The 134948-nt window shown below is 45.3% G+C and overlaps 2 protein-coding genes, 1 non-coding gene and 1 pseudogene across 9 annotated transcripts; 3 read left to right on the top strand and 1 right to left on the bottom strand.

Moving 5' to 3' along the window:
* Nucleotides 1-14393: 14393 nt before the first annotated feature.
* Nucleotides 14394-104722, top strand: CFAP221 (cilia and flagella associated protein 221). 6 transcript variants are annotated; one of them, XR_004913231.2, is made up of 24 exons: nucleotides 14394-14495; nucleotides 16014-16199; nucleotides 18409-18509; nucleotides 25787-25873; nucleotides 25996-26094; nucleotides 27764-27864; nucleotides 48412-48515; nucleotides 63278-63437; nucleotides 66597-66717; nucleotides 66802-66913; nucleotides 67342-67450; nucleotides 70320-70407; nucleotides 74546-74635; nucleotides 75597-75695; nucleotides 78990-79095; nucleotides 81201-81334; nucleotides 82865-82945; nucleotides 83523-83630; nucleotides 83720-83851; nucleotides 91448-91606; nucleotides 92916-93007; nucleotides 98609-98761; nucleotides 99914-100009; nucleotides 104509-104523. XR_004913231.2 is itself a non-coding variant. In XM_036079648.2 (24 exons), the coding sequence occupies exons 2-24, from the start codon at nucleotides 16061-16063 to the stop codon at nucleotides 104615-104617; spliced, it is 2520 nt and encodes an 839-aa protein (XP_035935541.2). In that variant the 5' UTR covers nucleotides 14394-14495; nucleotides 16014-16060; the 3' UTR covers nucleotides 104618-104722. The 6 variants fall into 6 exon arrangements, 5 of the variants coding, with proteins under 5 accessions (XP_035935541.2, XP_035935536.2, XP_035935542.2 ...); XM_036079648.2 differs by lacking the exon at nucleotides 98609-98761 and adding an exon at nucleotides 98463-98555 and having other exon boundaries at nucleotides 104509-104722; XM_036079643.2 differs by lacking the exon at nucleotides 98609-98761 and adding an exon at nucleotides 98463-98555 and having other exon boundaries at nucleotides 92916-93040; nucleotides 104509-104722.
* Nucleotides 87398-87503, top strand: LOC118527717 (U6 spliceosomal RNA). The gene has a single exon (XR_004913236.1). It is a non-coding gene; the product is annotated as a U6 spliceosomal RNA (small nuclear RNA).
* Nucleotides 104723-122738: 18016 nt separating the features above from the next.
* Nucleotides 122739-125702, top strand: TMEM177 (transmembrane protein 177). Of its 2 annotated transcripts, none has more exons than XM_036079639.2 (2): nucleotides 122739-122848; nucleotides 124434-125702. In XM_036079639.2, the coding sequence occupies exon 2, from the start codon at nucleotides 124456-124458 to the stop codon at nucleotides 125389-125391; it is 936 nt and encodes a 311-aa protein (XP_035935532.1). In that variant the 5' UTR covers nucleotides 122739-122848; nucleotides 124434-124455; the 3' UTR covers nucleotides 125392-125702. The 2 variants fall into 2 exon arrangements, with proteins under 2 accessions (XP_035935532.1, XP_035935531.1); XM_036079638.2 differs by having other exon boundaries at nucleotides 122779-122848; nucleotides 124358-125702.
* Nucleotides 125703-130796: 5094 nt separating this feature from the next.
* On the bottom strand, nucleotides 130797-131711 carry LOC118527697 (ras-related C3 botulinum toxin substrate 1 pseudogene; annotated as a pseudogene).
* Between the last annotated feature and the right edge of the window lie 3237 nt (nucleotides 131712-134948).

Here is a 134948-nt window from a genome sequence, read left to right as displayed (position 1 = left end):
GTTCTGCACCCCGCCTTCCTTTGACAGCTCCCCCACCTGCAGAGAGCCTGTAAGTGGATCGCTGGTGCCAGGCTGTCATTGCTGGTCAAGGCTCTGTGTTGATCCAGTATCACCAGTGACAGGGGGGTCTAAGTAGTTCTGCAGTTCAATGTTAGAAAACCCGCTTGCCCACAGGTATAAACGCATTCTCCAAGATCAACTTTATCGTTCGTGAAAGTGATATTTGACCTCATCTGTCTTAATCTTATTTCTTAAATGGTTCAAGATTCGGGCTGGAAATAATGTTACACCTTAAATGTACATCAGAAAGTGCACACCGTAAGGACTTGCCATTTTTACTATATAGACTTCCGTGTTGCTCAAATATTTTCTTTTTTTTTATAGATTTGATTTTCTTATTTGACAGAGGGAGAGAGAGAGTGAGAGTGAGAGCACAAGCAGGGGGAGGGGCAGAGGGAGAGAGAGAAGCAGGCTCCCCACTGAGCAGGGAGCCGGATGCAGGGCTTGATCCCAGGACCCTGGGATCATGACCTGAGCCGAAGGCAGACGCTTAACCTACTGAGCCACCCAGGTGCCCCTCGAATATTTTCTGTTACCACTGTGTGTATTGCTTTTTTGATGGGAAGAAATTTCAAGAAAACAATACACAAATGGAATCTGTGCTCTATACAAGAGCCTCATGATCGCAAGTAAAATAGCAGAACCACATCTGTTCTGGACAATTTAATAAATTTCTGGCCTGTGGCAAGCCATCTCCCTTAAATGGGAGGCTCTGTCTCTCTGAGCGTTGAGAAAAGGGTCTGAAGGGCTCCACAAGAAGCCCATTTATAAGCCATGCATGCAGTTAGTGGCTTTATAAAAGCTGCCTGAGAAAACAAGTTCATAATAGGGGTGGAAGGGAAAAGGTAGGGAATTAACAAGGTATTTAATACCTGCCATGCGCTAGAGAGCCCTTAGGCATTTGGAGTGTGTTACTGTAGTCAGTCCTCCAGCACTATATGAGAGACGTTTGCTTTCCTTGATCAATGAGATGGGAACTTGAGGCTTAGGGAAGGTAAGCACTCACCTCCAATAACACAGCTAATGAGGGGCAGAGGCAGGATTTGAACCCCGGACTGAGCGCAAAGCCTTTGCCTTTACCTTTTGCACTGTACTAGGGTTCCTTCCAGTCATGAAGATGACTTTATTACCCTCGGGCTTCCAGACTGTTTTGTAGGCGTCATCTCATTTGATCCTTGAAATAGCCCTGTGGGGGTGACAGGACCAGCAGCCGTGGCTGGGCAAGACAGGGAGAACCCTTTGCACAGGTGGTTTCACTGAAGAGTGTTTAATGAAAGGACCATTGAGGTGCGGGGGTGTGGGCAAGGTTAAGGGAACTAACAAGGCACAGCGAGGTGCCAGGGACTAGCAAAGGTGGGCCTAAAAAGGATGGCAAAGACTCTCTCCTTGATGAAACTTGAGCTCAACTCCTCAGAGCCCTCTTCTTGTCTAGGCCTGGACCTAGACCCCTCTGTCTCTGGCCTGCCCAGCCCAGTCTCAGCAAGAGTCCCACTGTCCTCAGCTTAGTGAGAATCCCTCCAACTCTTTTTTTTACCCCCTCCAACTCAAAAAAAATTTTTTTTATTAACATATAATGTATTATTTGTTTCCTCCCCCCAACTCTTGATAGCTGACCAACCTTGATATCTGATCAAGTTCCTCATCCCCCACCTCTGATGTCTCAATCCTGGCCTGCCTTCAGCAAGAATCCTGCTAAGTCCTGCTAGCAAGAATCCCCCACCCTTGATGGCTCCTCTTAGTGATCTTCTGTCCACTGTGCCCCTCACCCTCCTCCTTGGCCATAAATCCCCACTTGTCCTTATTGTGTTCCAAGATGAGCTGGGTCTCTCTTCCCTATTGCAATACTCCTCTAGTAACAGTCTTGAATAAAGTCTTCCTTACCATTTTAACAAGTGTCAGAATAATGTTTTCTTTAACAAGGGGCCAGGAGAGAAAGCAGTGTCCCAGAAGTTGGTAAGAGCTGTCCTGGAGTCACCCTCGGAACTTAACCATAGAGGGAGGCAGCCACTGTCAAAGTTATGGCCCTGGCAAGGGGTCAAGTGGTCAGATAAACACCCTGACTTCCCTTCTCCTGTCCACTGATCTCCTGGTGATGTCTTCCATTGGCTGAACACAACCCAATGCCAGAGATAAGGCAGACAGACAAGAGAGGGAAACTATCCATACAGTTTACTTGCAGGATGGAGAAGGGAGGAAAATGGGTTTGGGAGGGAGGAGGCAAAAGGAGAATAACCCCACTTGGAATATTATACCCATTGAACAGATGAAGAAATTGAGATGTGATGAGGCTGTAGCTCAAAATCCCACATTTGGGAGGTAGGCTTGCTGGTACAGAACTCCGGACTTTGGGTCCCCAGCCCTGAATTGTTTCCATCCCACACCCATCTCCCCCAGCTGTAGTGATGGAAAACCACAGCAATTATTTATTTATTTATTTATTTTTTTAAAATATTTTATTTATTTATTTGACAGAGAGAGACACAGCGAGAGAGGGAACACAAGCAGGGGGAGTGGGAGAGGGAGAAGCAGGCTTCCCGCTGAGCAGGGAGCCCGATGTGGGGCTCGATCCCAGGACCCTGGGATCATGACCTGAGCCGAAGGCAGACGCTTAATGACTGAGCCACCCAGGCGCCCCCACAGCAATTATTTATTATCATTTCACAGGTCTGGGGGTTGACTCTTTTCAGCCAGGCAGTTCTCATTCAAAGTCTCTCCCAGGGGCACCTGGGGGGCTCAGTTGGTAAAGCAGCAAGCAGCCGAGTCTTGATTTCAGCTCAGGTCATGATCTCAGGGTCATGGGATTGAGCCCCAGGGTCATGGGAATGAGCTCCAGTGGGGCTCCGTGCTCAGCGGGGAGTCTTCTTAGGACTCTCTCTCCCTCTCCGCCTTCTTCCACCCCCTCTCAAATAAATAAATAAATCTAAAAAAAAAGTCTCTCCCAGGGTTGCAGTCAGACTGTGGCTAGGACCAGAGTCACCCTAAGATGCGCTCGGTCAAATGGCTGGGGCCAGAGCAGCTGGGGCTCCTCAGGTGTCCCCCGCTGTCTCTGTATGCTTTCTCCACATGGTTGCAGTGGCTCATGATCCCAAAGGTGTGCATCCCAAGAAAGAGCAGGTGGAAACTCTATTGTGATTGATGACCCAGCCTGAAAACCACACATTACTGCTTCTGTTGCTTCGTATTGTCCGTATTACCAGTCGATCTATCACAGTCACTAACTCAGAAAAGGAACTGGTGGGCCCTGGCACACTCAGCAGCCAAGTGGTTGGCTGGGGGGTGGAGGGGGGTGGGGGGGGAATCCCAAGACAGGCGTACAAATTGAAAGGAGAGCTCCTGGCTGGGTTTGCACACACTGTTGCTCAACAAACTCAGATCAACTCGTGGCAAGCGAAGCCAGTAACTCACGAGATGAGGGTTTGGAAAAGAGAAAGGGAGAAATTTCTTTTGGGTGCCTGCAGCGGTGGGGAGGTGGCAGGCTCAAGCCTTAACAATCGATCTTCCCGGCCCGCAAAATGTGATTGTGATTTGATGTTTGAGTCCAGGAGCAAAACGGTCAAGAAAGAATTCTTGAGACGTTTTTAGTGCAAAAAAAGGTGGTTTTATTAAAGCTCAGGGACAGGGCCCATGGGCAGAAAGAGCTGCTCTGGGATTGTGAGGAGCAGCTGATTATATACTTTTAAGTTGGGAGACAAAGGAAGTTTCCAAAAGGACTTTCATATGTTAAAGAAGACTTTACAGGATCCTGGAGGCCTGGCTATTGTCAAGCTAAGGTTGATTTCCTCCAGCAAGGCATTAACATTAAAGACAGTTGGGAGTTCCTGGAGGAACGTCTTTCTCTGCCTGTCTCAAGTATTTGTCAATGGGTGGCCGGTTATAAGGACATTTAATTTTATCTACAATTCTTTTGCCTTTGTTCTCCACATCAAGATGGACATCTAGAGTCTTATAGAGAGAGGTTGGGGGGGGGGTTGTGCGCAAGAGAGCTGTCGGAGAGCAGGTGGTCATGGGTGGGGGTCGATATGTGTTCAGCACAAGATCATGGTGGGGAAGGGGATGTGCGGGGTGCGATCTTCTAGGCATTCCATTGCTATGAAGGCTTTTCTGGTCTGGTGGTTGGAATGTTCCGGTCATTGCAAAATGTCTTGTCAATGCCTCAAGAAAGTGCGATAAGAAATAAGCACAATGGTTTTAAGTTAGAGCTGAGTTAAGGGGTCTTGACTATTTCTGGTTAAAACTGTTGGGGTCTATAGTTGAGCAAGAGGGCTCACTGATATCCAGACAATCACAGAAGCCTGCCCAGGTTCAAGGGAAGCAGCATAGACTCAACCTCTTGATGAGAGAATGAGAAGATTCTGGAAGAGTGTGTGAAACCATAAATACCATTATGGCCATTGTGGGGAAATACCAAACTATACACCCTCTAAACTTCATTATAACCCCCATGAGTGATGGAGAGGGGCCATCTCTCTCTCTCTCTCTCTCTTTTTTTAAGATTTATTTACCAATTTGAGAGAGAGAGAGTGGAAGGGTGGGGTAGAGGGAGAGGGAGAGAGAGAATCTCAAGCAGACTTCCTGCTGATTGTGGAGCCCAGTGCATTCCATTTGTTAAAAAAAAGTCTGTACCAGGAAGAGAGCTATGCCCCAAGACAACTCCTATCACCTGAGAGACACTTATCCACATAACAAGACAAACCTTATTTATCATACATTTTCTCCCCTCCCTTTCCCATAACTTGCCTCCCCAGCCCAGAAGCCCCCACACCCCTTTTTCCTTTGTTTAGCCAAAAATGGTATATACACTTCAATCATCTGACCACCTCCCTGAATCTCATTTCCTTGTGAAACTCCCACGCATCTGCAGGTCATTACTACTGCTTTTGCTCTTGTTAATCTGTCTTCTATCAGATTGATTTGCAAGCTTCAGCCATTGAACCCTGGAGGGTAGGGGTAAAAGACTTTTTCCTCCCCTTCAGTGCAATCCCCCAAAAGCTAAATTTTAAAAATCCCTGGTGCCCAAAGGGAAAGAGATCTTTTCTCCTCTTCCTTCTCTTTTAGCATTTCCTTTAGAAAACTTGTAATTAGAAATCTCCTCCGTCTCTTTGAGATGTATGTAAATCTTTTTAAAAAGGAAATAAGCCTATTGCCAGTTTTTCTTGAAGGCGGTGGATCCATCTCCATGAAATGTGGATATCAAGGCGCCCCAGCTCTCTGTCACTGTGGGAGGTTAGTGCAGACATTTGGCTCCAAGTTGTAATTTCCTGCTTGTCAAAAAGATACAAGAAGTTTTATTTTCCCTTTGGATAAAGACAATTAACTGCCTGGCTCTATAAAAGGGTAAGATTTCTATTTGTCTTTGCCATCTCTTTCGTGGCTTGTCAATGATGTGCATTTCAGGTTGGTTTAATGCTTAATAATAAAACTGATTCATTCTTTTCTTCATTTGGTGGAGAGGGTTCACCTGGTTGACCAGAGATTTTATTTTAAATTACTTCTCCAACATGAAATTAGTTTTTTGCATTTTTCCAGGAACAATAAACACTTGTTAGAGAACTAATTAAGCCCATTCATTCAATGAATATTCATTGAGTACCTACTCTGTTCCAGGTGGCTATGAGAGAATGATAGAGGCCTGGGGAAATTGCCCTGTGGAGATCTCAGCCCTGTGTACAAAGCCTGGGGTACTTTAATTGCACCCCCTCCCAGGAGGCCCAGCAAGATGATGGAGGCTGGTGGTCAAGACTTCAGAGGTTTAACGCAACCACATAGTTAACAAACCAATTGGTGGGCTGAAGTGAACAACTACAGAATGTATGGTGGATACTGTAAACCACAATACATTCTATGGGAGCCTGTACCAGGGGACCAGACCAAACCTTGTGGGTTAATGTATGAGGTCACCATTCTCATAGGTAAAATATATTTGAATATCGATAATTTTATAAGGTTCAATCTAATAGACATCTGTTGGTGTGTCTGGCTGGCCTCCATTCCCCCCCTTCTGGTACAAGGATCTCCCTTCCCCTCCTCACTCTCAGACCTTGTGGCTTGCGGGGGGGGCTTTCACCAACAGCAGCCCAGGGGTGAGCACATGACCCAGACCTAGGCGAGGAGAGGCAGCACCACCAACTAAGCACAGTAATTGGTTCAGGGATGGGCACGTAACGGATGCTGGGCCAATAAGAGTGGCACCACCAAAACCCACGCATTAACATTATACTCAAGCTAGTACCAAGATGGCAGCCCTCCCACGTCATGAAGAGTCCTGCTTGAGAATGAAGCCCACACAGGGTGGAGAACCAAGAGACCAAGAAAGACAAGATCCTAACACTATCCTCTGGTACCTAGATGCAGCTGTGACTGAAGCCTCTCTTGATAGAAGATAGGTAGAGAGATAAATTTTTAACTTTTTTTACTTCTGAATTCATTCTGTCACTTGTAATCTCTTTCTGTCACTTAAATCCACTTCTGTCACCTGTAAAAATTTCCACTGGCATACATGTAAGGAAGGCTTCCCGGGAAAGTGACATTTGAGCAGAAGGGACTGGTTTGGGGGTAGGGGCTGAGGAGAGCATTGGGAAGGAGTGAGGAGTTTGCTGTCCCTGGGTGTCTGGGTTTAAGGCCTTCACCAAATGACCACACCAATGAAATGAACTTGCTCTGCCCCTTCAGCTGCTCAATAAACCAAACAAAGAGGTCTGTCCTCTCTTGAATGTGAGCTTTTCTGGAGCCCAGGTAATGTATTATTGATGAGCCATAAATAATGGGGCAAGCATGATTTCCTATTCAGTGCTGAAGTACAAAGGTATAACACTGACATTTTAATGAGGTTTTTATGGTCCAGGCTCACTGTTTACACTCTGGAAATGTGGGCTGGCTTTCTCAGGAAAGCAGTTTTTCCTTTACTTTTCTTATTTTCCTCCTCCATTTGTCAGCATCCTTTTAAATATTTATATGAAATATTATCATTAAAACAGATCAAATAAAAGAGAGCAAATAAAACCATATCTGAAAGACAATGTTGCCAGTGTTCCCAAGACCTTACTTTCACTAGAGGGAACAAAGAAAGATCAGGTGCACCCCGACCTCCCAGAGGCTCCCTACATTTCTGCCTGATTAGGCAATTTGGCTTGGTGTACAGAAAAGAATGCTGACAACAAACAAACCTGGATTCAAATCCTGACTTAGGCATCAATTCACCATGTGACCTCAGGCAGTTACTTTATTTATTTATTATTTTTTTAAAGATTTTATTTATTTATTTGACAGAGAGAGACACAGCGAGAGAGGGAACACAAGCAGGGGGAGTGGCAGAGGGAGAAGCAGGCTTCCCACAGAGCAGGGAGCCCGATGCGGGGCTCGATCCCAGGCCCCTGGGATCATGACCTGAGCTGAAGGCAGACACTTAACAACTGAGCCACCCAGGCGTCGGGCAGTTACTTTAGCCCTTCAGGGCTAATATCCTCATCTGTGTAATGGGGCAAATAATACCGATCTTTCAGCATTATCATGAGGTTGAAAAAAAAATCAGTGGGATTAAATGGCCTGCATATACAACTTGAGATGCATTTGGCTCCAGATAACAGACAAATCAACTTAAGTTGGCTGAGGTAGTGATAGGGATGAGTACTGGCTCACGTGACTGAGAGTCCAGAGACAGAGCATACTTCAGGGTGGACTCACGCATGGTTCAGGTTGTGTTTGTGCATGGTTCTCTTTGCTCGGCCCAACCCTGAGTTGCATAAGCTCAGGCTGGTAGCAAGATGGCTACAGCAGTTCTGTACCCTCCCATCCACAGTCAGTGCCAGAGAAAAGAGAATGTGGTACTCTCTTAAGATGCTGACGCTTCTCCATTGAGAGGTGGAGTCTGTTGGGGAAGAAGAATTTACTCTGCCTGTCGAGGTCCTTCTAGCTGGACTAAAAAATCTAGTGAACATGAGACAGATGAACGGGAGAAAGTCAAATCTAATATCATATATTTGGGGAATCCACACAGACAAGAAATTCCTAAGACAGGTGAAATAAGTTATATATGTCATTCTGAACTAAGGAGGAGGAGCTAGGGGTCTGGGACTTCAAAGGGAAGAAAAGCAATTCACAGGAAGATGAAAAAGAGTAAATGCTTGGTAAACAAATGTATGCTGGACCCCTCAAAAACAAGGGCACATAGGGGACTTTGATCAAACAGGCCTTACTGGGTCCCTCCCTGCATGCCATACCTAGTCCATAGTATAATGTAGTTGTCTATGGTAATACCTCCCTTCTTGGACCAATTCCTCTATCTACATTCTTTTCAGGGAGTAGGGTGGAGGGGAACTAAAGAGCTTTTCCTAGATCTGCTGGGTATTGATTGATTGCTTTTTAAATAAAAATAATCTTCATGCCAAAGTGGCCCATCTTGGAGTGGTCTGCCCCTATAAGTCTATGTAGGGGCCAAGAGCAGCCACTCCAACCTTAAGATCAAGACCTGAGCTGAGATCAAGAGTTGGATGCTTAACCAACTGAGCCACCCAGGCGCCCCTACCTGAGTGGACCTGTGAATGGCCTCAACCAATAGAATGAGGTTGGAAGTTGTCCTGCACAACTTTCAAGGCTAGGTCATAAGGCTAGCTTGTGCCTGGCTCTCTTCTGGAATCCTTGTCTTCAGAATCTAGTGACCGTTTTGGGAGGAAGTCCAGGCCACATGTGGGTATTCTGGCCTAGAGCCTCATCTAGGTTTCCAGCTGGCAGCTTTAGCATCAACCACCAAATGATGCCTTCAGACAAGTCCACCTCCCTGCTTTTGAAGCTACAAGCCATCTCTGCTGTGCCCTGTCTGAGTTCCCTTCCCATAAAAACCATGAAAGAGTTAAGGATTATAGTTTTAAGCCACTAAGTTTTAGGTAATTTGTTATGGAGCAATACATAATGAATACAACATAAAATTTCTTAAAAATCCTACAAGACAAAAACCATTAACAGCAAAGTCAAATGACAAGCTAGGGAAACTTTTTGCAACAAAAGACTGTAATATAGAAAGACTGTAATATAGAAAGGCTGTAATATAGAAAGAGTTCCAGTGATTTAATAAGAAAAAAATCAAGAACCAAATGGAAAAGAGTAAGGGACATGAACTTACAGAAAAGACAACATAAATGTCTTGTAAACATATGAAAGCATACTCACTTTTACTCATCATTAGAGAAATACAAAATAAAACCATACTGAAATACTACTTTTCACCCACTGGATTGGCAAAAACATAAAGGTTTTATAATATATTCTGTTAGGGAGGTCATAAGGAAACCAGCACTTTGATACATTATGAGTAGGAGTAAGAATTAAGACAAAGGCCATTGAGGGCAACCTGACAATAGTTATCAATATTACAAATGCACAGACCCTCTGACCTAGCACTTCTACTTTGGGGACTTTTCCTATAGATATACTCACATGTATATGAATGAATGTATGTACAAGTTTGTAGAAATGACATGTGCGGGGCACCTGGGTGGCTCAGTCGGTTAAGCGGCTGCCTTCGGCTCAGGTCATGATCCCGGGGTCCTGGGATCGAGCCCCACATTGGGCTCCCTGCTCCGCGGGAAGCCTGCTTCTCCCTCTCCCACTCCCCCTGCTTGTGTTCCCTCTCTCGCTGTGTCTCTCTTTGTCAAATAAATAAATAAAATCTTTAAAAAAAAAAAAAAGAAATGACATGTGCACTTATATAAATCATCACAACATTGTTTATATGGCAGAAGATCAGGAACAACCTAAATATTCAATAATAGCAAACTGATTACAGAAGTTATGGAATTTCTGCAGCCAGAAAAAAACAATGAGGAGGGGGGTGCCTGGCAGGCTCAGATGTCCTATTTGGGCTTTTAAACAGGCGGTAAACTTCTTATAAATGCAAGCATACATATAATTGCTTGTGTATGAATAATGTATTCCTAAAAGATAAATAAAAATCTGGTGGGTGCCTGAGGGGCTCAGTTGGTTAAGAGTCCAACTTTTGGTTTTGGCTCAGGTCATGATCTCAGGGTCGTGAGATGGAGCCCCATGTTGGGCTCCATGCTCAGTGGGGAGTCTGCTTGAGATTCTCTCTCTCCTTCTGCCCCTCCCCCTGCTCACATGTGTGTGCACACTCTCTCTCTAAAAATAAATAAATAAATCTTTAAAAAAGAATCAGGTAACATGGGTTACCTCTGGGAAAGGAAACTGGTGATTAAGGACAGGGGTAGGAGGGAGATTTTTTACTTCTCAGATTTTGAACCATATGAATACATTGTCCATATTCCAATTCTATACACACACACACACACACATAAGTATATGTATATATAAATTTAGATCTCACTTGGTATAACTCATTAATGACTTTATCTACAAATATCTTGGAAGTCCTACCATGTGCCACGCAGTGTACAAGGTGATGAGTATACAGTGGTGAACAAGTCAGCCTTACTGAACTGATACTCCAGGAAGACAGACATCGAGAGGTAAGCCTATTAGTCTAGAACCACATTCTCCAGTAAGTTCATTGAAGGGAGAGCAGCCAGTGCTGGGAGAGAAGGTGGTGGGGTAGGACCTGATTTAGAAAGGGAAGCGAGGGAAAGCCCCTCTAAAGAAGAGATCCTTAGACTGAGTAGGAATTAGCTAAGTTTTATTTGAAAGGCTGCAGGCTCGAAACAACAACCATTTTATTATTTCTCATGAATGTTAGGGTCAGAAATTCAGGCAGGACTGGACTGGGCAGTTAAAGCAGTCACAGACCCACCCACATTCAAGGGGAGGGCACAGGGACCCCATGAGAGGAGCCTCAGAGTTTCCAGCCAGCTTTAACCCACCACACCAGGCCAAGGGGCTGTGGTGGGGTGGAGCACAGGGAGGGTGCAGTAAGGAGAAGGTGGAGAGAGAAGGCCGTAAGTAAGTAATGTCCTGTAGAGCCTCGCAAGTTTTGTTAAGGATTTTACATTTTCTTCTCTGTACAATGTGAAGACATTGAGGAGTTTTAGGCAAGGAACTTAACTGTTCCCCTCGTGCTTCTGAAGCTGATGCTTATAGTTTATAGCTTCTGTTCCTGTTTTCACACCCATTTCATTCACTTAGTTTGGCAGAGGTTGGGATACCTTTGTATTCTTCTCACTGCAAACTCTCAGCAAAATAAATGAGAAATACATAAATGAATTGGTTAAATAATTGATCATCGAAAACAGCTATAATTGTAGGGCATCAGTTTAGTGATTCTCAAATTTTAATGTGTCTGTGAATTCCTGGGGGATCTTATTAATATGCAGGTTCTGATTCAGTAGGTCTGGGGTGACCTGAAATTCTGTATTTCTTTTTTTTTTCTTTTTAAGATTTTATTTATTTATTTGACAGAGAGAGAGACAGCGAGAGCAGGAACACAAGTAGGGGGAGTGGGAGAGGGAGAAGCAGGCTTCCTGACTAGCAGGGAGCCCGATGCAGGGCTCGATCCCAGGACCCTGGGATCATGACCTGAGCTGAAGGCAGACACTTAATGACTGAGCCACCCAGGCGCCCTGAAATTCTGCATTTCTAACAAGCTCCTGTGCTACATTTCATACTTTGAGTAGTGAGTGTTTAGAAATCATCGTATCTCAGGGGCAGCTGGGTGGCTCAGTTGAGCGTCTGCCTTCTGCTCAGGTCATGATCCCGGGGTCCTGGGATCGAGCCCCGCATTGGGCTCCCTGCTCAGCGGGAAGCCTGCTTCTCCCTCTGCCCTCCCCCTCCCTCCCCTCCCCTCTTCCTCCCCTCTCTGCCCCTCCCCCTCCCCCTGCTCACTCTCCCACTCTCTCTCAAATAAATAAATAAAATCTTAAATAAAAAAAAAGAAATCATTGTATGTTTTCAGTTGAAAAAAAGAGATAAATGGGATGCAGGTACCAGGCAAGCAGAGGTGAGATGATGTCATCCAGGTCCAGAATCTTCTTCCTGTCTCCTTGTTCTGCTAATCCTGCTCACCAGCTTCACCTTCAGGCTCAGGCTTGCCCTGGCCTCTGATGGCTGCTGCACTTCCAAGGACTCACTTTAGGAGACTACAATGTCCAGAAAGAGAAAGGTACTATATTTATGTGTGTCTCTGTCTTAGGACAGAGGAAGCCTTTTCCAGAGGTTCCCCAGAAGGCTTTCCCTAATGTCTCTGTCGCCAGAATTGGTTACATACTCAACGGTAAATCAGTCGTTGGCAAGAGGATGGGGAGTTCTGTGACTGACATAGACTAATCAGCATCTATTGCTGGAAGTGGGGATCTGGGGAACTGGGACTGGGGAGGATCCCAAGCTAGAAGGTGGGAGTGGACAACCAGCAGTGTCCACTCCACTATAATATGCAATTTGGTGAATTGTACAGAGACCTACATATTATATCTATATCCATATCTATATATCTATTTGTATGTCTATCTTTACATATAAAATAGGGAATTCGGCACTTTTTCTAAGAAAAAAATTTTAAGACAAATTAAAATGGGTTACCCAATACCCATTAACAAGTGTACGGAAACAAGCATTTGATGATTTAAGCTGGAGTGGAAAGGTCTGGGACTGTGGGAAACAAAGCATTTGTTCTAAAATCTACAACCTTGTTGGGGCAACAAAACAGAAAGAACTGAAACAAACTACTATATAAGCAAATGGATTTTTTTCACGCACTTGTCCAACAGTTACTGGGTAATCACTATAAACAAAGATCTGTGTCAAGGGCTGTGGGAGATCCAAAGATAAGGCACAGTCCCCTCCTGATAAGAATTTCGCAGTTTAAGACACACAAGTAATAATGGGTGCAACATATAAAAAGATAAGGGCCAAAAAAGATGCTAGAACAAAGTGTATGGAACTCAGAGTAAGGAAACAGTCCTTTTGACTCAGAGGGCTGTGGGGAGGGTAGAAGATATCTCCAGACTAGCCTTGAAAGGGAGATTTTTAATCAGCGCTGTTGGCAGCGGGGACAGATTGGAGAATAGGAAGATGGGAAAATGAATATTCCCAGTGTGCGTGGGGGGGATCCACATACAGCACAAGTGACGTGGGTGTGGGGAAGGCAGATATTCTTATTGGATTCCTACTATAATTTCTTATCAACACGAAGCCATAAATAATATCAAGCAAGTGTCAAGGCATACAATGAAAAAATGAAACATATATAACAAACAAAGCATACAATGAAAACTCCTAGGAAGAGAAAAGCTTGAATCATCTGTGTAAGGAATAATGTCCATGGGTGAGCAGGGTGGAGTAGACAGGACAGGAATTCTGGGGAGCAAGTTATGGTTTAAAACTCCTAAATATCAGTATCAGAACAGAAACAGTTTCTTCAGTGAATAAATTGCAACAACAACAAAAAGATATGGAGGGAGAATCTGTCGATTAAAAGACACCTAAAGGACATATCAGTCTATTGTAATGTGTGGGTTTTATTTGAATTCTGATTCATTCAACTCTAAACATGACATTTATTTTATTTATTTTATTTTTTATTTTTTAAAGATTTTATTTATTTATTTGAGAGAGAATGAGATAGAGAGAGAGCATGAGAGGGGGGAGGGTCAGAGGGAGAAGCAGAATCCCTGCTGAGCGGGGAGCCCAATGCAGGACTTGATCCCGGGACACCAGGATCATGACCTGAGCCGAAGGCAGTCGTTTAACCAACTGAGCCTCCCAGGCTCCCCTAAACATGACATTTATGACATTTGTGGGACAGTTGAGTATTGGGTATTTGAAAATGTTAAATTACTTTAATTTTTTAAGGCACTGGCATTGTGGTTATGTTTTTAAAGAGTTTTTATCTTTTGGAGATATATTCTGAAATATTTATGGATGAAATGATGCCTGGGATTTTCTTCAAAATAGTACAGGGAGTAGGGGAAAGGTATAGACGAAACAAGATTGACCGTGATTTGATCATTGTTACAGATAGGTGTTGAAGGTTCATCATACTATTCTGCCTACCTTCGTATATGTTTGAAATTTACCATAACAGAAAACGTAAAACAAACTATACTTAAGGATTAAGTGAATCCGTGAACGAAAGTGTGTCGGGAAGCTCCGCCCACGGAGCTGGGGAGGCCCCGCCCCTTTGGGCCAGTTCCTCTCCCGCCGTCTGCTCTCGCAGGGTTCCAGTTTATAGTATCTCCCGACTTTCTCGCTTCCCCTCGGGAATCCATTGCCTTCGCACCTCATAAGTCGCTCTCGATTCTTCCCCAGGCCCCACAGACTGCTCCGAGTCCCCAGAAGTCACCTTTGGCCCCCGGACCTCGAGTCGCCGCCGCCCGGCTCCCCCCGCCCCACGTCCCTGGGGAGTTTGGTCGCGTCCGGCCGCAGACACCCCCCCCCCCACCCCGCCCGGCGCCCGGAGCGCGTCCGCGTCGTCATGGCGACGCTCGGAGCAGAAGCTGGCGGCGGCGCGGGCCGAATCCCGCCCCGGAACCATCTCCTGTGTGAGCGGCCTGGGACCTGGGGCCAGACGTGGCCCCCTGGGCCGCCGCTGAGCAGGCTTGAGGCAGCCCGAACCCCGGGCGGGTGTCCCGCCGCCAGTCAGACTGGGCTGGGGTCAGAGGAGAGGTCGGGCCTAAAGGGTTAAGTGAGGATGGGGGTGCTGCGTGGGTCTGGCGTCGACCCCCTACTCCTAGCCGGAGATGGAGTAAAGGGGCGCTGAGGGGAGCAGGCGTTTGGCTAGGGGGAGAAGGCCTGCCGGGTAGAGGATGGGGCGAGGGGACCGAGGATGGGGGTGTGTGAAAAGAGACAGGGTTCACCCCGGAGGGAGTGAGCTGGAATAGGAGCTCTCGTGAAAATGGTTTAGCCATTGTTCCTGCCCGAAGTACAGGCAGAGAACTTGAGGGAGCCAAGAAGAGGGAGCCTGAAAGTGAACTTGGGGCAGGTGTTGAAGGGGATGGAGGGGAACGAAGCGGGCGGCGTGGTGTAGGCTGTGCTGAGGAGTGGGGAATCTTCAGAGATGCTAGGAAGGGGCCGGGGGGGGGGGGGGGTGGTAAGGGGAAAGGAGAAACTTTCAGAAAATGATTATTAAACATTTTCTTCTGTGTAGTCAGTGTATTTTGCTTGATGCTGTGGACTGTGGAGAATCTAAAGCTATGAGCCTTCTCCAGAAAAAAAAAAAGTACACAAAGATCCACATATGATTTTACATTGAATCTCAGGCGTTGCAGAGCAGCCCCCAAAGCATGTACAAGGATCCCAAATTTAGAGACTTAGCTGTAGAAGATCTCAAGATGTATAGGCTTTGTAAAGTGCCCTGTACAAGGCAATAAATCATGAATACCCAATGAGTAGTAGAGGCGGTAATTGCTAAAGAATGGTGAAGGGTGTTGGGGACAGTGTGGACTTTATGAAGAGGGTGGAACTTAACGTGAATGTTAAGGAAAAGCAAGTTGGACATGAACCAGGACCCTAGATCCTACGACAGAGCTCCTAGGAATGCCTTTGTGGCGCTGGAGAAGGTCCCTTGGCTACTCTCCCTCCTCATCACCCCAGAGACGGGCCCAGGAAGGTGGCCCAAGAATGCCAGTGTCACCAAATGTTAAAGGGTTTCATGGTCACATGCAGCTAAGAGCCGATTTGGAGAAATCTCAGAAGAGGCCTGTTTAACTATTTACTTCAACCTTTTCCAATTTTATTTGATCGCGAGCACCTTTATTTTTCCCTTCAGGTGCCTCTTCTAATAGCTCAAGAGTATCTCAGGACTACATTTTGGGAAAAGCTCTTGAGGAGAGAGAATTAAGGACCATGGAAGTGTTTTGAGCAATGGCACGATATTGGGTTGTGATGTGTGACACAAGATTAATGGGACATCCCTGTGTGGGAATGGAATGGCCAGGAGAGGCAGGGAGGCAGGGAGGGCCTGGTCCACACCGTCACAGAGGTACATTTGTCAAAGATTGAGAAAAAAAAAAAAAAAAGTGTGTGGTTTCTCATACTGCTGCTGTTTTTTTTTTTCCCAGGAAATGACCTTTGGCTCTAAAAAGAAGACTCGATTTTTCATGATAAAATGGCAGTGGTGAAAACCCCCAGCAGAGAGCTAAGCAATGCCGAAGAACCATTTACTAACGTATCCCCCCTCCTTTTGAAGAGCCTAGTGGAGGAGCCTAAGAAAAGAAGAGAAGTACCTAATCACCTTCTAGAATCAAGTAAGTGAGTAGAACAGAGATTTGCTTTACAATTTACATCTTCCCAGAGGATCCAAAGTCCAGAAAGCATAATGGGATTTTTGGTGCTGATTTCTCTATATTGTTTTATGGGCTCACAATAGCTTTTATTATTAAGAACAATGGTTCTATTTAGGTCCATGCACTCATGTGATAGATTCTTGTGGTGTAAGTGAGTCACCAAGTTCTGCTGCTTCTACTTCCTCAAACATCTTACCTATCTGTCCATACTGCCTTATTCCTCATCCTCAGCAAGGTCACTAGGATATCCTCGTGCTCTCCTCGGGGCCACCCTTCATACTCCCATCAGTTTCCTTTGTGCAATCATGGCTGGCCCTGTCCCTATTCTGCTAAGATACTCTCAGTGGTTCCCTTGCATTTGGAAGAGAGTTGCAATTCCTTCACTTGACATTTGGCCCCCTCTGCTGTGGATGCAAGCCTGTCCACCCAGCTCCATCCCCACACTGTGCACTGCTCATCCCCAGCTCCAATCACACCGTTACTCCTGCTCCTTCAAGACCACATGCACTTTATACCTTCTTGCCTTTTTCCATGCACATCCCTTCCCTGCCATGCACGTGGAAAGCCTAGTAAAATCCTGTAGTGATTCTGTAAGAGGCTAATCATTTTGCCTACATTATTCTCACTTAATCCACACAACATCAACGTTCTATTTTTATCTTACTGGTGGGGAAGTTGAGATTCAGAGAGGTCAAAGGAATTCCCCAAGGTGGCACAGCTGGGTGGAGAGGTGGTGTTCAGTCATGGTCGCCCAATCTCCAGATCTCTACCATCACATTAGGCTGCTCCTGACTCATCTTTCAAGGCCTATCGCAGATGCTGGAAATGTAGTATTTGGGTGTGGCTCTTTCATCACCGTAGAACTTACTGAGTGCAAATTAGTATACTCAACTCTTTCGGGGCATTAACAGAAAAATACCTGTTTTAAGGTCTATTTTGCGGCCCTAAAAACAAAAGCAAAATGTCCAGCATTTAAAAACTTTACCAAATAATGTTCATTTCAATACTTAAAAAATGATCTAATAACCTACAGAGATTGCCCATCCCCCAGAAACAACCATCCGGACCCTATTCCAGCCCTCTTCGGTTTGGCCCAAAGCTGATGACAATGTCAGCATGTCAGGTCACTTGGTGAGGAGCAAGAGCTCCAATTGTTTCAGATGTTTACAAGAATCACAGTGGGCTAAGCAATGAGGGAGGGTGTCTGTGGCTCATGGGGTTTGGTGATAGCCAAAGGTGAAAGGTCATCGTTTTTAGGAAACTGAACAGTGCATTCGTATTGAGGGAGGCAGTTCAGTGGTTGGAATCGGACAGACCTGAGTTTGATTTTTAACTACCGGCTGTGGGCAGGTTATTTAATCTTGTTGAGTCTCAGCTCCTTCACCTGCACAGTGGAAATAATACCACTGCGTAGGCCTGGAGTGAGGATTACTAGCAAATGCCTGGCGTAAGCACCAAAGGCACAGAGAAAATTGTGTCGTGGGTTCTCGGTACCTCCTCTACACATCTCAGCTCCTGCCTCGTAAAGAGCTGGGAAAAGTTTTGTAGACCTGGACACTTTTGTGAGATCGGCTGTTTTAACCTTCTTCTCAGAACTGGAAGAAAAAAAAAAAAAAGACATCCACATTACACTAATAGCAGTTGGAGACTTTACTCTCCAGAGCGATAATTATTCAGAGCTCTACGATTATTCTATCACATTGTAATTCTATTTGGAGGAAATCCAATGATAACAGGTAAATACCCGGTAATGAAATGAAACACTTGGTGTTTGGATTCTTTGAACTGCATATTCATTACATCACAAGTCATCTCGGTGTTATACAGGGCAGCAAAGTTAGGGTGCGTGCTCTTGCAAGCTCGTGTTTTAGGATGAAGACTTGTACAAAATGTGAAGAGCAGAGTATTTTAGTGGGTAATGAACAATACATGTGAATTTGTACTGTGATGATAATATCTCCCAAACGATGTGTAAAAATAGAGGGAGAAGCAGGACAGTTCATTTGGCATCGATCAGTAATCTTATTGACAGCTGTACCCTCTGTCGGAAGCTTTCAGAGGCTTAAAATATCCTAAATTAAAGAGAGCCCACATTAATAGGATCTTCATTTATTTACTATTTTCTTTTATGTCTCATCTCATGGTGTACTTATCTACATTGTTTTTATAGAGGTTTATGCAAAAGTTCTGAACAATAAGGTCATACAGGCAAAACCTGGCATACTGCATTTTGGAGGCTACAAAGTAGAAAAACAACACCAACAGATTCTGGTAGGTATTTTTTAAGTGGGTTAATTAATCATAGTAATGAAATGACATGAGTGTTCTGCATTTATATTACTCATTCATTTAAAGCACAGCAGCATCCGCAGAAGCGCAGATGTAAGTTGGGCCAGAAAGGTGGTTCTAGGATGAGAAATTTTAAAGCCGCACCAGTGTCCTTGGACAAGCTACTTGCCCCCTGCCAAAGGCTCCTCATGGCATTCTTTCCAAACAGGTGTCATTGCTGACTGACTCTTAGGGGCTAGCAACTGTGCTTGCTGTCTCACAGTGATCGTGTGTCACATGATTCGGTTTCATCCTTACCCTAGCTCTGTGGAGGTTGTACTATTATTCTCATTATATAGATAGGAAACCAGGATTCCAGAAGGTTCAATAGCTAGTCAGTGATAGAGACTGACTTTCACTCTTAAGTTGCCTTCTTCCAAACCAGGGCCTGCTTGCTCCAAGCCTACACCACCAGGAAAAGGGGTATCCCTTTCCTAGGAGGCTTCCGTGGGTGTTCTGTTTCACCTGCTTGGGTCCGATGCCCATGCGTAAATCAACCATTCTGGCCAGAGAGATTCTAGCCAGGTCTGGGTGGCAAGGGTCAGTTCCGCTGGACAGGCTCCAGAAGGGGCAGTTGAAAGGATGGACTGCAGTCCACACGGAGCTTCCTGGGTCCCCTTCATTGACCTGCAGGTGGCCTCAGGTGGCTACAGCATTCCTAATGCTATGTTTATAAGGACCTGAACAGTTTTGTTTTTTTTTTTTAAGAGAAGAAGTGGGGAGGGACAGAGGGAGAGGGAGAGAGAGAATCTTAAGCAGGCTCCACGCCTAGCCCATAGCTTGACACGGGCCTCGACCTCACAGCCCTGAGATCATGACCTGAGATGAAATCAAGAGTCAGACGCTTAACCGACTGAGCCACCCAGGCACCCCAGGACCTTAACATTTAAATCAGCTCTACAAGCTCGGTGACCTCACATCGATCCCCTGAAGTCACACTGAGCAGGACACCTCAGGACTACTCCCACTGGGCTCTGGATCTGAGCAAAACGGAGTGGAGTAGAGGCAGGCTCCCTTCCCATGAGCCCTCTGAGACTCTGGCTTTGTACACGACGTTCCCCCTCTGGCTCTGTCACCGGCCACCACAAGACTCTACTTTTGGAGAGGGGAAAGAAGCTGAGAAATGCTAATGCTGTCAGGAAGTGAAGTTACGTTTCTATCAGGCACTCCCCAACAAATTAAGGATGCCGTTTCCGTGCATCTTAGTGCATCGAAGTGGGTAGAGAGAATAAACCCAGAGAGAAACCTGTTAGGTGCCAGGTCTTTCCCCTCAGGAAAAGGGTTAGGATTTAAAATGGTGATTAGGAAATCCACCCATCAACCTGCAAGATGCATTTCTTAGAACACAGCATGAAAGACCAAGGTTAATAAGTGATTTTGGAGCTTACTTTTCCTGGTATTAGGTTTGCTGTCTCAATGGTGATTGGGTAGATCTAAAATAATTATCTTTCATAATTGCTCATTGTTTATAATAAATAATGAATATAATGAATAAATAGTTCACTCCCCACCCCCCAGTTCCCTTGCTATCCTTATTCCCCCACCCAGTCTACTCTTACCCTAGGCAACAACTCATTGGCTTTTTGTTGGTATAGATTTAACTCTTCTGGACAGTTCGTGTAAATGGAATCTTATAACATGTAGTCTTTTGTGACTGGCTTCTTTCATTTAGCATAATGTTTCCCAGGCACCTTGTATTGTCTATCAGTACTTCATTCCTTTTCGGGACTGAATACTATTCCATTGTATGGCTCTACCACGTTTTGTTTATCCATTCATTAGTTGATGGACATTTGGGTGTCAACTTTGATGCTCTTATGAATAACACTATTATCAACATTCATGTATGTATTTTTGTGTGGACATATTTTCAGTTCTCTTGGATATATACCAAGGAGTAGAATTGTTGGGTTGTATGGTGTGTTAGTTTTCTATGGCTGCTATAACAAATAACTACAAGTTGAGGATCTTTAAAAAAGAACAGAAATTTATTCTGGAGGCTAGAGTCCAAAATCAAGGTGTCGGCAGAGCTGTGTTCCCTCCAGAGTCTCTTGGGGAGAATCTTGTTTTGCCTCTGGCAGCTTCTGGCCGGTGTTTCTTGGCTTATGGCCACATAACTCCGCTCTTTACCTTTACCTTCACATGGCCTTCTCTGACTCTCTGTCTTCTCCTCTTCTCTTAAAAGGATACATCATTGGACTAAGGCTACCTGGCTAATTCAGGATGATCTCATCTCAAGGTCCTTAACTTAATAACATCTGCAATGATCCTTTTCCCAAATAAGGTCACATTCACAGGTTCCAGGTATTAGGATGTGAACATAACTTCTTGAGGCCACCATTCAACTCACTGGTTTTTTTAAAAAGATTTTATTTATTTATTTGACACAGAGAGAGAGACAGCGAGAGAGGGAACATAAGCAGGGGGAGTGGGAGAGGGAGAAGCAGGCTTCCCGCTGAGCAGGGAGCCCGATGCGGGGCTTGATCCCAGGACCCTGGGATCATGACCTGAGCTGAAGGCAGTGCTTAACGAGGCACCCCTCACTATTTTTTTTTTTAAAGGAGAGGGAAGCTTATTGAATACACCACAAGGGAGTGGCAGGCAGGACACCAGAGGAGAAGCTGTCTGCTCAGCTCACTATTTTATTTGTATTTTTTTATTTGCATGTTTTATTTGCATTTCCCTAATAAATAAGGATGTTGAACCTCTTTAGACCAGGAGCTTACTGGTCATGATGTAAAAAAAGCTTATGGGGGCTTCTGGCTGGCTCAGTCAGTAGAGCATGTGACTCTTGATCTCTGGGTTGTAGGTTCAAGCCCCACATTGGGTGGAGAGATTACTTAAAAATAAAATCTTAAAAAAAAAAAAAAGAAGTTTGTGGAGGAGAAGCCACTTGAGATAGCCCAGAAGGAAAGAGAAGTGGGAAGAAGATACTCAGGGCATAAAGGAAGTCTTGAGAGAGGTCCAAGGTGCATGCTACATATTTGGACACTAGTGTACAATCTGGTTTACCTGGATCGTAGGGTTTGGGGAGGGAGATAAAAGCTTCATTCTGTTGAAGAACAGAGACCATCTCTTTGATACGGCATGATGCCTAACACATAGCAGGCACTCAGTAAACACTTGTGAATGACACTGAGTTCACTTTATTGGAAGACAGTGACTTGATGAAGACTCACTCACTCCAAGTAAATACAGTGTAAAGTCTAAATAATCATACTGCTTCTATCAGGCATTATAACAAGCAGGCATAGATAAAAGTACAAAATGATTTCATCTTAATAACATTCTGGGAGATCTTGGGAGGGCCAGCCTCCTGTTTCCACCAGCAAATTTAAGTGGAAGCCTAAGGCAATTACCTTGAGATTCTTGCCAAACAAAGGGGAAAATCCAGCTCTGCTTTTATCTTGGTTTTGCTACAGGAAACTATGCAAATTGCCCAAGAATGGAATGATTAAATGTGGGTTTAAAACCACAATAAATTGTTCATTAACATTTGAGATTGATCCAGATCTGGTTAAAGGATTTAAAGCATTTTACTTGGATTCATAGTGAGATCAGTGCTTTGACTTACTTTAAAATTTGAAAGAGTGGTTCCCAGGTTTCTCAAAACAAAGACCTCTTAAATTCTTTTTTCCCTCTGCAGAAAGATTTTGTTTGTCTGGAAAACTATATTAAGTAAATAATTAGTCAGGTTTCTCATGAGACAACCAGTGTTGATGTTGCCAGCCCAAAACAAAGTTGTTAGCCCACATAAATTAACAGTTTCCTTAAGCTTTCTGAAATAATGGTATTAGTTTTCTATTCCCTATTGCAGCCTTTAACACCCCCCCCCAAATGTAGCCAAATAATGTCATCTTTTATTATCATGAATGGGATCTATGTTGTTTAATTCTTTTTTAAAATTTTTTCTAATGATATATCTATCCGTTTTAGAGAGAGCACAAGCCGGCTGGGGGGAGGGGCAGAAGGCGAGGAGAGAGAGAACCCCCAAGCGACACTCCGCTAAGTGTGGAGCCGGATGTGGGGCTTGATTCCAGGACCCCAAGATCATGACCTGAACCAAAATCAAGAGTCGGAGGCTCAACCAACTGAGCCCCCAAGGCGCCCCTTTAATTTTTTTATTTTTATTTTATTTTATTTTATTTTATTTTTGAGAGAGAGAGCAGTGGGGGGGGTAGTGGGGAGGAGCAGAGGGAGAGGGAGAGTGAGAATCTTAAGCAGGCTCCATGCCCAGTGTGGAGCCCAATACCAGGCTCTCGATCTCACAACCCCGAGATCCTGACCTGAGCTGAAATCAAGAGTTGGATGCTTAACTGACTGAGCCACCTGGGCACCCCTATGTTGTTTAATTCTTTAAGAAATGAATTCAGTATTTTCTTATTGGTAATTTTTTATTCATTTGACAATGTAGATATTATCTACTGAATTCCAGTGCTCGTCCTTCACATACAAATGAGTAGTGGGCATGTTTGAATTTGCTCTGCCACACTCAGGTTGGAGGAAGAATCAGGTTTCTTTTTTTTTTTTTTTTTTTAAATCAGGATGTGGCCCAGCCATCACCCACAGGTGCTGGCTGCGTCTCCAGTCTGGAGAGCCAGCTCCTGTCTCCTCCCTTGGGACCACTCAGGAATACTGGAACAGCTGAGCCAGCTCAGCGGCTTTGCTGAGCACAGACCTCTTGTCTTCAGCCCGTGACACTGCTTGTTGCAAATTGACCTAAAGCCACGAACTTATTTCTCACTGTCAGGTAGATATTGAGAATCTGACCCTGATGGGTGGTGGGAGCTAAAGGTCCCCACCCAGCAGCCTTGCTACCAGGTACATCTACGGTGATGAAAACAGGTCCGAGAAGAAATTCTGCCGTGCATATGACACTTGCTAGCACGCAGGCAAAAAAGAATGAGCATACTTGCCATCTCCAGGAAGGCGCAGCCATGGCTGCTTGCAAGGGAGCTTTGCTGGCAGCAGATGTAGTAGCATCCATTGGTAGGATTGGCCAACCTTCCATCCGGCTGACAGAATTTTTTTGTGCTGTGCAAAAAGCAAGACCTAAGGGAGCCCTGCGTCTTTGAAGGTCACTCTATAGTAGATACTGGGTTCTGTGCTCACCAGATTCTCAGATCCCTTTTGTTTAAGAGCGGGAATGCCTGTTTGAAAGTTCTAGTTAGTACATCTATCCCGAACATCCCGTACGCTAATATTGTAGACCTTCTAGTACCAGTTCAATGAGGAGGATTGAAATGCTCTGAATAGCCACCTCTAGAGTATGGACTCTGGATTAGGATCTTGCAGTGTCTACTGAGCGCTCCGGGAGTGCAGATTATTGATTTCTTCTAAGGTTAAGCACCCTTGGGATACATATTAAAAGCAGTCCCGACACCCTTGTTTGTTGCCCTGTCCTTACTGGATTTTTTTTTAAGTGACAGCCAGTATAATCGCCTCTCTTCCCAGTTCTTCCTGGACTCTGACTTGAGGCCTCCAACTTGAGGGTCCCTCTTGATGACAAGCATGGGGACAGAGTTCTGTGTCAAGGCTTCCAGGCCCTGGCTTCGTGGCTACCTCCCCATCCCTAGCAGGTCCCACCACCTCAGGATTCTGGGTGTGATGGGCACAGGCCCCAGGCATCCTGGGTCCCAGCATACCTCTCCCCCCCAATCTTTCTTGGAAGGACCATCTTGTGGGTAGAGCCCCAAGAGTGCACACCTTCACCAATACTGCCCCTTTGGCGGTCCAGAGCGGCCTGGAGAACTTTTTTTTTTTTAAGGATTTTAGCTTATATAAAAAAAGAAAAGATATGCCAAAAGAGGGTCACTTTAGGAATGTTCGCAGGTGACAAATAAGAACTTTTAACAAATGCAAACACCACTGTAACCTCATCAGGAAATAACATCTGAATTTTAATTTCGGGCTTCAATGACCATGAGGTCTTGGGCAATGGGCCCCGTGACAGGTCCCACCTCTGGCCTGGACTTTGGAAACCAAAGGACTCTTACCTGTCCCCTGGCCCAGATGAAGCCCAAATCCCCAGATCCCGAGGTTCTTGGTCCCATCGCAAGCAGAGGAGGAAAACACCTCTATTGAGAGACACAGTTAATTTATGCAGCAGGTTGTCCTGCCTCACAGGGGTGGCCTTCTGTCACCATTGGAGAACTCCTGACTTCTCAGTTCTTTTCCATTTGCCCCAGGGATGGATTGCAGGCTGCCCTAGCCACACTCTTTTTCCTGATTTTTTGACCACCTTAGTGTCACCGGGCCCCCAGGATAGGTGGCTTATAATTTGAGAAATTGTGGGAGTTGGTGGGTGGCTGACTTTTTAGTTGAATCACAGGATGAAATGGAGTTGTGAAAATTCATTAATGAAAGGAAACCTGGTTCATACTGGAATCGGGAGGCTGTCACACCCCACCACTCCTCTGTGATTACAGACCAATAAGAAGAGATGTACCTTGCAAGTCCATACTTTAGGTACTGCTTTATTACCCCAGCAGGAAGAAGGAAGGTTGTCCTTCTCCCCTAGCAACAGCCCAGCCAATGAGAGACTGTCGCAGCTCAGCCAGTGAGAAGTCCCTATACTTCAAACTCCCAATTTACTCCAATGGACTTTTTGTTTATAAAGTTCCCACCCCCTCCCCCCATGTGTCTCCCTTGGTCTGGGACTTGTCTATGGTTTTGCAGCAGCCCGCTTGTCCTAGTTTGCAATTCTCTGCTGTTGCTGAATAAAACCACTTTTTGCTGGCAGAATAACTGGCAGTTTTGTTTTGTTTTGTTTTGTTTTTTCAAAAAGGCACACGTGGTAACTGGTCAGGATTGGGGATGAGGGGTGTGTAGATGAGATACAGTCTGGGGGCTGCAGGCTCTGGTAAAGTCCCTAATCTGGGCAGAAGGCACTTGGGTATGCGTTATTATCCTTTAAAGGGTGTTGTTTTCAGGGTACCTGGCTGGCTCAGTTGGTAGACCATGTGACTCTTGATCTCAGGGTTGTGAGTTCAAAGCCCCACATTGGGCATGGAACCTACTTAAAAAAATGTTTAAGTGGTGCTGTGTTTATTTTATTATTCTTTAAATGGTATATGATGCATTTCAGATCTTCTAAAAGTTAAACAATAAATTCTATCTCCTCAAATCCCTTTAGGTGCAAGAAGAGAGGTAAATAAATGAGGTGAATATGCAGATAGCTAAAACAGTGTTTTCTCTGAGTGCTTCTCTTTCTCTCACAGCATCTGGTCAATATTTCCAATGAAGACGTACATGTGCATATTTTACCCCCTCAAACCAAATACTTTCAGATCAAGTATGTGAAAAAGGTAAGCATGGCCTGGTTGCGTGTTCACCGTGGTGCTCTCTGTTGGGTTGTGGCTTTCCGTGTGGTGGGTCTGCTGGGGACGGGTGTGTAGTGGGCTGCCACCTCAGCCCACTTGTCTTCTAGGAACACCGCCTTGTCCCCGGCTTGTCCCTCACAGTCACCATTACGTTTTCTCCAGATGAGTGGCGATACTATTATGACTGCATTCGGGTTCACTGTAAGGTAAGTTTTTTTTAAATTGGTTTTTTAGGGGTAAGGGACAGGACGATGTCAAAACTTATATCCTGAGGGAAGAACAAAGGGAAATGGAACATTAAGTGTGAAATTTGTCACCCAGCACGTGTGCTCCTTGGGCAGCCAGCGTGAGTGGCATGGAGGGTCCTTGTCCGATGACGTGGGTCCCGGGTGTGAGAGCCATCAAGAACCAGGGCAGAGCCGTGAGACATCATTTGCTGCAGGTTTCCTGCCTGCCCTGGCCCGGAAACCTTACTTATCATGAAGTGCTAAGAGTTGATAAAGACTTTTTCAAATAGCTTAAACAAACTCTTTTAAGTGCTAGGCTACCAAATTAGCAGGACCCCTGAATTGTGATTACAAACCCCAGGGACTGGATGGTGTCATGTGGGAATGTCCTCAGAGGCAGCCCTGGGGGTCTGCAGGGAGGTAGGAGCCTGGGTGGCCTGACCCCAGATGGCTGGGCCCTGTAAGTCCCTGTGAGCTTTTCTAGGTCACTGAATTCATCCTGTGGCCTCCAGCCACAGCCAGCTCCACATGCTGTCAATCCCTCTCTTCAAACGGTCTCCCCTATGCTTCCCTTTGCTCTCCTAGGTCTGGCTCTTGCAAGTCGAGAAGCCTTAAGGGGAACTAAATTTAATTTTTCAGAACTAGAATGGAAGAGTATGCTTTGGTAACCAGTGAGTTTCAATCTTTAGAAAGAAAATTGAAAAGCTAAATTAAAAACAAAAGTAGAGTATGGCTTTCAGAAGGAATATCTGCACCGAGAAGATGAGTGTTGAGGGCAGGCATGGTACCCAGTGCCAGGACACATCTCCTGCTACTCAGTGGTAATGCTAGTAATAGCCAGCACGTATGCAGTGCTCTTGTCTCTTTCAGGCCATCATCTGCCTTAGTTCTTAAAAATACCTTTATTTTATTTTTTTTTAATTTTTAAATTTTTTAAGTTTTTAAAAAAGATTTTATCTATTTGAGAGAGAGAGAGCATGAGCAGGGGGGAGGGGTAGAGGGAGAGGGAGAAGCAGACTCCACTCTGAGCAGGGAGCCTGATGCGAGACTTGATCCTAGGACCCCGGGATCATGACCTGAGCTGAAGGCAGATGCTTAACTGGCTGAGCCACCCAAGCACCCCTTAAAAATACCTTTAAAACGAAGGCAGAAGTATTCCCATTTTGCAAAGGAAGAAACAAGGCTTGGAGAGGTCTTGTTTGAGGTCAAACATTAAGCAAGATGGCCAGCAGCCCTCTGTGCCCGATGTCAGTTCATGGTTAACTATTCAGTGCTATCTGGAGCTGCTGACTCTGTGATGGTTTCTGTTTCTCTCAGGTTACTACAGATTGTGTTTGCTTATAATTTTCTCAAATAGAAGCAGGTAGATTTCTGTCTTTGTATCTACATGAAGGCATCATTATCTTTAGCTTTCCTGGATAATAGTGAATATCACTTCAAGGAAATGTACTTAAAATTTCCTGCACTTTGTTTATAGTTAGGAAAGCTCAATGTTTTTAATGCTATATGTAAGCACTCAGGTTTCTTAAGGAAATGTTTTTTAGTGATAGAAAACAACATAAGAAATAAAGTATCTAGAAATTCATTTTTGAAAATTATAGCCTCCAGTATGGTAAACTTGACTTTTTTTTTCCCCCATTAATTTTAGGGAGATGACACTTTGCTTATTCCCATCCATGCCTATCCTGTCGTGAAAACATTGGACTTTCCCTCATTTATAAATCTATCCAACGTTTTCCTTGGTGAAAGGTGAGTTACCAAGATGAACTATGAAAATGTCGTATCGTGAAAAGTTAAGGGATATGCATATATAGAAACTTAGATTTGTATTTTTCCTAATGGCAGGTTATGCTTGTAGCTGAGTTAGCCTGGACTTATAGTTGAAAAGGCAAAACAAGGGGCGCCTGGGTGGCTCAGTAAGTTAAACATCTGCCTTTGGCTCGGGTCATGATCCCGGGGTCCTGGGTTGAGCCCTGCATCAGGCTCCCTGCTCAGCAGGGAGTCTGCTTCTCCTTCTCCCTCTGTGCCTCCCCCTGCTTGTGCTCTCTCTCTCTCAAATAAATAAATAAAATCTTTAAAAAAATTTTTTAAGGGGCGCCTGGGTGGCTCAGTTGGTTAAGCGACTGCCTTCGGCTCAGGTCATGGTCTCAGGGTCCTGGGATCGAGCCCCGCATCGGGCTCTCTGCTCAGCGGGAAGCCTGCTTCTCCCTCTCCCACTCCCCCTGCTTGTGTTCCCTTTCTCGCTGTCTCTCTCTCTCTCTCTGTCAATTAAATAAAAAAATCTTAAAAAAAAATTTTTTTTTTTAAAAGACAACACAAAAACAAAAGCCCATGTCAAAATATCATGAGCAAGAAAGAGAATTTATTGGGCCATTTAACTGAGAGGTGCAAAGTGGATCTTCAGGCATGCCTGGGTCTAAGGGTTTAAATCAGCTTGCAAGAACCTGACTCTCTCCATTTCTTGGTTCTGCTTCTCTCTGTGCAGGCTTTGTTCACAAAAGGCTTCCCCATCATGGGGGTAAGAAAGCTGCCAGAAGCTTCAAATAATATTGGCAATAGGGGTTGGAGGGGCTGGAGGGATTGGGGGTGTTCAAGCAAAAGTCCCAGAATTGAGTCTTATTGGACCAACTTGGATCCCATGCCCATCCATTAACCAATCTCCATTTTGGATGAGAAAACAGAGAGAATAGAAAGTCACTACCCAAGCCAAATCTCAGATTCCTCACCTCTGTCTTTAGTTCAAGATTCCAATTGTAATTTAAGATATGTCTTGGTTTTTTTGTCAGTAAATATTTATTAAATACCTACCACCTGTCCTTAGAGATAGAAGAAGATGGATATTGAGCTGTTAGATAGAGATCTATAATAGCCATGCCAGTTGTTAATACTTCTGTACTGGTTGGGAAATACATACTGTCCTGGGCTCCCCTCCCTCCATCCCAGCTGCCCTGGCCCCTGTCCTGCCCTCCCTGCCACCTCTCAATGATTCAGCAACTATTAATACCTAGCGAACGGGGGGTTGGGGGAGGCATCTGCAGGACCCAGCCGCAGCCTTATAGCCACTCTGAGTATTGCCCAAAAGTCCCAGTTGATTGGTACTTTGAATGTTACCCATGGCAAAAAGATAAATAGACAACGATTCTCATTCTGAATGTCTTAGAGTCTAATGGGGATGGAACCATGGCCTCAGTTAATTACACCAACCGCTAAGTGCTCTATGTGCTGGAGACACACACCAGGTCCTGTTTGGGCCCAGAAGATGGAGCGCACTGGAGAGACGGGGGTGATCACTCCTCACTACTCTGGGGGTGACATCCGGTTATCCTAAGAGGACTCCATAGAGTGCTGGAATGTGAGGATGACATTTGAGGCAGGGAAATAGTATGAAGGCATAGTAATAGCGGAGATCATGAGCATGGACTGTATCCTGTAGGTGATACAGCCACCGGAGGATTTTAATCCACCCAGGAGCTGGCAAATACTAGGCGTCTCTCGATACAGGCCCAGATAGTGAGCAAAGACTAGGCTTCAGCATGCTTTGGGGGTGAAGGCAAGTTCAAGTGTGCACAGCAGCACTGAGCGGGGGGCTACGATTTACTAATGACCAGACAGCAGGGTTAGATGGAGACAGGGATGGCTCAGTTGGTTAACCCTTTGGGATGGGGGGGTGCCTATGGACTAAGGTGTATGAGCTTTAGGGCCCTTCCTTTTTAGTTCTATCTACTCCAACATTCTATCTAAAGTGAAACCCCTTATTCTGGAACAATTGCCTTAGTTCAGCTGATGTGTGACCCTCCCCCCCCCCCCGGCACACACATACCTTCCCATGACCTTCTGACTCTTCATCTCTCTTTACTTATTTTTTCTTTGACAGCTCTTTAAGAACTATAAATAAATAATACATACAAAAGGATATCTAATCATTTGTAAGGTTTAAACAGTAATAATATAAAGAACACTGGCTTTAAGACATAAAACATTACCAGTAACTTTGTAGCTACTATTTGGAATTTTATGATAATCTTTTCTTTGATTTATTTTAATAGTTTTGACACATACCTACGCACCTGTAAATGACAATTGTTTCCTCTTGCCAATGTGCGCTCTTTATATAAATGGGAACACACTGCATATAAGTTCTTTTGTAACTTGCTTTTTTAATTCAACATTATGGTTTGTGGTTTCAATCATCACTACTGTGGTGTCCACTGAATAGATTGACCACAGTTATTTTTTCTGCTTTAGTGCTAATGGACCTATGGGTTGTTAACCCTTTTTTTTTTTTTGGCTGTGACCAACACTGCTATTGTATATTCCTGTTCATGGTCTGGGGCACGTATTCTGGAGTTTCTCCAGGGTAGACATCTAGAAGTGGAATTGTAGGTCTAGCACAAGTTCAGTGTTACTGTATAGTGCCAAATTGTTTTCCAGAATGGTTGTACCCATTCACACGCCCACCTTCAGTGCGTGAGAATTCCCATTTTCCTACATCACTGCCAACAATGGGTATTATCAGACTTTGACATTTTCACTAACATATATTTTTGGCCCCTTGCTCTCCCATCCCTCTATTTATTTTGCCTCCTCCCTCCCCCTCCTCAACCTTCCTGTTTTCATCCAGGTCTTGTCAGTAGTAAGTGGTCTGCAAAGGTGAGTCCCTCCTGGCAGGACCCACTCACTATGCATTTTGAAGACGAACATAGCTATGTCCTTTAAATGGGTAAATATAGCAACTTTTACAAAAACAGAAGTGGCAGGAAACAACTAACTTCCTAGTTCATGATTCCTTCCTTTCTCCTTCCCCCCTCCCTTCCTTCTTCCCTCCTTCCTTCCTTTTCTTTTTTCCTTCCACAAATTTCAAATTACTTTTTGTTTGGATCATAAGCCAGGCTTAGGAGTTGAGAAAAATGGTTTAATAAACTGGTGGAAATGATGTGGCTTATAATGCAGACATCAGTCTCGGTTCTTAATACATAAATCTACCAACTTCCCTAGAAACTTCTCCCAAACTATTTTGTACATAATTCCCTTTATTTATAATCAGAATGAAAATCTCAGCTAAATAGTTTATGAAACCGAGTTATTGTGTATAATGGCGTGAGATTTTTAAAAATCCTTCAAAAGATAAGCATGCTCCTCTTTTCTTCCAAACATCTGGCAGCAGGCAATGTCTTCCCAAGACTTTATGCACTTTCCTTTTGACCAAATCTTAACCATCCAAACTGTCCTAAACTGCATTCACTCTAAAAAATGTCGGGTAGCAGGACAGGAGGGAAGCATTTGAAAGGGCTTTCACCTGAAATGTTCTCTGTTCATCCGAGGCTACCTTGAAGGTTGAAGGTATCATTTGAGTGGGTTTCTTAACAGCATTCACTCATTCATCAGACGTTTATTGAAAGCCAGTATGTGCCAGGCACCATGTTAGGTCCTGAGGACACAGAGATGCCTGAGAGCTGATATCATGACTAAGCAGACAATCCTAACTTCTAATGTGGTGTATTCAGAGGAAGAACACCTAACCCAACGCAGTGGGAAGTGAGCTGGGGGCAGTTGGGATGGGGGAGCTCAGATACCACTTCCTAGAGGAGAACATGTCTGAACTGAGTTTTTGAAGGATGACTGGAAATCAGTCGGCAGAAGAAGGGAGCAAAATAGGAGAGAAGAGGGGTATTCCAGGCAGGGCAGTAGCTTGGGTTTAGCCTATCTAGAATATTTGTGCGACTAGATGTGGGTTACAAGATCCATGGCAGGGGAAGCGGGGTGGGGGCTGAGCAAGAAAGACCTCATAGGCTTTGCTGGGCAATGCAGATTTTCCTACTGAAATATTTAAGCAGACAAATGGCATGGTCAGATCTACCTTTCAGAAAGCTCTCTGGTGACTGGGCCCAGGCAGAGAATTGCAGGAGGCGTGGCCAAGACCCCGGTGAGCCAGGGCACCTGGGACAGTTCAAACAGAGGCAGTGATTGCAAATATGTAAATGTAGCAGGAGGGTCTCAGGCCAAGTTTCTTAGAAGCAGAAACAAGGATTCATTGCACATGACATATTAAGGCATAACCTATAAAGGAGTGAAGGATGGGGATGGGAGGGTGCCCAGCGCCCAGCCAAGGGCACTTCCCTGGAGAAAGGCCAAGCAACAGCAGTCCCAGAGCTGGGTGGATGGGTGCACCAACTAGGGAAGGAGAGTGCCAGCAGCATCTACTAGAAATCTACGGCAAGCACACTGGCCCTTGATTTATATGTCCACTCATCAACACTCCATCTCACTTCATCTAGCTCTGGAGCTGCACTGCTGGATGGGGGTTTGGATTCCATGAGCAAAGTTGAGCTGATAGGAGCTGTCGCCTGGTATAGGTGACAGTCTCCTGGTGGACGATGCCCGGATTGGATAGTGCACCAGGTCAGCTGTCTCCGGGCCGCCTTCCCTCCCCAGGACAGGAGGTGACACAGCAAGACGTGGGGAGTGGTCTCACCACATAGAAGCAATAACATGAATTCATTGTCTGCAGAAAAATTTTAAAGACAACAAAACCTTCTAGAAGTCAGTTTGCTTTTGACTATCACCATGCACCAATAACTCTAAATATTACCATTGATGGAATGCTCCTCCCTACAAGGGTGGACTTGCTCCCAGACCCTGCTCAGACGCAGGGGAAGATGTGATCACCTCTTTTGTGATCTCCAGTCTCCGTGAGGCCTCATTTTTGTTCCTATCACAGTGTTTCCTCCCCTGGGAGACCCATCGGACCATCTCCGGTGGTGCTGAATTGCAGTGGGCTCCTGTTCTTGCTGTGCCTCAGTGTGAGGCCCTCCACCCCTATGCACACGAACACCCCCGACCCCGCTCCATTCATTTCTGTAGGGGCTGCTTGTGAGATCAGAGCACAGCAGCTCCCATGCTGTGCTCGACACTCGTCCCAGCTGCCTGGCAGCTTCTGTGTCCCAGTTAGTCCTAGCCACGCCACCCCCCCCAGGGGCAACTCCAGCGAGCACCTCCTTCCACTCTGTCATTCATGTGTCACTGTGTCTTTTAGAGGTGGGGCACCTGGCTGCTTGCAGTCTTGCCTCTGGCTCTGTCTGCTCCCATCTTAGCTTCTCAACCTCAGTCTTTCCATTTGTACCTCCTCATGGAAAACCCAAAGCCCAGCATGGTGTTCTTTTTTTTTTTTTTATTATTATGTTATGTTAATCACCATACATTACATCATTAGTTTTTGATGTAGTGTCCCATGATTCATTGTTTGTGTATAACACCCAGTGCTCCATGCAGTACGTGCCCTCTTTAATACCCATCACCAGGCTAACCCATCCTCCCGTCCCCCTCCCCTCTAGAACCCTCAGTCTGTTTTTCAGATTCCATTGTCTCTCATGGTTCATCTCCCCCTCCGATTTCCCCCCCTTCATTCTTCCCCTCCTGCTATCTTCTTCTTCTTTTTTTTTTTTTTAACATATAATGTATTATTTGTTTCAGAGGTATAGATCTATGATTCAACAGTCTTGCACAATTCACAGTGCTCACCATAGCACATACCCTCCCCAATGTCTTTCACCCAGCCACCCCATCCCTCCCACCCCCCACCACTCCAGCAACCCTCAGTTTGTTTCCTAAGATTAAGAATTCCTCATATCAGTCAGGTCATATGATGCATATCTTTCTCTGATTGACTTATTTCGCTCAGCATAACACCCTCCAGTTCCATCCACATCATTGCAAATGGCAAGATTTCATTCCTTTTGATGGCTGCATAATATTCCATTGTATATATACACCACATCTTCTTTATCCATTCAATCTGTCAATGGACATCTTGGCTCTTTCCACAGTTTGGCTATTGTGGACATTGCTGCTATAAACATCGGGGTGTATGTACCCCTTTGGATCCCTACATTTGTATCTTTGGGGTAAATACCCAGTAGTCAGCATGGTGTTCTAAGGAAGTTTTAGATTGTTGGAAGACAACGAAGTGGTCCACCAAATCTTGTCTGTTGAACGCTGTCTTTAGTCCCTAAGTCATTGCTTCATTCATTCATTTATTCATGCCCTCTGAATGCCCTCTGACCCCCAATTTGTGGCTTCTGATGTAATGAAACTGCCGGCCTGTTTGGTTTCATCCAGATGGTCGTGGCCCACACCGTTTATTTATTTATTTTTAACCTTGAATTTGCTGTCAACATTTAAAAACCACAAGATTTCACATGAAAATTTAGAGTTTTACTTTTCTTTAAAAAAAAAAAAAGAAAAGGCAGATCCAGCCTTACGGGGCCCATATTCCTGCATGGCCACCGTCAGTTCAGTAGGGATGAAACAGAAGATGCCTCTTTAGAGGGCAGTGCCTTTGCCAGTGCTCTGCAGTCCCCACCACTCCCTATCACCTCACATGCAGCCCTCTTCTCATTTCTGTTACCTGACTGGCTCATGAGGACTTTCAATAAAGACGCTGAAAAGGAGACAAGGCAAATGAAGTGTGTTTAACAACATAGACCACTGAGGCTCTGGAGCTGTTCGGTCTGGATTCCAGTCCAGGCTCTGCTTCATGATGGCTGAGTGGCCCTGAAAAAAAGACAGCCTCTCTGTGCCTCCTAGAATCCTCATCTGTAAAATGGAGTTCATAAGAGTACCTACCTGGTAGGGGCGCCTGGGTCGCTCAGTCAGTTAAGCGTCCAACTCTTGATTTTGTCTCAGGTCATGATCTCAGGGTCATGAGATCGAGACCCACGTTGGGCTCTGAGCTCAGCGTGGATTCTGCTTGAGATTCTCTTTCTCTTCCTCTCCCTCTGTCCTTCCTCCCCGCTCGTGCGCTCTCTCTCAAATAAATAAATGTTTAAAAAAAAAAAAAAGAGTGCCTACTTGATAGAATTGTCCTGAGGATTAAACAGGTTAAAGTAGAACTTATCAATAGTTAACAATATTTGAATATTTGAATGAAGCAATATTTGAGTATTTTAATAATAGTAGTGAAAACAGTTCTTAGCATGTAGCTACTGATTTAAATTAGCTATTGCCATCATCATCATCATCACCAAAGAGATTTTTACCTAAGTAATGTACAAGTGAGAACCAGACAGGTTGATTTACACTTTAGCCAAGGTAGACAACATATAGAGAAATTGCGATGAGAAGCTTGGAATGGGAAGGCCGGTGGCCAAGCTGAAGATGGGCTTCCAACACTGAGTGATGGGGCTAACAGCTGAGGGGCATGTGTGAAGCTCCAGAAGAACCAGTCAGGGACTGTGCCCCAGCTGGGGAGAATGGCCCACTGGCAGGTCTGCAGCGGGACAGGGCAGGGAGGAGGAGCTCTTTTCTCTTGGCCATTATACTTAAAAAATAAAAAAAGTTTTACTGAGATATAATTCACATACCATAAAATTCACTAATTTAAAACATACAGTTCGATGGTTTTTAGTATAGGCAGCCATCACCACAATCAATTTTTGAACAGTTTCATTACTCCAAAAGGAAACCCATTACCCATTTCTCATTTCTCCTTCAAACTTCTAGTCTCAAGCAAACTCTAATTTCCTTTTGTCTCTATAAATTTGCCTATTCTGGACATTCATATAAATGGAAGCATATGTTAGGAGGTCTTTTGTGACTGACTTTTTTCACTTAGCATAATGTTTTCCAGGTATCAGTACTTCGTTCCTTTTTACCGCCATTTAATATTCCTTTGTGTGCATATACCATGTTTTATTTATCCATCAGTTGATGGACATCAGGTTATTTCCACTTTTTGGCTACTTTGAATAATACCGCTATGAACATTTGTGTGTATGTTTTTATTCGGATATATGTGTTCATTTGTGTTGGGTATATACCTAGGAGTGGAACTGCTAGGTTATATGGGAACTCTATGTGTAATGTTTTGAGGAACTGCCAGACTGCTTTCCAAAGTGACTGCACCATTTTCAATTTCTACCAGCAGTGTGTGAGTTCCAATGGCACTTATATTTGTAAACGTCAGAGGAAAGCAACCATTTCTATACCTAAAGAAAAATGAAAACAGACAAAGGTTATGGGAAAACACAAATCTAACAGAAGGTAGATTCAGAGAATGTGTTTTCTCTTTGCATGTAGAATCCATTCAGACAAAATTGCCAGAAGTTATAGAATCTACATTTAATACCACCAAGTCTGCTTTCTTACTTTGAGGTTGCTTCCAGGGAGAAGCAACTGTGGTCTGGGTAGTGCCTCTCAGAAGACTGGTTAGCCTTCGGTACCTTTCCCACAAGATCATGAAGTAGACTTGTATATCTTCATCAACCACATTTTCAATTGGCTGGATTTGATGGTTGTAAATTTTCCTTGCTGAAATAAAATTCCACGTGGACATTTGCCATCTACCTCTAAACAACCATGGTGGCTTAAGATCTGGTAAAATGTATTTTGACAGCTTCTATAAATAACAAAAAGTTGCATTCCAGTTTCTGTCCAACATCTCTAAACCAAACACTGTGGGATGCAGAGGACTTTCAGCTCTCTTTCCCTTTTGTAGGTTGAAATTCTGCTTTATGACTAGTCTAACCATCATGGCTGATTAAATTTCTTAATCACTTTATATCTTAGGGAGTACTATAGATAAAATACAACTTTCCACTAGGGCACCTGGGTGGCTCAATCGGTTAAGTGTCTGCCTTTGGCTCAGGTCATGATCCTAGGGTCCTGGGATCGAGCCCCGCTTCGGGCTCCCTGCTCAGCGGGGAGTCTACTTCTCCCTCTCCCTCTGTCCCTCCGCTTGTGCTCTCTCTTTCTCTCAAATAAATAATTAAAATCTTAAAAAAAAATACAATTTCCCCCTTCCTATAAAAGCAAGTAAATAAGAACATGCTTCTATTAGGTGCTGAAATTTGGTATCTTTCCATTCCTGTGGTTCTAAAAAGATTTGTATAGATTCATCAAGCTCTGTAGTTTCTCTAGCAGTGTCTACCTGGTACCAAATAACTGGCCGAAATCTCTAACAAACCCAGTCAGTTGACCAGTTCTCTCCATGGGGCATCAACTGATCTTCCTTGCACCAAGCTGACCGTTGACTAGTTGGTTAGTGTGCTCTAGACAAGCTTACATGAAAGTCACCTGGGTCCTCTCCTGGATTCCCTGTCACTTCCCCATTTTCCACTCTGGACCTGGTTGGTCCCATGGGCAAGTCAGTCATGTTGCTCCAAAGCAAGTGGAACTGTGAGTTCATCTCAGGGCTACAGATGCTGTGTAGACCACAGGGTCACATTAACAACACCAGCAGAACAGGTCCCTGGCTACCACATCCCAAAGCCAGGATATTTTAGTCTCTGAAACTTTTACATCATAAGTTTGAGAATTTACCAAAGGATGCTTTTCTTCAGGCAGTGAACCTCATGGCTCATTTCAGAAAGGGTGGGAATAGCCAAGGTCAGAATAGGATGTCCAAGTGAAACCTAGTTCTCTCAATGCCCAATGGTTGAAAGTATATGGGCCACAGGAGAATGTGCATCCTCAGAGTGGCACTGGGAGGGAAAGATCAACAGTGAGGGTGACCAGCATAGACAGCAACCAGGTCCTATTTTGAATTGTGCCAGTAAAAGAGCCTCTGTGTGAGGGGCCCATGAACCAGCTATAACTGGGTTAGAATGAAGGGGGCAGAATGACTGCAACATTGATCTTCAGAAGGATTTTTTTGAAGCCCTCCCTACTCAAAGAGAATAAATTCACATTGTTCAGCTCATCCAGGGAAACACACTCCTTACACCAGGGACTCATTTTTTATGTCCCAGAGTCCAAGCTGATCTGAAGGAGCAGCAGCATTTTAGGGAACTATTCTGACAAGGGTGACTTGAGCTCATCGACACACTTGTGCTTTATTTCAGCCTCTACTCGAGTTTATCAAGCAGCAGTGAACTTGTATTTCAAAATTGATATTCAGAGAAAAAAAGTCACTGTCACTGAACAACAGCCTGAATTTTTACTATATGAAAAATTCTATCATATTTTATAGTTAAAATTGCTTTGATTTAATATCCCTTTGCTGACCTAATATCTTGACCCAGTCTCTTTTTATGAATTTTAGCAGGAAAAGAAAATCGTCCCACTCCTAAACCTTAGGGATCTATATTAATGAAAGGGCATAAATGCTTCCCCCTTTCATTCAACAGAAGTGGGTGCCAACTTGAGACAGTCAACGAAGGGAACTTTCAATGGAAGGCCTAAATTATTTATTTTTTTATTTTTTTAAAGATTTTATTTATTTACTTATTTGACAGAGAGACACAGCGAAAGAGGGAACATAAGCAGGGGGAGTGGGAGAGGGAGAGGGAGAAGCAGGCTCCCCGCTGAGCAGGGAGGCTGATGCGGGGCTCGATCCCAGGACCCTGGGACCATGACCCGAGCCAAAGGCAGATGCCCAACGACTGAGCCACCCAGGCGCCCCTAAATAATTTTTTTTGTAAGTTTTTCTTACAAAATGTTGAGTTCTAGACTTTTGACTACTGGAGAAAGTGATGGAAAGGCTAGAAAACTGAAAATGGGGAAAGCATTATTGACCTTATTAAAGCCTGGCTTGAATATTGTAATACTCTACTTTTCTCCCTTAGATTTTGTACAAATTTGATTTGGAAAATTGCTCGCTTGGTTTGCATGGGGCTAAGGGACAGAGCAGCACCAATGTTTGGCCAGCACCTAGAGCAAATCAATGTGCGTATCAGGGGCAGTAGTGAAAGGTGGGGTATTTCTGTCGCTTAGGGTCCTCTAGTATTTGTATACATTCTTGGAATGATTCCTTAAACTCCATAGCATATACATTTTGTGACGTACGTGAAACTACCAAGCTGGTATCATGAACTAAGCAGTAAGAACTTTTTAAAAAATATATATTTTATTTATTTGAGAGAGATTGAGAGAGCACAAGCAGGGGCAGAGGGAGAGGGAGAAGCAGGGAGCCCCACACAGTGATCCCAGGAGCCTGGGATCACAACCCAAACCAAAAGCAGATGCCCAACTGACTGAGCCACCCAGGCACCCCAGCAGTAAGAACTTTAAAATGTTCCACATTTTAAATTCTACAAAAGAATATTCATTGGTCAGTCCCAATTCTGATATTTAAGAATACAACACAAAGGGGCGCCTGGGTGGCTCAGTTGTTAAGCATCTGCCTTCGGCTCGGGTCATGATCCCAGGGTCCTGGGATCGAGCCCCGCATCAGGCTCCCTGTTCCATGGGGGGCCTGCTTCTCCCTCTCCCACTCCCCCTGCTTCTGTTCCCTCTCTCGCTGTGTCTCTGTCAAATAGATGAATAAAATCTTAAAAAAAAAAAAAAAAAATACAACACAAAGAGTTTCTGGGTCTACCCAAAGCACATTCCTGGAAGAAGCAGAGACAAACAGTATGGCTAGTTTTCGGTGTTGGAGAGACGCCCCTAAATGGAAAGTGTTTTCTGGGCACTCCTCCTCCTTGCTTGGTTTATGCAGCAGTCACATTTCACACCAAGCCCTGTCCAAGCAGCCACATCTGGTCACCTGTGCTGCTGTTCTCCATGCTCAGCGTCCAGGTCTGTGATATCTGCATGCGTGCACGCACACACGCACGCACACACATGCACACGCACCCACGCATATGCACACGCACCCACGCACATGCACACACACAGTGGGCACATACATGTGCGCTTTTCACATGGTTTCTAGAGGGGCTCCTGGGTGGCTCAGTCAGTTAAGTGTCCAACTAGGTGTCGGCTCAGGTCCTGATCTCGGGGTCGTGAGACTGAGCCCAGCGTTGGGCTCCGTGCTCAGCAGGGAGTCTGCTTGGATATTCTCTCTCTGCCCCCGCTCTCTCTCTCTCTCTCTCTCAAATAAATAAATAAGTCTTTTTTTAAAAAAACAAAACATGGTTTCTAGAATGTGATTATTTAATGCCTGTCAGAATACGTAGAACAGGGGCGCCTGGATGGCTCAGATGGTTGGGCGTCGGCCTTCGGCTCAGGTCATGATCCCAGGGTCCTGGGATCGAGCCCTGCATCGGGCTCCTGCTCAGCAGGGAGCCTGCTTCTCCCTCTGCCTGCCGCTCCCCCTGCTTGTGCTCTCTTGCTCTGTCAAATAAATAAATAAAAATCTTAAAAAAAAAAACCTTTTAAAAAAAAAGAATACATAGAACAGAGTAACTAGCAGCCAGTCAACCGAATTGTGACTCTTTTTTCTTAAATAGTTGCTTTCTCTTCAACATGCCCCAAATTTCTCCCGAAAATTCCTTATCTACTACCATTTCACAACCGAAATTATTTGAATGTAAATTGCTTTGCTTTAAAAATTCATGTCTTACTCCTCTCCCGAGTGAGCTTTTTGTTCTAATAGCTGCTGGTGGGTAAGCCGCAAGACCGGAAGCTGGCAGCTGGGTGCCCTGCCGGCCATGTCAGGCCGGACATGACGGGTCCCTTAGCTCCAAGGAGGTATGTTTTGAATGCAGTCAGCGTGTGGTTCCTTGTGCCCTCTATTCTAAAAGAAGAAAAAGCCAGCAGTAGTTTTTAGCGGATCCTCTTATCTTCTCTGAATAAATGCTATATTTTTCTCAATAAAAGAAGAAATCAGCCTGCAGGAGGCTTTTCATCTCCCTTCACATCACAATTCAGTTGCTTCCTTTCCCTTGAACGTGACTTTCTTCCTGATGCCAGACGTCCCTGTTCTCTGGTCTCGGCCACAGGCCCTGCTCTGACTCGAAGGAGCCACCCCGGGATTTCACTCCTTACCCCATCTTATCCCACATTATCTGCAACTCAAGTAAGTTGTAAGGTGCTGTTTTCTCTAATATGTATTATTTATGTGAATACTTCATTTTTAAGTGAAGTTAATGTTTAATTTTTCAAAGCTATTTTATATTGTATGAAACCACTTATATGAAGTACTTGGAGTAGTCAAATTCAGAGACAGAAAGTAGAAGGAGTGGGGGTTGCCAGGGGCTGGGGGAGAGTCAGGGAAGGGGGAGTTCGTGTTTACTGGGGACAGAGTCTCAGTTTTGCAAGATGAAAAGAGCTCTGGAGAAGGATGATGGTGATGGTTGCGCACCAGTGTGATTGTGTTTGATGCCACTGAACTGTATACTGGAAAATAGTTAAAATGGTAGATTTTATGTTATGTATGTGTTACCATGTTTTGTTAAGGTGTTTTTAAAAAATATATGAATAGGGCACGTATTATCTCTGCAGATGGCAGATAGCTTGTCATGGTCACCTCTAACTTTTTCTGAATTCAGTTCCATTCCAGCCCCTAGAGAAATGCCTTAGCTTCTTTTACCAAGAATGCAGAGGTGACCTCATTTAATTCTGGTTGTTCCCTAGGGTTCCATCTTTTCCTAAACTACAGAGGCATGAGTGATGGCGGGGAGTGGGGGATTTTACCAACAGGGAGGACTTAGGTTGAGGAAAGAGTTGAACCAAAGGCAAGAAAAGAGCTCAAAGGCCAGGACAGCAAGAGAAGGACTTCGACCCTCCCTGAATCTTCGACTTCTTGCTCTTTGCCTCCAATACTGGTCTAAGCTTAGGCTAAAATGAGGGTGGTGTTTAATTCTCTAGGTGTAAAAAAATAATTAAATGCCTGTTCCTTGAACATTTCTTTATGTAAATCTGTGTTTGTCTTTATTTGACTATGTCATTAAAGATCGTGGGTCCACTCTGCTTCTCGTCTGAGGCTCTAATCCCGGTGAGATTAATTGTGTCTTTGAAAATAAGATAAGCAGCACATGAAAGTTCATAAGAACATAAATTATCTTAGATAAAAGGGCATACTTTGAAATTTGAAGCATAATTACTCTTTATATCTTTTCAAATCGTTGCCTGTTTGGGGGGTTGGGGGTCTGGCTTATCAGGCAACTAATCATTTTGTCTGATTTCTTTCTGGTTTTGGGGTCACATTCTGAATACAACAATTTACATCTAAAGCGTAAAGGAAAATAACTAGCCAGCTTTCTCCACATTTCTCCCTTTGTCTCTATGTGCATAGCAGTGCTTAAGAGGAGGTTGGTAATATTTGAGAAAAAGTCTTGGGATTTTCTAGGCTTTTCTTGCTGACGGGATAATTAAAGGAAATGCTTTCTAAAAAGCTCAACAAATAAGGCACAAAGGGGTCAGTTTCAAAGAGAATGTCAATAGAGAAGAGGACTACAGTGCAAACAATGAGATGTCATTAGCTATTCCTTGATACTAGAGACCAAAGAGAGGTAATAAAGTATAGCAGTGAACAGCTCAGGATCTTGGGTCCTACCTTTAATTTCCACTCATCTCTTATGAACTGCGTGCCCTTGAACTACCCTGTAGGTCAGCTCATTTATCCATAAAATGGACATAGTAATAGTACATATCAAGTTGTCAGGGGGGTTAACCAAAATACAAGCCTAGTGACTGGTACGTATGAAGGGCTAGCACAAAAAAAAAAAAAAAAAGACTTTAAAATTGCCAAATTAAGATGTGCAACCAGAAATGCGGGATAAGGTGATCACTCGCTAAAGAAGAAGCAAGAAAGAGAATGCCGCTTGGGTCCATTTTCTATTGCTTTGTAACAAACCACCCTAGAAGTAGTGGTTTCAAAGAACAGCAATCCCTCGTTTTGCTTGTGGGTGGACCACGTGGGCAAGGCTCAGTGGAGAAGGTCATCCATCACTCCATGTGGAGTCAGTTGGGACTGCTCAGTGGGGGGCTGAAAGATCCACTTTCCAAGATGCTGCACTCAGATGCGGGCTGTTATCTGGGTCCTCAGCCGGGCCGAGGGCTGGGAGCCTTGGTCCTCTCCCCAGGCCGCCTGGGCTTTCTTACAACATGGTCAGTAGTTTGCAGAGTGAGTATCTCAAGAGCAGCACGAGGTGCCTGTTTCTTAGGCTTGGCCTCAGGAAAGGAGTACAGCATCCTTTCCACGGCATTCTGGCGATTAAGCCATCCTAGAGCCCAGATTTCAGGGAAGAAGACCTAGACTCCCGCTGTCAATGGAAGGAGTGTGGAAAGAGTTCACAGAGTTGTTGTAAAGCTGCTACAACCTGTGATCCCAAAGCGTGCCCAGATGCAATTTTTTCATGAGTCTCCTGTACATTTGCAAGGGAAAGACTGTGACATGGATACGTCGTTGCTGCCCACATCTTTCGATCTATCCGTGAGCCTTCATCAATGAGCCGTTGACAGAGGAAAAGTCCACAAAATTGACATGTGATGGTCAATGTTATAGTTTAAATTATCCCTACGTCTCTCTGTGGGGAGGCCTCTCTTTATCTCGAGGGTGTTTCCCTCAGATTTTATGCAGGCATTTATTGTGCCAGAGGAGTCCAGCATCCTGTCACAAGTTAGTGTTTGTCATGCTGTTGTCAGTTAACCTTCATTCTCCCAAAAGGAGTCAAAGCCTATGTTTGGCAAGGTGCCTTATTCCACTCTCTGCACACTGAGATTTTGGAATTAGGGAGGAAATTTGATTTTATGTTATCTACAAATTCACAAGACCATTCCTTCTCTCAAAAAAGCCTTGATTACTTCCTTCCTCGACAAATACAATGTTAAATTTTAGGGTAAATGATAAAAAATAACATCAGACTAAGGTAAAAATAAATGTTATACAATAAACTGGAAATCAGTGGGATATTTGGCCCTCTACTAGCATTTATTTAGAGAAAGGAAAAGGAGGAAATTTGAATTTATATTGTTATTTTATAATATCTAATTTCCATAAGGCAAATTTGTACTCTCTTCTCCTTTTTTCTTTTTAAAATATTTATTTATTTATTTATTTATTTATTTATTTGAGAGAGAGAGAGAGAGAGCATGAATGAGAGGCAGAGGGAGAAGCAGACTCCCTGCTGAGCAGGGAGCCTGATGTGGGGCTCAATCTCAGGACCCTGAGATCATGACCTGAGCCGAAGACAGAGGCTTAACCAACTGAGCCACCCAGACACCCCTGTACTCTCCTCTTCTAATAGGCACACAACTTGTACATAATCATGATATAAGTCTAGTTTTTAAAAGGTTTGGGTTGGGAGGCACCTGGCTGGCTCATTCAGTGGAATGAGAACCCTTGATCTTAAGATGTGTGTTTGAGCCCCACGTTGGGTATAGAGATTACTTACAAAAAAATCTTTAAAAAAATGTGATATAAAGAGCACTGGGTGTTATATAAGACTGATGAATCATTTACTGAACTCTACCTCTGAAACTAATAATACACTATATGTTAATTAGTTGAATTTAAATTTTAAAAATAGTAAAAAAAATAAAATGTTTGGGTGGGATTTTATTCAAAATAGGGAATAATTCTTCTAAAGTACTTGGTGTATTTTTATACATCATTTTAAAGTATATTTATACATAGCCTTAGCATAAGTGATAAAATGTTTAAATAATAAAGTAACAGGGATAAGAGTTGTGATTAACTTCGAAAGTACCAGCTTCTATCTGCTTTGATATTTTAACTGGCTGCTTCCTATAAGTTAGAAGAACTCAGGGACCTGTTTGTGCCTCAGGAACCATAGGCATAAGATAGGTATATTCAGGGACGCCTGGGTGGCTCAGTCGGTTAAGCGTCTGCCTTCGGCTCAGGTCAGGATCCTAGAGTCCTGGGATCAAGTCCCACATTGGGCTCCCTCTCATCATGGAGCCTGCTTCTCCCTCCCTCTGCCACTCCCCCTGCTTGTTCACACTCTCTCTCTGGCAAATAAATAAATAGTCTTAAAAAAAAAAAAGATATGGGGCGCCTGGGTGGCTCAGTTGGTTGGGCGACTGCCTTAGGCTCAGGTCATGATCCTGGAGTCCCGGGATCGAGTCCCGCATCGGGCTCCCTGCTCGGCGGGGAGTCTGCTTCTCCCTCTGACCCTCCCCCCTCTCATGTGCTCTCTCTCATTCTCTCTCTCTCAAATAAATAAATAAATAAAATCTTAAAAAAAAAAGATATGTATATTTATGTTTCTTCAGTGTAGATCACTTTTAACGGTATTTAGCATGGGTGTTTAGTTTAGAATCTCTAAGTCCCCTTAGAATCTAATGGGATTCTGGTTTTTTCAAATATGTAAAATTTCTAAGTAAACTAACCTTTATATTTGTCGAAATTCCTTGTGACCCAAATTCATGTAGACTGTGCTGGATTTATGATTCTGGTGGTTACCCATGCTGATTCGGCATCCATGATATGAGCCGCAGTAGTGAAAGCAAATCTGTGTTACTTGCACTGCCATGTCTCCTTCTGAAACAGGTTACTTGGAATTCTGTGCCCTTCAGGCATTGTTTGTTTTTCCAGACTGGTTAATGCATCAGGAACTTGGCTTCACATAATCATCACTAAATAAATACCCTGACGCCTTTTCTATGGGAATTATCAGAGCTCTGAAATTATTTTAAAATTGGGCATATATAAAAAGCCCCAGCAGCCCTTTTTTGGTTTTAGTTCAGGAAAATGCAAACACGCAGCTCTTAGCAGAACATTCTTGGGCAGCCGGCTTTACCTTGCTGGGCAGCTCTGAGTCGATCACTGGGGTTACCAACCCAAGCACCATCCAGCTCATGTGATGGTGGGAGTCATTGGCCTGATCTTCAGAGACCGCGTTGTGACAGTTTAGACTTCACATTGACCATCACCCAAAGCTGCTCACTTCTTGAGGGGCGTATGGACTTGTACTGTCAGTTTTATCTCCCCAGTGCTGTGGTATAGCAGATGTTCAGGGGGCCTGAGTGTCTATTAGGCTAAATTGCCTTGAAAAGGTAATGACCTTTATGTGCCCTGTGTTTCAGAATTAGGAAGCATCTCAGAAAGTTAAAATGGACTGGGTACTTCCAGAGAGCCTGAGTGAGGACAGAATTGATGAGCTTGGTAAAAAACCTATGAAGGGCTGGTCTCACTGTTGGTTGAAGAGATTACTCTGTATAATGATCCTTATCTTAAATTTATATCACTGGATATAATTGACAAAATTAATATCTAGAATTTACAAATTAATAAGAGAACAGAACAACTTCATAGAAAAATAGGCAATTCATAGAAGATGGAACCCAAATGGATACATATGAATAGAAGAAGCTCAACCTCAAAGAAATGAATATGAAAATAAAATGAGATACCATTTCACCCTCATCAGGTCAGAAGAAGTTAAAATGTCTGAAAACCCTGTGTTGGTAAGCAACAGAAGCTCTCATAGGCTGCTAATGGAGATATACATTGGTAAAAGGGCTTTGGAGAGCATTTTGGCCATATCTAGTAAAGTTGACAATTTTACTTTACTACTACCCAGCAATTCCATTTCTCGGGTATACCTAGAGTAGCTCCGGTATAAGGAGTCACACACAAGGGTTGTCATTGCCATGTTACAATAGTGAAAAAGTGCAAACAACCTAGATGCCCTTCAGCAAGAGAGTAGGTAAGTGGCAAGAGGTGGTCATGGAATGGAATACTCATCACTAGTGAAATGAATGAATAGTACTTCATATATCATGGATAAAAATCACATATCATGAATAAATCTCAGAAAGACAGCATTGAGCAACATTAGCAAGTTTTAGAACGATATTGTTGAAAACAAATAAGTCAATATTATAGCTTTTGTGAGTCCCTCCATTTGTAATGATATTATAAAAATGCATGGGAATAATACCATTATAAAAATGCATGGTATTATAAAAATGCATGGGAATGATGGACAGTGGAGACAGGGTAGGAGTCAGCCCTGGGGAGGGACAAAGTGGAGGAAGGGGAGAGGTGTACAGGGAGTTTCAAGTGTTCTGCAATGTTTTATTTTTAAACATTTTTAACATTTTTATTTTATTTATTTTAAACATTTTAAACATTTTTAAACATTTAGACATTTTTGGTTTACCCAAAGCAGAAGATTTGAGAGCTTGGCAGTGGATAAAGCGATCTCTATTACAGTATTCTCTATATCTTTCTTTACATTTAGAATATTCCAGAAAGCCAAATAAAAATGCTCTTGGCATAATTTTTAAAGCCACATTTGAACTGTACTGTATCCCCAGAACTACTATGGAAAAAGAGTTATTTTACTTTGTTCCAACAAATATTTGTTGAATGTCCCCCTGTGCGGGACTCTGGAATTTTGTTGAGGTTATGCTGGAGAAGCAAGTAGACTCAGCTCTGCTTTCATAGGACTTAGAGTCTCCCAGGTAGACAGGCGCTGGGCAGGTAAGGAAGCGGATCCTGAGGGAAGAGTCCCCAGGCAGACGAGGTCGGGACGGGCACCACCCAGAAGGCAGCATGCTAGCCGGCCTGGCAGCTCTGCTCAACCCGATTACAGTCACATTCTCCCACACAGCCTGGGAAATGGGAGGGAGAAGGGCAGTTGGCAGGAAGGCTCCCACCGAAAGGTTAAGAGGTAGAGACCAACTGCTGGGCAGGAGGGCAAGATGGGCCGTGAGGGCACAGGAGTTAGATGTAGGCAGAAGGAAATGCAGGGATGGAGGGCAGGGCTGAGTCTCATAGGGGAGGAGCTCAATGTCCAGTTGCTGGAAGGGGCCCAGATAACCACCCCAGCTCTGCGTCTGTGGGGATGCCAAGTGACAGCCAGAGAACTTAGCTTCTCCATGCCTTGTTCAGCCCGCAAACTCTGGCCCACCTGGGCTTGGCCTGATAGAAGGAGAGGACCTGAGGAGAAGCTCAGGGCTCTCTGAGCCACAGCCGTAGCAACTCCCGAGTACCGTAAGGGACAACCTCAAGCACACTCAGAAGTCGCACTAGTCTTGGCGAGGGAGTGGACGCTCTCCGGGTCCTCTACTGCTTGTTGGCCTTCGTACCAAACAAGGAATCTCCGGCACACTTCAGTCAGACGCAACCGGCAGTGTGGTTTCGTCAACACCGTCTAGATCAAAGCTGCGGAAAGGCCAGGGGCTTCCCAGGCTTCTCTGTGTAAAGCCTGCTCATGCAGTGTTCCCTCGGTTCCCTGGGGCCCATTGTGTGGCAGAGAAGCCCTTTCCCTGTGACGGTGAGTGTCCATGGAATAAACCTGACAGTGCTCGAGAAGCAGCGTGGACAGAGGTATTTGGAGTGCGGAAACTGGGCCCAGTTGACGTGCCTTGAATCCCACTTCTGCCACTAACTAGCCGTGTCACCTTGGGCAGGACACTTAGCCTCTCTGGTGCTTTGTTTGCCTTGTCTGTAAGTGGGGATGATCACAGCACCACCACATGGGACTAGAAGAGTTAATATCTGGGACATGGGTGTGACAGGTGGCACCCAGGAGTTACTCTAGCTGCGTTGACTATCGTCACTGTTGTGGTTGTTTATTATGTGACTTGAGTCTCTATTCCTTGATATCAAAAGAACTAATTATCAAGAAAAATTTTTTTCCTTTTTTCTTTTTTTTTTTTTTGCAGCAAAAAATACGTTATCCCTTTGCAGTGCAGCTGCCCTGTAGATTTCGAGTTTCATATCACTTTGATTCAGTCTCATGAAGCCTTTACTGTTGACCCAATATCAGGTAAGGAGAGTCAAGATTTCAAGTTTCCAATTTCCTTGGAGTTCTCAGATCAAAGAGGATTCAGAGAGTAGGTCTCAAGTTATAAAAGAGAATAAACTACATTTGAATATGGTATTTTCACATGTGTAACAGTAACAAATTTGATGTGTCTGACATAGTGCAAATTGGGATTGGACACTTGAGAATGAGGACACTTTGGGATCATTTGTATCATGCAGATAATTTGTAACAGTGTCCAGGTAAATTTCTTCCAAGATCAAAACATGAAATCGGAAGTTAATCCATTCCTCTTCTAATTTTGGCTCTTGGTGTATCCTTTTCACTCAATTTCAAATAAAATGGGAATAGTATCTCTTACCAAGCTTTTGGGATGTTATTGAAGGCTGTCGTGAATTTACTACACACGTGGTATGGACAGTCTGTCTTTGCCTGCCCCAAAGGGTATAGATCCTAATGCTGCTCAGAACTTTTGAAAGTGAGATCTCCATCTGAAGCGATTTCTGCTTTCCAGTTTCTGTCTCTTGTTGTTTGGGTTTGGGCTTTAAATATCCGTCCACAGTGTTCTGCTGTGAACACTAATATAGTTTTGTTTTTGAATGTCTGGGTAGGTATCCATTAATCTCCTGATTTCGAGTGCATATATGAGTGCTTAAAGCAGAAATTTTGAATGACTTCTAAATTATGAGATGTATATGGATTATTTCCTAGAGAACCAGGAGCCATTCTGAGATTTTTGAAATACAATGTAGCTTACTATTTATATTGCAAAAAACAGTACTTGATTCTCTTTCCAGAGAGAAGCTTTATTACTTTTAGGCTTTAAAGAGAAGAGAAAGTGGTTACCAAAATTATACTAAACAAAATTATATTTCTACTTTTAATTATAGTCGATGTTCTCACTGTAGGCCTTTTGGTAGAATAATAATAGTAGCACTTACATAGTGACTCTTTTGTGCCAGACACTATTCCAGGTGATAGATATAGATATATTTTATATATGTATAAATACATATATGCTTAATCTATACCACAACCATGTAAGGTTGGTATAACTATTATTTCCATTTTATGGACATAGAAATGAGGCACCAAGGATGCTCGGGAGTAAGTGGCAGAGGTAGGATTTGAAAGCAGTCATTCTGGTTCCAAAGTCTATGCCCTGCCTCCTAAAATACAAATTGAATTTTCACCTTAACTCTGAAGAGGTTATAAAAATTTGACCTACGAGGTAAGTTGGTAAAGTGAACTAGCTCCTGTGATCTTAGTCTAGACTCTACTTGAGAGATGATGGCAAGCCAGAGAAGGGACTCCTGTCCCGCCCTGGGCCATCAGACCAGGTGCTGAGACAGATCCAGATAAACCCCAGGGAAAGAGCTTCAGGTCAGTGTAGGAACGGGGAGAAGAGAAAGGCACTGGAGGCAGGCCAGCTGTGTCAGTAGCAAGAATCACTATGGTGTAAGGGCGCCTGGGTGGCTCAGTCGGTTAAGCATCTGCCTTCGGCTCAGGTCATGATCCTGGAGTCCCAAGATCGAGCCCCGCTTCGAGCTCCCTGCTCAGCGTGGAGTCTGCTTCTCCCTCTGACCCTCACCCTGCTCATGCTCTCTCTCTCTTGCTCTCTCATCCTCAAATAAATAAAATCTTTTAAAAAATTGTTTTCAAAAAAAAAAAGAATCACTATGGTGTGAAAAGGAATGGCCTTGGGCCCAGCAGCTCCTGGTGCATCACCAGAGATGCTCAAATATGAAATTGGTCTCTTATCAAATAGCTAGTTCACCATCACTGAAGACGGGTGGGAATGTTGCAGAGGGGAGTCAGCGGATGGGGCTTAGAGTAGTGCAGTACCCCAAGACGTTGAACACTTATGATAGCTATGAAGCCAAGGGACCCATCCCTGGTGATTTGCTCTGGGAAGGGCCTGGTTTTCTGTGCTGTTACCAGGCACCTCCCAGTGATCCTGATGTGGACACTCCTCAGAGTGGTGTTCGGCACTCATCGGACTAGGCTCATCTATATGATCCTGCCCCACTTGATGGTTTATAATTCTGTGAACCTCCATAGGCAGTAGGGAACCACTAAGATTTCTGAGCAATTGTGACAGGAGCTATTTTTTAGAAAGGTCAGTACAGCTGCTCTGTGCAGGTGTGACTGAGGCGGGTAGGGCAGGAGACCAGGAAATCACTGTGTTGGGAATGAGATCATGTAGGCCTTGAAAGCCTGAACTAAGCTGGTGTCAGTGGCAAGGAAAAGGCAGGGGGAGTTGGGAAGAAAGCGAGAGGTTCTTATGGCCAAGGCGTACTTTCTGCAAAGAACTATGTCCCAAGATACAGACTATTAATCTACCAAAAGGGTTTTTTGAAACACAGCCTATTCAAAACTCGAGGACTGCATACATAAGCAAATGCAGTGTTGAGCATAGGTGGATGACAGCTATACATGAAACACTTAAAAATTATGCAGGCGCGTCTCTGAGCCCTCAGATTATAAATTGCACAGCCACATAATTCAGACAAATGGGAGATCCATGAGCACTTTGATCCATCTGATAAGCTTTCTGGTTGTTCCGGTGCTTTGTTTGTTGCTTGTCTTTTAAATTCCTCCTTTAAGTGAAATTAAGTTGAATATACCAGTTTGGAGACAGGAGAGAGGTGTGAGCTAGGGACAGAAATTTCAACGTCACCTAGGTACTGATGGAATGTACAGCCGTGGGACAGAGAGGAGGTGGCCCAGGGAGTGGGTGTGGCTAGACAAGAGAGGTGGATGGAGCACTGAGCCCTGAGCACACGGGCCCTCAGAGGACACCAAAGAGAAGTATGTCCAGGACAGAGATCCAGGAGGAAAATCAGGAGAGTCTGATGCAAGCGAAGGCATGAGTGAGGGAGGGAGCGAGTGAATGAATGAACAAACAAATGAGAACAAGCCAGGGCTCTTGAACTTTGGGGACCCTACCTTTACGATTTGAAATGTTCTACATCATGTGGATGGCTTTGCTGATGCGGCTTTACAAACCAGTCTCCTAGGCTGGACTCTTCAGCCTCCTCAGGAGCCGTTTTATGAGGCTTAGTGCAGTCCTCCGTCCACTGGTCTCTCAGGCATTCTCTTGCTTTGGCTTCCCTTTGCCGATGTCTCCATGCATCTGGTATACATCTTTGAGGCTACGGAATTTACGAAGACTTTTATTCACCTGCAGTAAAAAGCTCTGGCTGCATGGACAGTGAATGCAGTTCGGGTGGCACGTAGCTCAGGCAGGCTCTGGGCTCTTCTGACTTGCCAGGCATCTGACTTGACTCATAGGTCTCATACAGTTGGACAGTTGTGGATTGCTTTTTGGACAGTAAGTCCTTACTGCCCCCATTTTACAAATTGGGCCCCGATAGGCTAACAACCATGGGCAAATTTTACATAGTTAGAATGTATAAATATAGACACTCTTTGGGGCAAATCTTAGTAACTGTGGAGACATGCCTGGTTCACAGGGTTATAAAGCAGTGTCTTCTCTAGGAACTAGAAGCATCATTTATCCATGCCTTCCAGGCATTTTGTGCTCAGGCTTGCCAAATGAAAAAATTTGAATAAAGCTAATTCCACTTACAAGATATGACTCTGACATAGGGCCCCCAACTTTAACTCAACTGGCCATTTGCCCACTGGGCATCCTTAGGATGCATGTGTGCTCTAGAGCTGTCAGAAGCTGGATCAGTTAATGGTGCCAAGATCTTCCTGATACTGGGGAAAAGAAGTAAAGGATTTTATGACATTCTTTATATTGCTGACAAGAAATCATATACAATTAAAACATCAACAACACTGTTGATAATTTTGGAAGAGCCAGCAATACATGACTTTGGCCAAGATCTTATTAGTGTTGGAGAATAGTCAAATGCCACAAAAAATTGTTAAACGTGTTTACTTTTGACCACTTTGAGATTGTGGACACATTCGCTTGATGTCACATACACCAGAAAGAATGCATGCATTCTAGCATGCAAATTGGAGCATAAAATAGCAAATTGTAGCATAAAATGGCTAGTTAAGAGTTCCTGAGGACTATTGCCCAGAGTTATTACAGAAAGTTTTAATACTTTTGTTCTCTTTTTTCCCCAATTATGAGGAATATATCAGCCGTTATAAATAATTTTGTATTTTGCATTTTCTTATGAAATGCCAATTCATAACAATTTTATATTGATTTGGGAGTAATCCCAGAACCTCTGCCATTGCTTTGGACCCAGACTACTTTTTGGTTAATAGGCGTTACCTGTAGGCCCAGGTCCACCAACCCACCAGGCAGCACTTCCTGGCAAAGAAGAGTTTCCTATCCCCTGAGATGAGCACTAAGACACCATAAACACTGCACCCTACCTGTCAAAGTCCAAGGCACCTCCATACACCTCCTACTCGGGGGGGGGGGGGCATAGGCACTTGACCCCTAGTCCAATCATGTGATCTCAGTTGGATTCATTCACACTCCTGCAACACCTGCCCATACCCCAACATTTACCTGTTTAGGTTTCAAAAGGAAGTGAATGTTAATCCATTTTTTTTGTTTCTTTCTTCTTCAAAGCCCCTCCCCCCCCCCACTGAGGTATTTTATCATATAATAATCCTCACCAACAGGGTCCAGATGCCTTTGAGAATCCATAAGCAAACCCATTCCTTACAGGCAAGAACAGGAATAGGGAAGGCTGCCCTGCTTCTCTTCCCCACCTCACTATACACCTGTGGATAGGTGAGACAGAAGAACCCCAGACCCCAGCACAAACTCTGCAGGGGACAGATCAGGATTGTCAAGAGGATGGTACGACCTTTGGATCTTTGGCACACAAAAGAGGCCCCCATAAAATGTTTCTTATTGGTGGCTAGGACCATCATAGGTAGCTCACCCAGAAAATAATGCTGATTTTATGGCTATATAGAGAAATGGAGACATACAGATATGTCTTTGGCAAGTGATAAAAATGAATGAGATATACCAGCAAAGTGCTTCTTTCTGATCACCTTCCGGTTCAGCAAATTTGAGAAAAGCCGGAGGCCATATGCCAGGTTGGAAGAGAATGCTTATGAGAAGTAAAATCAAGAGATTGGATGTTTTTATGACTTTCTAAAGCACCAAACTTACTAGTGAGGAAGTGAAAACAATTAGGGTTTAATAAAGGGTTTAATGTAATAAAACAGTTAATACATCAAATGCAAATGAGTTCCCTATGCCCCTTGTGTAAGGGCGTGGGTCACTGATTAATAGTAGCATACTGAAGAAAGCAGGAAAAGCTAGACAGGCAGGTGGCAATTCCTTATACACAGGCCCTGAAGCAGCTCTCTCACGTTGGTAGCAATGCTACATTTTGCCTGACAGTCGGTGTATCCTTGATGGCTGGCAGTGGTTATACACAGGTAGCTGGTGTAATGCTAATAATCGCTCCTATTTACTAATTGTTAGCCACGTGACAGGCACTGCGCTAAGCCCGTTGCACGCACCACCCACTGCATCCCACAACCCTACGAGGAGGGAACTAGTAGCACCACTTTTTATAGCCAACACCACCAAGACTCAGGGAGGCCAGATGATGTGCCGAAGGCAACAGGGTCTGTCTGACTCCAGACTCGAGCTCTCACTCCCTCCCCTAAGCTGGAAGAGTAATGATACGAGGACGCCTTGAAATAGAGAGGAGGACAAATAGAATTGTATCACAGACTAAGAGTTCAGGAAAATTCTGTTTTGTGAGAGAAAAGCTAGGGAGATTAACAATAGCTCTCAACCAGGCCTTCTGTATTCTTCTTGCCTTCAGGATGCCTAGGTATCTCCTGTTCAAGATGACCATCTGGTGGCATGTCAGTCTGGGCTGGTTTGAGCTCAGTTGACCAACAGCGTTCAGTGAACTTCACCCAGAGACCAATTCCTGTACCTTGACCAAGCTCTGTACCTCTGTTGCCCATCCAGAGGTGCAAGTCCTAGTGAGGCCCAGGGAGGGGCCAGGGATGGCTTGACCCAAACCTTCCTCCTACTGGAAAATCCTGTCTTCCAGGAGACTGAAACGGAACTCCAGCTTTGCTTGCAGGAGAGCAGGCCTTTCTGTGGGTCCCACAAGGCTGGTCCGGGAAAGGTGATATGCCCCAAACCAGGCAATAGCAACAAGAGAGTTAAAAAAAGAAAAGCTCTGGGTTGAAATAAGTGTGGGAGATAGTGGGTTGAGCAAACATAAATATTTCTTTAAGAAGTGGCTTTATAAAAACGAAGTATGTTATACAAATACGTTTCATTACTTGATACTGATTTACAAAAAAAAAAAAAAAACAGGTGAAACCCAAGGAATTGATGAACTACATTGATATAAGTGATATTCTTTTAAAATTTACCGCTACAATTAAGAAAAGAGAGTATAAAAACATTAAGAGGTCAGAGCCACTGCCTTGCACGCTTCAACTTCAGCTAGAAACTTGGCGGTGCAGACAGGGGGAGGTAGCATCCATTCTCTGTCTCTCCCTCCCTCCTTAATGGCTTCGCCTTCTGTGATATTATCTTACCTTATCTGGGTTTATAGCATTTGCATTCTGTCTTGTGACCAGAAATAACACAGTTACTTAGTTTCTATTTCAGTGGAACCTGGGTGTCACCTCCATTCTTTGCTCCACATTTTCTCCATTCTAAGTTCTTTACGTCCGTTCTTTCCCTGGCTTGTCTGGAATGTGTAAGTCAGCAGCTTGTTAACCAAAGGTTCCTGGAGGCTACACACAGAGAATGCCTGCATGTTTGACCATGTCTCTGCTGCCTGTCATCTTGAAGGACAACGTGACTGGGTCGAAGAGTCTTGGTTTACAACTCTGTTCACCTCAGAACTTTGTAGACATTGCTTGACTGCCCCTTGCTTTGAATTTGCTAGGAATTCCGAGCCTGGTCGGAATCTTTACCTGCCCAAGGTGAATTCTGGATGCCCTTAGAATTCTCTTTGTTTTTGTTTTTTTCAGTATTGAGGTTAAGTAATTTGCCAGGTTATGTATTGGCGTTGCTCTGTATCCTTTGTTTTCCTCGAACATGGCATGTCCTCTTGATCTGGAGAAAAAGGACTTTTGTTATTTTAGAAAATTTTTCAACTATTAAAACTGAGTATTTTAATCTTCTATTTGCTTTGTTCTCTTGCTCAGGAACATAAATTATGTGTATGTGTTAACTATCCTTTGCCCTTGGTATCTGTTATCTTCCTTAAAATAATTTAATTTTGTGTGGATTCCTCATCCCTGCCTGCCACGGGCATGTGTCCATGCATGTGCGTTGTGTATGTGTGTGTGTTTTGTCATTCCTTCTAATGCAGTGTCTACTTCAGTGACGCTTCCTTTTCCTTTTTCTGTGTGTCTCCCGAGCCCACCGACTCTCTCCTCTCTCTTCGTCTCCTTCTAGTGTGTTCTACCATTGCTTCCTTGAATCTGGTAACTCTCGCTGTGGCAAGGTCAGGCTGGCTGTCACTTCTTAAGACTCTGGTGAACCACCCGAGTTCTGAGGTCATCCCTCTTGTGATGTGTGTTCTTCACCTGCTTTTGCTTTTGTCCCTTTCCTCCTTCAAAGTGTATTAATCTTTGAATTTGCAGTTTTCGTGCATAATACCTTTGTTGGTTCTACTCAGCATTTTACGCAGCTTTGAGTAGGGCCTGCTGCCGGCAGAAGAATAAAGTGGGAAAAAATGATGATGGTGAAAATAATGAGAATAGTAGCTGATGCTTACATGACACTTAACCTGTGCTAGACACCAACACCGCTCATTTTATACCCCCGACGACGCTCGTGAGGCGATGCTCTTAATAGGTCCACTTTGCAGGTGAGGAACCCAAGGCATGGAGTGTTGAGGGAAGTTGTCCAAGGGCAGAGCTGGGATTGGAAGCCAGGGTCTGGCCACAGTCCGTGGGCTCCCGCATCCTCAGAGAATATCTCCTACCGCTGCCCCGGGCTCATGAAGGCCAGGTGAGTCATCTGTGCCATGTGCCTGCCGTTGCGGGGTCACCTGCTCCCCTCGGTCCCCATCAAGTCACCTCCAGCCTCCGGGTCCCGGGTCTGAGGCAATAGAAATGTCAGGGCAACATAGTTACTTCTTCAGCTGCCTACCTGCTATTCCAGGATGCTGAGGTCGGGTCTCTTCTGTCCTCATCCCCACTTCTCCAGGGCCCAGCCGCATTCCCTGTTTTGTCACTTTAATCAAAGTGTAGGTAGATGTATTTTTTCAGGGCCGTTCCCCTTACCTTTGGGGAAATCTGTTGCCTTCCCGGCTCTCCGCTCACTCCCACGCCTTACTGGACAGTATCTGGGAAGCATGCTGCTTTGTCGGGCTTTGGAAATAGAGTCATTTCCCTTGTTTAACAGATTTTCCTTCTCTTCCATTTTTTTGTTTTGTTTTGGTGAGTTTGACAGGAGGGTAGTCAAGTTCAAATAGCTTCACGTGACCATCTTTTACCAGAAATGCTGCTGGGCTTGTTTGCCCTGCTGCTGGGTTGAATCCTGCCCTGTGGCCCCACGTTTGCTTTCCTTCTAGAACTAAGCACTCAGCGCCTGCTGTGCATCGGGTGCTATGATAGGTGCTGCGCTGCCCCAGGGAGCAAGACAGACCTGCTCACTGCTCTGACGTCCCAGTATGGGGGAGAGAGACAGGCACCCAGAGAGGACATTGCCCAGGGTAGACATGGTGACTGCTCTCATCTGGTGGTCAGGAGCTAGGGAAGAGGGTTTCAAGCAGAGGAAGCCCCCAATGCCATCAGGTTAGAACAGGCTTGGCAGGGTCACGTTTGAGGGACGTCCCAAAGCCCAGAGTGTCTGGACGGTGCACCCAAGGGGAAGAGGGTGTGCCCAAAGGGAGACCAAGTTGGAGAGGCCTCGGGGATCTGAGGAGGGTAGGAGTTAGGGTTTGGTTCTGAGCTGGGAGGGAGTCCAGTAGAGGGTTCTCAGCAGGGGATGGTGTCTCGGCCTCATTATGCTCCTGAGAGGAGAGTGGGTTGGAGTAGCACAAACGGGGAGCAGACTGTCCCCTTAGGAAGGAAGCCCAGGTTGGCCTGGATGGGTGCCGGCCATGGAAATGGCAAATGGTGGCATGGACAGGCTTTGCTGAAGGGTTGGTGAGGCTGGGGGCATGGTCAGGGGGCGGCTCCTGGTGTCCCTGTGAGCCATGGGGGAATGCAGGTGCTGTGTGTGATGCTTCCTGCAGCTCTTGAATTCAGGATAAGCATTCCGGTGCAGTCTCTCTGGCCTCCCTGAGTGGTCTTTCCATGCTGGACAGCGCCCAGGAGAGGGGCGTGTGATACCCGTGTGCAGGTTACAGGCTTGACGGAAAATGAGCGGCTGGCCTGCTTTGGCCTTCCCCAGCATCCTTCTACTCAGCTTCTACTCAGCTTCCCATCAGCATAGGCAGGGCCCCAGGCTGTTCTGCTCCTGCTCCCAATGTCTGCCGTTTTGGGTATTTGGTGGACCAGGAGGAAAAGGAAGATCCCCGAAGACTCCATTTTACTGATTATTTCTGGCTTCAGTCACCAAGGCTTGCTGGAGGGAGAAGGGAATTAAAGATTAAAATAAGTGCTGGGAGGAGCACCTGGGTGGCTCAGTCCGTTAAGCATCTGACTCTTGGTTTCAGCTCAGGTCCCCATCTCAGGATCCTGAGATCGAGCTCCCTGTTGGCTCTGCACTCAGCAGGAGTCTGCTGGGGCTTCTCTGCCCCTCCCCCCACTCTAGTGTGTGCGCAAGCACTCTCTCCCTCTCAAATAAATACATTCTTTAATAAAATAAGTGCTGGGGGGCGCCTGGGGGGCTCAGTCGTTAAGCGTCTGCCTTCAGCTCAGGTCATGATCCCAGAGTCCTGGGATCGAGTCCCATGTTGGGCTCCCTGCTCCGCGGGAAGTCTGCTTCTTTCTCTCCCACTCCCCCTGCTTGTGTTCTCCCTCTCTCTGTCTCTCTCTCTCTGTGTCAAATAAATAAATAAATAAATAAATAAATAAATAAATAAAATCTTTAAAAAAATAAGGTAAAAAATAAACTAAGTGCTGGCGTAATTAGCAGTCAGTATCTCTGTTGCGGCTGAGCAAGTTGGTCCTTCCCGGGGAAACAGAAATGAGCTGGTAACTGAAAGCCTCAGGGCTCATATTTCACCCCTTTACAGAAAGCCCAAGGCCTAAAAATTTTTTTTTTTTGAGAGAGAGCACGCATGTGCGCACTCATGAGCCAGGTTGGGGGGGGCTGTTTGGGGGAGGGGGTTGGGGGAGTTGGGGAGGACGGGGATGGAAGGAGAGGCTTAACTGACTGAGCCACCCAGGCCCCCCATGGCCTAAATTTTAAAGTAGACCTAAATTTTAAAGGCAGCCCAGTCCTTGTCTCGTGACTGGTAGAATCGCCTGCGTTTGAGGAAGTCATCCCAGTGGCTTGGCATCATGAGGCAATTGTGTCTTCCTTCTTTAAAACTCAAATGGGTCAGGTACAGTTAACCCTTGACAACACAGGTTTGAACTACGTGAGTCCACTTCTACACAGATTTTTTTTTCAATAAGTACAGCACAACTGTAAATGTATTTTCTCTTCCTTATGATTTTCTTTATATTTTCTTTTCTCTGACTTGCTTTATGGTAAGAATATAGCATATAATACATAGAATGTACATGCAAATATGTGTTAATTGTTTGTTGTTGGTATGACTTCGGAACAATAGTAGGCTATTAGTTGTTAAATTTGGGGGGAAGCAAAAGTTATATATGGGTGTTCAACTTCACAGGGGGTCTGTGCCCCTAACTCTCATGTTGTTTCATAGTCAACTATGTAAGTTTTCCCAAGAAATACTTCCTCTTCCTGACATTTTGTTTATTTTTTCAAGACTTATTTTAGAGAGAGAGAGAGTGGGGGGAGGGGCAGAGGGAGAGGGAGAGAATCTCCAGCAGACTCCCCGCCGAGGCAGAGCCCGATGTGGGGCTTGAAGCGGAGCTCAATCCCAGTACCCTGAGATCACAACCCGAGCTGAAATCAAGAGCCGGCTGCTTAACCAACTGAGCCACCCAGGTACCCCCTGAAATTCTATTTTTTTTAACTTTTTTTCTTCAAATAGGCTCCACGCCCAATGTGGGGCTCCAACTTACAACCCTGAGATCAAGAGTCACATACTCCACCAACTGAGCCAGCCAGGAGCCCCTCTTCCTGACATCTTAATGATAATTTAATACACGGTAGATTATTACTCATATTATTTGGCACAAACATGGGAAGGACACATTCACAGGACACATGCTCTGTAGTAAGTAAGCATTATCCCAGACCTTGTATACTCTTTTCTCCTTTACACTTCGTCCCATTTTACAGATGAGAAAACTGAGCCTCAGGTAAAGTAACAAGCCAAGTCACAGAGCTCATACAGGGCCCAGCGAGTCAGGGTTTGCATTGTCTGCACACCCTGGGCGGTGGTGGTGGCCTGCGAGTGTCCCAGTGGGTGACATGTGACTCATGGTGGTGAGTCGGATGGGAGGAACACTCTTGAAGCACCCCCTCTGTAATCCAGTGAGTCCAAAACACTGAGTTCATCAGCGGCTTGTTCATGGACAATTTTTAAACTATGCAGCTATTAAATTCCCACCCGAAGCTTAGAGAGATTAAGAAATTTACCCAACATCACACAGCTCATAAAACCCTAAATCCTGGAAGATTAAGACTAATACTTGCTAACACTTCAAGCATGTAGCTTATATGGCTCTGTGATAATTTAGGGAGGATGATCTGTGCTTTCGAGGATTTCGAAGAAAAAGTTATTTTAAAAGTATAACAATATTGTAAGGATGCTGTATGGACATGAAAGAAGAAATGTTTAAAAAATGATCCCCGTCCTGAGCCTAACCACCCTAAAAATAACGTACTTTTATTTTTCCATCTCCTTTTGGTGACTGGCCATATTTATGCATACTTTATATAATTATCATCAAGGCAAAGATCCAGTGGTATTTTCTGGTCATTTCATTAATCATTGTAGCATTTTTCAGTGTTGCTACATTTTCTTCATTATGCCCATTTTATTGATAGACTAGGATTTTCTTAGAAAGCCTTTAGTTTATTTCTCAGTTTTTCTCTCCTCTCTCCCTCTGCCTCACCAGCCTCCCTGCCCTGTGATTTCACATGATCCCGGCTGATGTTAAGGGTGGTGATCCGAAATTGGCCCCAGATGAAATTGGACTGAAGCCATAAAATTGTGGTTTGGGTTTTTTTAAAACGAAGTCGGAATTTGGGGGTGGGGGAGCCTTCTCACTTTTCAAACATGAGACTTGCTCTCCCTTCTCCCACCATTAGCTTTTGCCAAGCATCAGCCGCAGCCAAGTTCCGCTAACAGAGCCGTGCTGCCTGCTATCCCTGCTAATGGAGAAAGCAGTGTACCCTGGTTGCCCGGGCTACCCCTCCAGTGTGCTTTAGGTATTAGGTGCGGGCTGGGAGCACTTAAAAATAAATCAGCCAGGTCAAGGCAAACATTAATGCTTGCTCCAGAGCTTGTTATTTTTTTTTAAGTTAATGAGCTGGAGCAGAAGCAATAGAATGTTCGTATTCTAAAGCCCCCAGTGAGCTGCAGGTCAGATGGTGTATTTTCTGACCTAGTGGGTGGTCGAGGTACCGAACTGCATGCAGGACACCTTGGAGTTTCTGTCCCGCAGATCCTAGGTTGGCCAATAGAACCGAGATCTTCTGTTGATTCACTCTCCCCCGCAGTGAGCTCTTGGGTCACTAGTGAGTGTCATTTAAAGATTTGGACTTCTGGGGGCTCCTGGGTGGCTCAGTTGGTTAAGCATCTGCCTTCCGCTTAGGTCCTGATCCCAGGGTCCCGGGATCGAGCCCCACATCTGGCTCTCTGCTCAGTAGGGAGTCTGCTTCTCCCTCTTCCTTCTGCTCCCCCTGCTTGTGCTCTCTGGATTACTGTCTCTCTCTCAAATAAATAAAATCTTTAAAAAAAAAAAAAAAAAAAAAGATTTGGACTTCAGCTCTCAGGAAGTTGACAAATACTTATTTCTGAAGCACTGCACTAGGGGTCCGGGAAGGTGAACGAGCTTTGGGGCCCGGTGTCAGCTCTAGGGGCTTGCAGTCGAGTGGGAGAGCTCTAAACCCGAGAAGGCAACAGTTCGGGTGGCACGTGGGTACTGCGGGGCTTACAGAACTGTAGGGGAGTGAAGGCTCCTAGGGCTGGAGAGTCAGGAGGAGTTTCATTCACTTGTTCAACAAGTATTTATTGAGCTGGGAACATCATAATGGGCTTTTGTCAAACTGCATTTGAGTCTAGGGGAAGGCAGATGGCAAGATGGTGATTTCAGAAAGTAGGATTAAAAAAGACGAAAAGAAGATCTGGAGAAAGGGTTTTCCAGGCTGAGGGAATAGCCAGTGCCAAGGCCCTGAGGCAGCAGGAGCCCAATGTGGGAGGGTTGGCACGAGGGCCCCTCTCTGCCTTCAGGTCTCGGCTGCAACATCTCACCAGAGAAGCCTTCTCTTCATCCTCTCTCAAATAGCACATTACATTTCACTTGCCTCCCCCATACACTGCTTTACTTTTCTTGTTGGTATTCATGACATGATTTTATATTTTATATTCATTTTTTGTTTGCTTACTTGCTGTCCCCAGCTAGAAAGTAAACTCTGTGAGATCTGGGACTTTGTTCTGTTTATCCCTATTCCTCAGGTGCCTAAAATATTGCCTGGCACAGAGTAAGTACTTAGTGAATACTTGGATGGCCGAGTGAAAGGTTCATGTGGTTGAGCATAGAGAACAAGGGAGACAGAGGTACAAGATTCAGAGGAGGGCATAGGTGGGAAGGAGGATACGCCAAGCATTTATGAGGGAATTGTGTAAGGTCTCTTTAGGGACCGTGCAAAGACAAAATGCACAGGGGCATAAGAAATCATCTAGAAGGCAAACCAAAGAGGCTTCAGTGGAAATCAGAGAGAACATTAGCCCTTCTTTTTTTTTTTTTTTTTTTTTTTTTAAAGATTTTATTTATTTATTTGAGACAGAGAGAATGAGAGCACATGAGAGGGGGGAGGGTCAGAGGGAGAAGCAGGCTCCCCGCTGAGCAGGGAGCCCGATGCGGGACTCGATCCAGGGACTCCAGGATCATGACCTGAGCCGAAGGCAGTCGCTTAACCAACTGAGCCACCCAGGCGCCCGAACATTAGCCCTTCTTGTACCTACTACATTGATCCTTCCTCTTTTCCTCCGTCTCGCCCTCCTTTCCTTTCTCCCTTTTATTTTTCTTTTCACATTTGTTGAGCACTTGACCATGTTCCAAGCTCTGTTGGCCCCAGAGATACAAAAGAGGAACAAAGCATGGTGGGATATTTGACTTCAGAGGGAGCAGTGGTCCATCCCAAAGATTTGGAAGGAGAGATTCAAATGACAACAAAATGTAGGGAACTGAATTATTTGGACAGAAACTCGTATGTGTGTTCCTAGCTTTTCTTGTTGCTCCCAGCATTAACACTGACATCTGGTAATTGGCTTAAAGATTATAGTTCTAGGAGTTCGTGTCTGACTCGCTAACGCTGATGGATGTGTATATATTTATATAACTGAGAGCCAAATAATTATTATAAAGAATTAACGTAGCGGTTGGCAAATAAGGTCAATGTAAACATGCCGAAGTTGATTCACATGGATTTAATGAAAAGACTATATAAAGATAATAGAAATACTTGGGCTTACCAGGGGAAGAATGTGTTTGTGTGTGTGTCAACCTCTTTGATGGGGCTTCGCAGGAAAAAGAACCGTGTTGTCTCATTTCCTTCCCCTCAGGAATAATCCCGGCTAATGGGAAGGTGAACGTGACTGTCAAATTCAAACCATTCCAGTATGGGATTGCGCAGATAAAAATGCAGCTGTGGATCTCACAGTTCAACTCTCAGCCATATGAATGTGTCTTCACCGGAACGTGCCATCCCAACATGGCTTTACCGTATGGCTGCTTTAGAATGTCTTTGTTTCTTCCTAAAACTTTGTAAAAAAGATCCGAGCCTCCGTGTCTTCCATTCTGTCTTTCTTTCTTGTAACAGAATGCCATCCAAACCATACTTAAAGTGATGAACTTTCAGAAAATACTCTTTAAAATATAACAATAATGCATAGAATAGCTCTAGGCTTGTAGCAGTATGTTGTTCCTGCCAAGAGGGGAAGAGATGACCAAGAAAAGGTGGATGGAGGGATACTTGCCTTCCCTGATTACTGCTGCTGTGCTGGTTGAGTTTTGACCATATGTATGTATTATATATATGTATATTACATATATGTATATATATGACCATATGTATTACGTTCTTTCAAATTTATTTTTTTTAAGATTGATTTATTTGAGAGAGAGAGAGAGAGTGAATTGCACAAGCGGGAGGGGCAGAGGGAGAGGGAGAGAGAGTCTCAAGCAGACTCCACGCTGAGCACAGAGCCCGATGCGGGGCTCCGTCCCACGACCCCGAGATCACGACCTGAGCCAAAATCAAGAGTCAAATGCTTAACCAACTGCGCCACCCAGGCGCCCCCACTCTTTCAAATGTAAGTCATAGGACAGGAACAGCATAACCGTTTTCAAAAGTTCGATATAACATTCTACTTAGTTACAATTAACTGAGTGCCTGCTCTACGCCATGTCCATTGCAAAGCCCCATGGGACACAGTCCGCACTCTGAGGATGCTCACAGCAGAGGAGCCTGAATCAGTCATGGATCACGAGTGACTTCGACGCAAGGCAAAAATGAGAACGTGCCACATGGGAGGTTTTGTTGGGTTTTTCTTTTTTAAGAATCCTCAGCATTCAAGTCCACGTAAAGGTGTGAAATGGGATTAAGTTTTACTTCATAACAAATTTTTTCCGAACTCCTATTTCTATATGAATGTGAGCTTGTATTTTTATATCCCAATGTACCTGGTTGAAATGATAAGTTTTTCCCAATATGCATGAGTCTTATAAAAGCTAAAGGAAAACTTGTCATGGTATCAATCCTAATCTTGGAAAATCCTTACAGATTTTTGAAAATGATAAAGAAATAGCTGGCTATTCCTTTTCTCCCCTCACACATAGATACACATCACATATTAACCTCATTAGGCATATTAAAAGTAGAGCATATCAAAATATGAACTAACTCCATGACTTATTATATATTTATATCATAATCTTCCTAAAAATTCAAAGCAGCCTAAATCAAGTATGGGATGTTAGTGTGGCCTGCTGAACTCAAATCCTGCAGGTAGTCATAGGAGAAATAAAATCATCCTGGCAATAAACAAGTAGCAGTGGCTATAAATAAAAGACAGTAGTAATTTTTCTGGTATTTTCTGGCCAAGAAAATGCGATTTGCCATGTCACATCATATGCGTGATGTACAAATGACTTTCTTAAAGACATCACTTGAGTGGGATTTTTGCTTCCCACAGACACGTTCTTAAATACACAAGAGCGTTGTATGGAAGAAGCACCATGCAAATGCAGACATCCGCTCTTTCTAAACTATTATGTTTGGATAACCCAGCCGGAGTTTAATATCTTATTTAGTGCACTCTTGATGTTTTCAAGGACTCCCATCTCAAGACCTGCCTGTCTCCCCAGACTGCAGACTAGTACTAGAACATATGAGTTCCACCGTGAAGGAAAAAAATTATCCTGGCCACGGTGTTCTCTGAAAGTGTCACAGGTAGCTTTTTGTTGTTATTTCAGAATACGGTGCTCTACTGACTGAGCCAGCCAGTATTCTACCAGAATACGGTGGAACTTGCTGAAGTTCCACGAGTAACTCCTTATTAAAATGTATCACTTCCTTAGACCCCTTCATTTCTGTTGTCAGCATTAGATCCCTTAAGGAGACTGTTTTGTTTTTTTTTAACACCTTCAAAAATTTTTTGTTGTTCCCCAATATTTATAGCAGAGGTGATGTCAGAGTTCTGATGATATGTGGGTGCTGGACCACCTCTAGCTTCGTAACCCAGTGCCTCCGCCCTGCACGCTACAGTCTGTCAGTCAGTGGGTATCTCACCAAAGGACATGTTCTCTCAGGTCGTTGACCTTTCAGGAGACTCTTCCATAGACGATGTTAAGTTTGAGATTGCTGGCATGTCCCCTGTGTTGTGCAGTGGGATCCGTTCAGTAGGTGTTCAGCAAATGGTTTGTGACCATCAGAATGAATGAATGTTAGTGTATTCATATTTCTGCAATATCATGGACATACATAATCCTGCAAAACTAGTGTTCACATATTCTCACTTAAAGAAATGCTTCATAGCATTGAACATGACATAGTTCTACTACATCCCATAATAAACGACTCCAGGAGCTTCTGTAGGCAGAGTAGTAGCCCTGTCTGTGTGTCCATAAATGTCCAAAAACAGTTTTCAGTTGCAGAAAAGATCTCAAACATTAGTCTGAGTCACTTGGGCATAATCATTCTTTTACTAGGAACATACATCAGTGGAGGAATTTTTTTAAATGTAGTAGATTTAGCTATTGAAAACCAACAGCTGAGAAATGAATCACACTAGACCAGGAGAGCATTTTTCAGCATGTCATATGGTCCACTTGTTATGTTCTTTGAGAAGGTAAGGAAGAGCCACCATTGGTAGACGATTTTGGCATATATGATTATAGTCTGGTATACTAACATTACATTTATTTTAGTAGACCACTGTTTTAGCACACAGATTTATTTTCAGTATAGTTATAGTCATTAAATGGACCGAAAGTCATGATATTATCAGAAGGAACATAAAAATAGGAAACTTGTGGGACAGTAGACCACGTGACTCTTGATCTCAAGGTTGTAAGTTCGAGCCCCATCTCGGGTGTAGAGATTACTTAAAAAGTCTTTAAAAAATAGGAACCTTGGGGCACCTGGGTGGCTCAGTTAAACCTCTGCCTTCGGCTCAAGTCATGATCCCGGCGTCCTGGGATCAAGCCTCGTGTCAGACTCCGTGCTCCACGGGGAGCCTGCTTCTCCCGCTCCCTCTGCCTCCCCTGCTCCCCCACTTGTGCTCTCTCTCTCTGTCAAATAAATAAATAAAATCTTAAAAAAAAGTAGGAACCTTGAGTTGTTGGATTATATAGTAATTTAATATCTGTTTTAAACTATAGATTAGAAGAATTTGAAAGATTAAATGCTCTTTCTAAGAAAGTAGACGTTCCTCCAGGAAAGGCAATGACACACATACTTTTCCAGCGACCGCCACCAAAACGAGAGCCTCCGAAGATTAAGGTAACCTGGACGTTATGCTCAACGTGATAGAAGGAATGATAGAGAAGCAAAATAATGAATTTTCCCTCCTGATTTTGCTCTCAGGAAATTGAATATCAGAACTTGAGATTTCCAGTAGATTTATCGAATCCATTTGCTGTGGCAACTGTTTTAAACCAAGAACCAGGAAAATTGAAGATTAAAGAATTAAGAGAAGGTAACTAGTTGATCCATTGTAAATCAGCCGCTGGCCGAATAGTGAAGAATTATTGCTTGTCACATTTACTATTTATGAACAACAACAGCAAAACTCAGTTAGATGGCTGTTATGTTTTACCATTAGAAATGTGGTTTTCTCCGGGCGCTTGGGTAGCTCAGTCATTAAGCGTCTGCCTTCGGCTCAGGTCATGATCCCAGGGTCCTGGGATCAAGCCCCGCATTGGGGTCCCTGCTCAGTGGGAAGCCTGCTTCTCCCTCTCCCACTCCCCTGGCTTGTGTTCCCTCTCTCACTGTGTCTCTCTCTGTCAAATAAATAAATAAATAAATAAATAAAATCTTAAAAAAAAAAAAAAGAAATGTGGTTTTCTCTCGGCAAATGCTTCTGATTTGATTACTGGCATAATCATTGTTTGCTCTTGCCCTCAGTTTTGGACCAAGGTAATGAGATTTCAAAAACAAGACAGATGAAGGAAGCACTCTTTGAACAGAAAGTCAGACAGGACACTTACGAAGAGATCGAAAATCACCTTAAGTGGTAAATATTGAACAATTATTTATATCAAGGGACAGTACAGTGTTTGTAGTAATGGCTTTTTATACAATGAGACACGATGAAATATAATCGCTTTTTGTGCCCTTTGGAAAGTTTGACTAATCCCTCTTCTCCCCTGGACCTTAGAAGTTTCCACTCGGCATAAATCACTGTGACCAAACCATGCTCTTTCCTAAGTGTGACCAGACAGTGGCAGAACTGGAGTGAACTGTGGGAGACGTCAGGACACTGCTCCCTGCTGGCCACTGCTGTCAGCACCCCGTCTCTCCCTAGGGGCCCTGAATCTCAACACCCTCCCCCCCCCCCCAGCACTCAGCCCCTGTGCCCCCGGCTGTCTGCCCCAGGCGCCTCTCGGGAGCCCAGCAGTGCAGGCTGGGGTGGGAGAGGCTCCGGGTGGAGGTTCCAGAACTCAGCTGTGAGACCTCTGTCTTGTGCTCCTGCAGTCAAAAGGCAGCCCTGTCCCCAGGTTTTTACCGGATCATACCAGAAGTATCCGTGTGCACAGACTCCACTAAAGTAAACTTTAGAAACTCTTGAACCGAGCTAAAAAAGAGACTCTTAGAAAGAGTCTTGGAGAGGCTCCTTGCCCATGCCCCACGCCACACTTCCCGGACAGAGAGAACGAGCGCCGACCTCCGGGCCTTCACAGATGTCCCCCAGCCCGCCACCCTGCTTGCCCAGGGCAGTGTCCTTCATGTCTCACAGAAACAACCTCTCTTTCCACAGCAGCCTCTGTTCCTGGTCTGGCCCTGGTTAGATGGGAAGTGACTTCCAAGTCACTGCAGATCATTTTTTTAAAATACTCTTTTCCCTATTGTAAAAAATGGCCACACTGTCATTGTAGAAAACCCGAAAAAAAATATATTGTTTAAGTGGAGAGAAGGGAAAAAAATCCGCTATAATGCAATGACCACTGCCAACACTGGGGTATTTCCTTCCTTCTGTGCTTTGTAGCACGCCTGAAATCACAACCTCAATTCAGTTTTGAAGATTCTGTCGTTCACTGAATATTTTCTCCCGCCTTTTTTTGTCGAAAGATTTTTTTTTTTAAGATTTTTTATTTATTTATCTGAGAGAGAGAATGGGAGACAGAGAGCATGAGAGGGGGAGGATCAGAGGGAGAAGCAGACTCCCCGCTGAGCAGGGAGTCCGATGCAGGACTCGATCCCGGGACTCCAGGATCATGACCTGAGCCGAAGGCAGTTGCTTAACCAACTGAGCCACCCAGGCGCCCCTGTCGAAAGATTTTTAAACCTGCCAGCAACACCCATATACACTTGACATCGATTCACTAGTTGTTGACATTATGCCACATAAACTTCCCCTGTCTACACACACACACACACACACACACACACACACAGACACACACACACACACACAAAGGCACACTTCACACACACCTGCTTTTGAAGCATTTGAAAGTAAGTTGCAGGCATCACGAAGCTTTGCTCTTAGAGACCTTAGCACGCAGCTCCTAAGGACATTCTCCAACATTAGCATCATCACTTCCAAGAAATCTAGCACTGACACCATACTATTAGAATCACTAGCCTATCTGCAGATTTACCAGATTGTCTCAATAATGTCCTTTCTATCCGGGCTTTTTGTTGGTTTGTTTTCAGAGAAGAAGAATCCAGCATCCAAACAAAGGTCAGACCATTTGTATTTAGCTTCCAGGTCTCTCCAGGCTCTTTCAGTCAAACAGTTCTCCAGACACCCTCTCCCCTTTTAAAATCATAGCTACTATTTATTTTGAACACGTGCCAGGCTCCATGATCGATATATTACATACCAGAGTTTTCAAAACTGTGCTAAAGCTCACAAAGCACAAAATTCACCATGTTAACCATTTTAAAGTGGACAATGCAGAAGTTTTTAGTGTATTCACAGGGTGGTGCAACCGTCACCACCACGCGACTCCAAAACATTTGCATCACTCCGGAAGGAAACCCCAAACCCATTTAGCAGTCACTCCCCATTCCCTGTTCCTTCCCAGCCCTTGGCGACTACCAATCTACTTTATATCTCTATAGATTTGCTGATGCTGAACATTTAAAATAAATGGAATCATACATACGTACGTGGCCTTTTGTAACTGGCTTCTTTCATTTAACACGGTTGAAGGTTCATCTGCATCATAGCATCGATCAAGACTTCATTCCTTTTTATGGCTGCATAAGATTCCATTGTACAGACCTACTACATTTTATTTACCCATTTATCAGTTGACAGACATTTGGGTGGTGTTCACTTTTTGGCCATTGTGAAGAAGGCTGCTGTGAACATTTATATGCGAGCTTCTGTGTGCACACATCTTTTCAGTTCTCTTGGGTACATGCCTAGGAGGGGAATTGCTGGGTCATATGGTAACTCTATGTTTAACTTTTTGAGAAACGGCCAGACTGTCTTCCACAGTGGCTGCACCATTTTATGCTCCCATCAGCAATGTACAAGGGTTCCAGTTGGTCCACATCCTTGGCAGTGCCTGTTATTTTCCTTCCTTATCATCATCATCATCATCATCATCATCATCCTAGTGGGTGTAATGTAGTACATCAGTCATTGTGGTTTATATTCGCATTTCCCTAATGACTACTGATGTTGAGCATCCAGATTTTCTTTTACTCATAAATATTCAGCCTGTGTGGCTAGGAGAGAAGCTTCATTTTGTAGAACACAGTCTCCATCTCAGTTATGTTGCTGTAGTCTCTACAGCTTCTCTCCCCCGTGGCCCTCCTCCAGTGTCTCTGCACCTCCCTTCAGTTGTGGAGAATCTAAGCCACTCCATCCCCCAACGGGCCATGGTATTCCGATGCGTTCTGGAAGCTGTTTTTTTTTTTCTCCCCAGGCAGGTGCACCTTGGTAGAGATCATATGTCTTTTAAATTTAGAAAAGACCTTACTGAAGAGCGGCAAAGAGAAGACGCCAAATATAAGGTCAGAATCAATGCTAATTCGATGATGTTGATTGCACTAAATAGTTTGAATTCCTGCTATATGCAAGATGCCACATCAGAAGAAAGAACACAAAGTTATGTTGGGAGGGGAGGAGCTGATGACAAGTTAATTGCTAACCGTAAATCAAGGCTAGCTGTAGATGTCACAAGAAACCTCTACTAAATATTGTGGGGAGTCAAAGGCCAGAGAGGAGAGAGAGCTCATCTGATTGGAAAGCTTCTTGGAAGACATGGTTGATTTTGGGAAAGGTAGTAAAGAGGACAAAGGCATTCAATTCAGAGGGAGGGGAATGCCTCAAATTCAGGCTGGAGTTCTGGGCGTGAGGTACACCTGTCCCATGATCTGCGGAGCATGAGAGTAAGAGGAACCCAAAGACAGAGACCAGGAGCGATGCCAGAGCCAGAGAAAAGTTCCAAGTCAGAGACGCTCAAGGGTTTGAGCAGAGAGGGGGCCAAACTGGTTGAGGGGAGGTGGCCACAGCTGGGTTGCCAAGGCAGCACCTGTGGATTCAGGGAGGGGTAGAGACGGGAGTGGTGGGACTGTGCCACACCCCTGGGCTCACCATGGCATGTGAGACCTTGTTCCCTGAGGGCAGGTGCAGGGGACACTGGGGACAGGCCCATAGTCACTGAAGCGCAGGACACACGTCAGCCAGAGGAGCTCGGCTTGGGCTTCCTGTCTCAGGGGCTCGGACTTGGTTGGTAGGACTTGCAGAATCATCTCGTGTCATATTAGTCTGCTTGGGCTGCTATAACAAAGTACCAGACTGGGTGGTGTAAGCAACAGAAATGTATTTTCTCACCGTTCTGGCAGCCCAAGATCAAGGTGCATGATCTTCTAAGGGACATGAGGGAATGATCTCTCTTCTTGACTTTTAGACCATCTTTTCCCTGTGTCTTTACCTTCTTTTTTCTCTGTCCAAACTACCTCTTATAAAAGACACCAGTCACATTGGACTAGAGCCCACCTCATTTTAATTTGATTACATCTTCAAAAACTGTATCTTCAAACACAGTCACATTCTGAGCTAACTAGGGGTTAAGATTTCAACATATGAATTTTGGAGGGACATGATTCAACCATAACACATATATTTAAGCTTAGGAGCATGAGCTTCCCATGCTCAGTGGCAGCATTGGGTAGGAGGGATTGGGGAAAAACATGTATCTTGTCAGATATAAATATATTTCTCATATAGAATACATTTCTCTTCCTAGATCTTCTTTCTGATTGGAGCCCAATCAGATATTTGAATAAATTTATCTTGCCTTTCTTTATTTTTTATAAGAGAGACAAAAGAATTAGTAAGCCTTGGCACTTAGGGAAGGCACGTATTAGATGGGCATTGAAATTTAGTTTGATTGTAGTTCTGTTTCTCTGCATTGGATTTTAAAAACAAAATATTGAGTTTTCTGTCCACCCCACAATGGGATGATATTTTCTAACTATTCTAAAGATGAAGGTGACACAGACATGGCACGACCAGGTAGGTCAGTGTGACAGCAAAGTCTGGAATTGCCAGCATTTGGACGCCAGGCAAACCCAACTGTGTATTTGTTTTGCAAGTGTGTTTAACGAGTGCTCTTTGTAAGACTCTGTGCTAGTGAATGAGCCACCGTCCCTGCCCTCAAGAAGGGCACAGTCCAGACGGGGCACAGAAACATTAAGAGAGGATTTAAAATGTGCCAAGTGCAGTGACTGAGGGGAAAGAAAGAGGGAGGATAAAATGGCTCCTAGGGGTCCAGCTGGGGTGTGCGCTGGCGATTTTATTTATTTATTTTTTTTAAGAGTTTGTTTATTTATCTGACAGAGAGAGAGAAAGAGCACAAGCAGGGGGAACGGCAGGCAGAGGGAGAAGCAGACTCCCTGCTGAACAGGGAGCCCGATGTGGGGCTCGATCCCAGGACCAGGGGATCATGACCTGAGCCAAAGGCAGACGCTTAATGACTGACCCACCCGGGCGCCCCCATGCTGGTGATTTTAAATGAGATCCCAAATACCAACGAAGGGGGAAGATGAAAAGTTCAACTTGGGACATGTTACATCTGGGGGGCTGGAGGGCATCCAGGTGGCGGCTGCAGGAACAAGTGTACCTCAGCAGAGAGGTAGAGAGTAGAGCACAGAATAGCGCCGTGACCTGGGGAAAGTAAAAGGCATGAGAAGCCGGTAGCTCAAGGTGGGAAAGCCAGAGAACCTCATGATCTGAGGGGAGAGCAGCAGATAGCGAAGGAGACAGAAGGGAAATGGTCAGGGAGGTCAGGAGAACTGGACTACACTAAAAAAGCAGATGGGGAGGGATCCAGGTTGGCTGGGCCTGAGAAGTACAGGGTGTGTTTGGCCACTTGGAAGCCCTTGTTTGCCTTAGCGATAGCAATCCCAGGAGAGAGGTGGAGGTAAAAAGCCAAATGGCCAATGGCTCGAGGAATGCAGGGAAGTGAGTAGCTGGTTTCCTGAGAAGTTGAGATGACCAGGGGGTAAGAGTCAGAGCATGGACCATTAGAAGGGGATGAGGTGTCAAGGAGGGGGTTTCTAAGTTGGAAAACTCGAGAGCACTTGTGCTCTCAAGGCAAAGGGCAGTCGCAAAGGAAAGGGCTGAAGAAGTTTGGGAAGACACCATGGTCGGAAGGGAAGATTGACCCTGAATAGGAGGAAGGACCATGGTGTTGTCAGGCTCACATTGCAGAGAGGGGGCCGTTGAAGGCTGCAGGTGGCCTTGTCCTTCCAGGTGCCCCTGGAGGCCAGGCCAGCTGCAGAGAGAGCCATGAGCAGGGACTAGAGAGAGGACTGCAGAGAGGAGCAAGCAGTCACAAGGGTACCCAAGGGCAGCAGAAACGGAGTGGTCACGTCCTTAACATCACTCACTGGGCCCCTGAGCCCCAGTACAGGTGGACCACAAGTGTTGCAGAGACCCTATTCTGTGTGTCTGCGAGATCTCATCAGGCAGCTGAATCCTGGCAGGTGACCCAGTGGCAAGGAACACCCGGAGGCCCAGGCCATGTGGCAGAAAGCTGAGAAAAAAGAGCTGGGGAGGGGGGAGCGGAAGAGGGAGTGGGAGTTATAGCAGGATGATGGGAGATGGTTGTTGATAGTAAATTCCCAAACATTCATCATAAATAGAGTATTGATAAATATATAAGACCTCGCCCTCCTCTCTCTTCCAGCTAACAACCTATTTGCCAATCCCTTCTTTAAGGTGCTTTATTTCATTTTATTTTATTTTTAGTGGTGGAGGTCTGGGTCTCTCCCCACAAAATCTGTCTTTTGAGCTAAGGTCCACAGTCTCAGACTCAGCTCCCTGATATGTGCAAATCAGAGCTAGACAGCTCACCACCTGGTGACAATCGTACAACTCTCTTGTTTCTCTTGTTAATGTGGTGATTCGAATAGATTGCTTCCAGTTAAGTCTTTAAAAATGATTGCAAACAGCGTACATACAAGCCAAGCTAGATTTGGAAGTAATTTAACAAGTAATAAAAACCACAGATAGGTAAAAACTAACAAGCTTTTGCAGTGGACACAGCTCCTTTTTCCATGGAGTCAGGTGTATGCAGACACCAATCAAGCCCAGCCAGCCAGCCTTCCGGGGGGAGTGTCCCATGGCTCCTGGGGAATAGGACAGACAGCTCCAGGGCCCCGGGGATGGGGAGCAGCCTGGAGGAGGACACTTACTCCAGGGAAGGGGCAGATCCCAATTCACCTGCACCACCCAGGAGAGGGGAGGAATTATGCACCTTTGTTAAACCCCATACTGGGATAATCAGCTCCAAGGAGCTTGAAACTTTAAGTTTCTTTCTAAACGAAATCTCTGCACTCCCATGGTTACACAGTTTCTTAAAATCCTTCCTGTGAGTTTTAAATGCTTTGAAAATGATTTCCCAGAGCCATGTCCCCTGGAGATGAAAATAAAGTTCTGGGTCTGCTCCGCTGTTACAACCCCCTATGTTTGAACAGTGAGTGTAATTATAATGGTCACTTTGACCCTCTGTCACCCACTCCCAACCAAACCTCACGTCTCGGTGTTACTGATCCTTTGATGGGTTTCTGTCAGTTTTAAAGAGATATACAGTTATGTGTATTTGTATTCAATTTTAATATTTTTGGTGATTAAAAAACCCAGCTAGATAGAGGAGATCCTGTTTTGGATGAGGAATTTCAGCGCATCAAGACAGAAGTCAACCAGAAACGGGTTGTTCACAATCTAGAAGAAGTAGGTAACTTTCCTTTATTTGGGAGCTAATTATCAGCAGCCCTTTATATTTTTATTTTTAAAACACTAAACAATTTTATAGAAATGTTTTTTCTATAGATATGTTTTTCTAGAGATATTTACTAAGTTTTAATTTACATTTACATTTTAATTTATATTTTTGGAGTGTTTTTTTCACTATATATTTGCAAGTGAAACATCAAAAATCATAATTAATGTTTCCCTTGAAATCAACAGCATTAAATTCTTTGGCTCCTGGAAACCCCTCTACTTTCTCCTTCCTAGTCTCCTTTTTTTGTTTCCCTCTGCTCTCCAAGCCTCTGTCTGCAGAGGGTCCTGGGCCTCTGTTCCTTGCCCCCTGCCCTTGGTGGGAAGGATACACGACAGGAGGCCAGAAGCCAGAGTCCTGGTCCCAGCTCTCTCACAAATTTGGGACCTGGGAAAAGCCCTCTTAGCCTCTGTGCCTCAGTCTCCTCAAACATAAAATGGGGACAGTGGCCCCCTCACCTGAGCGTCCTCTGTCATGTGATAGTGTCTAAAACCCCAATTTTTAATCGTGACAATGAGAAAATTTGAGAGAGTGAGAGAGAGCACAAGAATGGGGAGAGGGGCAGAGGGAGAAGCAGATTCCTCGCTGAGCGGGGAGCCTGATGTGAGGCTCGATCCCAGGACCCTGGGATCATGACCTGAGCTGAAGGCAGATGCTTAACCGACTGAGCCACCCAGGCACCCCTACACTGTCAATTTCTTAAAACCCAAATCTCAAATCCCACTTTTAGCCCCCAACCCAAGAAGTATTCCCTATACTGCTATGTACTCTAAAAGTGTGGAATAAACGCTCGTTCCATGGCAGAACAAATCATCACTTGATTTAGGATCAAACTCAAAAACATTTTTATTAAATGCTCCTACCTGGAGTTAAAATTTAAATCTAAGATGTGCCTATGTTCTGTTTTCACAGAAAATCAAGGAATTCCATCCTAATTTTGATCCACTCATTAATAATACCTGGGCCAACAGGTTCAGGGCACAAAAGCGCTTTCAACAAGCCGCTCGCAAGGTAAGTCCCAGCACCAAACAGAAATTTTAATTCGTTTAGTCCTCAGCACAAGAAAATCGAACAATGAGGTTCTTTTTATAAACAGTTTTATTGAGATATAATTCATTTACCATAAAATTCACTATTGTAAAGTATACAGTTTGGTGGTTTTTAATGTATTTACAGAGTTCTGCAGCCATCACCACGATCTAACTTTAGAACATTTAAAAAAATTTTATTGAAGTGTAGTTAGCATACAATGTTATAGGAGTTTCAGGTGTAAGACATAGCGATTCCATGATTAATTTTAGAACATTTTTTATCACTGCAAAGAGAAACCTGGTTCCCATTAACGGCCTCTCTCCATACCCCAGTCCCTGGCAACCACTGATTGGCTTTCTGTCTCTATGGATTCACCCTTTCTGGACATTTCATAAACATGGTATCATAGGGCACATGGCCTTTTGTAACTGGCTCTTTCACTCCTTCGCTCAGCTAGCTTTCAAGGTTCATCCATGTACTGTACCAGTACTTCATTTCCTTTTATGGATGGATACTATCCCATCATCCCATTGTGTAGATATGCCATATTGTATCCATTCATCAGCTGAAACATTTGTGTTGTTCTCGCTTTTCGGCCATTATGAATAATAATGTTATGAACATTCGTGTACACGTTTGTGGACATGTGTTTTCAATTCTCTTGGGTATATACCTAAGACTAGAATTGCTGGGTCCTGTGGTAACTCTAGAACAATTGGATTTTGATCAGTTACTTCTAGAGAGAACAATTGAGAATTCCTGTGGGATCTTATCTCATCCAGGCATATGGCTTTCCCTTCAAGACGTGTCATCTCACTCCTGTGGCTTTTTCACCCTCATGTTGGCTTTCCACCCAGCTCCTTAGAGCCTCCAATGGCTTCCTATGATCAGGATAAAAAATAAAGGGTGTCAAGTGACTCCCTGTTCTAGCGGCCGCCATACCTCTCTAGCTTAGTGCCCCCACTCCCCAGTTCCATCTTCTGTATTGTCCCAGTCCTCATCTCCCAAACACACCAACCCATTCCCTACTACAAACCTCCTCACCCTTCAACTGAGAAGACATTCCATTTCCCCTCCATCTGTGCATACTTGTCCTTTGGGCCAACGTAAGCCTATTTTTTCTTCAAGAACTAGACCAAGCATTAGCACTGAGCCATCTCCGTGGGGCCTCTTGCATCTTATGCTGCCTGTAGGTCTCTTGTCCCAGCCACTGGAGTGTGGCCGCCTCACGGAGGAGAGCCGTACCTCAAGCAGGGCAGAGCAGTGGCTGAGACCTGGACTCTGGAGCCAGGCTGCCTGCCCCTAATTCTTTTTTTTTTTTTTTTTTTAAATGGGTGTGTGAGCAGTGGGGAGGAACAGAGGGAGAGAAAGAAGCAGACTCCCCGCTGAGCAGGGAGCCCGATGCGGGGCTTGATCCCAGGACCCTGGGATCATGATCTGAGCCCAAGGCAGACGTTTCACCGACTGAGCCACCCAGGCAACCCTGCCCCTAAGTCTTGATGCCACTTATGAGCTTTCTGATCTTGGACAAGTTATATACCCTCTGTTAGTTTCCTCCTCCGTAACTGAGGATCACAGTAAGACCTGTCCCGGAGTTGTTGTGAAGATTAACTGGGCGAATATGTATAAGGGACTCGAGAAGTTTATGTTACAGGTTATCCATCGAGCAGTGTTTTCAGTCTGGACTGGGGACAGTCCAGGGGGAGAGAGGCAGAACTCGCTGATCGGTGACCTGCGACCAACCTCCAGGGCCCTGGGGGACCCTGTCCCCGCCGAGGCTCTGTCTGGGTGGGCTGCTATGTTCAGAACAGAGGTGGCCACAAGATGCTCAGCGTGGGGAAGAAAGTGGTGGAAAGAGGCAGCGCGAAGCTGTGCTCCGAGGGAGGAGGGCACAGCTGTTGACAATGGGCCAACAGCAGCGAGACTGGCCACTTTTTTTCCCTACAAGTGGGACCACCTGGCCTTTCTGGGCTGAGCCCTCCAGTGTGAAAAAAGCATTGTCAGCTGTTATGTGCTTTGCACTGAGCGATGGCTCAGTCTTTCCCTCACTCCCCAGCAAGACTGTCAGATCAAGGTGCAGATGCATCCCCAGCCTGATGACTTCCTGTCATCTCCCCAGCTCAGCCACAGCCCCGTCACCCCCCCCCCCCACCCCGCCTGGACCAGTGCAAGTCTCCCTGCCCTCCCTGCTTCCAGGCCCCCATGGCAGCCAGAGCAGTATTCCCAAAGCTGGAAGGCAATGATACCCCTCCCCTGGTAAGCCCCTCCGAAGGCTTCCCATTGCAATTGGATGAAGCGCACAACTTTTTTCACTCTGGACTTCTCTCTGTCCCTTAAACATGTCTCATCTGTTCCTGAAGCGGGATCTTCATCCTTGCTGGTTCCTCTGCTCTGAATTCTCTTCCCCGGATCATTCTCTCCTCATCATTCCAGTTTTAGATCAAACCTCACCTCCTCAGTGAGGTCTTCTGTCATTACCCTTGCAACAGTGGCCAGATCACCCCCTTTCCCAGCCTCCCCACCCCCGTCATGCCCTCGTGCATTTACTCTCTTTTATTTTCTTCATGATATTTATCTTGTTGATTCATTTAAATGTTTATTGTAACCACCCCCCCAACACACACACACACACACACACTTAGAACGTCGGTTCGGTGCCCGCAGGAACAACTCTGTTATGCCTTAAACAGAACAGGCCACAGCATTGGCACTTCGTACTATTTATTTGTTAAATGAGAGCCCCTTACGGGATGGAAAGGGGTATTCATCATGGACGAAATGGTCCCTTCGGCCACAGCTTTGAGCACAGGTACCAGTCCCCTCCAGTAGCACGCGCTCCGAACGCAAAGCACAGTGGTATACAGTTAACACTGCCCATAATCCACAGCCCGAGTCCTACAGAACCATCCGTTTATTTGGTCCCTCCACTCTGAAAATAACACGGCGGGAGCATTGCTATTCAGATACACTGAAAAGAAGCAATGTGGAACTAGTCATTTTTTCCACTCTGGAAATAGAAAAACAGGGCTCATAAATTGGGCGGAACAAGGCCAGATGACAACTTGGTCTTTTTTTGTATTCAGGCAAGTCAACATGGCCGAGACCTTGAAGTCCCCGTGGCCTCCATCTAGGGCAGCGGGCCATGGTCCCTGTGCATTCTGACTTAGAGCGGGGGCCTCAGCCCTTAGCCGTGGTTGGGGAAAGGGAATCAAGTTGAATGCCAAAATGAGCATGTACCAATGAATACTTGGAAATCATCCCTTCTAATTCCAGGTCATGGTTCATCGAAGGTTAATCAGTATGCTGACTGCTATTCATAACATGGACAAGGAGACCATAAGCAGAAAGCTGAGCCAAGGAAGACAGTCAATAATAACAGGTAGAGCACATCTGCCAAGTGCAGCAAAGTTTCGACCCTAAGTCCTCTGAGCATGACTTTCCTGTATAAGGAGGTTAGCTGTGTAGAGGTAAAATATTTTCGTAAATCACATCCATTAGGTTTTTTGTTTGTTTGTTTGTTGTTATGGCCACTGTAACGAATCACCACAAACTTAAAGGCTTTAAACAACACAAATGTGTTGTCTCACATTGCCGGAGGTCAGAAGTCTAAAAACAAAGGTGTCAACAGGGCTGGCTTCTTCTGGAGGCCCCAGCGGAGAAGTCTGTTCCGGGCCTTTCCAGCTTCTAGAGGTCCCTTCCTCACATCACTCTGCCCCCTGCTTGAGTTGTCACATCGCTGCCTCTAACTTTGGCCCTCCTGCCTCCTCCTCACATGGATCCTGTGAAAACATTGCGCCCACCTGGACTACCCAGGACACTCTCCCTATCTCCAGATCCTTAACTTAATCATACCGGCAAAGTCCCTTTCTTTGGTCATGGAAGGTGACAGAATCACAGCTATCAGGGACAGAATGTGGGCATCTTTGGGGGTGCACCATCAGGAGGCCTACCCAGACCATAAATCAGACCTCCAGGCCAGGTTTGGCTGAAATGCCTGCCCAACTGATAGTTAGCCAGCCCGGCTGACCCAGCCAAGTTGTGACAGCTGTGGAGGTTGGCCGTGGTTTGACCCCTTGTTTTGTGCCCTCGGTTCTCTCTGGTCACCAGAGAGACTAGGATGGTCAACATTCATACTTGTTGACTCACCGGCTACATCTTGTGTTGTCACAATCTAGCATTTGCACATAAAGCTTTTTTTTTTTTTTTTTTAAGTAGACTCCATGCCCAGCATGGAGCCCAACACAGGGCTTGAACTCACGACCCTGAGATCAAGAGTTGGCCGCTCAATGGACTGAGCCACCCAGGCGCCCCGCACATAAAGCTTTTTATCTCATATGATCTTTGCTACTTAAAGGAATTCCAGTCCTCGGATGCCTGGGTTGGCTGGGCTGTTGGAGGCACACCCTCAGTGGCTTTTGGGCTCCCATCTCCCATCTTCTCTGCGCCACGGCTCATATGTAGACCCACAGGCAGGTCCCAATCCTTCCAAACCCTGCCTGCCCTCCCTAGCCTGAGCCCCAAGCCTGGCTCTTCATTCTTCCTCTCCTTCAAGATCTAGATGGGTGGTTTGGTTTTGTTTTGTTTTTCAAAGCATTTTATTGCATTTTAATCCTTTTTTTCCCTCTTTTTGGCCTGATCCAGTGCTGTTTATTGAGTCCATCATCAGAGGCAAGAAAAGACTTGCCATTCATTCCAAAAAGGGGTGGGCTGGGCTTCACCACAGGAGGGTGTACCAAAGGGGTGGCCTGGCGGACAGCAGGTGCAGGGCTTGGAGTCCCGCAGAGGACAAGCAGCCTGTGCAGCCCTTCCCTGTGGACACACCCGACAGCCGCTGGGCATGGCGTCCAGCAGGACCCTGTCCCTCCTCACAGATAGCGCCCCCAAACTACGGCTGGGGCACAAGACCCACAAGGCCCCAAGGGAAGAAGGAGCTCTGGTGTCCCAGGCTCAGGCCCTGAGTACCTGCTCCTTGTCTTCCTCCCCTTCAAGATCCAGATGGGTATTTTGTTTTTCATAACCTTTTTATCTGCTCTTTAATTATGCTTTTAAAAAAATCCCTCCTATGTTATTCTTACGTCCGGTATTGATGTTTCTAATGAAGAAACGCTTGTTTAAAATATTGTAAAATTTATCTGTGAATCATGTATGGACCCCTGTAAAATGTCTTCATGTGCTTTTTTTTTTAATGTAATCTTTTTCTTTACAGACAAGGACAAAGAATATTCATTAGAGATCCTTTCATCCTAATGAATTGTAGTTTTTTTGGAAGTAAAAAATAAATCTTTAAAAACTGGAGAAGGGGTGGGATAAAGAACAAAAGAAAACTAGAAATGGGACCGGATGCATACACACATATATATTCCTTCCAAGATGGCGTGTGGCAAGTGCCCACTGATTGGTGTATGGCAAATATGAAACTAAAGATGGTGGTTTCACATAAAAATACTCCAAGAACACCCCAAAAGTGCTCTTTTGTTCCCATAGACAAGAATGCCTCCAGATTCCTCCTGGCTCGGATCAGTCAAGATGATTATTCCAGCCGGTTCTCTGTATCGCCCAAGGAAGTGCTGCCCTTCGCCTTCCCGTCCTACAGTCCTCCTCAGAGCTCCAACGAGTTGGTGGGTGATGTCAGGCTGTGGGGTGGGGACTGGGCACAATCAGATGGTTGTTAGGTGGAATCCATGGGAAGACCTACCTCAGTCTCTGTTCCTTTGCTTCCTCCTGAGAGGCTCTCTGGACACCTGTGCCCAGGGACTTGTGATCAATGGGAAACCAGAAATCATCTACTGCCACCTGCCTGGCACCTGATTCACCTGTGCCGAGCTCCCTGGTAACCTGGGCTGGTGCTTTCCAGCCTGGAACCCAACAAGAGCCCCTCCTGACAGCCCAGGAATAGGGCCTGAGAGCAAAGGGGCAGATGGAGAATCCGAGAGGGCCTGGCCTAGGGAGGCGGGCTCTGCTCAGCTGGGCCCTTCTGCTTTATGGGCAAATGGAGAGGCCAGAGAAGGGTGGCCCCAGGATCTAATACTCTAACCCATGAGACTCACAGTTCTCTCTCTCTGGCAAGAGGTATGACAGTTCAGTTTCTTGCCTTCTGGGCACAGTGATGCGTTAAAATAAAAATAAGGGGCACCTGGGTGGCTCAGTCGGTTCAGCGTCTGACTCCTGATTTTGGTTTGGGTCGTGATCTCAGGGTTGTGAGATCGAGCTCCATGTTGGGCTACACGCTGGGCGTGGAGCCTGCTTAGTATTCCTCTCTCCCTCTCTCTCTGCCCTTCCCCCCTCCCCCCAGCTCACACTCACTTCTCTCTCTTTCTCTATAAAAATAATAGCTAACTCTTACCATGAGTTAGGCAGTGCCTGAAGTGTTTCACTTGCATGAGTGCATTTACTCTTCGACAAATCTATGTGATAGGCTTATCATCTTATAGATGAGGAAGGAACTGAGACACAAGGTCACATGGCTGGTAATAAAAGGTTGCCTAAGCTCATGTAGTTAGCAATAAAAAGCATGTTTAAATTGATGTTGAAAGCACGCATGCAAATTAATTTTTTAGTTTCAAAGAATAAACTTGCCGTGCACATCCTACATTATATGTTACACATTGCAAGTTAATCTACTCAAGAATCACAGGACCAACTTTAGAGTTGTTATGTGCGGGGCGCCTGGGTGGCTCAGTCCGTTGAGCGGCCAACTCTAAAGTCGGTCCTTTAGAAATTCCACGTGTTTTCTGCATTAGATCATCAAATGACTTAAGAGATCAGACTATGTTGTTCCTAGGGAATAATAAATCTGTGATTTTCAAGCATTGATAAACACAATTAACGGGGTGGAGGGGCACCTGGGTAGCTCAGTCGGTTAAGCGTCCCGACTCTTGGTTTTGGCTCAGGTCATGATCTCAGGGTCATGAGATTGAGCACCGCATGGGGATTCTGGGTGGCACATGGCAGCACCCACAACTGTAGAAAATAAAAAAGGATCCCATACACTACGAGCCAAGGAGGAGAGGTTGGCCAGGGCCTCCATGCCCCACACATCGGGTAGAACTGAGGTCACGGGAAGGTTACGGAATGTGTGACAGCAGAAGCACAGCGACTTCTGCTCAGCGTTGATCGTGTGTCACTGTTTTTGAATTTCCACATTTTAGGCTCCTGATGGCCTTGGACTGGTTCCAATTAAACCTTCAGAAACTCAAATCAAGCAGAGTTTTTCCTTCTTCAGTCTGCAGGTCAGACCCATCATACGGTGTTCATTAATGGGTTTCTCATGAAGTGAACAAAATATTCTTGAACTTGAATTGTACCATTTTATTAATTTTGTTCTGTTGAACATTATACACCATAGCATACTGTGTATATTTTTCTGCTGTTATTTTATGGTACGTGCGAGGTATAACATACGTGGTTTCTGGAGACCAGGACCTTTACTCTGTGGATGTACGATATAGTATGCATACACGAAGCTACCTGAACTACATATATTAGAAACTTTAAGAGAAAACACAAGATGAAGTAAGCAAAAGTTAGTTGGCCTTCCTTGACGTATATAGCCACTCCTGGTTTTGAAAATATAAATATTTCAAATCCACAAACCAGTGTTCAGTGTATTTCTACAGGTAGGCCCTGTGGTAGAGGACAGTAATTGCAGATGCCCAACATGTGTACGGGGACCCAGAGCAGGGACCCAGAGCAGGGCTGGGACTTTTACCATCAGGCAACTCAAAAGTACGGTTTTTGAGAATTAGATCCCATTAATTGGTGACGGCTGTTTAAGAACATTCAATCGGTTGTCTTCTTTGACCTCAGGTTCCTCAACTGTACAAAATTAAAGGATATCAGCCATTCTGTGTCCAGAAGTCGTCAACAAGCTACAAACCTCAAAAGCTTGCTCGAGCTCTGAAGCAAGGGGCTGAGGTAGCACATCCCCACCTTTAAGAACTGCTCTCGCGTTTCCCCTCTTTGTCCTGGCATCAGGGCTAACACACCTCTTGGTCCCTTCCTAGGACGAAGCCACCATCATAACTCTGCCCAAGCAGGACGCCACACCTCAGCTCCCTGGCAAGACCGCAGTCTTGGGCATGAAACCACCTGAGGCCTTAGCCGTGTCTCCAAATTATGACCCGCTTTATATTTTTGTAAGTGACAACTGGCAGAAGTCTCATGTTCTATGTGCCTCTATTTCAAGACTTACTTTATGAAAAAACAGAAGCATTAGTTAGGAATATTTTTCCGTCTTTGGAGTTACAAGCGTTAAATGGTATCTCACCTTGGAAGTTGCTTACCAGCATTTATCATTTGGAGAATATCAGCGCTTCTGTCTTTTTGACAATTCCGGCATTTATTTATGTTTATGACAATAGCTTTATGGTCCTTTCTAATTTCATATAATTATATATATGATATATATGTGTGTGTGTGTGTATATACATACATATATGTGTGTGTGTATACATCTGAAGCTATCTGAACTACATATATTCGAAACTTTAATGTATATTAATTTAATTACAATTTTATACAATATATAATATTGTATATTTATGTTTATATAATATATAATAATTATATTAATTTTAATTTGTGTGGAGAAAGAGAGAATGTGTTAAAAAAAGAAGAAAAAAAAAAAAAGAAAATACAACAGAAAGAGAAAGTAAAGCAGCCCAAACCTCATCAGTCAGAGCTTTATTGATTCCTTATTCCATCCTTGGGCAGCGCATCCCTTCCCTACTTATAACTCTGCCTCCCAGATTTCTCTGTTCCACTTTGTTCCTGTAGCCACACTTAATTAACTTCCCTGAAGCACATCCTAACCATGCTACTGTCCGGCTCCACATTCTTCACTGACTCCCCATTTTCTTCCAAATTAAGTCCAAGCGTATGTGAGGCCAACAACATAACCACCCGCCTTCTCTGCACCCCTGCATAAGTCTCTGCCAAACTTTGTGCACTTTCCTCCTTCCCTAGGCCTTCATTTATGCCAATCTGCCCTCATGGGGTCCCCACTCCTACCCTTATATTTCCTGCTACCCAAGTCCTAGATGAATGAAACCCAGACAGGACATCTGATGAGGTTCTATGTAACAGTGGGATCATCAGTGAAATGCCACAGTAGTTGCCCAAGTTATGGTTGACGTTTTTAAAGACGGACACACACATACACACAATTAAGAAGAACCTTAGATACTAGTTGAGAAAGTCTCCTTTTGAGAATCTCCAAATGAGAATCTGTATCTCTAACGTGAGCAGAGATGCTGATGGTCACACCCAAGGTCTCTCGGCCAGTCAGTGGGAGAGCTACGACCTACGAGCTAGAGCTATGACAGAAAGCTGCCTGTTTCCTGGTTGTTTGCCTCAGGGACTCTTCCTCTGAATTGTGCTGCTTTCCTATTGAGATCTTTGGTGTTTGCTTTGGCCATTATGGGGCATTTTCTCATAATTCTCCTTGGCTGAGAGGAGTGGTCCTTGGAGACTCAGAATCTTGGAGCTGGGATAACCTCACAGGATGTTTAATTCAGTGCTTTTCAAACTTCATTTAGTGCCAGAGCCCTCAAATCAGCTGAAACTTGACATAAAAAGTCAATATGTAAAATACCTAGAGTCTTACTTACTTGCTGGGATGGCAGTGGGTAGGGAGCTCTCCTGAGGAGGGTGTCCCTGAAAAACTGTGGGGTACCCCACAGCAAGGTTTGAAAAACACTCTTCAATCTCTTAACCCCCCAGATTCACCATTACTATCCCCTCCCCATTTTAAAAGTGAGGAAACTGGTCTAGAGGAATTATAGGAATTTTCCAGAGTCACACTCAAACTTCCTTGGAAAATATCAGTAGTTATTTATTAATTCATTAATTCCACAAACACTTAGAGCATGCCTTAGGTTAGGAACCTAAGGTTAGGGGCAGTTCATCAAGGGACACAACAATTCCAAATATTTATCCACCTAATAGTTTCAAAATACATGAAACAAAAACTAATTGAACGGCAAAGGAAAAAAAAAACAACAGGCAAATCCACAATAATAGTTGGTGATTTCAACACCTCCCTCTCAATAATTGATAGAACAAATAAATAGAAAATCAGTAAGGATATAAAAGATTTAAATACCATTATCAATCAACTTGACCTAATTGTCATTGCTAGAACACTCTATCAAAAACAATAGAATGAAGGTTCTCTTTAAGTATATATAGGTTTGTCAAGATAGGCCATATTTGGGGCCATAAAACAAGGCTCAATAAAATTGAAAATATTCAGATCAGATGAAGTATTTTTTCTGACTTTGAAGAAATTTAATCAGAAATGAATAGCATAAAGATATCTAGAAAATCCCCCCCCCCAAATTTGGAAGCTGAATTAAATACTTTAAAACAGCCTATAGTCCAAGGAAGAAATCAAAAGAAAAATTGGAAAGTGTTTTTAACTTAATGAAAATGAAAGCACAAAAAATTTTGTGGGAAATTTATAATGCTATACACCTACAGTAGAAAGTAAGGGTGGGACTTAATGTCCTCAGCTACCCCTTTGAACTCAAAAAAGAAGAGCAGATAAATCCAAACTAAGCAGAGAAGAGAAATAATAAAGATTAGATTGAAAACCAATAAAATAAAAAAAAGAAAAACAATAGAGAAAAACTGTTTTTTTGAGAAACATCAATAAAATGGATAAACCTGCTCTAACTGATTGGGGGGGGAAGGTAAAAGACATGAATTACCTATATCAGTATTGAGAGAGGTACCATCACTACAGATTCTACAGATATCAAAAAGATAATAAGTGGGCACCTGGGTGGCTCAGTCAGTTAAGCGTCTGCCTTCAGCTCAGGTCATGATCCCATAGTGCTGGGATCGAGCCCCCGTCAGGCTCCCTGCTCAGCAGGGAGTCTGCTTCTCCCTCTCCCTCTGCTGCTTCCCCTGGCTCATGCTCTCTCTCTCTCTCTCTCCCTTAAATAAATAAATAAATTTTTAAAAAAAGATAATAAGTTAATATTATGAAAAACTTTATGCCAGTAAGTTCAACAAGTTAAATGGACAAATTCCTTAACAGGCACAAACTTTAAATCTTATTCAAGAAGAGATAGATAACTCCACTAGCTCCATATCTATTTAAAAAATTGAATTTGTGGTTAAAAAATTTCCCACAAAGAAAACTCCAGCTGCAGATGCCTTCACTGCGGAATTCTGTAATTCATTTAAGGAAGAAATAATACCAAATCCACAAAAACTCTTCCAGAAGATGGAAGACATTACTTCCCAACTCATTCTAGAAGTCAGTATTACTCTGATGCCAAAGCCAGATGGAGACATTACAGGAAAAGAAAAGGATAGACCAGTATCCTTCATGATTTATGAGCATAGAGATAGATGATAGATAGATAGATAGATAGATAGATAGATAGATAGATAGATAGATAGATATAGATAGGTAGATATTAACAAATTATATTCATCATACAAAAATAATGTATCATGAGGATATAGGAACTTATGCCAGGAACACAAGATTAGTTTAACATTCAAAATTCAGTATACTTTACCACATTAACAAACTTAAAAGAAAAAACATATGATCATCTCAATAGGTGCCAAGAAGTAATCTGTCATTCCTGATAAATGCTCTCAGCAATTGAGATAGAGAAGGGAAATTTCTCGACCTGATAAAGAGCATCTATTAAAAACCTGGAGCTGTGCTCACTTCAGCAGCACATATACTAAAAGTGGAATGATACAGAGATGATTGCATGGCTCCAGCACAAGGATGACACACAAATTTGTGAACCATTCCATATTTTATTTTTTTTAAAGATTTTATTTATTTATTTGCCAGAGAGATAGAAAAAAGAGAGAGGGAGAGAGAATGTGTGTGCACAAGCAGGGGGAGGGGCAAAGGGAGAAGCAGGCTCCCCGCTGAGCAGGGAACCTGATGCAGGACTCAATCATGACCTGAGCCAAAGGCAGCTGTTTAACCGACTGAGCCACCCAGGCATCCCACATTCCATATTTTTAGTTCACAATAAATGTATTTAACATCAAACAAGCAAACAAACCTGGAGCTAACATCATACTGAATGGTAATCGACTGAATGCTTTCCCCCTAAAATCAGGAATAAGCCAAAGATGTGTGCCCTTACTAATTCTTTTAAGATTGTAACTATAGACAGTGTGACAAGGCAAGAAAAAGAAATAAGAGGCATCCAGATTTGAAAGGAAGAAACAAAACTATCTTTATTCACAAACAAAATTATTGTCTATATAGAAAAGGAGGAATTTGGAAACCCTAAGAAAAGAAAAGAAAAAGAAAAAAGGAAAGAAATACATGTCACAACTGGTAAAGTATTATAGCAAAGTCTTGGAATGATATTCGTGCATTCAGCCTGGAGGAGGAAAGGTAAAGTGCTCTGGGAGAGAAATATAGAGGGAAGGGTAGACTCCACACACTAACAGTCCAGTTGAGAGGATGGAAATATTCAAGGATTTTTTTTTTTTAACATTGTGAAGTATAGCTTATTGAAGACAATATAAATCCTTGACACATTCAAGGATTTTATAAAGGTACATCATCCAAGCAAAAAAAGAAAGGCCATTATAAACTCTTGGGGGAGGGGAATCAACTAAATCAACTAAAAATCGATACTAACTAAACCAAACTAAAATTTGATGTGATTTTTAAGAGTTAATCGCAGGGGGGCCTGGGGTGGCTCCATTGGTCAAGTGTCCAACTCTTGATTTTGGCTTAGGTCATGATCTCAGGGTTGTGAGATCAAGCCCCTCACTGTGCTCCATGCTGGGCATGGAGCCTGCCTAAGATGCTCTCTCTCCCTCTCCCTCTGCCCCTCTAAACAAACAAACAAACAAAAAAGAGTTAATGGCAAATAAAAGAAAAAACAGAATCCATTTAGCCTTGCTACTAAAACTCTTCCCTATCAGTGACCCGATATTGAACCTTTACAGAAAACTAATCTGAGCCTCTACTTGGCCTGAGAAAGACATATATTTACACAGTTAAGACAAAATAAAAGCTCTTTACTAGTTTCCAACTTTCAAAGACAACTTGTGAACAAAGCATGAGGTCTTGGTTGTGGTTCCAGAATGCAAATGTTGACAATCTCCATAACATAAAAGCAAAACTGTGGAAGAGAGGAGGAAAGGTACAAGAAAGCCTAGGAATGGTCATGTTTTCATTTCACAGGAGTGGGGAGTTGAAATACACACCTAAAGATGATGAAATAAGAAATAGGGGTAGTAGTGCATCATTTCAAGTCACAAAGGTAACTCACAGCAGAACTAAAAATAACAATGTGATTTTCAAAATTGGAAGGAGGAAGTTTGGAAGGAGCATTTGTGTACATGAGCAAAATCCTTATCTTGCATGGGAATGAGTCAATGGATACTGTCTGTCTGAGGTTGATAATAGAGAAATGGAAGAATAAGCATAATGTTTAGAGTAGTGACCATCAGAGACACAAAACTCAGAAATAATGGAAAGAAACAGCCTCTGGGATATGGGCCTGGGGACAAGAAGTGTCCTCAGGAGTCCCATTGCTTTTCATCACATCCTTCCAGCCTGAGTGAGTCACCACATGCATGCATTAGTTTGAGGAAAATTAAAATCATTATGGAATGACCACTCAGACCACGTACTCTGGTAGCCATGGCTACCCAGGGGAATCTGAAGTATGACAACTACTAAAGACAGTGATATTGACATTTCCAAAAATATTTCATTCAGTACGCTTGGCCCAAGGCAGATCGAGAGAGTTGGCCACACAGCAACTTCACACACCCTCAGTATAGGGGATACTCCTGAAGGCCATGCAGTTAACTTCCCCTCCCCGGTGTTGTGCATCTTGCCCCCATCACCACCAGACTTGGGGGCAGCCAGCCCCTCCCCCATCACACCGTCTCTTAGTCTCAGGGAGACTCAGCCTAGCTGGAGTCTAGGTCTCTCCTCCCCCGTTCCCTCTGGAGTCCCTTCCCAGGCACATTCCTGATTGGCCTTTCATCACTTGGGGAGGTGGGAGACTCCTGGCAGTGGGAGTCAACAGTTATCAGATTGTTACACTCCAGTCACTCCCCTTACCCAGGAAGTGGAGTTGTGCTCCTTTTTCCCTTCTTCAGTCCTGCCGGTCTCCCCCACTTCCTGGCTGGGGGTGGCCAAAATTCTCCTTGCTCTACTTCTGGGCATCTCTGTGGTGTAATTATGCAGAGGACCTGGTCCACCCAGGGAGGATGGGAGTGCTCACTCTGTCTTCTGTCCTTGGGTTCTCCTTCCATAATACACTGGAACGGGAAATGTCCCCTAAGTCCCCCGCCACCTCTCTCCTTGCCCTCCTTCCTCCTCACCCACCTTCCTGTATGTTCTCAGACCTCCCCTGCTTTGTCCCCCTAGGGCCCCCACCTTTCACCTGGTTCCCTTCCCACCCTCCAGCCCCCATCTGAGCAAGGGGTCTTCCCTTGAGCTCCAGGGGGTAGAATGCAATGTTTACATTCTCTTCTGTCTCTGTCCCCACCCCCATGCAGTGCTTTGAGGAACCCGAAAAGAATCTGCTGCTGTCAAACATATATATGTGGAGGTGTACCCTAACTCTTCCTCCAACTGCAAGTGCTCCCTGAGGGCTTTGCTTGTTTCTCCATTGCTGTGGGCGATGCAGACTTGGTCAGTGGGCATCCTCCTCTCCCTGCCCTCTGCCTTCCTTTGTATCCTCAAGTCCAGGCAAGGGCCCCCTCCCCATCTTGCTCCCTGGCTCTAGCCGCAGGTCAGCCTCTGCACCAATAGCAGACACTCTCACAGCGTTCTTGACGGGACCACACTTGATTCGGGGCTCTCCCACTCCCGGCATCTGGGTGCTGTAGTGCTCCTCCCCCCACGTCGAGCTGCATTTTCTTCGTTGTGGGAGACATTTGTTTCTTGGCAGGGAGATGGGGTTTCTATAAGCCATGTGGAGTTTTGTTTTGTAAAAAAAAAAAAAAAAATCATATGAATGAACAAAAAGAACAAAACTCCAACTTAGTGCTTCTTAAACATCTGATATGAAACAGCGGTGAGGGGCAGAAGCTCCGTTGTTGTGTTGGGACAAGAGTAGGGTTTGCTGGACTAACCCCAGAAGGGACATTAAAAGGCTTTCTATTTTTGTGTTTTGATGTAGTCGCTCTGGGCCTCTATCAGTTCTGTTGGAAAGTTAGGAAAAAACAGTCTCTCCCTTAAAACCAGATACTGCATACAAATGGAGCCTTCCTGAATTAAAAACATTACCAAAACAATATTAAATGTTGGCATTTCCTGCCTATCAAATGTCACCCTCTTCTTCGTCTTGTTGGTAAAGTAGTTTTTAAGAAGCTAATTTTGTTTTCAAAACCAGGAGCTTATTTGCTTTTTAAAACTAGTTTGCTTATTTAATAAATTCCCCTAATCCATCAAATGTAGACATAAATACAGAACTTGAAGAGGTTTTAAGCCCTGCTTTCAGTGGTACTTCTATCCATGAGAACTTAGTAAATCCACATGGCGTGTACTGAAACTCTTAAACCAGAAGAGTGACTTTTATGAATGACTGTGACTGCCAGTTTGAAGAACACTCTCTTCAGCGGCTTCTCTTTCCCAGACGAGCTGACAGGGACCCAGAGTGTTAGTGCTAGCGGGAGCCATGGGTGACATTGGCTGTCGCCTGCCTGGCCTGGCTTACAAACCGGTAAACAAAAGAGGATTTTTTTTTTTCTTCTCTCTCTCTCTCCTGCAGAATCCCAACCCAGGACTATTTGCTGTGAAGCACCCTCTGACCTACGCAGAAACCCTGATAGATTACCATCTGTGCCCTCACCCCAAGTACAAGTTCATCAGGGAGTCCCACAGGGGGTCCAGCATTCCTCTCACCCAAAAGCAATTTCTCCATCACACGGTAATGGCAGCGGCAGGCTCGCCGGCGGAGCTGGCCCTGGGGCTGCGGGGAAGGGCAGGGGGGCAAGGATGGAGGGGCACAGCTGGGGTTGAGGGAATCGTACCTTCTCATACCGCCGGCCTCGGCTCTGCCCTTGTCTTGTCCGTACCCCACCACGCAGGCTGCATGTGGCCCTTCTTTCAACCTTCTTTCTTTTGCACTCGAAAGCTGTGCCTAATACTCCTTTTAGTCCCATTTCCACCATGGAAAAAAATGATCACATGCCAGGCGAAACCCCATGATCTCACCTCCTCTTTGTTCAACTCCAACAAGTGTAATATCAGAATGGACGAGGTGCACAGTACGGGAGAGGTTCCAGAGAATTCCTTCTCCCCTGAGATGACCGGCCTGACCTGAATGGCCAGAGTCATTTCTTGGAGGTGGCCCTCAGGCCCTGAAAACTCACTAAGTCCCTAACGGATCATTATCTCTGCCCTGCTTCTGCCGACCACACCTCACACCACCTCCTCTTCCTGGGCTACCCACTTGCCTTTGTGATCTACATGTTCTTGTGCAGGGACCCATGTCCCTGGGATCCCTCCCTCTCCTTCTTTCCCCATTTCTACCCATCACCGGACCCCCCAGTCTGCCCCACACAGCAGGCGAATCTCCCACTTCACCCCATGGGCCACCACTGTGCAGTGGGCCCTCCCTGAAAGCCTTCCCTCGGCACAAATCGGGTCTCATTGTTTTCCAGTTTAAAAACCCTCAGTGGTTCCCGCGGCTCAAGGGAGAGGCTCCAAGCTCATCGGCTTGGCCCACAGGACCTTTGTGCCCTGCCTGCCTGTCCAGACTCACTTCCCACCAGTCCCCGTCTGGCCCCGCACTCAGCCCAGCTGGTGTCCCCTGACAGCGCCCTCCCTCGCATGTCTGTGCATTTGCAGGCACTTGGCTCTGCCAGGAATGCCATCTGATGTGCGAATGCTGCTTTGAATGTCGCTTTCGCGTCACATTCACAAAACAGATTGTAAGGCCCGATCTGTCCTCCATCACCAGGCCCAGTTTCTTGTGTGCCTGATGAATCAGGGGGAAGAAAATCTCTCCTTCGTCCCTACTTTAGTTCCCTATGGAATTGTTTGATGTCTTCTGCTAGAGAAGTTGTCTTTTAGCCTCAGAAAAATTCAGTCGAACTTAATGGAATTATATACTTTGGAGCTAAACTTTGAAGATTGCCAAAAAGCCAGTTGAATGAAATAGAAGTCCTTCCTAGACTTGACCTCACCAAACAGTTCCCTTACATGTGGGACCCCGTGCCTGGCTTTCACTGCAGGACATTATTCCTGGGATAATGCACTGGAAGAAGTTCCAGCCCCTGACTCTCTCATCCCTGCCCGAAACCTCGAAGACAGAGACAACACAGAGGTATGCCATAGCTCATCTATTCGTCTCCCAGAGGTATGTTTGCCCCACAGATTACAGAGGCTGTGACCCTCAAAGGTGACCGTCAATATTGTGTCAAATCCTACTTTTAGGATTTTAGGGAAGTTTGCTAGGTAGAGAAGTATGATGATGTATCACTGATCCACATATTTTGAATTGTCCTTTTTTTAAATTTTTATTTATTTGAGAGAGAGAGAGAGCACATGTGCGAGAGAGCGCATGAGTGGGGGGGAGGGGTAGCAGGAGAGGGAGAAGCAGACTCCCCGCTGAGCAGGGAGCCTGATGTGGGGCTCGATCCCAGGACCCTGGGATCATGACCTGAGCCGAAGGCAGATGCTTAACCAACGGAGCCACCCAGGTGCCCCATATTTTGAATTATCTTGAGATAGACTTCTTAAAAAAATTAGTATCACAAGTGGCTGATTGTCCATATTTCAATAAACATGGACAACCAATCCATATAATTCAGCTGAAATATTCATGGTCAATTTTTAACATTCTTGAATTGCCAAAATTAGCCTTCTGCGCCCTTCATATACAACTCCGGTGGAGCTACTTCTCTCTGTGCGGCAGCCTAGCGTTGTCTGCGAGGCCCCACGGCTACCATCCTACACAGACGGAGCTCAGCTGCAGAAACAGAACAGGCAGATGAGCATATTGTTGGACCAAAGAAAGAAGAAATCTAGAGTAAACACATTTTTGCTAGTTTGCTCATTTAGCACCTCTTCAAAGCCCTAAGATCTCAAACAAGGAGTCTGATGCCTTTTCTTTAGGACTCTGGCTGGTCAGAAATCCACTCCTGAGCCTCCGAATTTGCTTCTTTAGTCGGTTGTCCTTACAAACATCGTTAAATAGGTTATTGGCGAGTGGATGTGACTCATATCCAAAATGATGGCCATCAGCAGTCACCTTTCCTTCAAGTCCTTTGATCCAAAATGAGGCCCACCCCCAAGGAAACCTGAGCTCTGCCACTATGTGGGATCAGTAGGTGAGCTCTATACCATCCCCCCCCTTCTCCTGGGTCCTCTGAGGCAGGAACTCAAGCCCCTCCCTCCCCAGAGTGCCCCCCTGGCCTGCGGGAGCTGTGTGACATCAGCCACACTCCTCCGCCTCTTCTCCCAGTCCTCTTGTCCATTAAAACCAGGGGATGGACATTTTCATTTTGGTAGGAGTAAGAAAGCCCACTGGATGTGCCGTGAGCCTGTATACACTATCTACCCACCCTCCCCAGACATTTGAGGGGATCCCTGAAAGCCAGTTTGTGACTCTAGAACACTGAATTGTACTTCTTCCTTCGTTGCCAGAGGAAAAGCTCCTCCTGAATTAAGCAACATTCAGCCTCCCTTCCCTAGGCGTTGCCACAGGCCCTCCCTTTCGGGCTATTTCCTTAGCCCTCCCAGCTGCTGTCCTCTGCCTGGACATTTAACAGGAGACGAGCAAAAAGCACCCCAACCTGGGGTTTGGGACCCGGTAGGAGCTCCAAAAAAATACGAGTTCCTTTTCTGTGGGTTCATCCATGCTTCATCCCTCCTGGAGCCATCTAGAAGAAGCTCAGCCTCTTTGCTCTTCACTTGAGTGTATTTCTAAAATCTGAAAGCTCCAGAATCAGGGGAGACAGTGGAACTGTAGAGAGAATGAACATCTTGGGGGGCCTTGGAGACCGCCCCTGTTCCTCATGAGCTGAGTCACCGGCTCCGTGTCCTTGGGCGAGTTACTTATTACTGAAGCCTGTTGAACAATACCTTTCTGGTCTGCAAAGCAGGGACAGCGATGGCGTCCCCACCGGGCTGTTGTGAGGATCAGAGGGACATGATGATGTGAGGCGTCTCGCACCATCCTTAATAACTACCTGCCCTTCTACCCCCCAACCCCCAGCCACTAAACCTTGGGGTGATTCTGCTGCCACCAGATGGCGATAGTCTGCCACCCGCCTGCCTTCGCTGTGGGGGTGAGGACGCTTCACCCCTCCACCTCCCACCCCATCCCCCCCACCCCCGTACTTGGTAAACCAGGCGTAGCTGGCTGTGGGGTACAGTCCGGAGACTGAATAAACAAAATGACAAAAGGATAAATGGCGAAAAGTGGCCACCAGCTGTCAGCATGTAACATGCACAGGTCTCAAGAATCAAGGGGGGACAAATCCCATTTTTTTTTTTTTCCAAAGCAATGTCCTTGGAAAAATCTCCTGAGGCTGTTCTTTCAAAAAGCTGGCAGCATGCAGTTACCTTGGGCTTGAATTAACCATGAATTAAACATGAATTCTACATGAATTAAAGAAAACTCTCCAGCTATGAGTTGTTACTTTCCACTTCTGTGCCTGAGTGCTCTGTTGGGCCAATTCGTTTCAAAATAAACCGTAATTGCATAACAGATGATAAAATCAAGAGAGGATTCTACATTTCCATATCATGGACTTCCAGGATGTAAGATTCTAGACCCTGTTTTTATTTTTAAAAGCAGTTACAAAATAATAATGGTAATTTTTCTTAAGTTCCTACAAATCCATTAATGATGGATACCTCCTCCTTGCAGTCATTTTGTTTGAATAAATTACCTATTACTTATGAGATGTTTCCTTTGCCCCTGAGAATTATGTGTTTGTTGTCAAACCATGCGATATAGCTATTTACTATTTATTTATTCCAAGTCATTTTTGTATTCCTAATAATCGAAACAGCTCACTTGGCTTCTTTGCTCTTTAATAAATTCAATGAGAACTTGAGTCTCTCTAGGACTTCCATAAAAATCTTGCAAATCAGCAGCGACAGAAGAAGAAATTATCTAATCCAGTAGCACCCCGACTTTCAGATTTTATAGACGGGCAAAATGTCCAGAAGAATTTATTTTATTTTATGTAAATTCAGTTAATTAACATATAGTGTTATCCAGAAGAATTTTGAGAACTGTTTTAGGACCTTCAGGGTTTTGCTTTGCCAAGAAAAGCATTAAAACAAAAGAAAGCAAAACAAAGTGCCCAACAACCATCTACCGTCTCCATCATTTCAATTTCAGAAGAACAAATTAACACACACACACGCAAAAGTAAGAGGAACATGGTCTCAGAATTTAAAACTTGGATAAGTTTGGTGTCGTGAAGAATGCTTGGTTGCTGCCTGGCTGTCTTCCCAGACCAGCCTGCTCTCTGGGGAGTGGTCCGGGCTTTCCACCTCTCAGTACCCCTGCTTGGCAGGAATCCCCCCTGACCACCGCGCTCTAAAGTGGCAGTGGGCTTGTCAGGTAGGACCTGCGTGCTTTGTCAGGAAGTCAATAAATAGGACTAGTCCCAGAGTGGTGGCGCCCAGGTTCCCTTTAGTGAGGAATGGTATTAAAACCAAAACCTGGGTGCTAGGAGGACACATTGCTACTGGGTGGATTAATTCTTGGCCTCCTCAGCAGACAAGCCAGACTCACACACACACACACACACATTTCAGAAATGACGAATTCACACCAATGCTTATAATTCCAGCCCACATCCATAAAGCTATTGCCTACTTGACCCCATTCTGTATTTGTATGTTCCTTCTGCCACTGTGAGTTCCCTGGCTCCTAACACATTTACTCATTACTCAGTTTCATAGAATGTCCAGAGTAGTTTCACAATTGCTTTACCTATAACCATGTTAATAAACAAGCATGATAAATAGAGTTCAGGCTCATTTACAATGCCCCCTGTACCCACATCCCACCCAAACTATGACTAGATAGTCAAATACTGTATTTATAAGTTTCTTGGATTAGTGCTTTCTTTTCCTTTTTCTTTCCTTCCTTCCTCTCTCCCTTCCTTTCCTTCTTTCTTTTCTTCTTTCTTTTTCCTTCTATGATTATGGAATCCATGTGAAATATTATTTGCTTCAATTTGCTTTCAATTTGGGGTTTTTCCCTCTCCTCTGTTATTGATTTAATCTTTTTTTTTTTTTTTTGAATAGGTAGAACAATAACATGCTTTCTTTTTTTCAAGAATTTATTTATTTCTTTGGGAGAGAGCAAGCAAGAGAGATCCCGAGCTGGGGGGAGGGGCAGAGGGAAAAGGGACGAGCAGACTCACCACTGAGCAGGGAGCCAGACGTGAGACTCGATCCCAGGACCCTGGGATCATGACCTGAGCTGAAGGCCGGTGCTTAACCAACTCAGCCACCCAGGCGCCCCATCAAAGACATATGTGCACATGCCAAGGAGGCTTCAATTAACCCCCCTATTTTTCCACATCTGCCTCCTGCCTTACCCTCAGCTCATAATCTTTCTAGGATCTGGGGGGAGGTCGGTTTCCTTCCTGTGTGATCTACACTCTGTCACTGTGTACTCTTCTTCATGAGACAACACTCTTCCCAGCTTCCAAAATTTATTCCAGAAAACTGTTGAAAACTTTTATCCATGTCTGTTTTTTCTCCTCTTCTTCCTTGTTGTGTGTTCAATTTTTATTCCTTTAAAAGGTTTATAAGTAGGGGCGCCTGGGTGGCTCAGTTGGTTTAGTGTCCGACTCTTGATTTTGACTCAAGTCATGATCTCAGGGTCATGAGATGGAGCTCTGCGCTGAGCATGGAGCTTGCTTAAGATTCTCTCTCTTGCTCTCCCTCTGCCCCTCCCGGCTCATGCTCTCCCTCTCTCTAAAAAATTGAAAATAAATAAATAAAAATTAAAAAAAAATAAAAGTTTTTAAGTAGTTGAGACAAAAAAAAGCAAATGCTTGTTCTACCATCTTTTTTTTAAATTTTATTTTATTATGTTATGTTAATCACCATACATTACATCATTAGTTTTAGAAGTAGTGTTCCATGATTCATTGTTTGTGCATAACAGCCAGTGCTCCATGCAGAGCGTGCCCTCTTTAATACCCATCACCAGGCTAACCCATCCCCCCACCCCCCTCACCTCTAGAACCCTCAGTTTGTTTCTCAGAGTCCATAGTCTCTCATGGTTCGTCTTTGTTCTACCATCTTGAAACAGAAGTCTGCTGCCAATTTCTAAACTAATAATATTTTTTCTCCCTATTTTAATTCTTTTAATGTGCTCGATTCCCGGGAATTTTTATATAAAGCTCTAAATATATAATACCAAATAATATATCAGGGGGTGGGGAGGAAGGTTTGAATTTGAATAGAACAACTAAGAAAGACTGTAAAGATGGGTGGGAAATATTAAGAAAAGTGAACTATCCAAATACTGCCTTGTGCCCCCCAAGAAATAACATTAGACACTACCAGCTTGAAAGTTCTGCAAATGGCTTATTTGGCTACATCCTCTAGGATTTGACTGGTACCTGTCACACCGCCTGCCTTTGTCCGTAGGGAAACAGGAGTGGGTTTTCAGGAGTGAGGGACAGAAGAGTAACGGCCTCCCCAGTGGGGAAGTATGAGGGCTTTAGCAAATTGGGTAAAGATCCCAAGACTGCGAATGTGAACCTTTATCCTCGGCTGCCTGTGTGATTCTTCCACAGCTGTGATTCCTTCAACTTAGTCATGCTTCCTAAAAATGTCCCTGCCCTTCTCGACGCCCTGCCAGAAGAAGACAGATTGGAAACAGCTGAACGGTACTTTTTCACCTTTGGTTTCTAATGCGGTCTGTTCTACAAAAATGCCCTAGGTGCTGCAAGAGCTTTCAGAAGAGCACACAGTGCCCAGGTCTGCCACCCAAATGAGTTAAGGCTAACACCCTCCCAGAGCCCTGACTAGGGGATAGCAGGCCAGATTCGTGGTGGGGAGTAGATGGTCTCTGCGGCCTCGCATTCGCTGATGGGTAGGTGCTCCGGGAGCTCGAGGGAGGGGAGAGCAGAGGTGGTGCTCAGGGGGCTTGGGTTAGTACTTAAAAGAGGGTGGGATTTGGAGAGGCATAAAAACTCTAGGCCCCAAACCAAGGTGCTTACGTTTCATTTTACTGGTGAGCATCCAACAGCCTTGAGTCTCCTGTCACTGTGCGCATTTCAACATTTTTCCATATAAATAATCAATTAGTGAAATCCTAAATATCTGAGCTGTCTATCCAGTTCTAAGACTTGCCCACACGCAGTAACACTTGGCAATACCTGAGCATTTGAAGCTCCGAACCCTCCCCTCCCCCAGGAAGGTTGGAGCGCCTTCTATTGAAACCACTGCCTGAGGACACCAGTGAGGATGCTGGAGGCAGGGAGGAATGGTACCCGGCTGCGTGAGGTTCAGAGGAACAGGTCCTGTCTGGCGGGGCCATGCGGAGATGCCCAGCAGCCCAAGGCCTAGCTGACCCCTCCCCCACTCAGCACTGATGTGGGGACCATCGTGACCCAGTTTCCCCATCTTCAAAATGAGAATAATAGAACCTATATTTCCTGCGAGCTGTCAGTTACAGGAGATAATGCTGATGGTGATGACGAGGGTGGTAATTGTAACAAACATTTACCAAGGCACTACTTGTGTGTCGGGCACAGGGCTTTGCATGCAGTGTCATTTACCCCCCATGATGAGGTCTTGCTCTTATCCGCACCTTAGAGACAGGAAAGTACTCACGGGAAATTGATGCTTGCGAAGCACCAGCATGCATGCGGCTGCTTAGCAATCATTAGTTTTCAATCGCTGGGGACTGGAACAGCTTTTGCCGCTTCCAAGGGTAACGCTTTCTTTACAGTCCAAGATACGGTCAGCATTGGTAAATACACGATGTGCACTTGAAAAGAATATAAATTCTATAACCCCACTTTAAAAATTGCTTTTTACTCTCTGGTTATTGTGATTCCTGCCGTTGTTTGTGGAAAGCAGTTTATCAGCCTTATGCTTCTCTTAACATAGGCTCTACAAAATGGGCAGAACTAACATTGAAAGCCGCAAGAATTGCATAATTCTTTAACGATCACAATATTTCTCTATTTTATTTTGGGAAGGAAAACCCATTCCAGCTAAGCCTCTTCTTCCTTTTCAGTGAGCTCTGCGAACAGAATATAGAAGTTATATTGACTCCAGAAATGATTGAAGCAGAATTCCCTATGGTGGACCACACGGACACCAAAAAGGAGAAGTAAGTGGATGCTTTAATGCCTTAGGAAGAGGCAGCCTTCTGATAGAATTTGTCCTACATGAAGTACAGAATTGTCCTGTCGTCCAAATCTAAATATCTCGGGCTTAAAAAAGAGAGAGGTGTGTATCTAATTTTATGCACAATTACGTTCTCTCAAGTGTGGTTGGCAGGCAAACATTTAAAAACTGAACCCAGTTTTTCCATTTGCTTATCATCTAATTTCAGAGGTGTGTTTGTTTGTTATTGATAACTGAATGAGTTTCGTCCGGTATCAGGAACCCAGGCTCTGGAGCCAGAGGAGACTTGTGGCCAAGTCTCAGCCCCACCATTTACGACATGTGAGGTCTCCAGCCAAGTTGCTTACACCTCAGTAACTGAGCCGCAGTGTCCTCATGTATGCCGTGCAGAAAATACAGTGTCCCTCACAGGCCGTGTGAGGGGTAAATGAGACACCAGCACAAGGACATCGAGCCAGTTGCTTGATGTGAACTGGGTGCTCAGCAAATGTGAATGCTTCCCTTTGCCTCTCCCCTCAGGGGCCAAAGAGCTAAGCAAACACATTGTCATCATCCCTCAAAAAATTGGTTTCCTTTTTTTTTTAAATTTTATTTATTTATTTGAGAGCGAGAGAGAGAGCATGAGCGGGGTGAGGGGCAGAGGGAGAAGCAGGCTCTCTGCTGAGCAGGGAGCCCGACGCAGGGCTCGATCCCAGGATTCTGGGATCATGACCTGAGCCGAAGGCAGACGCTTAACCGACTGAGCCACACAGGCGCCCCCCAAAATTAGTTTCGATGAATATGTTTGTAATGGAAATAACCACATATAGTTCATATGGCTTGTAGGTTTGAAATTCCAGGTGTGCTTTTGAAACTTCTTTTTCTTTTAAAAAATGCCTTTTTTTATTATTAAAGAATCAGAAAATACAGAAAAATATAAAAAAATTAAAACAATAGGGGCTCCTGGCTGGCTCAGTCAGTAGAGCATGTGACTCCTGATCTCGGGGTTGTAATGTAGAGATCCAACCCAGGTTGGATGTAGAGATTACTTAAAAAAAAAAAAAAATCTTAGAAAAAAATTTTTTAATTAGAAATAAAAATATAAAAATAATAATACCACCCAGAGGTATTATTGTACCTTGTACATTCTGATGTCTGGTCTTCCAAATATTTACTTATTTGATATATATATATATACATATATTATTTAACATATATGTTAATATATATTACTGTTAATATAATTATATTGATTATATATTATTATATATGTTTTAACAAAATTTAATCGTGTTATTCATATTGTTTTTATCTTCTGCACTTATATTTGGCAAGATACTATAAACGTATATTTATAAATATAGGAATACATCCTTATATTTCACCATAATTTATTTAACCAACCTTTTTCTGATGATAATGTAAACCCTTTTCAGTGTTTTGCTGTTACCAATAGTGCTGTAGTCAACCTCCTTGTGCCATAATTCCTTGCAAACTTATCAGGGACTATTTCCTCAGGATAAATTCCTAGAAACATAAATGCTAGATCAATGTGCATATTAAGGTTTTACTGTATATGATTTAATTCCATTTGGAGTACATCAACATACCTCCTACCAGCAGAGGTCACGACTGCCCACATTCAAATGCCCTGAATAACATGGAAAAGTATCATTTTTTCCTCTTCTTTAGAATAGGATTTAAAAAGGACCTTCTCGTTGTCTTAATTTTAACTTCTATGTTTACAAGTGATATTATAGGGCCGCCTGGGTGGCTCAGTCGGTTGAGCGTCTGCCTTCGGTTCAGGTCATGATCCCCAGGGTCCTGGGATCGGGCCCCACATTGGGCTCCCTGCTCAGCAGAGAGCCTGCTGCTCTCTCTCCCTCTGCTGCTCCCCCTGCTTGTGTGCTCTCTCTCTCTCTGTCTCTGTCAAATAAATAAAAAATTAAAATTAAGAAAAAATCTACAAGTGATATTATAAATAAAGTTTCTTATGCTTACCAACTATTTTTCTTCTTTAATGAGGAGTTTGCTTTGCCTTTTCTGTAGGAAGCATTTATTTGTTTCTTATCTATTTCTGAATCTCTCATACATTAAGGATAATTACCCTTTCTTAGATATGTTATAAATATCTCAGTTTGTCTCGTCACTTTGTCTGGAGTGGTTTTGGGAGCTCCTTCCTTTTCTGAAATGAATTCCCCCCCACATGTTTTAAAGTAGTGTGGGGTTCCTTTGGCTTGTTTGTGATGGTTTCAGAAGCCTACAGCAACCAATACTTCTCAGAAAACTGATCAGCAGTTTCTAGGAAGAGAAAATTTAGGAAATAAAAATGTTAAATAGAATTTCAGTGAGCCTCTGTTTTGCTCAGGTAATTACCAATAAAATATCATGTTATACTCCATAACACATAAACTCTCATATACCTTAACAAATAGATGCACTTTGCATTGCATCTTGTTTCAGTTTTCAAACAATAGACTGAGACTTTTAAATAAAAACCTTTTTTTCTATTTCAAAACTTACCCCTGGAGAAACAGTGGCTTACCACATGAATGGAGAAATACCCAGTACCCTCTCTGTTCACGTGCTGTCATGTGGTTTTTCACCCTTTATGCTACAGAGTAAATGTTGAATGCCACTTGATTATCAAATTATTATTAAATGAAAGGGAAGTTAGAAAATAAACTAACAGTGAACTCTAAGCATTTCCTGCACATCAAATTCACTTCCGGGGCGCCTGGGTGGCTCAGTCGTTAAGCGGCTGCCTTCGGCTCAGGTCATGATCCCAGGGTCCTGGGTTCGAGCCCCATATCCGGCTCCTTGCTCAGAGAGAAGCCTGCTTCTCCCTCTCCCACTCCCCCTGCTTGTGTTCCTGCTCTCGCTATCTCTCTCTCTGTCAAATAAATAAAATCTTTAAAAAAAAAATTCACTTCTAATTTTTTCAAAATACATATACATTTGACCCACTTTCAATAGACATATCATGGCATTTTTAATTCACCCATTTTTCAGTTCAGATTATTTTATGTACATTTTTTTCACATGTCAAAATTATCAACATAATCATCATTTTCTTGGCTGGGGAGTATTCCAACAGGTTGATAGCCCCTAGATGGTTTTGGAAAGTTCATTGGTTCAGAAATTCTCTTCAGCTCGTATCAAGCATCATCCGATGCTCAGTTTTGTCTTCTCCGTCCCTGCTCGGTCCCTTTCTCACCTCCTTCAGCCTCAGCCAGGAGCTACCAGCATCCTCACTGTCAGACACGCACACAGAACTTGGACAGAACAGAAAGAACACATCAGTGGTGTTTCATTTCCCACGAAGACTATCTATTTGGTCTTTGGAAAATTCTGTTTTCATGGATGCAAAGAATCATATGTTCTCCCTCGACAGCTGTATAATTTTTTTTTAAGTTTTATTTATTTATTTGACAGAGAGAGACACAGCAAGAGAGGGAACACAAGCAGGGGGAGCGGCAGACAGAGGGAGGGGAGAAGCAGGCTTCCCGCCGAGCAGGGAGCCCAATGCGGGGCTCGATCCCAGGACCCCAGGACCATGACCTGAGCCGAAGGCAGACGCTTAACGACTGAGCCACCCAGGTGCCCCCGACAGCTGTATAATTAACCCAAGAGATCCTTTGCTGCCCTGGTGGTGATCTCAGCCCCCTCAAGACCCACTAAAGGGAATAAAATGTCCAAGAAACTGCGAGAGTGACTTCAGTTGCTGACACATCATTCAACACTTCTCAGTTTCCGCAGTATCACTCAACCATTAACATCTTTAAAGGGAGACATCACCTATATATATATTTAAAATTGCTTCCATTAAATGATGCCAATTAATATTTTTATGACATGTATCAGGGAACATTTTATTTTTTTATTTTTTTTAAAGATTTTATTTATTTATTTGACACAGAGAGAGAGAGAGAGAGATATCACAAGTAGGCAGAGCGGCAGGCAGAGAGAGAGGGAGAAGCAGACTCCGGCTGAGCAGGGAGCCCAATGTGGGGCTCGATCCCAGGACCCCGAGATGACTTGGCCATGCTAAGAAACTCGTGTAGCTGACATCAGAAGCCAGGTTTGAATCACTTACCAGCCAAGTGTTTTCACTGGTAACTAAATTATCACTAAGTATAGTTTAAAATAGATGTATGTGATATCAATCTTATATAAAAACATATAAAACAAGTCCTCCAGGAGCCATTGGGTGGCTCAGTTGGTTAAGCGTCTGCCTTCAGCTCAGGTCATGATCCCAGGGTCCTGGGATCAAGCCCGGCGTCGGGCTCCCTGCTCGGTGGGGAATCTGCTTCTCCCTCTGCCCCTCCTCCTGCTTGTGCTCAACACACTCTCTCTCAGATAAATAAATAAAATCTTAAAAAAAAAAATAAAACAAGTCCTCCAGGCTTCACTATCCCCGCAATCCTGAGCCAGCATCCGGCGCATGTGGGTGAGCTGTCACCAAGTGCCCTAATGTGTCCTTGTCGGGTGTCTGATCTGCAGAGAGGCCAAAGAACAAGCACAGCCAACGGAGAAGTCAGGAGAAAAGGTGCAGGAGGAGATGAAGATTCTGCGGGGCAAAGCTCTCAACTCGTACCTGATTCTAGGATAAAAGTCTCCAGGAGGTCAGTTCCTCTCTTTGGCTTTCTGCCGGTCACTGTGTCCATTGACGTTCCAGTCGTTTTTGGAATTAAACTCTCTAGAGAATAAAATTGAAATGTAGATGATGAATACATTTGTAAGTGTTCATTTTTCTTTTGAAAAATAAGATGTCACCCGTAGGATGGCAGTGTTGGAAGCTCCTTGGTGCAAGATTGGGTGCTGGCACCAAGATTTCTGGAGCAAGCTACCAGCCACCCACCGCGCCGAGAGCCCCAGCGCCGGTGCCGATGGCCTTCTGCAGGTGGTGTAGTGCGGGGGCCAGAGGTAGGCGGGTCCGGAGCGGGACTGCTCTCTCACCTCTGCATGGAAGTAGCCCGTCGACCCTGAGCACCCCAGCCTTCATGAGGACGCTGGCTCCCCAAGCATCTAGGTGACGGCCCACACTCGAGAGCAGGGACTGGAAGTGGAGGGGGACGCTATGGGGGACTCGAGCTTGCAGACTGGTTTGGAAGCAACTGGACAATATCCCTCTGGAAACTCTCAGAAACACCTGAGGCAGAAGGTCATTGCCATTGGGTCAGGAGTCTCTGTGAACACAGCAGTGAAAACCAGGCATTCTGATTGTGTTTGTTAACAGGACCCCATTCATTTGCACAAGCTGGGAAGACTGAGGGCATTTGGGTTATAGGCTAACAACCCATAATTATCCAAGTATATTTGGAGGTATTCCCTCCATCCCTTTTTCTGTGCATACATTTAAGCAGCTGATATCAGACTATCTGCATAGTTTTGAAAGGGCTCTTCATTAACTCATTGATTCTGGCCTTTTTTCTGGGATTGGTTTTCCTATCATGAAACCAAAACTCTTTAGGGACAGGACCCTAGCTACGGTGTGTTTGAGGCAATTCACATGCACTAGACAATTAAATGTTGTTAATGACCATTTCCTCGTTGTCAGTATAATAGGTACACAAGCGAGCCTGAGTCATTTCTTCAGTGTTCTCAAAGACCAGCCCAGGCCATGTGCGAAACAGAGGTTTTCATCACTCAGTTACAGGCCAGGTCCCTCTGGGGAATGCACTGTGGAGAGAGAGGGAGGGAGAGACCAACAGCACCAGGGGGACGCCATGGCTTTCCTCAAAACTAGGGTTGGCAGATACAACTGTGCTGTATCTGAACTGAAACTGAATTTCGGATAGCCAACAAATAATATTTACTGTAAACATATCCCAATAGGGTATGTATGCACCATTTGGGACATATTCCACTAAAAAAAAAATTCATTGTTTATCGGAAATTCATATTTACCTGGGCATCCTACATTTGTATTTGCCGAATCTGCCAACAGCGTTCAACGCCCAGCAGTCTTGTGAGAGATGCTGTGCGAATGAATGATGGGATGGCTGCCTGAGGCGGAGAGGCAGAGATTAACGTGGAAGTCGTGTGTGAGGTGTGAGGCAGGCTTTCTGAACGGGGACGACAGTCCCTTTCCCCTGGAGTCTGCTGCGTGCCAGGCCCCCTGTTATGGGTCAGCTCTGTGAGTCCTCACATCCTCCTGGGCAGAGAATCCCAAGGATCCCAGAAGCCAGGGGGTTCCTCAAGCTGGTGAAAACCCACAAGGCCCGTGCGACCCCGAGGCCTGGCAGAATCAGGGAGGGACTCTTCAGGCGCCCAGAACTCCAGCTCGGTCAGCTGTGCTGGGCAGGAGGGGCAGTGGGAGACAGCGACCCTGCCGGCCTCGGCCTGGGACACCAGAGTCTTCTTTCTGGAGTCACCCACAATGACCCACAGCAGACCCACCGCCTCCTCCTCCTTTCTTACGCTACCAATTTGTCCTGCCTCGTCTGCTTAAGGGACACAAGGAGGTCACATTACTTTTACTCTTCGAAGTTCACAATTTGTATCTCCCATCCCACCCATAACAAGAATGTCACACTCGCCTTCCAGGGGTTCCTTTTTCCTCCCAGGATAAGGCCAAGGCCCCTGGGGAGTCCTCCTCAGCCCCAGAGACTGGTCTTGATGAGCGCTAAGGAGCCAAGACCTTTGACTGCCCCAGCTCGGTGTCCTGCAGGCTGCTGTCGGATGGACGTCCATCTGCTGTGGGGCCAGAGGCTCATGTCACCACGACAGGATACATAGTGGTTCTCCAGGTGGAGGAGGGCAGAGTGGCCTGGGCTATGGCGCACATACACGCACGCACACACACACAAAGATGTACACACATATGCACAAAATTCAGAAGAGTTACTGAGGGCCATCCAAGAGCTGGGCCTGGATCCAGGTCCAGCAAGGGATACTACCCCAAGCCTGCCCCGTGACAAAGGGGACACACCATCAACAAAAACCAGACTTTACACGTGTGATAGAAAACCAGGGTGTGAGAAGTGCTACAGAGAAAGACTAACATATGGCACGGGGAGAGCAAGTGGCTGCAAGAGCCATTCAGAGGAGGCGTCCCTGAGCAGAGACCTGACCGCAGGAAGGAGCAAGCCAGCTGTCATTTGGGGACAGAGCCGTCCAGGCAGCTGGGACGTCATGTTCAGAGGCCCTCAGAGGAAGTGCGTGTGGCCTGCGGGAGGACTAGGGAGAGGAGGCCCAGGTAGCTAAAGCAGAGGGAGCTGCAGGGAAAGGGGTAGGGAAGGAACACAGAGGTGGCCAGGAGGCTGGCCACGCGGGATCTTGCCGCCAGGACTTTGGATTTGGGATTTCATCCTAAGTCAGGGAGTCCTTGGAGAGTTTTGAGCAGGGGAGTAACAGGAGCTATTTTCTGTTTTAAACACACTTTAAGGGCCCGTGTGGAGAACTGGCCATAGGAACAGGGGTGGAATGAAGACCACGAGAGAAAGCTGGCACCAGAATGCCCCAATCGGAACTCCTGCCGTCTGGCACCAGAGCCTTTTGTGAGAGTGGGCTGGTCGGGCTCATCCCAGAGTCAGGCATCTTGTGGCACCAGCAGAGGACAACAAACGTGGGTGCTCCTGCTGGAATCAGGGAAGAAAGGTGCAAAGCAGGGCTCCCCTGGGACACAGCTCCCCTGCCCGCCACCCTAAGCCAGGCATCTGCATGGTAAGGGCCGTGCTCTACAGCTGGGACATGGGGTGGACGGTGGGCCAGGCTTTATTCTATTTATTCATCTGAGAGAGAGAGCAAGAGAGATCACAGAGGGAGGGGGAGAGGCAGTCTCCCCGCTCAGCGATGCGGGGCTCAATCCCAGGACCCTGGGCTCATGACCTGAGCTGAAGGCAGACGCTTCCCCGACTGAGCCACCCAGGCGTCCAGGGCCAGGTTTTATTCCGGGAAATGATGCTGCTGCTCTTCTTGGATAGAGAGAGATCTCAACCTGGCTGTGCATCAGAAGCACTTGGAGACCGTAAACACACGAAGCCTGAGCCCTAGCTCAGACCCAGCTCAGACCAGCCGGAGTAGGACTCAGGTAATAACAGTTTTTCAAGCTCCCTGGATGGATCTGCTGTGCAGCCAGAGTTGAGAAGTCCTGGCCTCTAGGATAAAGTCCACATTCCTTACAACGGGGCTCCAGACCATTGTTTCTCCATGTTCCATCTCTAGTTTTCTTTGACAACCTCTTCTCTCCCTTCGGGGAAGCGGGGAGAGCCTGGCCTTGGTGCTGATTGGTTGCAGACGAATCTCAGCTCCTCTCTGACGGTGGGGCTCTCTGAACATGTCCGAACTTCCATTTCCTGGTACGCATTCTCCGGTACGCCCTTCACCGTGGGCTGTCCCCCACAATGGGGGGAAGTGTGAAAATTGGGAAGTGTGAAAAGTGTAAATTAGGAAGTGTGAAAAGTATACCTGGCATTAACAAGAGCTCAAAAATAGGAGAGCCCCTTACCTCACAGGGTGGGACCTAGACATCAGTAATTTTTTTAAATTATTTTGAAATCATTTTAGACTTAAGGAAACTTTGCAAACTTCATACAGAGAGTCCCATGGATATTTTATCCAGCTTTCCCTGACGTTCACATCTACTATGGCACAATTATCCCAAACCGGAAATTAAAATTGTCATAGCGCCATTGATAATCTTCTATTGATGATTTCCATGAGCGCCCTTCTCCCTCACTTGTTTATTTATTTAGTTAGTATTCAGTGTTTATTTCTATCAGAATGGAATAATGGATGTTTATTTTATTATATGTGCTATAATACAACACTATCATTTATTCTGTTGCTCAAATTGTTCCAACTTTGGCCAATGAGAACTCCTTCAGCTTCACTCTGTGCCCTGTCAGCATGCCCCCATCCTTTCCAAAGTACTTCCTTACTTTATTAAAAGATATTCCAGGGGCGCCTAAGTGGCTCAGTTGGTGAAGCGTCTGCCTTCGGCTCAGGTCATGATCACAGGGTCCCATGATCCAGTCCGGCATCGGGTTCTATGCTGTGTGGAGTCTGCTTAAGTTTCTCTCTCCCACTCCCTCTACCCCTGCCCCCCTACCCCTCTCTCTCTTTCCCTCTCTCTCAAAATAAATAAATAAATCTTAAAAAATAAAAAAATATTACAGGTTCATCTTGTATTTTCTCTGCCTCAGCTCTGCAGTCAACTATTTCTCTAGAAACCCTTTTGTTGATGTTATTATGAAGGATGCTTAGAAACTAATACCTGGGTGCTTATTGCTCCTGGGGTCTCTGCTTCTGGGCTCTCTCAGTGGACAGAGCTGGGAAATTGATGTATTTTTACCAACCCACACATATACACACATCCATATCTCTGTCTCTCTCTCTCTCCCCCTGTATACATCAAGAACATAAAATTGATACTGATACTTCTGATTTTTTTAAAAGACTTTATTTATTTGACAGAGAGTGAGCCAACCAAGGGGAGCAGCAGAGGGAGAAGGAGAAGCAGGCTCCCCACTGAGCAAGGAGGCTGATGCGGGGCTCGATCCCAGGACCCTGGGATCATGACCTGAGCCGAAGGCAGCCGCTTCACCGACTGAGCCACCCGGGTGCCCCTTCTGATTCTAATCACCAGTTTGTTTCAGCCTTCCTTTTAACTCCTTTGTAACTTTTTTTTTCCTCCCACAGTGATTAACCCCACTCTCATTATCTACAGTGTGTTTATTTGTTCACTTTTAGCACATCCGTGAAGGAATGTCCGAATTGCTCACCTATCTCCCTGTGAGAAACACATGTTTTAACTAGATTACAGTATTTGCCTTCTTCTTGTCTTTAGCATTACAGAGTCCAATTAAATACAGTTTTCCGAAGGTAAGGCTTTTATTTTTTTTTCTCCACTCTTGTTCATGTGGTTACGCCATGCATTTGGGATAGAGTTAGGCTCATCTGCTCCTGTTTATATTCCATCCGTGGTTCCCCCACATCCTAGTTGGGTTTAATTATTTGTTTATATTTAGGGTATGCGCAGGGTTTGCGGAACATTACCGTGGTTCTGAGAGCCAGAGCCACACAAAAAGATGCTCGGGGAAGGGTCTGTCCCTCCTCATCTTACCACCCCGTTCATCCCCACCCTGTAGGTAACCAGGCTCTTCAGTTTCTGGTTTATCCTCCGCATCGGTAATTTTTGTAAATCTCTCTGGAACTGAGAACCCCACTCTCCTCTCTGCATTCCTCCTCCACACTCTCGCCTCTCAGAAGTTCCCCAAACACAGCGCGCTCGGGCACACCCTGAGCCTTGGCCCTTGCTGTTCCTAAGGTGCTGTTCCAACCCCTTCTGGCCTTCCCATCCCAGTTCAGACTTCCCCTGGCCCCCTTGGCCTCCGGTTCTCTGGCACTGCACCTCCCTCTAAGGTGGGGCTTAAGTCTTTCATCTAGGCACCTAGTCTCTGCTACTACAGAGGAGGGAGGGGCCCGGCCTTGGTGCTCCAGGGACTCCCTGCCCTCAACACCCAGATTCAACACCACTTTGTCGACTGCTTCGTTCCGCACGTCCAGCCTGCCATTAGTGAGCCCCTGGCTAACCCCACCTACTCCTTCCCCCTTCCTTCCTGGGCGCCCAGCACTGCTGCTCAGGGCTTGTTACACGGCTTTGAAGCTGGGCTCCTGTCAGTGCATGTATTTACATCCATCGCCTGTTCCCCACCTATAAAGAGGGCCAATTTCTTTTGTTTTCTCTCCCTGCCTTCCAAGGGTCATTTTACAGCCCTGGGGAGGATTGTGTGACTGTGTTGGGGATCTGGCGCCACCTGGTGGATGCCACAAGAAAGGCCTCATCTGCTTCCCAAATACACTGTGGCCGACGATTTCCACCAGGAAACAAACCAGCTTCAAAGGTCGAATACTGTCTGTGCTTTTCTTCCTTTTTTTCAGACCACCTTTAGATGGGAAAAGGCAAGGAAACCTTCTATGCATTGTCTTCCATGATCAATCCCACAGGAAAATTTTCTTCAGTGGAATCCCTGACCCCATGAAGTTTGGGGGCTTCCTTATGGGATTAGTTAGCCCGGTTCTCCAGGGATTGTGGATATAGTCGAAGGTTGGCTGCATGAGTCAGGAGCTCAGGGTTAAACAGTGGTCTCTCAAGACCTGCCAGCTTCTTCTCTCTTGTGTTTACTCAGATTATCTCAGCTCTCTCTAAAGCAGAGAAATAGAAAACTACAGAACCGGAGGATAATTCACTACCGTTGCTCCATTTTACAAGTAATTATAATTGCTTCCTTTTTTAGGACTTTAAGTTTGTGAAGCATTTTCTCAATGATCCTCAATGTTCTGAGGCACACAGACTGGCTGTTATTATCGTGACATATATGGGGAAACTGAGGCCCAGAGAGATTCATGGACTTGCCCAATTAACAGAAGAGCCAGGTCTGGGCGGAACCTGGGCTGCCTGATTCCAAATCCACTCTTCTCTCTACCACATGAAAAAAAATCAGTGGAAGTAGAAATTTTACAGTTTTATATTTCTTTACTTTTTATTTAAATGTTCAGATTTGGGGTTTCTAAGTGTCACATAATGTTATTTAGGGGCACCTGGGTGGTGCAGCCAGTGAAGTGTCTGCCTCTGGCTCAGGTCATGATCCCGGGGTCCTGGGATCCATCCCCGCATCGGGCTCCACACTCAGCGGGGAGTCTGCTTCTCTCTCTCCCTCTGCCCCTTCCCCTGCTTGTGCTCTCTTGCCCGCTCAAATATATAAACAAAATCTTTTAAAAAATATTTATATTTTACTTAATTATTTGTTCTTTAAAATATGTAATATGGAAAAAGCACAAGTTAGCAAATTTCCTAGCTCTAAAATCAGTTTGGATCTAAAGAAATCAGACAGTATGTTTACCCCAAAGGGCAGTGGCCACATTTATGTGTCCCCAGCACACAACAAGATGTTTGGCACAACATAGGATCTCAATAAATGTTTGTTTAATGAAAGAAGTATGAAAACTATGGGTCTAATATCCATTTACATTCTCATGGACATGTGTTTATAGAGTGCATTCACTATAGAAAAAAATAGGAGTTGAAGATAATAGATGAATTTCGAATCTAGAACATCAGAGATGGAAGGATGTGGAACATCATGTAGCCCCACCCAGGTAAATATGGGTGTATCTCTGCAAAATAGCAAGTTCGTGCAATCTCCTTGCCCTTTATTAAACAGGGGAAATAACAATATTAACTTTATGGGGTGGTTGTGGAGTTAGATGATTCTGACAGTGCAGTGCACAATAAATATTAGCTATTGTTAGCATCTCAGTATTTGTCAAGAGAGTGAAGCTGAGTCCTTACCTGCCACCCTACCTTCCTCAATTCCCCTGGCCACCCTCTACCATCCACCTCCCATGCTCCACTAGCTAAGCTGAGAACTGCACATGGAAGAGAACATTGCAGATGGTGAGGGGGGTGAAACATTGCACTAAAGAACACTAAGTCTCTCTCTTCCAGCAGGTTCTGGGAATATGGGTTTGGGTAAATGTTTAAAGTGGGAGATGGTTGGAATGTGGGCCTCCTTGAAAGTGGGGAATGGACCGATTGGCTCAGTGGTCTCTCATGTCCCTTCCAAAGATGGAGGACTTTATCTCGGGTCTCTGTCCAGACCTTACAGCCTTCCCTTTCCTACTCAGATCATACGCCATTCTCCTCCACCCAGTAAATGGCATCATGGAGAGAGGTTCATTATGAAGGCAAGGAGAGCTACCTCTTCTAGAGGACATCCAGAAGGTCCCTTTATCCGGGGGGCAGCCGCTTACTTCCAAGGTGGAGAGCCCGTAGCACCCCTCCCTCTCCTTCCTCCTTACAGTGAATCCAATCAGAGCAAGCAAGCACCTTACCCAAAGGCTGTAGGTCAACAGGAGACCAGGGACCAATAGTCTGTCATTAAAAGATAGGCTGAGTTAGGGCACCTGGATGACTCAGTCGGTTAAGTGTCCAACTCTTGATCTCAGCTCAGGTCTTGATCTCGGGGTCGTGAGGTGAAACCCTGCGTTAGGCTCCATGCTGGGCATGGAGCCTACTTTAAAAAAAAAAAAATTGAGCTAATCTGATCCCTTCTCTCAGGAATGTGAACCTGGAAGTTAAAAAGAGATTGAACAACTTAGCAACAGGGAGAGAAGCTGGATAGTTACGAAACAGAGAATGGGGCATGGGGCAGCAGGGGGATAGGCCCTGAGCAACTGAACTTAGGAAGCAGTGAAGACAGGTTTATGGTGTTTGGAAAACATAAGAATAAAATAGAGACAAGCGGCAAATCAGGATGGAACCCAAGCATGCCTCTCCCTGAGTTGCCCCAATCCCAGCCAGCCCTAGTAGTGGGGTCCCCGCCTTATAACAACCCCTCTTTTACTTAAGAAGAGAACCTGTTCCCTAACACCAAAGAGCCTAATCAGATCTCAAGACTTGGGCAAGGCACAGACACAGAGGTTTCCAACAGCAGTGCCTTCAAAAAAAGGTTGCATTTCAGATACTCTGTTTGCAGGAAGTGTGTCAGTGCCATCGTGGGAAGACTTTAGAGGAAGCAGTGCAAAACAAAGACTTTGCGATGTATACAGAAGGCTGTCAGATGATGCTTACTCCCCCAGTAACCAACAGTGCAAGCCCTTACATACATGCACATGAGCGCATGCACACACCCTGCCCCTGGTCCCACTGCCAGTATCTCCACAACTAGATGCCAGCAAAAGCTAGAGCCTTGGAGCGGGGTGGTCCGCTGTCTCTCCCAAAGCTAAAGTCTTGGAGCAGGGTGGTACGCTGTCTCTCCCAAAGCTAGAGCCTTGGAGCAGGGTGGTCCGCTGTCTCTCCCAAAGCTAAAGTCTTGGAGCGGGGTGGTCCGCTGTCTCTCCCAAAGCTCTTTTCCTTGGGCTTACTCTTTCAGTAGGAAGGATGGAAAGAGAAACAAAGATGTTTGCTTACATGTCTGCTCATTGGTGGTCCCCCTACTTGTGGGTGGTGATGTGAACAGCTGATGCTGGTAGTCACCAAGTTCCTGTCGCCTTCTGTTAGCCTCTCTGCTCATCTAGCTTGATTTGTGGTGGTGGTATGGCAATAAGGGAAGCTGGTACCTCTGAAAAGAAAATATTTTATATTAAAACAATATTTAAGGGGTGCCTGCATGGCTCGAGTTGGTTAAGCATCTGCCTTCGGCTTAGGTCATGATCTCGGGGTCCTGGGATCGAGCCCTGCATCATGCTCCTTGCTCGGCGGGAAACCTGCTTCTCCCTCTCCCACTGCCCCTCTCTCACTCTAATGTGCTCTCTCTCACTCTAATGAATAAATAAAAAATCTTTTAAAAAAAATATTTAAGTATTCAGGTTGGAGTTAAGTTGAAAATAATATGATCCATGATATTTTTTTCTGGATCTGCCTCTAGAGTAGTCTGCGGTGCTGTAGCCCACCCCCAATATCAAGTAGAGTAGGGCAACATGTGCCCAGAACACCTGGATTTTGGTCTCATACAATTCCCCAGCAAGAACCGAGGAGCCTCGGAAAGTTTCTGATTCTATATTTTGGAGCGAGGATAATTCAGATGGATCTGGAGCATCACTTTGTTGCCAGAAAGTTTACCTCCAAAATGATCCAGGGCAATTAAAGGATAAAGGAGCTGGTTAAAAGGGCTCCCACTGAGCAAACTGTGACAAGTATGGCATTAGAAAGAAAGCAGAACTCTGCACAACCATATGAGGCATACTAAAAAAAAAGGAAAAGAAAAAAAAAAAGCAAGTACAACTTTTTAATGATGTTTACAGTACGTTGACAGAGCCAAACTATGTGTATATTATATTCAAGTTTTGGTCAATGTCAAAATTTCATCATTGCAAATCAAACAGCTAAAAGATTAATTGAAATCCTGGCAGGGGATGCAGAATCTCATCAACTCTACTCAAGAAATGAAAAATTATGGAAGATTTACTATTTAAAAAAAAAAACCACAGGGGAGCCTGGGTGGCTTGATTAGTTGGGTGTCCGACTCTTGGTTTCAGCTCAGGTCATAATCTCAGGGTCATGGGATCAGGCCCCACGTTGGGCTCCCAGCTCAGTGCAGAGTCTGCTTGAGATTCTCTCTCCCCCTCTGCCTCTGCCCCTCCTCTCTCTTGCTCTCAAATAAATAAATAAAATCTTTTTTTAAGATTTTATTTATTTATTTATTTGAGAGAGAGAGAAAGAGCATGAGTTGGGGGGAGGGGCAGACAGAGAGGGAGAAGCAGACTCCCCGCTGAACAGGGAGCCTGACGCCGCAAGACTCGACCCAGGACCCTGTGATCATGACCTGAGCAGAAGGCAGATGCTTAATCTACTAAGCCACCCAGGCGCCTCTAAATAAATAAATCTTTAAAAGAAAACACACGCACACAGGTTTGGAAAGTCCAATTATCCCCACAGAGACTCCACCTAATAAACACAAACTCATGATGAATCTTCCTGGAAATCACGGTGGACCTCCACCTTGGCAAGAATATACCACTAAAAGTTCAACCCAGAACGCAGCAGTATGGAGTGCCTTGACGGATGGTTCTGTGTCCCTGGCTTGGAAGACTGCATTTGTCATGTCGGGATGAATAAAAGATTCTACCTGAATTGATACTTTGGTGCTGGTTAGGTTATCTGTAATAACAAGTTTCATTCCACAGTTTCACTTGTACTTTAAGAGGTTTAAAAGATGTCAGAGAATCTGTTACATTTAGTGACTGTTTTATTAGATTTACAAGAGTTGCTTAAGGGTTTAGAAAGATTTTGCTTATTAGATTTGAAAAGCTACATTTTGGGGGTAGTACATTTAAAAGAATCAGCTAAATTAAATTTGAAAATGTGATTTGAAATGTCTAAGGGAATTTGATCAATTAAGTACAGGAGTGGTGTGGTATAATTAGGGAAGATTTAATCTGTAAAGCCCATGGTTAATTGAAAGTTAATCAAAGAACAAGTAGAAAAAATTCTTATTTTATATAAAAAATAGTACTGGGTTTATTAATAAGATAATATTTGAAAATTGAGGCTCTAGGCTTAGGAGACATGGGATATTTAAGCTTACTATTTTATTTATTTTTATTTTTTTATTTTTTTAAAGATTTTATTTATTCATTTGACAGGGAGATAGAGCCAGAGAACACAAGCAGAGGAAATGGCAGAGGCAGAGGGAGAAGCAGGCTCTGCACTGAGCAGGGAGCCCGATGCGGGGCTCAATCCCAGGGCCCTGGGATCATGACCTGAGCCGAAGGCAGACGCTTAACCATCTGAGCCACCCAGGTGCCCCTAAGCTTACTATTTTAATCAACTAAATAATAATTAAAACACAAATCACTTTTAAGTATTCCTATCATGCCCAAAAGCCCCCTCAGAAATTTTTTTCATGAAGAAATAGAGAAGCTGAGTAGACCGGTACCAAGTAAGGAGATTGAATCAGTAATTTAAAATCTCCCCACAAAGAAAAGCTCCAGAGCTGATGGTTTCACTGGTGAATTCTACCAAATATTTATTTATTTATTTATTTATTTATTTATTTATTTATTTATTTATTTATTTTTAAAGATTTTATTTATTTATTTGACAGAGAGAGAGACAGCGAGAGAGGGAACACAAGCAGGGGGAGTGGGAGAGGGAGAAGCAGGCTTCCCGCCGAGCAGGGAGCCCGATGCGGGGCTCAATCCCAGGACCCTGGGATCATGACCTGAGCCGAAGGCAGACGCTTAACGACTGAGCCACCCAGGCGCCCCTCTACCAAATATTTAAAGAGATAATACCAATCTTTCTCAAAATTCTGCCAAAAAATTGAAAAGGAGGAACACTTCTTAACTCATTCTGTGGGTCAGCATTACCCCACTACCAAAACCAGAAAAAGATACTAGGAAAATTCAGCAAATTTCCCTTATAAACACTGATGCAAAAGCCCTCAACAAAATACTAGTAAACTGAACTCAGCAGCACATTAAAAGGATTATACACCATGACAGAGTGGGATTAATTCCTGCAATGCAAGGACGGCTCAACATATGAAAATAGATCAACAGGGCGCCTGGGTGGCTCAGTTGGTTAAGCGACTGCCTTCGGCTCAGGTCATGATCCTGGAGTCCCTGGATCGAGTCCCGCATCGGGCTCCCTGTTCGGCAGGGAGCCTGCTTCTCCCTCTGACCCGCCCCCATCTCATGTGCTCTCTCTCTCTGTCTCAAATAAATAAATAAAATCTTTAAAAAAAAAAAAAAAAAAAGAAAATAGATCAACAAATACACCACATTAACAAAATAAAGCAAAAAAGCCAATTGATCATCTCAACCGATGCAAAATTTGGCAAGATTCAACACCCTTACGTGAAAAAAACACTCAACTCTTAGAAGGTGGAGGAGAGTCAGTAATGTATCCTCCAGACTGAGAAGGCACTTTAATACTAAAACACAAAGCAAGCCACTCCATACCACCTACTCTGCCAGTAACTTACTAACAGGGGCAATCCGGAGGGCTGGCCGCTGCGACCAATCCAGGTGGTACTAAGCTTTTATTCTGCACCCATTCTCTGCCGGGCCCTGACTGCAACCCACAGCTTTTATAAAGCAAGGGGCGTGGTGGTGAGGTCCCAGGGTAGTTATCTAAAGTGGTGCCACCTGTGCGCCTGACTGCCCTCTACCAGTTATCTAAAGTCATCTGTGCCAAGATGGAGGACCAAAGATGGAGTCAGTGTTGCCAGCACTCCTACACTCAAACAAACTAGGAATAGAAGTAAACTGCCTCCACATAATAAAAAGCCATATGAAAAACCCACAGCAAACATCATACTCAATGGTGAGAAACTGAAAGCTTTTCCTCTAAGATCCAGAAAAAGACAAGAATGCCTGCTTTCACTGGTTCTATTTAACATCATACTAGAAGTTCTAGCCAGAGCAGTTCAGTCAGGCAAAAGGAAAAGAAAGAAAAGGCATCCAATTGGAAAGGAAGAAGTAAAATTATCTCTGCTCATAGATGATATGATCTTATAAGTAGAAAACCCTAAAGATTCCACACACACACAAAAAAACTGTCAGAGTTAATAAATGAATTTAGCAAAGTAGCAGAATACAAAGTCAACACACAAAATTCAGTTGCTATACACTAACAATAAACAATCTGAAAGGGAAATTATGAAAATACTTCCATTTACAATAGCAACAAAAAGAACAAAATACTTAGGAATTAACTACAAAGGTGAAAGACTTATATAATGAAAACTACAAAATATTGCTGAAAGAAATTAAAGAAGACATAAATAAATGGGAACACATCCCATGTTCATGAATTGAAAGATTTCGTATTGTTAAGATGTCAGTACTATCCAAAGCAATCTACAGATTAAATGCAATCCTATCAAAATCCCAATGACATTTTTTTACAGAAATAGAAAAACCCAACCTAAAATTCATAGGGAATCTCGAGAGACCCTGAATGGCCAAAACAATTGTGGAAAAGAAGAACAAAGTTGAAGGACTCAGACATCCTGATTTCAAAACTTACTGCAAAGCTACAGTTATCAAAACAGTATGGTACCGGCATAATAACAGACGAATAGAACAGAATAGAGAGTCCAGAAGTAAATCTTCATATATACAGTCAAATGATTTTTGACACGTGTGCCAAGACCATTCAATGAGGACAGGACAGTCTTTTCAACAAATGGTGCTGATATCCACATGCCAAAGAATGAAGTTGGACTCTTACCTAACACTATATACAAAAAATTAACTCAAATGGATCAAAGACCTAAATGTAAGACCTAAAACTATAAAACTCTTAGAAGAAAACATAGTTGCCATATGGTGAGAGGGCTTCATGATGCTGGATTTGGCAATGATTTTTTGGATATGACACCAAATGCATAGGCAACAAGAGAAAATAGACAAATTGGACTTCGTGAAAATTTTAAAACTTCACAAAAAAACATCAAATGACAATGTCCACAGAGTAAAATGGTAACCAACAGAATGAGAGAAAATATTTGTAAATCACATATCTGATAAGGGATCAATACCCAGAGTCTATTGAGAACTCCTAAAACTCAATAACAAAACAACAACCCAATTAAAACATGAGCAAAGCACTTGAATAGACATTTCTCCAAAGAAGATATATGAATGACCAATAAGCACATGAAAAGATGCTCAATATCACTAATCATTAGGAAAGTACGAATCAAAATTATGAGATACTATCTCACACCCATTAGGATGGATGCTATCAAAATTCTCTGAAAACAGCAAGTGTTGGTGAGGATGTAGAGAAATTGGAGCCCTGGTGTACTGTTGATGGGAATGTAAATGGTATAGCTTTGTGGGAAACAGTATGGCTGTTCCTCAAAAAAAAAAAAAAAAAAAATAGAATTGCCATTTCATTCAGCAATTCACCTCTGGGTCTATATAAAAGATTTGAAAGTGGGATCTTGAAGAGATATTTGTACACCCATACTCATAACAGCATTATTCACAATAGCCAAAAGGTAGAAGCAACTCAATGTCTATTAACAGATGAATGGATAAACAAAATGTGGTGCATACATACAATGGAATATTTTTTAGCCTTAAAAAGAAAGGAGATCCTGTCACATGCTTTAACATGGACAAAACATGAGGACCTTATGCTAAGTTAAATTACCCCTTCAAAAAGAGACAAATACTGTATGTTTCCGCTTATATGAGATACTTAGTCAAAATTATAGAGACAGAAAGTACAATGGTGGTTGTCAGGGACTAGAGGGCAGGGGACATGTGGAGTTGTGAGGGAGAGAGCCTCAGTTTTACAATTTGAAAAGAATTATAGAGATGTATGCTAGTGATGGTTGTACAACATTATGAATGTATTGTACAAAGACCACTGAACTGTACACTTAAAAATAGTCAGGATGATAAATATGTGTTTTACCACAGTGGGAAAAAACCAACCACCAGATGCCTCATAATCTGTCATTCCCTGGGTGCTTATCCCTATATTTATTTCCTGTTTATACCCTAATAGAGTCCCAATCACACACCCCTTGCAGGCCTCCCAAACCTCACTGCAACCTTTAGGATGCTTGGTCCACCATCTGCAAATTCCACATACCTTCATTTCCTTCTCTGAACTTTTGCTTCTCTTGCTCGCTTTCACCAAAGCTTGGCTCTCTTCCGTGAGGATACCATAGCTCCTTCAAGTGAAGTCATTTTCTTCTTTTCTTTTCTTCCTTTTCTTTCTTCTTCTTTTCTTTCTTCTTCCCCATGCTCTCTGGAAATCAGGATAGAATCGGTGTTCTCTTTGTCCCCATGGCCATTTCCTTCACAAACCCCAGTTCTTGTGAAATGCCTGCCATCAGACCATTCCAGTACACCACCAGTCTTGCTACTATGATCCACCCACCCCTTAATCACTCTCTCTCCTTTCTGAATTACTTTAGCACCTGGACCCTCGCATTCTTTACCACTCTCCCTTTCACCATTCTTGCCAACTTCAACATTGGCAGAGACGATCCATCCAACATTTTGGCCTCTTGTAACTGAGCCTCTGGTTTTAATGGTACCTGAGACATAATTTCTGGAGGTGACTGAGGGACAACATGAAAAGGTCAATGCCACTTAAAGAAGAACTTGTTATTTACATTTCCTGAGAGGAGGGAGCACACCATGCCATGTGGGGCCACATGGGAGGTACCGGGGTCAGTCAGGAAGCAGGAGGAGCATGTAGAAAGCATGGCCCAGAGCCTCTACTGAGGTTTCCATGGGAAGGAATGGTGAGGCAGGGTGGGAAGTTTGAAGAAGTTTAGGATTGGATAGTTTCAATAATTTTGGTGGGCTCTGGGCTTACAGGGGCTCTAGTTGTCCAGTACCTGACCCTGGGATCATTTAGAACAGAGGAAATATTGGGTTGGTGTGTGAGAGCTGAAGGAGGTGGTGGGGGTAAGGGCTCTGGATTGGTTGGTTTGTCATATGAAAGGTATGCTTGTGGTGAAAGTGGGGGGAGTCATTTGTTATCTCTAGGAATTAGCTAGTCCCGGGAGGGGCAGTCTTTCTAGGATTAGCAAGGCCCCAAAATTGTAAAACATCATAAAATAAGGAAAATTTTAAAAACGTGACTCATACATTGCCTCATTCTCAGTAATCTCTTCCACCCCACCACAGCCATTGACTCCCACAGTCATACTCTTGACCTTGCCATCACCAATATTGACACCACCTCGGAAGCGTCCGTTTCCAGCCTCCTACCTTTTAATCACCAACTCCTTATACACATTAAAAAAAACACATTTTATTATGGAAATTTCCAAACATACATAAAGTAGAGCACAGTATAATGAGCTCTCCCCTAAACTTGTCACGAAGCTTCAACAACTACCAACATTTTGTTGATGTTGTTTCATCTATGCCCCTGGTTTTTGTGGTGCTATGGTGGTGGTTTTGTTTTGGCTATAATATTTTGAACTAAATAGTGGACATCATGTTCGTTGCACCTATCAATACTTCAATATGCACCTCTAACTGATAAGGACTTTTTGGTTTACCTAAATATCATGCTTCATCCCCTAACAAAATAAGCAATTCATTAATATCACCTGATACTCAATCCATATTCAGATCTCCCTGGTGGTCTCAAAGGTGTCTTTTTTTACAGTCAGTACACTATTGGTTCAGGATCCCAACAAAAGCCACGTATTGCATTTAACTGTTAAGTCTTCCACATCTCTTATTTTATAACAGTCTCCAGGGCAAATGATATGGTTTCTCTAAACAAATCAATGGCATAAAAAACAATGGAAAGGAGACTGTTATTTAGTTCCTCCTCATCTTCCCTCACAGTCTCACCTTTCCACCCAGGAGCTAAGTCCTCCTCCTTCTTTACTCCAGAGCTTGGATGGAAAAGAGAGTCAGACACAGAGGCCAGACCCACTTGGGAGAATTAGCAAGACCCACTAGGTTAAATTCGTATGGAGGCAGGAGATGTAATGGGAAATGTACAGGGACAGAGGTCCTGTGCCATTCAGGGGCATGCTAGGTGCATATGAGCTGGGTACCCTGCTCAAGCTAAATGCCTCCGTTTCTTCATCTGTAAAGCGGGAATAATGTACTTTATGTGTCCACAGACTTTTTCTGTAAGGGCCAGATAGTCAAAATTTTAGGCTTTCTGGATCAGACTGTCTCTGTCCTGGCTATTCAACTCTGCCCTTCTGGGAGAAAGCAGCCATAGACAACTTTAAAGAAATGGGCATGGCTGTCTTCCAATAAAACTTTATTTACAATAACAGGTGGCCAACAGGACTTGGTCCATCCGCAGGCTGATGATCCCTGACCTAATTGTTGCTGGGAAGATAAGGTGACAGGCGCGACGCTGCTCTGTGGGCTGTAACGCGTGGATCATTTAAGAGGAACTGGAGGGGCAGCTGCTATGGTAATAAAATTAAGCCTAGAGCGGCTCAGGGGCGGCGAACACTTCCAGACAGGAAAGGCCACGGACCCGGCAGTCAGGTGGGCATGGGTTCCGATGGGGGCTTAGCCGTAGGCCACCTCCTAACCCACGCAGGGCCGCTGTTTCCTAGACGGCTCAACGGGCGACCGAGGCTGCCTCCCGAGTGCAGAGAACGAAGCGCTAGCCGGGATTGCTCAGCTCGCTTCGCTCATCCGGAAGCGAGGACGTCCCAGGTCGTTGCCCCCCCACGGCGCTCCGGCCCCAGCCGCCAGCGGGTTAGTAGCCGCGCCCCGGTCCCGCCCCCTGTAGTCCCCGCCCCTAGAGCCCGGGCGTTGTGCTCTGCGCCAGGCCCGCCCCCTGTAGTCCCCGCCCCCAGAGCGCCGGCCGGCGTGCTCTGCGCCAGGCCCGCCTCGCGCACGTGTCGCGGTGGCCCAGGCTGCGGCAGAGGAGGTGAGCCACCGGTGGGCGGGCGGTTCGCGGAGCCGGGACGGGCTCCCTCCCCAGGGTCCCGTCCACCCGCGTGGTCGAGCCGCGGAGCCGCGGGGCGCAGCTTAGGCCCCCCCCCGCCCAGAATGGACGCCCAGCGGGGAGCCCTCTGCAAGGGTTCCGCAGGCCCTCCTCGCCCAGCCTGGAGCGCGGCCTTGGCGCTGGTGGGCCCGGGGGCGTTGGGACTTTGTCCAGGACCCTTGCTTTTCTAGCCTTAGCCGCTTCGTTGGGAATATAGGCCCAAGTGATGTGTCCCTTTAGGAATTTTCGTTAAAACAGGCCAGGCGGCACCCCACGTTCTTGTTTGCAGCAACGTACTTGGTAATTAAACGGCTATCACAGGCAGGCAGGAAGACAGTAAGCTTCAACCACAGTAAAACAATTATGAATTCTTGCTGAAATATTTACGGATGAAATAAGAGGACGCCCGGGATGTGTTGCAAAATAAGCCAGTTGGAGGAGGAATGTGGGTGGGAGAAGAGAGGAAACAAGATTGGCCATGAGTTGGTTGAAATTGGCTAATGTGCTATTTTGTCTACTTTTGTAGATATTTGTAATTTAGCATTAAATTTTTTTCTGAAATGAAAAGCTTGCTGTGAGGCCCTGATAGCCTGGGTTCAAATACTGTGCCCGTGTTAGCTAGGGCTGCCAGGACACGTACTGGGTGGCCGAAATTTATTTTCTCAGGATCTGGAGGCTCAAAGTCCAAGATTACAGTGTCAGCATGAAGGTTCTTCTGAGATCACTCTCACTGGCTTGTAGATGGTCACCTTCAGGCTTGTGCCCTCTAATAGTCTTTCCTCTGTAAGTGTCTGTGTCCTAATCCGTTCTCTTAAGGACACCAGTCATACTAGATTAGGACCTACCCTAATGACCTCATTTAAAGACCCCATTTGTAAATAGTTACATTCTGAGAGGCTGGGGGTTAAGACTTCAGCATATGAATTTGGAGGGGACACACAACCTGTAACGTTGCCACTCTGCTAGTTTGGGGTTTCAACCAATTAATCTATCTCTGCCTCAGTTTCCAATGTTCGAAAATAGGGGCAATAGTAGTAATTAGGTCATGGAGTTGTGAGGATTCAGTTGTTGGACAATATAAAGTCTCAGAATTGTGTCTAGCATATAGGAAGTAATAAGTTGAACATAGGTGTCACCTATAAATTCGTGATCATAGGGCTTTACTGTGGGATGACGAGTGGAGTGAGGCAGTTGGGTACTTCGTGCTGAGCCTAGCCACGGGAATAAAAGTCATAGGCATGGCAGTGTCACAGGGGCTGTCTGCTACCTTGCCGGACTCATTGCCTTATGTGTGTTCATTCATATCCTCATCACAGCCACCCTAGGGATGCCATTGTCGGATGCCCGTTTGGCAGATGGGGCGGGTGATGCACAGAGGTGGGGGTTGGATTTGAACTCTGGCTCTGGAGCTCATGCTCTTAACCACCTCGCTGTATTGCCTCTGTTTAAAAGGACGTGACCCCGCGGTATGTTCAGTCTGCAGGCCGACCCAGGGGACTGTTGGCTGATTCTCTTTTTCCTGGCCCAGGCTGACAGCGGCGGCAGCACTCATGGCCGGTCCCCTGTGGCGGGCCGCCACACTTGCGCACAGACATAGGACCGGCCTGTTGGTGGGTTCCTGTGCAGGCCTGTTCGGGGCCCAGATCTCATACCACCTCGCCCCAGACCCCGTGATGCGATGGCTGTACCAGTACTGGCCTCGGGGCCAGCCCGCCCCGCTCTCCCCAGAGCTGCGGGGGCTCTTCCAAGAGGTGCTGCAGGACATCGGTGTCCCCTCCGGCCACCGCTGCGAGGCTTTCACCACGTTCACCTTCCAGCCTGTGAGTGCTGGCTTCCCGCAACTCCCCGCGGGGGCCGTAGTGGGCATCCCAGCCACCTTCCTGGGTGGCACGTTGATCAACACCGATCACCCAGTGGTTGTACACGGGCACAGAGTGAACTGGCAGAGCCCAGCAGGCGCCCGGCTCAGAGATGCCCTGACCCTGTCCCGTGACGCCCAGAAGTTTGCCTTGGCCAAGGAAGTGGTGTACGTGGAGAGCGGTGCAGCTGCCCTCCAGGCCCTGCCGGCCCCAGCCTGCCTGGCGGGAACCTGGGCCCTGGGTGTGGGTGCCAAGCATGCCCTGGGGCTCTACGGAGGCCCCATGAATTTGCGGGCTGCCTTCAACCTGTTGGCGGCAGTGGCGGGCTTTGTGGCCTACGCCTTCTCCGCGGACTCGCTCACTCACGCCCTGGAAGCCTGGCTGGACCGCCGCGCAGCTGCCCTGTCTGCAGCCTATGCCCGGGGCGGGGTGGAGTTCTATGAGAAGATTTTGTCGGGCAACGTAGCTGTGCGCAGTCTCTTGGGCGATCGTGGAGAGAAGCTGTATACGCCCAGCGGGAACATCGTCCCCAGACACTGGTTCCGCATCAAACACCTACCCTACACGGCCCGCCGGGACTGTGTGCTGCAGATGTGGAGGGCAGCACTCAACCCGAGCCGCTCCTGAGAGACTCCTCGCAAGGACAGAGGCGCCTCACGCAGGCGCCACCCTGCCGTTGGCTCGGGGGGCTCTCGGTGCCTCTGGACCCACAGCCCAGTGTCAGATGAATCAGAGACTCTGGAATGGAACGGCCTAGATTCTACCCCGGTCCGTGATCCCAGTGACCTTGGGCAAGTCCCTTTTGAATCTGAGCCTTGGGTTCCTCAGCTGTAAAATGGGGGTGTTGTAAATTACCTGGCAGGATTTGGGGGTTGTGTGAGCTATGGACAAAAGGGCCTGGCCAAGAGGACAGGCCGTAAATAAATGGGATGTCCCTCCTTGGTCTTTGAATTCCTGCAGGCTGTGGGGGTCGGGCCACTTCTCCCCACCAGAGGTGCTTACAGGACGTGAACACTTCCCCAGAGTGAAGAACCACCCTGTAGTTCACCTGGTGGTCTAATCTCACTTCCTTCTACTGCGGGAGAGAGAAAAGCTTTAGAGGCCCAGGTGAGAAGCTAGTGTGGCCCTGAGAGGCTGGGAAGTGGGAGCCTGAGGTGGGGTTTCAAGGGTGGTGTATCCAGCACAGATGGCATGCTCAGACAGCGCCCCTGGGTCTGGAGGGGAGAGAAAGTGTTGCTGGAACCTGGTGCGACCTATGGCATGGGAGACTTGGCAGGAGCTCTGGCCAAAGGGAGAAGACGGAACAAGCCATTGCGAAACCGAGGCCCTGCAGGGAGGGCGCCTGCTGATGTAGTCCAGAGCATGGTCCGTACCTGGAGAGGAGAGGGACTGGGGGGTGGCAGGGAGGAAGCAGGATGGAGGTGGGTGAGATGGACTGGGCCTAGTGTCACACTCGGGGCCCAGGGGAATGCTGCACCCTTGCCCTGTTTGTTTCCCTCGAGCCTTCTGGTGGCGGGTAGAGCAGACCCCACTTTTGATCCTTGGACAGGAGACCCCTTCCCAGGGAAGGTGAGGGCAGTTGTGGCCAGCGAGCCAGACTCCCTCAGCCATTCATGTATTTTTATTGTCAATTATGTTTTCCCTGGAAGAATGGAAGAAGTCAGGCCTGGCGCCAGTGTAATTCAGGGCAAAGAGACGGGGCCACACCCAGGGAAGGGCACAGAGCAGGACCAGGAAGCCCACTCAGCAGTGGCAGTTCCTGCAGGAGAACTGAGTGGACGGTGAGCGGGGTGGGGTGGCAGGTCTTCCTGCTGGGTCCGTCGCCGTGGCTGGAGATCAGTGTTCTGGCTCCATTCAACCAGCCCATGGGTCCCAGCGTCAGGCCTGGGCAGACACCCCATCTCTCAGGTCCCGGGATGGCAGTGGGCACATGCTTGATGAAGGCAGAGGTGAATGGATGAGTTAGTGAGTGGGTGAACAAGTCTCCACTCTGGGAAATGCCACTTCAAGGGGGCCCTCGGCTTGTCACCCAAGTGCTACCACCACGTGTGAGTGTCTGATCTTGGCCGGAGAAGTGTAGGTTGGGGTGTGGATTCGGTGAGCTCCACCTGCTCACCACTCCCCACCCCAACTACTTTCAGTACCGAAGGAGCAGAGCGGCGGCTTCAGGCGTTCCTGCTGACCTGCCCCCAAGGTAAGGAATGGGAGCGGCAGTGGTAAGGGGAGCGATGCCCTGAAATGGCTGCTTTGCCTCCCTCTGCTCCATGTCACCAACTGTACTCATGAGCTGCTCCCAGTCCCCACGCATGCATGCGTTAGGTGGTTCCACCTCCAAAGCTTGGCTCAGAGCCCCCACCCTGTGAGCCGCCCCTCCGCCCCTGCTGCGTTCTGCACATCTCGTATGCCCAGGTAACCCTCGGTTCGGTCCTTGCCCTCCCCAGCTGGGTCCTCCTGGCCATTGTCCCCACCTCTCCCAGCTCTCGGAAGTGCAAGTCTGACCGGGTTCCGTCCTGCTTAAAACCCTCTGCGGGCATCCCCCGGCTTTCTGGCCAGAGCCGCATCTCTGAGCCCCAGCCTAATGGCCTCTCGGGCCGCCTGGTGTCCCCCCAGCTGTATGGATCCTAGCCTCAGGAGCACTTTGGTTCCTTCACTGCTGTCCCGCTCCTTTTCCACACAGTGCCTCGCTCTGGGGCAGTCTCTCCCGCCCTCGCCCTGTCTCAGGTACTTAGAGCTCCTCCTGCAGGAATCCCGAACCTTCCGCATTCACGCCGGTCACACACCCTGTGCCTCCCCCCAGCCCTCAGTGCCAACTGTAAGTAAGTTACCGTGCAGTTAGTGCTTAGCCTCCTGTCTGCTGAAACGGTCTGTCTACAAGGGCAGGGTGTTATGTCTGGATTACTGCTGTGGACTGAGGCCCTCCGTAGCATTTTTGAGGAGATGAGCAAGGCTCTGAAGCTACAGCAGGCAGGCCGGCTCCCCAGAGTCTGAGCCGTTACAGTCCGGCCAGCGGCGCACGTGGGTGAGGCCATCTGAATCCAGTGTGACCCTGTCCTGTCTTCCCAGCTTGGGACTTCCCAAGGGCAGGGCCCGGCCCGGACCTGAGACTGCTCTTCCGGTGGGGGAAACAGGACACTTCTGGTATTCCCACTCAGGCCTCCAGGGCCCCCAAGGAGTTTTGGGAGAAAGGGGAGCCCCCAAGTTTTATGGTATAAGGTGTCCCTGCACATGGATTCAGGGGTGATCCCAGAAAGATTCAAAACCATGGGCCAGGGCTTCGTAGATGGGCCAGGTGGCAGGCAGCCTGTAGGCGCTGCAGGGCATCTTTCCTCACATGCAGGCTGCATGCCTCAGTCGGCGGCATTGCCCTGCGTCCCAGGAGAACGTTGTTCTACTGAGATCCCCCCCCGCCCACTACATGTTCACGGTTCTCTGAGTGTGAATGTGCAAAGGTGCCCAACACCCCAGAACAATCCTCCACAGACCCCAACTAGGCTAAGTGACAGAGGGCTACGTAAACACAAACACCCTCCCCGCCCCCGCCCCGTGCGTGCACATACACGCACACGTGCAGACACAGCCGGGACACAGGGAACGGGGTCCCCGAGTCGTCATGCCACCGTTGGCTCTGCCCATTCCTGACCCTAGCAGGCCCCAGTGCCTCGTCCAGGGGCCATAGCGTCGTACCCTCTGCGGCCGTGCCTGTCGCTGGCGCATACACGTGGACCCCGCATCGGCAGGCGGGCATGTATCACAGGCCGGGGCTGACCCGTGTGGGTCCTCACCCAGTGAGGCCCCCTGCCCACCACAGCCCTACAGTGATGTCCATCGGGCCTTTATTGTGCACCAGACACTGTGTGAGGTTCCTAGAATCTTTTTTCACTTGTCCCCAAATTGGAACAGGTAGTTGGTAATGTTATTTCAATTTTACAGGCAAGGAAAGAGCACAGAAAGGTGAAGAAATGGGCTGCAAACCATAAAGCTTTGAAAGCGACAGAATGAGGATTTGAAGCCAGCAGCCTGGTTCCAGATCCCCTTTGGGTTTCGTCGTGGAAACTTGTCCTGTGGCCTCTATAGCCTTTCTCCCCTGCTGGTTAGAGGTGACTTTCCGGCCTCACCTCTCATCAGGAAAAAGTCACTGAGCAGATCTTTCTGGAACTTCCAGGGGAGGCCCTTGCAGCTAACTGAAGAGGAAGGGGCCACCCAATCTATCAGATTTGGTGCTGAGGTGGGAATGGGATGGAAGGGCCAAGTCTTTTTTTTTTCTTTTTTTTTTTTTTAAGATTTTATTTATTTGACAGAGACACAGCGAGAGAGGGAACGCAAGCAGGGGGAGTGGGAGAGGGAGAAGCAGGCTTCCTGCTGAGCAGAGAGCCCGATGCAGGGCTTAATCCCAGAACCCTGGGATCATGACCTGAGCCGAAGGCAGACGCTTAACGACTGAGCCACCCAGGCGCCCCGGAAGGGCCAAGTCTTACCAAGCCATCAGGCCCCAGCTGAGGACAAGGTTACCTTAGGAAGCAGAGAGAGGACACAGACTGGGCAGCCAGCTGTGGGGTCAAATGCTGGTCCTACCACTTTAGCAGAGTGACCTTGAACAAGTGATTTCACATCTTTATCCCCAAGTTTTCTATTAAATGGGGATATTAACATGTAGCTTACGGCATTGTTTTGATAATGAAAGTGAAATAAAGTTTGCAAAATGTGAAGCCCAAGAGTATATAGTAAGCTTTATTGTATTTTTGATAATACTGACCTTTCTTTCTCATTTACTGCATTTGACAGAAATTAACCTTTTACAATTTTACCTGTGACACTTTTACTTTTGTGACATGTACAATGTAGTGTAAATTAGCCTGCATACTTCGTCAAAATACTGTCTTCCTTCTTTGATCATGTCACGTGCTGCACACAGCCACTCCCGTGCACCCACGGCTTGAACAGATCCTTCATCACAGGGACCCGGGAATAAGAGGTCTGTTCAAAATCTCAGCAAGAGGGAATACACTAACTTTTTAAAAAAATCTCACCACAAATTCAAAAAGATTGATCCAAAAGTTGAGCCATTACGCATTCTATCATGAATACAGTGTTAAGCAATAGACACAGGCTGATAAAATTACAGGTTCCGTTAGAGGGCAACATTTCATGAAGGAGGCTGTGCTGCTTTCCTATCAAACTAGTTAGAGAGTGTCTGCATTTCCAAACTTAAGACGTTGCAGTCTCTTCTTTTTTTTTTTAATTTTTTTAAATTTATTTTTTATTTTTTAAGGTTTATTTATTTTAGAGAGAGAGAGAGCATGCGGCAGGAAGGGGCAGAGGGAGAGGGAGAAACTAGCAGACTGCACTCAGCACAGAGCCCAACAGGGGCTCGATCTCGACCCTGAGAGCACGACCTGAGCCAAACCAACAGTTGGATGCTCAACTGACTGAGCCACCCAGCGGCCCACCCCCCTGCCTTTTGAAGGTTTTATCTGTTTATTTTGAGAGAGAGTGTGTGGGCATGAGCCAGGGGAGGGGCAGAGGGAGAGGGAGAGAGAGAATTCCAAGCAGACTCCCCGCTGAGTGTGGAGGCCGATGTGGAGCTCTATCTCATGACCCCAAGATCATGACCTGAGCTGAAACTAAGAGTTGGACACCCAACCGACCAAGCCACCCAGGCACCCCCACTGCAGTCTCTTCTTAAAGACAAAGGTCTTGAACGGTTTAGCGCTTCATGTTCTCAGCACAACAGTGCAACTTAGCTCACAAGGTACTTTGGCAACTCTTCATCTGAGCAAGAATAGGGGCTTTTGAAAAATAAGGCTTTAAGAAAGCTTACCATTTTAGGGCTAAGTTTTAATGTAATGTGAAAGTTTGAAGTCTTACATTTTAAACAAAACCTCAAAATTACTGATTGGTTCAAAATGGTTTTATTGGAAAAAGTAACGAAATCTGTAACAAAAACATGGCACCGAGTGCGAAGGCTCCACCATTTTTGAGCAAAGCGTACAAAGGTTCCCAGGGCAACAGGGCAGGAGAGGGGCCCCAGAGATTCACAGCAGCAGGCGTTTTCTCTTCCTCTTCTTGACAGGAGTGGGGTAGAGAACCACTCGCCTAGCTTCATCGAACACCGAGGCCTCGCTGCAGGAGAGCCGAGCACTCCCGGTGTTCTAGAGCACCGATCTCCTTAGCCGTGGTCAAACCCCAGGGTAGGTGATGGGAGTTGGCTTCTTCCCCTGAAGATTCTCAATTGTGTCTTTGTCACCCTTGAGATCAAGTTTAGTCCCCACCAAGGTAATGCGGGTGTTGGGACAGTGGTGTCGCACTAAGGGGTGCTGCTATGCTCGAGCATTTTGAAATGATGCAGGACTCCCAAGAGAAAAGCCAATTAAGAATACATCTGTTTGCGGATAGGATAAGGGACTTCGTCTGTCATAATCTTCTTGTCCAGCTGTATCCCATAAGCCCAGATTCACCGGTTTTCCATCTACCAGAACATTGGCCGAGTAATTGTCAAAGACAGTGGCAATATATTCCCCAGGAAATGCACTGGTTATGTCACTGATCAGTAGGCAAGTTTTATACACAGCACGGTCTCCCAACACCACACACACCTGATGACCTGCATCGGGGTCGATCATCAGGCCGAGGCAGGTGGGTGCACAGGGCACAGGGTGCTGGGGCTGCTATCTACACTGGCTTGCCCTCCACCAATGGGAAGCTGGAGCCCAGCCTATAGAGTAAGCATTTTTTTTTTAAATAAAGATTTTATTATTTATTTATTTATTTATTTGGGAGGGAGAGTACAAGCCAGGGGAGCAGCAGAGGTGGAGGCAGAGGGAGAAGCAGACTCTTCGATGACTGCAGAGCCCAAGGTGGGCTCATCCCACAGATCCCCCAACACTGAGATCATGACCCCAGCTGAAACCAGGAGTTGGACACCCAAACAACTGAGGCACTCAGGCGCCCTGATATAGTAAGCTTTAAAGAAGATTGGTTTCCTAAATTTCTGTGCTTTTAAGTGGGACAGGTACCAGGGTGTTCAAGGTTTTGGAGTTGCTGCCCAAATACCAGCAATCCCTTGAGACTGGAACCCTCCCAGGGAACTCACTGCTGCCTAATACAGGTCTGTGTTTATAGCTTTTCCAAGTCCCAATTAGGGCAGTTCCTTAGGGGTCTTAGTTGCTGTCAGTTGACAACTTTCGGGAAATTCCTTGGCAGCACCTGAGAGCAGAGGACCCATGGGAACCTAGGGGTCGATACCAGGCCAGAGAAGAGGGAGATAGTCATTCACACCTACCACACTGGTAATTTTAAAATATTAGAACCTTCAGTGTTAGGGTGATTGTGGTAAAACTGGCACAAGCATATGCTCTTGGTGACATTTGTAATACACAGCCTCCAAGATGGCCCCCGATGACCGCCACTCCTGGTGCTCTTGGCCTTTTGTCAGCCTCTCCCCTTGCTCGCCTGGTTCAAAGCAACAGAATACAGCAACATTAAGGGGGTATCACTTCTGTGATTAAGTTGCAAAAGTCTTGCTGGCAGACTCTTGTTTTCTCAGATGCATGCTTTGATAAAGCAAGTTGCCATGTTGCAGAGGCCCACATAGCAAGGAACTAAGGGCAGCCTCTGACCAACAGCTGCCTAAGAACTGAGGAAAAAAAAAAAGAACTGAGACCCTCAGTCCAACAGCCCAGGAGGAACTGAATCCTGACGACAACCGAGTGAGCTCGGAGGATGATCCATCCCCAGTCAAGCTTTTCAGAAGAGACGGCAACTTCATTGTAACCTGGGACAGACCCTGAAACAAAGGACACAGCAAGGCTGTGTTTGGATCCATGACCCACCCAGAAGCAGTGAGACAGTAAATGTGGGTTGTATTAATCACATAGTTTTACGGTAATTTTTTGTGCAGCAATAGATAACTAACGTATATGATTAATTGACATAATGTTTTTACAAAGCAATTTGGCAAAACTTGATGCGATCACAAAACTTTATCTTTTGATCCAGTAACTTAAAACCTAGAAACTTATCCTGGAGCTATAACCCAACAGAAACCAAATAGTATATGCCCAAAGATGTACATTCTTATGGTAACTTTTTTTTTTTTTAATCAAGGGCGCCTGGGTGGCTCAGTGTTAAGCGTCTGTCTTCGGCTCAGGTCATGATCCCGGGGTCCTGGGATCCAGCCCACATCGGGCTCCCTGCTCCGCGGGAAGCCTGCTTCTCCCTCTCCCACTCCCCTGCTTGTGTTCCCTCTCTCTCTCAAATAAATAAATAAAAATCTTAAAAAACAAAATAAAATAAAAATAAGGGAAATGTTGAACAACAATGACTTAGGAAATTGTGGTACATCCATCTGTTGAATATTGTTTGGTCACCAAAAAGTGTAATTATGAAGATTCTGATAGAAATGTAGAAATATTAGTTATAAATATCAAATCTTTAGAAAATGTGAAGTACTACTTGCATGGTGATTGCAAGAATGTAGCCATGGTAAGACCTGGAAGGAAATTCACAAACTTGAAAGTAAATCTGGGGCGCCTGGGTGGCTCAGTTGGTTAAGCGACTGCCTTCGGCTCAGGTCATGATCCTGGAGTCCCTGGATCGAGTCCCACATCGGGCTCCCTGCTCGGTGGGGAGCCTGCTTCTCCCTCTGACCCTCCCCCCTCTCATGTGCTCTCTCTCTCTCTCTCATTCTGTCTCAAATAAATAAATAAAATCTTTAAAAAAAAAAAAAAGTAAATCTGGAGACATCTGGGTGTCTCAGTCGGTTAAGCGTCTGCCTTCGGCTCAGGTCATGATCCCAGGGTCCTGGGATCGAGTCCCACATCGGGCTCCCTGCTCAGCGGGGAGTCAGCTTCTCCCTCTCCCTCTGTTCCTCCCCCCTGCTTGTGCTCTCTCTCTCTCGCTATCTCAAATAAATAAAATCTTAAAAAAATAAAATAAATAAAAAAGAAAGTAAACCTGTTAGGGTGGCATTTTGAATGACTATGCATTCGCTATATGTAAGGACTGCCTGCTGTATGTATTTACACGTAAGTATGAAGGCTTACTCCGAGGAGCCCAAGGGCCCGCTCCCTGTCTCTGCGTCAAGGTGACAGATCCTGGCATCACTGCCTTTGGCTCTGTATCCTTGGGGTGTGGCCAACCTTCTGTCTGTCAGTTGCCATGGCCGTCATGAAAATGTGCCACTCAGATCTGCGGGGAGCAGAATTGACGGACGGCCGCAGCTGTTGTTTCTCTAGATCCGCCGTGACGTTCTCACTGAGGCCGTGCCTCTCTCGGGCTGCTTTCAGCCAGTGGCTGGTCTGGTGGCACTACTGAGGTAGGCCCAGTCCAATGAACTGGGGGACTCCTCTGGTGGGTGACTGTGGCTCCAGGATTCCCCAGTGGCCTGGGCAGGTCTTTCTTTTTTTTAAGATTCTTATTTATTTATTTGAGAGAGAGAGAGCGAGAGAGAGAGAGCGAACACAAGCAGGGGGAGTGGGAGAGGGAGAAGCAGGCCTCCCACTGAGCAGAGAGCCCGATGCGGGGCTCGATCCCAGGACCCTGGGATGATGGCCTGAGCCGAAGGCAGACGCTTAACGACTGAGCCACCCAGGCACCCCCTGGGCAGATCTTTCTTAGAGTTGCTCTGAAGTCTGAGACCCTGCCTCCCCAGTCCTCTTCCATTCCCCACTCCTTTGGGTGTTAGACCTGCAAAGTAATACGAAGCTTCTCCCCAGCTTCTGTGCCCAACCCCTTTGCCCTTCACAGGCGTTTCCCCCGACACCTGTAATCCTGTCTCCCTGTCTATTTCCCAGAGGACCTGAACGAACAAGGTTAGTCCTCACTCGGTCAAGTGCACTGTGAGGTCCTGGGGAGCTTGCAGTCCTGCAAAAGAGACTGTCTGACAAGTAAACTGTGAGATCGATGCCGTGAAGGCGTGAGGATCCACTTGCTGACCACTCAGTTTTTCATACGTGCAGCGCAATTTTATTTTAATCATGCCAAGTCAGTGTGTAGGAAATTTAAATGCAACAGTATGGTAAAAATAGCAGAGAATGGAAAAATCTAAAAGGGAAGTACGCATAAAGCATGAGAATTCAACATTCATTAATGCTTTATCTTCAGTTCTGACTGACACTCGATGCTCACAGAGTTCAAAACAAACTTTGAAATCATGATGACTATTCTGAAGCGATCTCAGCACCAGC

This window comes from Halichoerus grypus, chromosome 4, assembly GCF_964656455.1.
Source record: "Halichoerus grypus chromosome 4, mHalGry1.hap1.1, whole genome shotgun sequence".
Lineage (NCBI taxonomy): Eukaryota > Metazoa > Chordata > Mammalia > Carnivora > Phocidae > Halichoerus > Halichoerus grypus.
Note: the sequence above shows the minus strand (reverse complement) of the source record. Positions and strands in the feature narration are given on the sequence as shown.

What these genes read in the sequence shown, in the direction of transcription:
- CFAP221 (XM_036079643.2), top strand. Translation starts at nt 16,061, where the DNA reads ATGGCAGTGGTGAAAACCCCCAGCAGAGAGCTAAGCAATGCCGAAGAA. An exon ending in GAGAGCCTCCGAAGATTAAG is followed by an intron (nt 66,718 to 66,801) that starts GTAACCTGGACG and finishes TTTTGCTCTCAG; the next exon opens with GAAATTGAATATCAGAACTT. An exon ending in ATCGAAAATCACCTTAAGTG is followed by an intron (nt 67,451 to 70,319) that starts GTAAATATTGAA and finishes TTTTCTCCCCAG; the next exon opens with GCAGGTGCACCTTGGTAGAG.
- TMEM177 (XM_036079639.2), top strand. Translation starts at nt 124,456, where the DNA reads ATGGCCGGTCCCCTGTGGCGGGCCGCCACACTTGCGCACAGACATAGG.